The sequence below is a fragment of the Hemiscyllium ocellatum genome, chromosome 3, assembly GCF_020745735.1.
Source record: "Hemiscyllium ocellatum isolate sHemOce1 chromosome 3, sHemOce1.pat.X.cur, whole genome shotgun sequence".
In the NCBI taxonomy this organism is placed as follows: domain Eukaryota; kingdom Metazoa; phylum Chordata; class Chondrichthyes; order Orectolobiformes; family Hemiscylliidae; genus Hemiscyllium; species Hemiscyllium ocellatum.
In genome coordinates this window covers 13,575,943-13,700,099 of record NC_083403.1, presented here as the reverse complement: position 1 = coordinate 13,700,099, position 124,157 = coordinate 13,575,943, and the positions used below count along the sequence as shown (strand labels likewise).

Sequence of the window (124,157 nt, the reverse complement as noted above, 5' to 3'; positions counted from 1 at the left end):
GTTTATAGCCACTCAATTGCCAGTGCCTATGACCATACTAGTCTGAAAACGTCTGATCTCAGAAGCTAAGTAGACTCAGGACTGGTTAGTACTTGGATGGGAGACTGCCTGGGACTAGCAGATGTAGTAGGCTTTGGGGTGGCACAGCAGTTAGCACTGCTGCCTCACAGTGCTGGGGGACCCAGGTTCGATTCCAGCCTTGGGTGACTGTCTGTGTGGAGTTTGCATGTTCTCCCAGTGCCCTCGTGGGTTTCCTCCTGCAGGCCAGGTGAATTGGCTATTCTAAATTACCCATAGTGTTAGGTGCATTAGTCAGAGGAAACTGGGTCCTCTTTTAGAGGGGAAGGGCCTGTTTCCAGAATCCAATCTTAAAAAAAAATGTGCAGTGTTCAATATGTCTTAAGAAATAAACATGCGTAAGGAAGAGAATAGGCTAACTGATTTGATTTATTATAATCATATGTACCTAAGTACAGCGAAAAGTTTTGTTTTGAGCAGTACAGGCAGATCACAGGGTCTTACAGGTTAGAGGGTGCTCAGACAGAGCGAGGTATACAAGGTTATGGCTGAGCAGGATGTACACAAAGCACGATCAACATTATTTGCCGTTGGAGAAGTCCATTCAGCAGGGTGATAATGGCAGGGAAGAAGCTGCTCCGGAACCGGTTGGTGGGTGTGTATCTTCTGCCTGACAGAAAAAGCTGGAAGAAAGCATTACCGGGGTGGGAGGGGTCTTTGATGAGCTTTACTGCAGCAACAAGAGGTGTAAATGGCGTCTGTGGATGGGAGGTCAGCCTCCGTGCTGTCTGGGCTGTACACACCACCCTCTGCAGTTTCTTACGGTCCTGGGCAGAGCAGTTGCCATACCAGCCCATTCTGCACTCAGAGAGCATGCTGCATCTGTAAAAGTTGGTAAGGGTCCTTCTTGATTGTTGCATCCACATTGGAGGTCCAGGACAGATAGTTGGTTATTGCCTCCCCTAGGAACTCGATACCTTTGACCCTCTGCACCTCAGCTCTGTTCATGTAAATGGGGGTGTCCTCCAGCTGTCTTGCTGAAGTCAATGGTCAGTTCCTTTCTTTTGCTGACATTGAGAGAGGTTGTTATTATTGCACTATGATACCAAGCCCTTTATTTGTATTCTGACTCATTGTTTGATATCCATCCTACCTCGTTAGTGTCATCAGCACACTTGGAGATGGCATTTATTCAGAAGTTGGAGACACAGTTGTGAGTGTACAGGGAGTATAGTAGGGGGCTGAGAAAACATCCTTTGGGGGTGGCAGGGGGCTCCAGTGTTTGAGTGTTTTTGGGGAGGAGGTGCTGTTGTCCATCTTCACTGATTGTAGTCTGTGGGTCAGGAAGCTAAGGATCCAGTTGCAGAGGGTGGAGCTGAGACCTATGTCAGAGATTTTTGAGATTAATCTGATACAGATTATGGTGTTGAAGGTGGAACTGTAGTCGATGAGTTGGAGCCTGACATTGGTGCCCTTGTGGTTCAGATGTTCCAGGGATGAGTGCAGGGCTAGGGAAATGGCGTTCACTGTGGACTTGGTTCGAGGCAGGCTGGGAGACTTGAGTTAATGTGGGCCATGACCAGCCTCTCAGCACACTTTATGATTAAGGAAGTTAGAGCCACTGGGTCATTCACTGGGTCATTCACTGGGCCATTCAACCCATCGCATCCACATTGACCCTCTGAAGAGCATCCCACCCATCCCTGTATTTTCCCAATCCACCTAACCTACACATGCCTGTACTCTATGGGCAATTTAGTATGGCCAATCCACCCAGCCTGTCCAGCTTTCAACTGTGGGAGGAGAGCCACACAGACACAGGGAGCACGTGCAAGTTCAGCACAGCCATCCGAGACTGGAGTTCAACCCAGGCCTGAGGTGCTGGGAGGCAGCAGTTCTAACCACTGAGCCACCATGGTCCTGCCAAGCTGACTGCTGTGCTGATATCAGGAATCAACACACATAAGATACCACATAAAATCTTGAACAGTGAACTAAACCTAGGGCCAAACATTTTAAATAATTAATTAGATCCACTCTGAGGTAAATGGAAAAATAACATCTCTTTTTAAAGAAAAAGTCAGGCTAAACAGGTAAATAACCATGTGATCCTCACTCTTGGACAGTGTAGACCTAATTAACTTATCATGGAAAATGAGCGGACAGCTGCATTCTCTCCTGTGTTAATAACTTTGATCTCCACGGCTAGGTGGTGTGCTTAGGACCTTGCCTGTCTTATAGACACTAATTAAGCATCTCCCTAGGTCAGTTTGCCGAGAGCCATCACTTGTTCGGTCTAATGAGTAAACTTCATTTACAGTAATCACAATTCCAAGTATTACTCGAGAAAGTTTCAATAGCTATGCTCACCTCTCACTCCCCTAAAGATCAAAACTGATGAATGATCAATCCAAATGGTTTCTACTCTGTCACAAGCCCCAACTCTTGGTTTGTGTCATCCAGCTGCTCTTAGCTTGCCAGGCGCAGTGAGTTCTCCAGTCTCTGGGATGACTGCCAAGCTGTTAAGTTGTTCCACAATCTCAGGCTGCAGGAAGGACACCGATGTGTGCACAACACTTAGGGTTTAAGATTACAGTGGGAGGACAGCGCCTCCTCCTGCCCAGCATTCCCCATGTACTACAGGTGGTGTGTCAGCGTGCATTATGGGTTCAAATCCTGCCGCACTTGGAACCTGTGAACTTTTGCCTCAGGCTGGAGTGCAACGTAGGGAGCCAACAGGTGAGGCAATAGCCTAGTGGTATTATCGCCAGCCTGTTAATACAGAATCCTGGGGACTTGGGTTCAAATCCCACCAGGCCCGTTGGTGAAATCTGACTTCAACAAATATCAGGACTTCAAAGTCTAATGATTGCCATGAATGGGCACTGGGCAATTAAGGATGGACAATAAATGCCAGGCTAGCCAGCAATGCCCTCATCTCATGCATGAATTTAAAAAAAACCTGTTACCAGCCTTACCTGCTGCAAAACCCCCTTCACACTAACAAAGGCACAACTCATCCCATAACTGGGCAGCATGATGGTTTAGTGGTGAGCACTGCTGCCTCACAGCACCAGGGGCCCAAGGTCAATTCCAGCTGCTCCAGTTTCCTCCCACCAAAGACGTGCAGGTTAGGGCGGTTTGGCCAGTGTCCAGGTGAGCTATAGGGAATGCCGGGTTATGGGAATATGGGATGGCTGTGGGTGGGTCAATGTGAACTGCTCCCACACTGTAGGGATTCCAATTATTCTCACACTATAATAAACACAGACGTACCAATGGTTTTTGTTTTAAAGCCGTCCTTTATTCCTCACCTAATATAAAATGGAAAAACAAAACATTGAAGTGAAGGATGAAGTTATAGAGAAAGAAAAATGCCCATCAAATGAAGGGAAGGTAGCAAATACAAAGCAAAACCAGACAGTGCTGGATCTGCCTGCCTTAATAAAGGTGGGTTCCCTCCCTCTCTCCTCCCAGTCAGGACTTTCACAAGTAAAGTAAATGCTTCCCAACAGTCAGTAAAGCCACTTGACTGGCTGAATTAAAACTAACAGCCATTATGACACTCAAACCCAAAAATATGTAGTCAGCCTTGCACATTTTCCTTTTTATATATAAAAAAAGAATTCTAACAACAATCATCCTAATTTATGGCTTTTGTCAGTTTGTCGATTGGGGGTAGGGTGCCATATTAACACCATTCCCAACCACGCCAGCTTACCAAAGCTCTCTGCTCCCCTCCCCACCTCCCCCCCAGCACAGCTCAGCTGAGCAGATGAAGGGGAGATCTGATATTCAGCCCCCCCCCAACAAACCTTTGCAAGATGCAACCTCCCCCTCCCATCCTTCACTGCCCCCGGTAGCCTGGAATTTTGCAAATGGTGTTTTTTTAAATTTATTTAGGGAGCGGAGGTTCCAAAGAAGCAGTGCGTTCACCAGAGTGAGGTTTTGAACTTGAAGTTCAGTTTCAGAAGGTACTTCAGATTCACCTGGGCCACATCATAGACAATGTACCTGAAAGGTCATGGGTCAAGGAGACAACTCCGTCAATGAAATGCCGTGCCTCTCATTCCTTACACATCCCCAGTTCAGCCCCCGCCCCGGTAATTTCCCTTGTGGCCTGTTCTTCACCAAGTCTTGGCTGTCCAGTGCAGACTGTGCCCCAGCTCCCTCACCACCACCAAACCAGGAGGTGGTGCTGTCATCCAGAACCCCAGGTTAACGCCCTGGAGAGAGGGTTTCAAATACCACTAGGGCAGGTGGGGAAATCGGAATCCAATTGGATTGAACAGCTAGCCTCAAAGCTACCATATAACCATCGTTGCTGTCATCTGCTGGTTCTTGAGGGAGGGAAATTTGTCGTCCTTACCTGGTCTGACCTCCACATGACTCCAGACCCACAGCCAATCCGGTTGATTCTTATCTTAGTGGGCGGCACGGTGGCACAGTGGTTAGCACTGCTGCCTCACAGCGCCTGAGACCCGGGTTCAATTCCCGACTCAGGCGACTGACTGTGTGGAGTTTGCACGTTCTCCCTGTGTCTGCGTGGATTTCCTCCGGGTGCTCCGGTTTCCTCCCACAGTCCAAAGATGTGCGGGTCAGGTGAATTGGCCATGCTAAATTGCCTGTAGTGTTAGGTAAGGGGTAAATGTAGGGGTATGGGTGGGTTGCGCTTCGGCGGGTCGGTGTGGACTTGTTGGGCCGAGGGGCCTGTTTCCACACTGTAAGTAATCTAATCTGCTGTTTCCCACTCACTGTTGTGGGGGAGAGGGGAATGGACACTATTTCCCTCATTCGGTGTTTTGGGTGGGGTGGGGTGGGGTGGGGAGGGGAACACTTACCTACTGTTGGCAGTGGCGGGATAGTGTCCCATGGGTTTGGAGGGGCTGGGGGAAAACTGTCCCAGTCTGTATGGGATGGGGGGGTGGGGTGGGGAAGGTGGCTGTGCCTGGACTTTATGACAGCACAAAGGGACTCCGACTACCTCAGCCAAGTGATTAGTACTGACAGAGGCTTTCAAAGCATGGGCACCAAATGGCCTCTCTCTACATCGTGTTATTACAGGAAAGGCCCTTCTCCTAATTGTTGGGATGGAAACATTGTGAATGTGTGCGAGAGAGAGAGAGAGAGAGAGAGAGAAAACATGTGACACTGAGAAGGAGAGAATGCATAAGATTAAGAGAGAATATGAGGGGATGAGGGAATATGAGCGAAAGAGAGAGAGAAAAAAAAGTGTGACATTGAGAGAGAGGGAGAGAGCAAGTGTGCAGTCTGTACGAGAGGATTCACTCTTGTTGATTTTTGCTGTCATCCCCCAGCACAGCTCTCCTATCAAATCCAAGCCCGTTTCACTCAGAATCGCATCCATTCCTGATGTTTTAATCAACTTGCTCAGACCTTGTGAGCAGGTGGGACTTGAACATGGGCCTCCACCAACAATGTACCATAACAGCCACTAATAAGAGGGCAGCTCTCCCTCACTACAGGAATGCCGGCTTGGATGTGAGGGCGTATGTCCAGAAGTGGGACGTGAACCCAGAACATTTATTCAGAAGCAAGCATCCTACTTTCTGAGCAACATTTTACAGCTCAGGAGCTGGCCTTCGCTGTGACAAGTGACATCAATGAATTTAAAATAAAAACAGCAAGTGCTGGAAATGCTGAGTAAGGTCTGGCAGCGTCTGTGTAGAGGAAAAGAGCTAACTGCTAGAGTCCAATACAGTGGCGGAGGTGAATGCAAGAGGGCAGGAGGGAGAAAATAACAAAGATGTTATGGAACAAAAGTAAAGCCATCAGTGCTGCAAAGAGATAAAGCACTGCTTCGGAGCGAGTGTTCTTGGCAGAATAATGGAAAACTGTCTAAATAGCAAAAGTCATACAATCATTAAAGAAGCAGAACAACAAAGAGTTAAGAAGCTGGGTCTTTGCTCCTTAGACAGAAGACTGAAAGGAGGTTTGATTTCAAAGTCATGAGCTCAGAGTAGATGAGGCGGCACAGTGGCTAACACTGCTGCCTCACAGCACCAGGCACCTGGGTGCGATTCCCACCTCGTGAGACTGTCTGTGTGGAAATGCACATTATCCTCGTTTCTGTGCGGGTCCCCTCCGTGTGCTCTGGTTTCCTCCCACAGCCCAGGTGAATTGACCAGGCTAAATTGCCCACAGCGTTAGGTGCATTTGTCAGGGGTAAAATGTAGGGGAATGGGTCTGGGTGGGTTTCTCTTTGGAGGGTTGGTGTGGACTTGTTTGGCCAAAAGACTTGTTTCCACACTAGAGAATCTAACTCAGAAAAGTAAGGAGGTATGGATTTAAAGTGACGTTTAATCAAAGCAAGCATGATGAGATTCAACTGAGTCATTCAAGAGGGTGTTTGGTGGTTATTTGGATAGTAATGCTGTGCAGGGATATGGGGAAAAGGCAGGAGACTGGCATTATTGGATAGAATCAGCACAGACCTGATGGACCAAAAGGCCTCCTTCTACGCTGTAACAATTCTGGATTCAGTAACTCCAGACCAGGAGTACTGTGCTCCATTTCAAATTTGCATGTGTGTCTTATTTGGCCAATGAATCTTTCTCCACCCATACCAACGATGACAAAAAAAATCATATTTCCAACTCCCTTCAGCTCTGAAGGAGGAGCGACCGGAAACATTAACTCTCATTCTCTCTCTCTCTCTCTCTCCAGATACCGCGAGACCTGCTGAGATTTTCCCTGTTTCCCCAGAGAAGGATACTCGTTGTACAGGAGACTGGAATCGGTGACTTGTGTTTGGACACCCTTTCCCAATGGGATGTCCACTCCATTCATCTTGACCGTGGCATTAGGATCCGGAGCAGTCTTGCCGATGCCTGTGGGGAAGACAGGAGGAAGAGGCTTATTCGCTCCGATAGACGTGTGGGTAGTGCGCTGCTCTTCAGGAAGAACCCACTTCACCACCAGCACCACTCCCCTTCCCCCCCACCCCCAAACAGGGAAGCGAGGCCAGCCCCTCATACACAACAGCTCCCCCCCTCCCCTCCCTGAGCTGCCGCCATCTTGAATTCAGAGTGAGGCTGCCTGGCCCCTCCACCAAGCACATATCGCATATCATATGGACTTACAAAGGCAGGCTGGAGCGCTCCAGGCTAGATTCACCGGCGTTTAGGAGAATGCGGGGTGGGGTCTCACTGATAAAATGCTGGTGGGTAAAGGCAGGATGTTCCTGATGACAGGGGAGCCCAGAACTAGGGATCACAGTCTAAGGATACAAGGCAGGGCATTCAGGACAGAGAGGAGGAGAAGTGTCTTCACCCAGAGGTGAATTCATTACCACAGAAAGCACTCGAGGGTCAAATGGAATGTTTTCAAGGAGGAGTTAACGTCTTAGAGCTGAAGGGGGTCAAAAGGTATGGGGAGAGAGCAGGAGCACGGGAGTGAAACGGGATGATCAGCTATGATCATGCTGAATAGCACAGCAGGCTCGAAGGGCCGAATGGTCCACGCTCATTCCTACTTTCTAACCAACAGGAATGCTACATGTAACTCAGCCCACACTTTTGCCATCAGAAGGAAACTAGCACACAGTCACGCGGAATTGGCACCAGGAACCAGGGGAGAGGGGACTCCAGGGACCAGGTCTAACAAGGAGTGGTGGCGTTTCCCGGAGTCGGTGATCTCAGCCCAACACACTGGCAGCAAGTTATTATTCATCAGTGTCACAAATAACAGGAGAGAGAAATCCCCCGGAATAAATCGCACTGGGCACCTTCTACAGCCCAGCGCCAGTGTTCACCTTCCGCAGCTCAGAGCCAGTGTTCACCTTCTACAGCCCAGCGCCAGTGTTCACCTTCCGCAGCTCAGAGCCAGTGTTCACCTTCTACAGCCCAGCGCCAGTGTTCACCTTCTACAGCCCAGAGCCAGTGTTCACCTTCCGCGGCCCAGCGCCAGTGTTCATCTTCTGCAGCCCAGCGCCAGTGTTCACCTTCCGCAGCCCAGAGCCAGTGTTCATCTTCTACAGCTCAGCGCCAGTGTTCACCTTCCCCAGCTCAGCGCCAGTGTTCACCTTCTGTGGCTCACTGCCAGTGTTCACCTTCTACGGCTCAGCGCCAGTGTTCACCTTCCGCGGCTCAGTGCCAGTGTTCACCTTCCGCAGCCCAGCGCCAGTGTTCACCTTCCCCGGCTCAGCGCCAGTGTTCACCTTCCGCGGCCCAGCGCCAGTGTTCACCTTCCGCAGCCCAGAGCCAGTGTTCACCTTCTACGTCTCAGAGCCAGTGTTCACCTTCCGCAGCCCAGCGCCAGTGTTCACCTTCTACAGCCCAGAGCCAGTGTTCACCTTCCGCGGCCCAGAGCCAGTGTTCATCTTCTACAGCTCAGCGCCAGTGTTCACCTTCCCCAGCTCAGCGCCAGTGTTCACCTTCTGCAGCTCACTGCCAGTGTTCACCTTCCTCAGCTCAGTGCCAGTGTTCACCTTCCGCAGCCCAGCGCCAGTGTTCACCTTCCCCAGCTCAGCGCCAGTGTTCACCTTCCGCAGCCCAGCGCCAGTGTTCACCTTCCGCGGCCCAGCACCAGTGTTCACCTTCCGCGGCCCAGTGCCAGTGTTCACCTTCCGCGGCCCAGAGCCAGTGTTCATCTTCTACAGCCCAGCGCCAGTGTTCACCTTCCCCAGCTCAGCGCCAGTGTTCACCTTCTGCAGCTCACTGCCAGTGTTCACCTTCTACAGCTCAGAGCCAGTGTTCACCTTCTGCAGCTCACTGCCAGTGTTCACCTTCCTCAGCTCAGTGCCAGTGTTCACCTTCCGCAGCCCAGCGCCAGTGTTCACCTTCCGCAGCTCAGCGCCAGTGTTCACCTTCCGCGGCCCAGCGCCAGTGTTCACCTTCCGCGGCCCAGCGCCAGTGTTCACCTTCCGCGGCCCAGTGCCAGTGTTCACCTTCCGCGGCCCAGTGCCAGTGTTCATCTTCTACAGCTCAGCGCCAGTGTTCACCTTCCCCAGCTCAGCACCAGTGTTCACCTTCTGCAGCTCACTGCCAGTGTTCACCTTCTACAGCTCAGAGCCAGTGTTCACCTTCTGCAGCTCACTGCCAGTGTTCACCTTCCTCAGCTCAGTGCCAGTGTTCACCTTCCGCAGCCCAGCGCCAGTGTTCACCTTCCCCAGCTCAGCGCCAGTGTTCACCTTCCGCAGCCCAGCGCCAGTGTTCACCTTCCGCAGCCCAGAGCCAGTGTTCACCTTCCGCGGCCCAGCGCCAGTGTTCACCTTCCGCGGCCCAGCGCCAGTGTTCACCTTCCGCGGCCCAGCGCCAGTGTTCACCTTCCCCGGCTCAGCGCCAGTGTTCACCTTCCGCAGCTCAGCACCAGTGTTCACCTTCCGCAGCCCAGAGCCAGTGTTCACCTTCTACGTCTCAGAGCCAGTGTTCACCTTCCGCAGCTCAGCGCCAGTGTTCACCTTTCGCGGCTCAGCGCCAGTGTTCACCTTCCCCGGCTCAGCGCCAGTGTTCACCTTCCGCAGCTCAGCGCCAGTGTTCACCTTCCGCAGCTCAGCGCCAGTGTTCACCTTCCGCAGCTCAGCGCCAGTGTTCACCTTCCGCAGCTCAGCGCCAGTGTTCACCTTCCGCAGCTCAGCGCCAGTATTCACCTTCCGCAGCTCAGTGCCAGTATTCACCTTCCGCGGCTCAGCGCCAGTGTTCACCTTCCGCGGCTCAGCGCCAGTGTTCACCTTCCGCGGCTCAGCGCCAGTGTTCACCTTCCGCGGCTCAGCGCCAGTGTTCACCTTCCGCGGCTCAGTGCCAGTGTTCACCTTCCGCGGCTCAGAGCCAGTGTTTACCTTCCGCAGCTCAGCGCCAGTGTTCACCTTCCGCAGCTCAGAGCCAGTGTTCACCGTCCGCAGCTCAGAGCCAGTGTTCACCGTCCGCAGCTCAGAGCCAGTGTTCACCTTCCGCAGCTCAGTGCCAGTGTTCACTTTCCGCAGCTCAGCGCCAGTGTTCACTTTCCGCAGCTCAGCGCCAGTGTTCACCTTCTGCAGCTCAGCGCCAGTGTTCACCTTCCGCAGCTCAGCGCCAGTGTTCACCTTCCGCGGCCCAGCGCCAGTGTTCACCTTCCACAGCTCAGAGCCAGTGTTCACTTTCCACAGCTCAGTGCCAGTGTTCACCTTCCACGGCTCAGTGCCAGTGTTCACCTTCCCCAGCCCAGAGCCAGTGTTCACTTTCTCATTTCCACTCTGTTCGCCACTGCCTCCCTCCCTGGGCTCAACCTCTGCCCGCTGCCCCACACTGCCCTTAGCACAGCCTGACACCCCACCACGGAGTTTACCTTTCACACTGTGTTTGCCTTTCGGTAGCTTTGTAATATGATTCGCTCGTTTCAACTCGTGCCTGAAAACACAATATTCAACAGTCAATATCCTTGGGATCAACACCTGAAGACAAAATAATCAATGGAAGGGTTAATTATTCATCATCACAGGGGGCAACTGGCTCCAGTCCCAGAGCGGAGCTCCGCACTGGGCTGTCGGCTCCAGTCCCAGAGCGGAGCTCCGCGCTGGGGCGACCAGCTCCAGTCCCAGAGCGGTGCTCCGCGCTGGGGCGACCAGCTCCAGTCCCAGAGCGGAGCTCCGCGCTGGGCTGTCGGCTCCAGTCCCAGAGCGGAGCTCTGCGCTGGGGCAACTGGCTCCAGTCCCAGAGCGGAGCTCCGCACTGGGCTGTCGGCTCCAGTCCCAGAGCGGAGCTCCGCACTGGGCTGTCGGCTCCAGTCCCAGAGCAGAGCTCCGCGCTGGGGCGACCGGCTCCAGTCCTAGAGCGGAGCTCCGCGCTAGGGCGACCGGCTCCATCTCAGGGCGGAGCTCCGCGCTGGGGCGACCGGCTCCATCCCAGGGCGGAGCTCCGCGCTGGGACGACCGGCTCCAGTCCCAGAGCGGAGCTCTGCGCTGGGGCGACCGGCTCCAGTCCCAGAGCGGAGCTCCGCGCTGGGGCTAACAGCTCCAATCCCAGAGCGGAGATCCATGCTGGGGCTAATGTCTGTATAGATAAAGAGAACTTATTCTGAAGTGGCCAAGTGTTTTCAATTAAAAATTTTAAAGATTTAGGTTGGTCAATGGAATTGAGACACAGATCAGTGAGGAACAGTGCAGGTTCAAAGGAGGTTCCTATCTCAGATCAGAGTTACATGAATGACAGCTTACAGCTTCACAGAGAGACAATGAAAAGCCATTCTGTTACTCACATGTTTCCCAAAGCCACCTCTGCGAGCAGAATGAGCCCCACAGGCTCGGCCTGTGATGCGTGACAGTAATTGGCACTTTTGGAAACCATGTCAGCAAAATAGACTCCTTTACCAAACATGTAGCCGGTCTGGGAAGAGAAAGAACAAATAAAAAGTAAAATGGTGGAACATTCATACAATCTGCTACTGACTCTGACCCAGGACAGACCCTCCCCTCCCTCTATCTCTGACCCTTTGTCTGTCTGTCTTACTCTCTTGGACGTTAAGTCTGTCTTTGTCTCTCGGAGCCTCTGTCTGTAAACTCTAGCCTAAATCCTCCACCTGTCTCTCTCCCTAGCCCTGATCCTCTGTCTCTCACCGGAACCCCAGACCTCTCTCCCAAACCCCATTTCACTCTCGCCTGAACTTGCTGTCTCTCCCTGGACCCTCCCCTCACCTGGATTTTCTCTCTATCACTCTTTCCCTTTCCCTCTTCCCCAGACCCCTCTCTAAATCGCAACCCAGTCTCTGTCTCACCCCTCCTCCCCGCCCCCATCTCTCACTCTCACCAATCCCTCACACCTCCCTCCCCGTCCACCGTCACTCACCACAGGGGCCTCTGGGGGAGCGATGCGGAGACCCTGTGACAAGATGCCGGCGAAGTTGGTGATGCGTGAGCCGTGCCAGAGCAGCTGTCGATTGTGGAGCTCGCTGAAGGGCTCGAAACGCTCTTCCTCCCCCTCGCGCTTAATCTTGAAGATCTGTCAGAAAGAGAAAGAGAAAGGAAGGCCCCAGAATGTGCCAGAATCCACACGCCACAGAATGCCCACATTTACCTCCCCGCCACCCCACCTCCACGTATTGAGGGCTCCATTGTAAAGACTCAGGGTGAATATATACCAGCACCAAGGATATAGTTCAGACCCACACGCACCAGTGAAGGTGTTGCACACTGTCACACTGGAGCTGACTACTTGCCCATTCTTCCTGTGGCACCTTGGGCTAGCTAGATATTTGATTGTCGAAGGCCTCCCTCCTCACTAATTCACCTGAAACAAACCTGGGAGCTGGTTTTAACAGGGGAGTCACACCCACAGAGAGAAACCAGGGAGCCGGTGAGACGTAAGGGCCCGTATCCCACCGGTCACGTGGCTGCCCTGTTATCAGAGTGTTAGTGAGGAGGCACCGAAATGAATGGGCAGGAGCTAGGTCCCCGCCCTGGATTCCCTTCAATGTCGCAGGGAAAAGACAATGTGTGCAGGGTTACAGGGAAAAGGCAGAATGCCATTATGCCACAATGCATACGTAGACATGATGGGCTGAATGGCCTCCTTCTGCTCTGTAAGATGGTGTTCTCTATCAGTGTCAGGAACTGCCCCCTGGAGACAGGAAACAATTGCAGGCCTCTGGTAAAACCTGGAGGCTCCCTCCCTCCAGTCCTGATGAAGGGCTTTTGCCTGGAACAATGATTTTCCTGCTCCTCAGATGCTGTGCTTTTCCAGCACCACTCTAATCTAGACTCTGATTTCCAGCACCTGCAGTCCTCACTTTTGCCTGGCCTCTGATAGGCGCCTCCTCGGAAAGGGAGGCAACTCCAAACCTCACATTACTGTCCGAAAGGCCTGACCAAACACAGGCCATGAAACGCCCCCACAGCACTCACCTCCATCACTTCCAGGTCGTACTGGTTGTGTGTCACAGCGTGTGTGTTTTTAACATACTCGACGATTAACTTGGCTTCGTCTGTCTCCTTGGCCAGAACCTAAGGCACAGAGTTTAAAAGACAGTAAGGAACCGAGTGATGATGAAACACGCAGTATTGTCAACGTTAGCTCCGCAGTAACCAAGCTACGATGGAATGGCTACAACGTGAATGTGAAATCGGGTGAGTGACACGAAACAACAGCGAATGTCTTTAAATAAGACAGTACTTGTGTTCCTCAGGGAGCCCCGCTCTTCCTGGCTGATATTAATGACAGAGACTTTACTGTATGGGCACCATTTTAAAATGTGCGGGTGCTATGAAACCTGGAAGTATTGTGATCCGTGAGGATGAGTGTCAAACTTCAAAAGGTTAAAACTTTAGCAGCCAGCCAGGAGTACATTTCAGAAAGTATATTCCTCTGTTCATGATTAGTTCCTGAAATAGTCCCTCGTGCGAGTTTTGGATGGGGCACACTATTTCATTTAATGAGCTGTTCTTCAAAATAGTCCACACTCAACTTGCCAAACCTGTATTGTCCTTTAAGATTTATGAAGCGAAGACAGATGATGTGAAATATCTGCAGACTTGAAGTGAAACTGGAATATCGTCCTCAACATGAAATGCAATGTTGAAATAATGCACATCCTAATTGTTTTATATTCACATTTGAGATGGTATCAGTTTCCCCTTTTCTGTGTGGTACACTTTCTGTCCAATCTCTCTCTCTCTCTCCCTCTGTATTTACATCACTGTTCTCCCTGTATGGGTAATACTGGAGACACGGATTCATGTCCCATCAAGGCACGCGGCAAAATTTAATTAAAAGACACATTAAAATGGCGACCAGGCCAATTGTAGAAACTCACTTGGTTCACCAACATCAATAGGGAAGGAAATTTGCTATTAAATGTTTGTATGTTCATATGTCATTGCCTGGTCTGTATGTGGCTCCAGACACACAGCACTGCGGTTGACTCTTAACTACCCTCTCAAATGGTCTTGGCAGCCAAATCGCTCAAGGGCAATCAGGCATGGACAGCAAATACCAGCCTCGTCAGCAATGCCTACATCCCCACATGGGAATAAAAGAATAAACCCAGCTCTTCACTTCCCCCTCCCATCTACTCTCTTTCCCTCCTTTATTCCTCACCACTCATGGGGATGGGAATAGAAGCTGGTCATTGAGTCACAGAGATGTACAGCACAGAAACAGACCCTTCAATCCAACCCGTCCATGCCGACCAGATATCACAACCCAATCTAGTCCCACCTGCCAGCACCCGGCCCATAACCCTCCAAACCCTTCCTATTCATATACCCATCCAAATGCCTCTTAAATGTTGCAATTGTACCAGCCTCCACCACTTCCTCTGGCAGCTCATTCCATACACGTACCACCCTCTGTGTGAAAAAGTGGCCCCTTAGGTCTCTTTTATATCTTTCCCCTCTCACCCTAAACCCTATTTATCCTGTCCATGCTCCTCATAATTTTATAAACCTCTATAAGGTCACCCCTCAGCCTCCGATGCTCCAGGGAAAACAGCCCCAGCCTGTTCAGCCTCTCCCTGTAGCTCAAATCCTCCAACCCTGGCAACATCCTTGTAAATCTTTTCTGAACCCTCTCAAATTTCATAACATCTTTCCGATAGGAAGGAGACCAGAATTGGATAGATTTGTTATCCAACACTTTCAAACGTGTTGGTTTTGAGTGGACTGCGTGCTTTAAGTATATGCCCTGCTTTAAGGATATTTTAAGCTGGAGAAGGTTCAGAAGAAATTTACCTGGACGTTGCTGGGAACGGAGGGTTTGAATCATAAGGGGAGGCTGGATGGACTGGGACTATTTTTCACTGGAGTACAGGAGGTTGACAGGTGACCTTACAGAAGTTTTTAAAATCATGAGAGATGTGGATAAGGTGAATGGCAGCTGTATTTTCCCCAGGCTGTGGAATTTCAAAAATAGGGAGCATATTTTTTAAGGTGAGAGGAGAAAGACTTGAAAAGGTCCTGAGGGGTAATTTTATTTGATAACACAGAGAATGGTCCGTGAGTGGAATGAATTTCCGGGAAGGGGCGGGAGAATGTGGGTACAGTTACAATACATTTGGTCAACTATTTTTTATTAATTTGTCAGATATGGGCCTCGCTGACTGACCAGTATTTGATTAGATTAGATTCCCCTACAGTGTGGAAACAGGCCCTTCGGCCCAACGAGTCCACACCGACCCTCTGACGAGTAACCCACCCAGACCCATTTCCCTCTGACCAATGCACCTAACACTAGGGGCAATTTAGCGTGGCCAATTCACCCAACCTGCACATCTTTTGGACTGTGGGAGGAAACCGGAGCAAACCCACGAGGAGAACGTGCAAACTCCACACAGACAGTCGACCGAGGCTGGAATCGAACCTGGAACCCTGGTGCTGTGAGGCAGCAATGCTAACCACTGAGTCACAGTGCCACCCATCCCCACCTGCCCTTGAACTGAGTGGCTTGCTCGGGCCATTTCAGAGGGCAGTTGAGAGTCAACCATATTGCTGTGGGTCTGGAGTCACATGTAGACCAGACAAGGGGAAGATAGCCGGTTCCTTCCTTAAAGGACATTACTGAAGCAGATGGGTTTTTCCCAACTATCGACAATGGTTTCACGATTATCAGTAGATTTTGAATTCCGGCATCTGCGGAAGTGAGATTTGAACCCAGGTGCACAGAATCCTAACTGGGTCTCTGGATTAATAGTCTGGTGATAACACCGGTTCATGAACAAGGGGATATTTGGAGTGATACGGGCCTAATGCAGGTACATGGGACGAGTTTATGATTGGGATTATGGTTGGCATGAACTGGTTGGACCGTAGGGTATTGTTTCCAACCTGGAAGACTTAATGACTCGAAGTAGTTTAATTCCTTTTATGTTTATCTGGTTTCTAAAGAAAGACTAAGACAGACACATGTACTACTCGACCACGGCAGCTTTACACCAGTCAGCTTCCCGCCCATTTCCTGCACCGCAGCCTTTTCCATGGACTATGTTCATTATTTACTTTTCTGGAGTGGCGTTCTTTAGGAATTCTAGCAAGAGGAACAGGGGTGGGAAAAGCAATCAGTGGCTTCAAGTCTAGCAATGGCCACAAATTAAGAAACATCCTGCTCAGTGTTTCCAGCTTCATGTCTCACTGAACTAGTCCTTTTACATTCATTTAACCAGTCAGATTTTTGCAATTGTGATTTTTCTTGCTGTTATCAATTTACATGTGAATTTTAATAAAAATTATGGTACCCAGAATTAGTTTCCAAATGGACCAATGTGGATTGATTGATCTGAGTTGAGACAGGTCTACAAACAGTCAAGTGGCAGATGAAATCTAATGGAGAGAAGCTCAACTGATTCATTTTGCCCGGAAGAATGCAAGAGTTCGTGTAATGCAAAAAGTATAACTGTAATGAAGGGGAGCAGAAAACCATCGGCCTGCTATCTCATCGGGGGGAGATGACTGGGGGTGGTTCATCTGGAAGGTCACGCCTCAGATAAGGGGCGAAGTTGAGAGAGTGGGACCTCTGTGGTAACTTCAGCAACGCTCTGCAGCTGTCCAGCCAACAGAGCAAACCGAAAGGTGGCGGGGAAAGGTCACTGCCGTTTGGCTGAAGTGGAGGGGGGCCCAGAGTCACCTTGATCTGTGTGTGCAGCTTCTCGTAGTTGACGTCGATGGGGTTCTTGGCGTCGTCTTCCTTGCCACCTTGGAGGAGACTGTAGGCGACCTCAATGTCCAGGAGACTGTCCAACATCTGCACCTTGGCCTGGAAACCACAGAAAGAAAGAGCAAGGTCAGGGAGGCAGCAAACAACAGGGATACAGTTAGAGAGCTGGGTGACAGGAGCAAACTGGGATCAAACATAGAAAGCAGGAGTAGGCCATTCAGCCCTTCAAGCCTGCTCAGCCACTCAATATGATCATGGCTGACTATCCCCGTTCCTGCTTTCTCCCCAAACCCTTTGATCCCTTAGAAATATATTAAACTCCTTTATGAAAACACTTAATGTTTTGGCTACAAAACGGGCAGGTAAGTTGACAGGTTCACCACTCTAAGGTGAAGAAATTTCTCCTCATCTCATACGCCCATATTGTTAAACTGTGACTCCTTATGGAATATATCCCCCTTGACTTCCTCACAAATATGGTGCACCGAAAGACTGAATTATTTTATAAAATATGGCAGCCCTTTTTGAATTATATAAATGCAGATATTTCGGCTATCCTAACAAGGGCTTTTATTTAGTGAAGATTTCAGACCGGGCTGCTCCAGGGCCCCTTGGGAGAGGAATCCTGCGCGAATACGGGTTTATTATATTTGATGTTTATACATTCCGAGCATGTAAGAGACTTAGGTATACACTCTGGTTAGTTATAGGTTAGATTAGTAAAAAGTTGAGTTCTTTTTTTCTTTCTTTTTTCGTTTCTTTTTTTTTCTCTTTTTGTTTTCTTTCTTTCTCTTTTCTTTGTTAAATTATGACTATTGTATATATGATTTAATTGTACATCAATGTTTGTATTTGAGAGTTTTGTTTATTTTTGTAAATTTGCAAAAATGTTAAATTTCAATAAAAATATCTACAAAAAAAACCTGTGACTCCTGGTTGGGGACTCCACTGTCATCGGGAACAGCGCTCCTGTGTTTACCCTGTCAAGTCCTGTTATTGTTTATACGTTTCTGAGATTCAGCCCCTTATTCTTTGAAACTCCAGTGAAGGGACCCAGTCTCCCTTCATAGGTCAGGACTCAATCTGGTAAATCTTGGCTCCACTTCTCTTAAGCAAGTCTCCTTCAGGTAAGGAGGTCCAACTTAGAGGGGCACAGCAAAGATAGGGACGAGGGAGTAAAGTCACAGGCTCTTTGAACTTCTACATCAGGACATTCAAATCCCATCCTGCACTTATTCCACAGACTTCATGGATCACTGAGGAAGAGAGGACCATTCCCAGTTACCCGATACACAACCACAGAGACGCACCTCCAGTCCAACCAAACAAGGACAAAGCAGTGCAGTGAGTTACAGTGAGCAAGAGAGGCACAGAGGTGTCTTTAAGATTCAACTCAACTCTGCAATAGTCCTGACATTCTTCAAGAAACTGGACAGAATCTGAAAAACCCTCTGGATATTTCACAAACTATAATGGCACGGCAAATAATTCTTGAAAGTATCTGCGGCCGTAGTGGAAGCGACACTGGACTAGGCCACTGGATCCTTCATGCCTGTGGTAGCTCTTGGGAAACTGGTGGTGCCCACTAGCTAGGCCCCACTCTTCAACACCTCGCCCTCCACCCCCGCACCCACCTCCCAGTGCATTCCAGATCTCAGGAATGACGCAGTGAGTGGCGGACAGCGCGCGTGACAAATTTTGCGTGCCGTGACCCAGCCTCAAAGGTGGCGAAGCTTCAGTGAACTTTACTGCCAGCTTGACTCTGAAACCGAATTCCTGGCTGAGGGGATTCACAACGGGAAAGCCAGCTGGTGCCCAGAATGCTGCGGAATGTACAGCCCTGTCTTGTGGGAAACACCTCCCCTTTCAGCCCTTAAGACCATGAATCCAGTCCCCAGATATCAAGCTGAGCTCTCTCTCTCTCTATCGCCAAGAGTGTAATCTTGACTTGAGTTGATAGCTAGGGACAAGAAACAACTGGCTCGAATAAGTGAGCAACCTCAGGTCTGAGGGGAATAGTGAGAGGTGCAGCATTTACTGAGAGGGGAGCGCTGAAAAGGAATTTATTGTAGAGTAACAGAGATCTACAGCATGGAAACAGACCCTTCGGCCCAACCTGTCCAGGCTGCCCCAGTTTTCACAATTAAACTTTTGCTTGCATTTGATCCATATTCCTCCATACCTATCACATCGATGTAACCGTCCAAATGTTTCTTAAATGACAAAATTGTATGTGCTTTCACGACTACCTCCAGTAGCCCGTTCCAGACACTCACCACCCTGTGTGTGAAACAATTGCCCCTCTCATCTTAAACCTACACCCTCTAGTTTTAGACTCCCAACTACCTTAACCATGCCCCTGTTTAAGTTTACAGACCTCTGTACAGTCATCCCCTCAAAGTCTCCACGTTTCCAGCCTCTCCTTATAACTCAAACCGTCCAGTCCTGGTAGCATCCCAGTAAATCCTTTCTGTTCTTACTCTAGTTGAATGATATCCTTTCTATGACAGGGCGACCAGAACTGCACGCAGTATTCCGAACGGGGCCGTACTGTTAAGTCAGCAGTAAAATTTCCAAATGCATCACTGGAGCAGGTGGCCATGTAACCCATGCTCGCTCTGTGACAGAGTTACCCAGTCAGCTCCACTCCCCTGCACAATCCCCTTGGCTGTTATGATGTCTGCAATTCTCCTTTGGAATATCAGGAGGACTGAGCTTTCTCAGCCCCCAGGGGACGGCTCTCAATTCTTCAAAATCCAACCCACTGTCCCCCACCTTCCTCACCAACCCAGTCCTGCATCAAAGCTTCCTTCCCTTCGCTCTCTGGCCCCTTTACCCATTCTCTTCAATCCAATGCCTCGGTTAGCGACTCTCCTAACCACAGTTACCCCCCCACCCCCAACTACTCCAAAATTTTGGAAAATAGAAAAATTCTGAATCGTTTGAAGTTACGATTTGTTGACAGAATGAAAGTGTTGCTGGCTCAGAGGGCAGCTACAAGTCAACCATATATAGGCCAGTCCGGGTAAGGATAAGCAGTTTCCTTCCCTAAAGGACATTGGCGAACCAGATGGTTTCCTAGTCATCATTAGACTTTTAACTTCAGAATTTTATTAAATCTAAGTATAGTGGGATACGAACACCGTCCCCAGGATATTACCAGGGTCTCTGAGTTAATGGATGAAAGTGAGGATTGCCGATGCTGGAGATTACAGTCAAGATTAGAGTGGTGCTGGAAAAGCACAGCAGGTCAGGCAGCATCCGAAAAGCAAGAACATCTACGTTTCAGGCAGGAGCCCTTCATCAGGAGCGAGGCCAGAAGCCTCGGGGATAGAGGGATAAACAGAAAGGAGGTGGAGCTAGGGAGAAGGTAGTTGAGAGTGCAATAGGTGGATGGAGGAAGGGGTAAAGGTGATAGGATGGAGAGGAGGGTGGAGCGAAGACGGACAGATAGGATAGATCATGAGGATGGTGCTGGCTTAATGATCTAGTGCCATTAGCACAGGGCCTTCACTCCTCCCCCACCACCATCACCAACACTGTAGTATTGTACACATATTACCCTCCCCAGTTACCTGGATATAATCTTCGTTGTTCAGGAGAGGTGGTTTCTTCATTCCGAAGTCATGTGGGATGAGTGTGTAGAAGCGATTGGACAGGTCCAATATCTGAGACTCCGCCCCATTGTTAGCCACAACCTTAGCACAGGAAAAGACAGAGGTTTCAGTATGTACATCACAGCTCACAGCTCCTGTTCTTGCCCTTGACTGGAGACAACTGAGGTACACGACGTCTGGTGCACCGTGAGGTACACAGAGCAGGGTGTTACACTGTCCAGTGCACAGTGAGGTACACAGAGCAGGGTGTTACACTGTCCAGTGCACCGTGAGGTACACAGAGCAGGGTGTTACACTGTCCAGTGCACCGTGAGGTACACAGAGCAGGGTGTTACACTGTCCAGTGCACCGTGAGGTACACAGAGCAGGGTGTTACACTGTCCAGTGCACCGTGAGGTACACAGAGCAGGGTGTTACACTATCCAGTGCACAGTGAGGTACACAGAGCAGGGTGTTATACTGTCCAGTGCACAGTGAGGTACACAGAGCAGGGCGTTACACTGTCCAGCGCACAGTGAGGTACACAGAGCAGGGCGTTACACTGTCCAGCGCACAGTGAGGTACACAGAGCAGGGTGTTACAGTGTCCAGTGCACAGAACAGAGTGATACACTGGAGGGAGGGAAGGTAAGGGTTTAACACTTTCACGTTGAGCACAGTAGGTTGTAGGTGTGCTCGCTGAGCCGCAAGGTTTATCTCCAGATGTTTCGTTAGATAACACCTTCACTGGGCCTACCTAGTAGGGGGACGAAACATCTGGAAATGAACCTTCCAGCTCTGTAAGCAAACCATCAAAAACCTCAACCTGAGCTACAAATCTTCTCAAAGCTTGCTGAGCACAGTGGGATTTGAAATCTCACCCTGTGAAGTTGCTATCCTGTATCCCTAACCAGTGGGTACTGTACAGAGAGAGAGAACTGCTGCCTACCTGCTGCACCTCACTGAGGATGGCATACGCACTCTGGATCTGCCTCTTGCTCAGTTTACCCAGGGGCATCTTCTGAAGGTCAATCTGTTGGGAAAACCGACAAAGATGAAGCCAGTAAATATCAGACGGTTCCACAGAAATAACAAATATGACAGAATGCCCACACTAAGCGTGTATGAACTTTGTAAATAGGAAAGAATATGTATGCTCAGACATCACAGAAGGAAGACTTCCATTTTAAACCTGACTCTAACCTTGCACCTTTAATGCATTGACTGAGCTGAGCTGTCACCTTTTTAAATAAAACCTTAAGTTATCTTGGGACTGTGACTTGAAAGAAGTTCTGGGATTTACATATTAATCAACTGAAATCCACATTTAAGTGATTAAAGACTTAACAGCAATCTAGGTTTGATTAATATATCGCACCAGTTGCATGACCTTTTGCTATAAAGTCTGTGTCCTATGATCCTGCCCCACTGGCTACCTGATGAATGAGTACAGCTCTGAAAGCTAGTACTTCCAAATAAACCTGGTGTTGTGTATATTTAACTTTCATTTTAAATACAATGCAGTTTGCAGAGTTAAGAAAATATTTGCTGGTTCTCTTCCATTCAGTCTCTGAATGACCCAGGAAAAGGCAATGATTACACCCTGCAGTCCAGTACAGAGCTGCACGGCTGAATAACCAATCAGTCCAGTGATTGCTCCCTCCACCACCAGAGCACCACCTGGTGGCTGCAGCTTGTGAATACAGTGTGACCAGGACCTGTTTACATAGAGAAATCCTATTGTAAATGCACACAGCTTGTTTCAACAGTCAATGCTGACACCACAAAGTGCATGCAAACACTGGGACATGACGTCATGTACAGGACATTGTTTAGGCCACTTTTGGAAGTCTCCCTGCGAATAGGAAGGATGTTATTAAACTTGAAAGAGTGTAGAAAAGATTTACAAGGATGTTGCAGGGTTGGAGGGTTTGAGCTGTAGGGAGAGGTTGGACAGACTGGGGCTATCTTCCCTGGAGCAACGGAGGCTGAGGGATGACTTTATAGAGAAGTACAAGATCATGAGGGGCATGGATAGGGTGAATAGACAAGGTCTTTTCCCTGGAGTTGGGGGTAGGGGGGTACAAAACTAAACAGCATAGCTTTAAGGTGAAAGGGGAAAGATTTAAAAGGAGTCTAAGGGGCAACTTTTTCACACAGTGTGTGGTGGTGTATGTATGGAATGAGCTGCCAGAGGAAGTGGTGGAGGCTGGAACAATTCCAACATTTAAAAGGCATCTGGATGGGTATATGAATAGGAAGGGTTGAGAGAGATATGAGCCAGGTGCTGGCCAATGGGACTAGATTAATTTAGAATATCTGGTCGGCATGGACGGGTTGGACCAAATGGCCTGATTCTATGCTGGACATCTCTAGGACGATGAATGTAAAAGACGGAAAACTCACGGGCAGGAAATATAGGAGGTTCATCTGTAGGTATTTCATGGTATCATACAATAGTCCTTTTATAGGGAGCAGTTACTAATATTTCAGGAGGGAGGCCAACTGAACAGCTTTCAATGCAATGACACAGACATGATGAGCTGAATCAGTTCCAAACTTCTCAAATGAAACCAGAGTGGGGGTTTGAATGGAGCTGCTGGTAACGCTGGCGACACGCTCTGGTTTCCCCCACAATCTGTCAACTGAACACTTCCTTAGAAGGATATTCTTTTTCTCAGAATGCACACATGACCCCAGAATGACCTCCCCACCGTGCCCCCTCTCCTGCAACCTGCCATACCTCAAACTCCACCATGGCTTTCTTCATACTCTCTACATCGAAGATGGTCTTGATGAGGTCCTGGACTGCTTTGTCCAGCTTGGATTTGGTATTACAATTCGCAGTGAGTTTCTTCACGGCTTCCTCATCCTGTGGGATTGAGAAACAGCGATATTCCACTGGCGTTTAGTAGAATGAAGGTGGTGAGGGGTTGCATCTTGTAAAAACTTCAACAATTCTAACAGGCCTAGACTGGGTAAAATCTACCTGACGACCATGGAGTGCGGAACCAGAGGTCTAAGGATGTAGGCTTGGCCATTTCGGACTGAGATATGAAGTAATTAATGTCTTTACCCAGAGTCTGTGGAACCTACTACCACAGAAGGTGCTTGGGGCCAAAATGCTCGAATGTTCCGACAGGGAGTTGGGTACAATTCTTGGGGCTGAAGGGAATCAAAAACTGTGGGGAGAAAAATGGGGGCAGCCTAGTGAGTTGGATGGTCAGCCATGGTGTAGCAGGCTTTGAAGGGCCGAATGGCCAACCAGTATTCTTACTTTCTGGATTTCTGAGGGTCATTATTAGTAGATTTGAATTCTAGCGACAAGTGCGGCCAGCACTTGAATTCAGGGGGCTCCTTACCAAAAGCAGTGTGCAGTACCGTCTTGGCTTTACTAATAGTGGTACAGAACATGACAAAAACAAGGCCTCAGCTGGGCATAATCCTCACTCACGCAGTTAACCAGTCGGGTCAATGATCTACCTTCGGCACTGACTGACCTCCTGAAAACTTTGCCTTCAGGCCACGTTTCCTGCAGATGACTGCGTTCCCGTCTCGAGTTTATTTATTGGGCCCACCATCTCAGGAGGACAGCGAGGCCTCAGACGTCCCCCAGTGTCAACGAGATCGAGCCAGGGTGGGACTTCAGTCCAGAGGCCGTGGCCGGAGAAGCTGCATTTAGTCTCCTTTGAGCAGGAAATGACAGTATGGATCAGCTCTCCAGGGCCAGCAGGGGACAGGATGGGCCTCATGGCCTCTGTGTACACAGCAAAATCTCCATGATGCTGAAGTTAGAGGCAATCTGACACTGGGGAGGGTTCAAAGGTCACGGAAGATTTGGAATGAGAGGCAGGAGGACCAAGAGCCAGAGACAGGCAGGTTTATAATCAGTGGCAAAGGGGAAGGGGGAAAAACAGACAGGATTTTAGCCCAGCGAGGGTGCGTCATTGATAATGGGGTGTGTGGGGTGGGGTCCTGAGCAGAACAGGAGGGAACCAGAGGTTAACTGGGCAGCAGCTTCAAGGCCTGGCACAGACACAGTGGGCCAACTGACCAAGCTTCCGGATCTTTCTGTGACGGGGGGGGCGGGAGTGGTACTCACCTGGCCGTAGTCGATCTCCAGCGGGTAGAACTTTTTAGGGTATTTGGTGAAGTTTTTGGAGTGCCAGGCGTTGCCCGTCTTTTCCTCGTAGAGGCCCAGGAAATGGTCGACGGCCTCCTCTTTGGAGGACATCTTCTCCAGCTTGTTGCCGCCGATGGTGGTCCCCACTCGGCCCCAGGACCTGAAGACCCAGTACCTGCGGCGTCGGAACCGAGCAGTGTCAGGGAGCGGCCGCGAACCCGGTCAGATCGCCGCCCGCAGCTCCGAAACCAGCAAACAACCTTCCCCCCGACCCCAACCCAACCCAACCCCCTCCCAACCATCACCTTCCTGCCCCTACTCTCAGGCCGGTTCAGGGAGATCGGCCTTTCTTATCAAATAAAGACAGGTATCCCATGTGGCCTCCTAACCACCTTATCCACCCTGTGCTGCTGTTTCCACGGACCAATCCGCTGACCCCTCTGTACTTCCTAGGGTCTCACCATTAAGGTGCACTCTTAGCTCTGAACCCCGTGGTACATAACGAACACAGGCTTCCAGTTACACAAGCAAGCTTCAACCATCATCCTCTGCTTCCTGCCACTAAGCCAAGTTGCCCCAGAACATCTTCCATGCGAGACCCGGTCAAAAACCCTTTCTGAAGTCCACATGGACTGTATCAACCGTATAATCCTCATCTGCACACCTAGTCACCTCAGGAGCATGGGATCGTCAGACGACACTGGGAGGGGTACATAAAAGGGAAAGGGGGGGCTGCAATACTGACCAAGGAGTCACTGCAGAGAGGCGGATGACATACTAGAATATTCCGCAAATGGGTGCAACTTAAAAACAAAAAGAGGCAATCAATCATTTTGCTGGGAGTGTACCACAGACCACCAGTCAGGGTGGGGCAGCCAAAATGTGAACTGAGGTTTAAAATGACTGGTCTGCATCTCTTTTTACTGTAGAGAAGCAAGTTGTAGATACAGAAATCGGGGGGAAACAGTGATACACTTGAACAAATTAACATCCGAGAGACAGGAGGTACCTGTGGTTTTAACAGGCGGATACATCCCAGGCTGAGGTGAGATGGATCCCAAGCCATGCTGGGAGGCAAGGGAGGAAATTACTGGGGCTCTGACATTAATTGTCAGAATCTCTCTGGCCACAGAATTGGAGGACAGCTAAATGGGATCAGGGTTTCAGGAAAGGCTGAAGCAGGAGACGATAAGCCAGTCAGTCTAACATCAATGATAGTGAAACTACTGCAGCAGTTCTGAGACACAGAATTAATCTCCACTTGGAGAGGCATTAATCAATGAAGGATCTACAGCATGGCTTCATCAGGGGAGATCGAATTTGATTGAATTTTTCAAGGTGAATTAGTCAATCCTGCTCCTCCTGACAGCAACAATATCACATCTCCATGTGGGAAGGAACACGCCTGTCAACTCATTTGCCTTACTCACAAATCTCCTTTCAATAAAACTCGCACCTTCCTTTGATTATCTTTACACTCTGACTTGTACTGATTTCATTCTTTAACCATACTTGTCAGTCTCTCACCACTACAGTCCTATATAGTGAGCGGCACGGTGGCACAGTGGTTAGCACTGCTGCCTCACAGCGCCTGAGACCCGGGTTCAATTCCTGACTCAGGCGACTGACTGTGTGGAGTTTGCACGTTCTCCCCGTGTCTGCGTGGGTTTCCTCCGGGTGCTCCGGTTTCCTCCCACAGTCCAAAGATGTGCGGGTCAGGTGAATTGGCCATGCTAAATTGCCCATAGTGTTAGGTAAGGGGTAAATCCAGGGGTATGGGTGGGTTGTGCTTCGGCGGATCGGTGTGGACTTGTTGGGCTGAAGGGCCTGTTTCCACACTGTAAGTAATCTAATCTATACCATATCCCAGAGTGAGTGGCTGGAAAAGCACAGCAAGTCAGGCAGCATCCGAAGAGCAAGAAAAATCAACATTTCAGGCAAAAGCCCTTCATCAGGAATCATTTTGCCCAAGACGTCGATTCTCCTGCTCCTCAGATGCTGTCTGACCTGCTGTGCCTTTCCAGCACCATCAACACTGATCTCCAGCATCTGCAGTCCTCACGTTTACAGATATCGTATCCCATCTTCCTGCCAACTTAGCATTAACCTGCATCAGCTGCACTATGGAGCACCGTTCCCTCCCTGCCCCAGCGACATTCCTGGCCCCTTTCCGGTTTAGATACAACCTGTTGGAATTGGACAGGCTCCAACGATCCCAGACACAGAGCCAGTGATCCAGGAATGTGAAGTCCTGCTCTGACTCTTCTGTCCTGCAATTCGTCTGTTCAGTCTGCCCTCTCCCTGACTTACTCACTGCCAGTGTGCGCCCGTGTCTGCGCATGTCAGTGTGTGCGCGGTAGCTGTGTGGGTGCGTCTGTGTGTCTGTGGTGTGTGTGTATGCGCGTGTCTGCGTGTGCACATCTGTGTGTATGTGGTGTGTGCATGTCTGCATATATGTGGTGTGTGTGCGTGCGTGTGTGTCTGAGTGTGTGGTGTGTGTGCACGTGCGTCCATGTGTATGTGGTGTATGTGTGCGTGTGTCTGCGTGCATGTAGTGTATGTGTGCGCGCACATGGTGTGCATGTGTCTGCGTATATGTGGTGTGTGTGTTTGCGTGTCTGCATGTGTACGTGTCTGAGTGTATGCAGTGTGTGTGCGCGGCATCTGTGTGTAAGTGGTGTGTGTCTGCGTGTATGTGATGTGTATAGTGTGTGTGTGGTGTATGTGTCTGTGTGTATGTGATGTGAGAGGTGTGTGTGTCTGAGTGTATGTGATGTGTATAGTGTGTGTGTGGCGTATGTGTCTGTGTGTATGGTGTGTGTGGTGTGTGTGTCGGCGTGTATGTGATGTGTATGGTGTGTGTGTGGTGTATGTGTCTGCGTGTATGTGGTATGTATGGTGTGTGGTGTATGGTGTGTGTGGTGTGTGTGTCTGCGTGTGTGTGGTGTGTGGTGTGTGTGTGTCTGCGTGTATGTGATGTGTATGGTGCGTGTGGTGTGTGTGGTGTGTGTGTCTGCGTGTGTGTGGTGTGTGTGTCTGCGTGTGTGTGGTGTGTGTCTGCGTGTGTGTGGTGTGCGCCTGCATGTATGTGATGTGTGTGGTGTGTGGTGTATGTGTCTGTGTGCCTGTAATGTGTATGGTATGTGTGGTGTATGTGTCTGCATGTATGTGATGTGTGTGTAGTGTGTGTGTCTGCGTGTATGTGGTGTGTATGGTGTGTGTGGTGTATATATCTGCGTGTATGCTGTGTGTGTGGGGTATTTGTCTGCGTGTATGTGCTGTGTGTGGGGTTTATGTGCCTGCGTGTATGTGCTGTGTGTGGTGTGTGGTGTATGTTTCTGCATGTATGTGGTGTGTATGGTGTGTGTGTGTCTGCGCGTGTGTGGTGTGTATGGCATGTATGTGTGTGTACCCACTGACAGGGTTCAAGTGATTCAGCAGGAAACAATCCCCATGACACTAGTGTCCCCTGCCCTGGCCCACCCTCACCTTGGAACTCCCTCGGTGTGGGAAAGAACCATCATTGGTACAGCCCTCCCAATCCTGGGACTGCCCTCCTGATCCTGGGACCATACACACCACATACACGCAGACACATACACCACACACACAGTACACCTCCCTGACCCTGGGACCACCACCCCCACACTTCCCTGACCCTGGGACCACCACCCCCACACCTCCCTGACCCTGGGACCGCCCCCCCCCCCGACCCTGGGACCACCACCCCCACACTTCCCTGACCCTGGGACCACCACCCCCACACCTCCCTGACCATGGGACCGGCCCCCCCCCCCGACCCTGGGACCACCACCCCCACACTTCCCTGACCCTGGGACCACCACCCCCACACCTCCCTGACCCTGGGAAACCGCGGTGACCCTGGGACCGCCCCCCCGACCCTGGGACCGCCCCCTTAACCCTGGGACCACCACCCCCACACCTCCCTGACCCTGGGAAACTGCAGTGACCCTGGGACCACCCTCCCGACCCTGGGACCACCACCCCCACACCTCCCTGGTCCTGACCCTGGGAAACCGCAGTGACCCTGGGACCACCCTCCCGACCCTGGAACCACCACCCCCACACCTCCCTGGTCCTTGGAGACCCCCGTGACTGCGTGCACTGTGAACCTCTTTTTGTTGTCGTCCTCCAACAGCTGCAGCTTGTAGTAGGAGTTCTGACTGCGGGATATATCCACCAGGCCCAGAGTAGCACTCAGGATCCTGCCACCCTGCTCAAAGACATGAGCCGAATCCTCCAACCCTGAAAAACACATCAACCAGGAGGGTTATGGGATCCTCAGATTCACTCCATATCCCTCTCCGGTCTGATCACCCTTCCTCCGGTATCCCCGAGGTACCAGGGGGGTGTCGAAACCTCCCGTCAAACCCCTACAGCCCACCAGCAGCTTGTAACCACACCCAGTCCTGACCCGGGGGGAGGGGAACCGCACACACCACTGACCAGGAGACCACACTGACCGGGGCGTGGGGATCTGCACTGACTAGGGAACTGCACACACCACTGACTGGGAGACCACGCTGACCGGGGCGTGAGGGTCCGCACTGACCGGGAGACCGCACTGATCACTGACCGGAGCGTGGGGTCTGCACTGACCAGGGAACCGCACACACCACTGACTGGGAGACCGCACTGACCGGGGGGGTGGGAGTCTGCACTGACCGGGGAACCGCACACACCACTGACTGGGAGCACTGACCACTGACCGGGGCGTGGGGATTGGAATGACCGGGGAACTGCACACACCACTGACTGGGAGACCGCACTGACCGGGATGTGGGGGTCTGCACTGACCAGGGAACCACACACACCACTGACTGGGAGACCGCACTGACCACTGACCGGAGTGTGGGGTCTGCACTGACCAGGGAACCACACACACCACCGACCGGGAGACCGCACTGACCACAGTCAATACTGGTGGGGATAATTTCTGCTGATATTCAGGTCCACGTACCAGAGTCAGGGTCCACTGCTGCCCCACCTTTAACCGTCAGCTTCATCTTCTTCTCCGATTTGCCGGATTCTGGAAGAGGCAAACATGAGCAGGGCACAATGTCACCACGACACAAAGATTAGTTTTCTAACCGTGGGGCCTGCCTCCTGAACAAATCCCTTCACTCCACCCAAACCCAGAACCGAACCTCCTATACGGACTGCAGCAACTTGGCATCGTCTCAGGAAGGGAATCCTGGAACTCGGCAATAAATGTTGGCCCAACAAAACAGCCCATATCCCGTAAATTAATTCCAAATAAATCACCAACTCTTCAGTTACACTGACTGACTGCATGAGCCAATGGGAAGGAGTCCCACACCAGGACTTCAGTATATAATGGGGTTCAGTACTGAGGGAGGACAGTGTGGAGCGGAAGATTCCGGAAGGTATACGCAGCAGTGTTGGATTGGAAGATTCTGGAAAGATGATGCGGAATCAGAAGATTCTGGAAGGAATACGTGTCAGCATAGATCAGAAGATTCTGGCAGGGAAAAGATGGCAGCGCGGGATCGGAAGGTTCCGGAAAGTTGACGCGGGACTGAATGATTTGGGAAGGAAGGCGTGTCAGCACAGTTCGGAACATTCTGGAAGGAATAGGTGGCAGCACGGGATTGGAAGATTCTGGAAGCGTGTGACGTGGAATACTCGTCCCAACAGCAACCTGCCCATTGTTACAAATTCGAGACCTTATCAAGTTACTTCTGATATTGACGTTCGTGGGATCGTGCTGTGCAGAATTAGCTGTTGTGTCGCTAACTTACTAGCATTTACACAACAGAAGTTATTGTGCGGCTCCGAGGTTTTGGAGTACTAACAGGCACTATATAAATGCAGCTCTTTGAGTGAAGCTCTATTACCTTGCTCCTGCTTGGCTTTACCACTGGAGTTCTTTGTAACCTTACTGCCGGTGGATTTCCCCGCGACAGGGGGCTCCGGCACCACCTCAGGGGTGAGCTCCGCTCCCCACGATGAGATCCCATGCACCGACAACAATTCCTGAAGGCCTTTCCCAGACCGCAAGTCGTCAAGGAGATCCTCGGAAACCACACGGACATTGGCTTCCTTCACCTCCTCCATCTTCTTCGACATTTTGTCCAACTCCTCTGTGTGGGGGGGAAAAAAAAAGTTACCAGCAATCAATCAGTCCGAACCATCCAGGGGAAAGACCCAACAGAAACAGGCCATTCAGCCCATCAGGCCTTCTTCTATTGTTGTTAAAGAACATAACAGGAGGACATTCAGTCCCCCAGACCCGTACTACCACTGCAGAGAAACACTAACTGGAAGCCCTGTAATCTCTCAAACAGAAAGGAAAGCTCCCTTTACTCTTTCAAGTAGAAAACAGAAGTTCTGCGACAACGTCCCCAATAAACACCGCCAGGGCAGGGACAATAAGGAGTTAGACACTGAATAAAGCTCCATTTAATCTTTTAAACTGAAAATAAACCTCCCTCCACTCCCCGGAAATATACAGCACGGGATGATACAAGATTAAGTTTCCTCTAAGCTTTTAAATAGAAAGTAAACTTTCCGACAAACAGTGCCAGCACAGCACAGCCCAGGGTTAGACAGAGTAAAGCTTCTGCTGCCTCTTTTAAAGTAAAGCTCTCTCAACACTCTCTCCATCAAACGCTCCCAGGACAGGAACTGCACAGAGTGAGACACAGGGTAAAGCTATCTCTACTCTTGCAAGTAGGAAGTAATTCTCCATCTCCTCTTTTAAAGCTCCCTCAGTGTTTGTATCACAGACTCCCAGGGCAGGGACGGCACTGGGTTAGACACAGAGTAAAGCTTCCTCTACTTTCAGTTCAAAAGAGTAAAGCTCCCTCAATGCTGTCCCCATTAAACACTCTAAAAGCGCAAGGCAGAAGGAGCACAGAAAACAAACCCAACCCGTGGGCATCATTGCCAATCCCAGCGCAGCCAAGTGGGGAAGGGGAAGTGAGAGAGGTGGGGCAAGGGGGAGTGAGGATGGAGAGGGAGGGGGTGAGATAGCAAGGAGTGCGAGCTTCATCCTCATCCTCAATCCAATGTGGAAATGGAGGCAGTGAGCTGCCAGAGGTTAGGGGTGGGGTACGGTACGTGGGGAGGGGAGGGCAGGGGGGTGGGTTATACACTGGGCTCCTGCTGTGCGGAACACCACTGATCATTCACCTACTCTGAGAGCTGATGCACAGCTTGGCTTTGCTGGCCGTGTTTGTGATTTTCCCTCCAAACTCCTCCACCAGGGTCTTCAGCTCGTCCTTCTTCTTTGAGAGCTTTCCCAGGATGAGGACCTTCATGTCTGCGAGAGGAAAACCTACACAGACAGACACAGACAGCAGAGAAGCAGGATCCAGTTAAAGAGGTGGAATATCTACCCTGCCCTATCCCAGTGATACTGCACTGACCCAGAGAGGAGACAGCTCCAGCCTCATTTGCTGTTCAGGAGCCTACGACTGACTTCAAGGTAAGGCACACTGCGTTTCATGTAGCTCTATACTGGAGCTCCCTCCAGCTCTGCTCTGGAGCACTCAGGCCCAGCTCCGCGCTGGAGCTCCCTCCTCCAGCCCCAGTCCCAGCTCTGTGCTGGAGCTCCCTCCTCCTGCCCTAGTCCCAGCTCTGTGCTGGAGCTCCCTCCTCCAGCCCCAGTCCCAGCCCCGCGCTGGAGCTCCCTCCTCCTGCCCTAGTCCCAGCCCCGCGCTGGAGCTCCCTCCTCCTGCCCTAGTCCCAGCCCCGCGCTGGAGCTCCCTCCTCCTGCCCTAGTCCCAGCTCTGTGCTGGAGCTCCCTCCTCCAGCCCCAGTCCCAGCTCTGTGCTGGAGCTCCCTCCTCCAGCCCCAGTCCCAGCCCCGCGCTGGAGCTCCCTCCTCCTGCCCTAGTCCCAGCTCTGTGCTGGAGCTCCCTCCTCCAGCCCTAGTCCCAGCCCCGCGCTGGAGCTCCCTCCTCCAGCCCCAGTCCCAGCTCTGTGCTGGAGCTCCCTCCTCCTGCCCCTGCCCTAGTCCCAGCCCCGCGCTGGAGCTCCCTCCTCCTGCCCCAGTCCCAGCTCTGTGCTGGAGCTCCCTCCTCCTGCCCTAGTCACAGCTCTGTGCTGGAGCTCCCTCCTCCAGCCCCAGTCCCAGCTCTGTGCTGGAGCTCCCTCCTCCAGCCCCAGTCCCAGCTCTGTGCTGGAGCTCCCTCCTCCTGCCCCAGTCCCAGCTCTGTGCTGGAGCTCCCTCCTCCAGCCCCAGTCCCAACTCTGTGCTGGAGCTCCCTCCTCCTGCCCCTGCCCTAGTCCCAGCCCCGCGCTGGAGCTCCCTCCTCCTGCCCCAGTCCCAGCTCTGTGCTGGAGCTCCCTCCTCCTGCCCTAGTCCCAGCTCTGTGCTGGAGCTCCCTCCTCCTGCCCCTGCCCTAGTCCCAGCCCCGCGCTGGAGCTCCCTCCTCCTGCCCTAGTCACAGCTCTGTGCTGGAGCTCCCTCCTCCAGCCCCAGTCCCAGCCCCGCGCTGGAGCTCCCTCCTCCTGCCCTAGTCCCAGCCCCGCGCTGGAGCTCCCTCCTCCTGCCCTAGTCCCAGCCCCGCGCTGGAGCTCCCTCCTCCTGCCCTAGTCCCAGCTCTGTGCTGGAGCTCCCTCCTCCAGCCCCAGTCCCAGCTCTGTGCTGGAGCTCCCTCCTCCAGCCCCAGTCCCAGCCCCGCGCTGGAGCTCCCTCCTCCTGCCCTAGTCCCAGCTCTGTGCTGGAGCTCCCTCCTCCAGCCCTAGTCCCAGCCCCGCGCTGGAGCTCCCTCCTCCAGCCCCAGTCCCAGCTCTGTGCTGGAGCTCCCTCCTCCTGCCCCTGCCCTAGTCCCAGCCCCGCGCTGGAGCTCCCTCCTCCTGCCCCAGTCCCAGCTCTGTGCTGGAGCTCCCTCCTCCTGCCCTAGTCACAGCTCTGTGCTGGAGCTCCCTCCTCCAGCCCCAGTCCCAGCTCTGTGCTGGAGCTCCCTCCTCCAGCCCCAGCCCCAGCTCTGTGCTGGAGCTCCCTCCTCCAGCCCCAGTCCCAGCTCTGTGCTGGAGCTCCCTCCTCCAGCCCCAGTCCCAACTCTGTGCTGGAGCTCCCTCCTCCTGCCCCTGCCCTAGTCCCAGCCCCGCGCTGGAGCTCCCTCCTCCAGCCCCAGTCCCAGCTCTGTGCTGGAGCTCCCTCCTCCTGCCCTAGTCCCAGCTCTGTGCTGGAGCTCCCTCCTCCAGCCCCAGCCCCGCGCTGGAGCTCCCTCCTCCTGCCCTAGTCCCAGCCCCGCGCTGGAGCTCCCTCCTCCTGCCCTAGTCCCAGCTCTGTGCTGGAGCTCCCTCCTCCTGCCCTAGTCCCAGCCCCGCGCTGGAGCTCCCTCCTCCTGCCCTAGTCCCAGCTCTGTGCTGGAGCTCCCTCCTCCTGCCCTAGTCCCAGCCCCGCGCTGGAGCTCCCTCCTCCTGCCCTAGTCCCAGCCCCGCGCTGGAGCTCCCTCCTCCTGCCCTAGTCCCAGCTCTGTGCTGGAGCTCCCTCCTCCAGCCCCAGTCCCAGCTCTGTGCTGGAGCTCCCTCCTCCAGCCCCAGTCCCAGCCCCGCGCTGGAGCTCCCTCCTCCTGCCCCAGTCCCAGCTCTGTGCTGGAGCTCCCTCCTCCTGCCCTAGTCCCAGCTCTGTGCTGGAGCTCCCTCCTCCTGCCCTAGTCCCAGCCCCGCGCTGGAGCTCCCTCCTCCTGCCCTAGTCCCAGCCCCGCGCTGGAGCTCCCTCCTCCTGCCCTAGTCCCAGCTCTGTGCTGGAGCTCCCTCCTCCAGCCCCAGTCCCAGCTCTGTGCTGGAGCTCCCTCCTCCAGCCCCAGTCCCAGCTCCGTGCTGGAGCTCCCTCCTCCAGCCCCAGTCCCAGCTCTGTGCTGGAGCTCCCTCCTCCAGCCCCAGTCCCAGCTCTGTGCTGGAGCTCCCTCCTCCAGCTCCAGTCCTCCTCCTCTCAGTGCCCAGCTCCACCCCCATCCATCTATCCAGCCTCTAAACTTTTTCAGAAAGGTTTTTCAAACAGATCCCACACTCACTACCCCAAGAGAGGCAATCCAGCTCCCACTCTCCTGAAGAGATTATTTTTAAATTCCTCTCGCCTGTTGGAATACTGCAATAAGAGAGATGCCCCAGGCGAGGGCCAGACTTGCCTTACACAGTGCGATCCCACATCAGGCTTTCCCTACCTGCAGGTTCCAAGGGAATGGCAGGATCAGTAGAGGCTGGAATTTCGGCGCTCGACGCTGGGACGGCAGGCGGGAATATCCGGACATGCTTTTTGAACTTGAACTTCTTCAGGTAGGGAATCTCATGGAATTCCTGGAGAGCACAGAATTCCACAGGTGAAGGTTAATCGTGTGGACAGAGGCCAGCCTGAGGGGGGGGGGGTGGGGGAAGAGCAGGTCCATCCAGCCCGCAAACCCCCGAGTCTCCTGCTCAACATCCACTCAAAAAGCTGTTCCTCAGAATCAAAACCATCTTCAATCTAAAATGCAAACGGCAAAACAGCCCTCGCGGGATTTGAAGACCCATTCGCTGACTCCCTCCAATCCGGGATATCCTGACCACCATCCACTAAACCCTTTGTGTACCAGACAATCAGCAGAAGAGAAACATTTCTGCAGAATTCATTTATCACTTCCAACTACACTTCTAAAAGGAAATCATACAATCAGTCTTTGAAGAGGGAGGTCAACCTTAGAAATACACATTAACAAATAACTTGTGTCTGCCCGGGTTAAAGTTTAGAACATAACTTGGCAGTTAACTGTCAATCATCATTATTGCTGCATTCTACCTCTATCAGAGTCCATCTGCACTCTCCCCTCATGCAGTATAAGTGTTATTTTCTTCCCACTGAACCACTATTCTTACAAACTGCCCTGATGAATAAGAGGTGTGAAGCTTTGAGAAATGGTTGCATCTGTATTCAAGAGCTGCTCTGCTAATCAACTGCCAATAATTTGTTTAGAAAAGTGAGAACCTAAGGAGGGACGATTTGCAATCCCCTGGGTGACACACCACAGGGGGCCATTTTGTCAATAGCCCCACAGGCCTGTTCCAACTCTCACTGGGTCACATTCTCCACACTCTGTGTTTGCTTTAAAAGGAAGGATCGAAGAACATGGTGAATCCTCGTCTTCACATCTTTTACTAAAAAAAAGTGTGGAGATCACATCGCACCTGCCCAGCTGAGACCCCCCCCAGCCCTCCCCGGTCTCTCGCCTTTACAGCTGATGAAGCTGCAGCAGTGTCTGACCACAGATTCGGGTTTGGGATTGACCGGGTCTTATTTAGGAATGGAAGTGACAGCTGAGCGGCCGACGCGGTGTGGAGTTTACTAGCCCAGAGTTAGCCTGGCAGCTATGGTACCATCCCCTATGGGGTCTGTGCGGTAGTGCTCTGTGCTGCCTCCTCATGCCACCTGATGGTGGAGGACCGAAACTGCCGCTCGTCACAGAGCCAGATGAACGAGGTAAAAACAATGATTGCAGATGCTGGAAACCAGTTTCTGGATCAGTGGTGCTGGAAGAGCACAGCAGTTCAGGCAGCATCCAAAGTGCAGCGAAATCAACGTTTTGGGCAAAAGCCCTTCATCAGGAAAGGCTTTTGCCCAAAACGTTGATTTCGCTGCACTTTGGATGCTGCCTGAACTGCTGTGCTCTTCCAGCACCACTGATCCAGAGCCGGATAAACAGCATCTAATGGAAGTATGAGGCTGCAAATGGAAGATCAAAAGATGTAAGCCCAGAACATCTAAGCAGCAAATGCTCTGAGCCAAGTGACATGCAGCAGAGAGGTGCCAACCCCTGGCCAGCAAGGACAATGGAAGGAACTTGCAATTAATTAGCAACTTCAGCATATTCCAAATCCCTGTCCGTCACAGGTACTGGGGTCCTTTTACGTTGTAGCCCAGAGCTCCTCAGACAATGAATGCACTCTTAACTTGGAAGGAGTGCTTTCGCTGTAAAACACTTCTGTACAAACTAAGGGCACATAAAACACTACAGAAATGTACGTTTGTCACTCAGTGTCACAAGTTTAGAAAAGCAAGATCCCACAAGGAGCAATGAGACATAGTAAGGAGATAATCTGCTTTTGTGATGCTGGTTGAGGGCTAACTCCCCTGCTCTCCTCCAAAACAGGGGCAACACTGAGCAACAGGCGTGCTCCTCTGACACAGTAGCACTTACCGAGTGCAGCGCTGGACTACCAGCCTACAATCCAGAGTGGGTCATGAACTCCCCAAGCTTCACCAGACAGAACAAACAGACCGCAACCAGCAGAAGAGGCCTGTCACGCACCTTCGGAGTGAGCCAGTCCTTGCGAGCGGGCGTCTGGGTGCTGGCACTACACTTGGTCCAGGCAGTGATGTTACCAGTGCAGCAGTAGGCATCCCCTTTCAACAACAACTGCCCTTTGCATTCCTCACAGGGCAGCAGTGCTCCGAACGCCATCCCGTCCGACACCTGGTCCAAGATCTACACCAGAACAAATACACGTGAAGGGCATGCTGCCACACAGGCTCCAATCTCACCACCAGCACCCACTGGAAGGGCACTACACCATGGGTGTCTGCCATCTCTGTGCCTCAATGCCATCACAGCACTCCAGGGCACTGATACCAACACTCCATTGCACTCTGGTGCCACTAGGCACCAAGAATTGGGGTATCAATACTCACCAGGACATACAGTGGTAGCACAGTGGTTAGCACTGCAGCCTCACAGTACCAAGGTCAATGTCCACATGGGTTTCCCATGGGTGCCCCAGTTTCCCACTACAGTCCAAGGGTGTGCAGGTTAGGGTGGATTGGCCACACTAAATTGCCCCATAATGTCCAGGGATGTGCAGGCTAGGTGGGTTAGCCATAGGATATTCTGGGTTACAGGGGTAAGGGGTGTTCTGGGTGGGATGCTTTTCATAGAGTTAGTGTGGACTCAATGGGCCAAATTACCTCTATCTACACCCTAGGGAATCAATGAGGTAGAGGAAACACCATTCAAACACACTGACTGACCACAGAATTATAACCACAGCAGAGTTGTTCAGCTGTCATTTTGGAAGGTCGCGTCCAGGAGCGGGAGCAGTGGGCAGGAGAGCCAATCACGGCAGGGGAGGCAGCTGCGGGGGAGCCAATCGCGGCAGGGGAGGCTGCTGCGGGTGAGCCAATCGCGGCAGGGGAGGCAGCTGCGGGTGAGCCAATCGCGGCAGGGGAAGCAGCCGTGGGGGAGCCAATCGCGGCAGGGGAAGCAGCCGTGGGGGAGCCAATCACGGCAGGGGAGGCCGCTGCGGGTGAGCCAATCACGGCAGGGGAGGCCGCTGCGGGTGAGCCAATCACGGCAGGGGAGGCCGCTGCGGGTGAGCCAATCACGGCAGGGGAGGCCGCTGCGGGTGAGCCAATCACGGCAGGGGAGGCCGCTGCGGGTGAGCCAATCACGGCAGGGGAGGCCGCTGCGGGTGAGCCAATCACGGCAGGGGAGGCCGCTGCGGGTGAGCCAATCACGGCAGGGGAGGCCGCTGCGGGTGAGCCAATCACGGCAGGGGAGGCCGCTGCGGGTGAGCCAATCACGGCAGGGGAGGCAGCTGCGGGTGAGCCAATCACGGCAGGGGAGGCAGCTTCGGATCAACCAATCACGGCAGGGGAGGCCGCTTCGGATCAACCAATCACGGCAGGGGAGGCCGCTGCGGGTGAGCCAATCACGGCAGGGGAGGCCGCTGCGGGTGAGCCAATCACAGCAGGGGAGGCAGCGGTAGGTGAGCCAATCAAAATGGTTGGGCAGGATTGGAGGTGAAGAAGCCAATGGGGCATTTGGACAATTAGGTAACATTTTAAATATACCAGGCCCTCCTTCCAGATTGACAGATTGCTTTCCAAACCAACCCTGTCAAGGACGTTCAAAATGAAAACTCACATCATTAAGATTTACTTTCACACGCTGGAACAGAGAGGGAGGGAGGAGGTATTCGCAGTTTGAACAGTCTTGAAAACACATACATCGCCAGGGTCAGATGGCACGAATCCCAGGCATCTGTGGAAGTCAAGGGAGGAGCCTTCCAGCATGAATATTCAAACCCTCTCTGGCCACAGGAAAGATGCCCAAGGACTGGAGGGCAGCGATTGTGGTATTCAAGATAAAGCACAAAGAGATTACAGGCCAGTGAGTCTGATAGCTGTGCTGGGGAAACACAGAGGGAGAATTCATCTCCACTTGGCATGGGGAGGTCATAATCTAACAAAACAAGGTAGTGATTGTGATTGTAGATGAGAGTAGTGCTGTTGATGTCATCTACATGGACTTCAGTAAGGCTTTTGGTAAGGTCTCACATGGCAGACTGATCTAAATAAAAATTAGGAGCTATTTGGATCCAGGGCTATTTGGCAAAATTGGCTTGTCAGCAGGGAAAGGAGACTGTGTGTGTGTGTAGGTGCCAGTGTGTGTGTGTGTGTGTGTGTGTGTAGGTGCCAGTGTGTGTGTGTGTGTGTGTGTGTGTAGGTGCCAGTGTGTGTGTGTGTGTGTGTGTGTGTGTGTGTGTGTGTTGGTGTCCGTGCGCGCGCATGTCTGTGTCTGTGTGTGAGTGTCTGAGTGAGTGAGTGTCTTTGTGTGTGTGTGACTGCGTGTGTGTGTGTGACAGCAGAAGCCTATGTCCAATCTGGTGTTGTACAGGGTTCAGAGCTCCCTCCAAGTTGTGTACATTAATGATCTAGACATGAATGTAGGAGGAATGATCAGTAAGTTCACAGAGGACAGGATAACTGGTGATGTGGAGGAAAACCTGAGATTATAGGATGGTATAGATGGGCTGAACAGTGACAAATGGAATTTAACCCTGAAGAGAGAGAGGTGGGAAAACTAACAAAGTAAAGGAGTGAAGGGTAGGACCCGGGAACGTACAGAGGATCAGAGGGATCTTGGTGAGAATGTCCATAGATCCCTGAATACAGCAGGACAGGGTGGAGAAGGTGGTTAGGAGGGCACATGGGGTACCTGCCTTTATTAGTCAAGATATTAAATACAAGAGCATGGAGGTTATGTTGGAGCTGTACATAGCATTAAGCTAGGCCACAACTGGAGTACTGTGTGCGGTTCTGCTCAATGCACTGTCGTAAGGATGTGGTGTGACTGGAGACAGTGTCGAGGAGTTTCACCAGGATGTCGCTTGGGATGGAGGGATTCACCTACTGAGAGAGACTGGTGAGGCTGGACTTGTTTTCCTTTGAGCAGGGAAGGCTGAGGGGAGAATCTGGTGGAGTTCTTTGGGAATGATTTCCCCATAGTAGAGGTATCAGTAAACAGGGAGCACCAAAATGGTGGGAACCTTCGAGAACATATAAGTAGTATTTCACAGAGAACCTGAAACACCATAACAGATAAGGACACACTGGAAAGTGAGATCAGAATGGATGGATGCTTGATGGCTGGGATGTACCTGATGGGCTGAAGGGCCTCTTTCTGTGATGTTAAATCCCTATGACTGGAGAACCGATTCCAGCTGTCAATGTGAGGGGCAAACTTGATGAACCTCGGTCTCAGACTCACTGACTGGGCTGTGGACAGGGTACAGATTCTCATCACCCACTGGCTGACAACTCTGCGTCTGACAGAGGAAGGACTGATGTCACTTACAGCTGCCTCTCCTGAAGCCACTTCTTGCTTGTTGGCAATTAAAAGCTCTCGGAGATCGTTGGTAGAACAGCACTTCTTCAATTCGTCCTTAATATTCCAGATCAGCTGGCTCTGTTCCTGCAGAGAGACAGAGAGAGAGAGCATGTGTGAGTGATCCTGCTGAGAGAGAGAGAGGGAAAACACTGCGAGAGAAAGAGAAAAAGAGAGAGAGAGAGAGAGAGAGAGACAGACTGACAGAGAGAGAGATTCAGAGAGAGCTCTTGCAAGGAGAAAGAGAAACAGAGTGAGAGACAGAAAAAGAAGGGAGTTCTTGCAGAGAGTGTGTCAGCGAGAGAGAGGGAATGAGAGAGTGAGAGAAGGTTCCTGGAGGAAGCAGAGCAGCTGAGGGGACAGTGGTGAAGTTCTCCCTGAAAGTCTGTGTGGTTTTGTTTGTGCGTGTGATCCCAGGCTGGGGGGCTGAATGGTCAGACCCTGGAATCAGATTTACCCCCAGAGGGGGCTGTTCCTAACTAAACCCACCCCCACTCCTCGCCAAACCCCCGTCCTCCCTCACAACCCCCACTCCCTCCCCAAACCCCCGTCCTCCCTCACAACCCCCACTCCCTCCCCAAACCCCCGTCCTCCCTCACAACCCCCACTCCCTCCCCAAACCCGCTCTCCCCCACAAACCTCCGTCCTCCCTCACAACCCCCACTCTCTCCCCAAACCCCCGTCCTCCCTCACAACCCGCACTCCCTCCCCAACCCCGCGTCCTCCCTCACAACCCCCACTCTCTCCCCAAACCCCCGTACTCCCTCACAACCCCCACTCCCTCCCCAAACCCCCGTACTCCCCGACAACCCCCACTCTCTCCCCAAACCCCCCGTCCTCCCTCACAACCCCCACTCCCTCCCCAAACCCCCGTCCTCCCTCACAACCCCCACTCTCTCCCCAAACCCCCCGTCCTCCCTCACAATCCTCCCTCACAACCCCCACTCCCTCCCCAAACCCCCGTCCTCCCTCACAACCCCCTCTCCCTCCCCAAACCCCCGTCCTCCCTCACAACCCCCACTCCCTCCCCAAACCCCCGTCCTCCCTCACAACCCCCACTCCCTCCCCAAACCCCCGTCCTCCCTCACAACCCCCACTCCCTCCCCAAACCCCCCGTCCTCCCTCACAATCCTCACTCCCTCTCCAATCCCCGTCCTCCCTCACAACCCCCTCACTCCCTCCCCAAACCCCCGTCCTCCCTCACAACCCCCACTCTCTCCCCAAACCCCCCGTCCTCCCTCACAATCCTCACTCCCTCTCCAATCCCCGTCCTCCCTCACAACCCCCACTCTCTCCCCAAACCCCCCGTCCTCCCTCACAATCCTCACTCCCTCTCCAATCCCCGTCCTCCCTCACAACCCCCTCTCCCTCCCCAAACCCCTGTCCTCCCTCACAACCCCCACTCCCTCCCCAAACCCGCTCTCCCCCACAAACCTCCGTCCTCCCTCACAACCCCCACTCTCTCCCCAAACCTCCGTCCTCCCTCACAACCCGCACTCCCTCCCCAACCCCGCGTCCTCCCTCACAACCCCCACTCTCTCCCCAAACCCCCGTACTCCCTCACAACCCCCACTCTCTCCCCAAACCCCCGTACTCCCCGACAACCCGCACTCCCTCCCCAAACCCCCCGTCCTCCCTCACAATCCTCACTCCCTCTCCAATCCCCGTCCTCCCTCACAACCCCCTCTCCCCCACAACCCCTGTCCTCCCTCACAATCCTCACTCCCTCCCTAAACCCCCGTCCTCCCTCACAACCCCCTCTCCCCCACAACCCCCCGTCCTCTCTTACAACCCCCACTTCCTCCCCAATCCCCCGTCCTCCCTCACAATCCTCACTTCCTCCCTAAACGCACGTCCTCCCTCACAATCCCCCCGTCCTCCCCAATCCATCCTCCCTCACAATCCTCACTCCCTCTCCAATCCCCGTCCTCCCTCACAACCCCCTCTCCCCCACAAATCCCTGTGCTCCCTCACAACCCCCACTCCCTCCCCAAACCCCTGTGCTCCAAACAACCCCCTCTCCCTCACAAACCAGCGTCCTCCCCCACAAACCCCTGTCCTCTCTCACGGCCCCCTCGCCCCCACAAACCCCTGTCCTCTCTCACGGCCCCCTCGCCCCCACAAACCCCTGTACTCTCTCACGGCCCCCTCTCCCCCACCATCCCCCGTCCCCGCCCACGACCCCCTCTCCCCCACAATCCCCCCCGTCCCCGCCCACGACCCCCTCTCCCCCACCATCCCCCGTCCCCGCCCACGACCCCCTCTCCCCCACAATCCCCCCCGTCCCCGCCCACGACCCCCTCTCCCCCACAATCCCCCCCGCCCACGACCCCCTCTCCCCCACAATCCCCCCCGTCCCCGCCCACGACCCCCTCTCCCCCACAATCCCCCCCGCCCACGACCCCCTCTCCCCCACCATCCCCCCGTCCCCGCCCACGACCCCCTCTCCCCCACCATCCCCCGTCCCCGCCCACGACCCCCTCTCCCCCACAATCCCCCCCGTCCCCGCCCACGACCCCCTCTCCCCCACAATCCCCCCCGTCCCCCTCTCCCCCCCAATCCCCCCCGTCCCCGCCCACGACCCCCTCTCCCCCACAATCCCCCCCGCCCACGACCCCCTCTCCCCCACAATCCCCCCCGCCCACGACCCCCTCTCCCCCACAATCCCCCCCGCCCACGACCCCCTCTCCCCCACAATCCCCCCCGCCCACGACCCCCTCTCCCCCACAATCCCCCCCGCCCACGACCCCCTCTCCCCCACAATCCCCCCCGCCCACGACCCCCTCTCCCCCACAATCCCCCCGTCCCCGCCCACGACCCCCTCTCCCCCACAATCCCCCCGTCTCCGCCCACGACCCCCTCTCCCCCACAATCCCCCCCGTCCCCGCCCATGACCCCCTCTCCCCCACAATCCCCAGTCCACGCCCACGACCCCCTCTCCCCCACAATCCCCCCCGTCCCCCTCTCCCCCACAATCCCCCGTCCCCACCTTCAGCTCCTTTTCCAGCTTTGAAATTTTGTCTTCCTTCTTATTTTTCTTCCTGGCTGTCGCTTCCCCATCGACTGCATCTCCCTTTCTTTTCCTGGAAGCAAAACGCAGCAACTATTAAACGGTGGCGAGAAGAAGGGGGGGGGGTGAATTCCAGCAAATCCCAAAAGATGAAACCGACTTGGGATTTTCTCACCGGGAATTGTGAGGAAGGGTTGGTGTGTTTCAGCTGATCTAGACCATGGTAGGGTCAGAGAAGGCACACCTTCCCTCCCCATGAAATAATCGCCCGTGGATGAGGGGACACAGATTTAAGGTTTTGGACAAAGACAGAGAGAGGAGAGGGGAAACGGGAGGAAGAACCTTTTACTAATCTCAACAACGGTAGTATAATCTAGAAAGGAAATTGTCTAGTCACCTGAAGGCAATCTGCAAGGCTCCAGGGACAGAGTGGGCCAAAGGGCTGGCTTCAGACTGGATTGGTAATGGAGACCAACATGGCCTCAACAGACCAACATGGCCTCAATATGCCATTACATCACTGACGGAACACTTGATTGGCTGAGACACAGTGTCACAGTCCCAGGTGAGCCGAGAATAAGACTTGCACTTGTACACATCCTGCCTGCCAGCCAAAGCAAAGGTAGGCACTGGCAGAGTGGTAATATCACTGGGCGAGTTATCCAGAACCCTGCGGTCATGTTCTGGGGACATGGGTTCCAGTCCCAGCCCAGCAGATTGTTAAACTAGACGGCAGACCATATAACCGCTGTCGTCAAAACCCACCCGATTCACTCTCCTCCTTCAAGAGAGGGAACTCTGCCGGCCTACACGTGACTCCAGACCCACAGCCAATGTGTTCAACCCTCTGAAATGGTCAAGCAAGCCACTGCGTTCAAAGGCAGTCAATCAATCAGCTAGCAACACTCATATCCCACGGACAAACTAACACTGTCGTGTGTAGCTGTGTTAAGCCTTGCCTGACAGGGCAGTACTCTGCTGCACTGAGTCAGTGAGCGGAGACACAGTGGGACGCTGTTTCCTCTTCATCTTGGGTCATCACCTCCTCCCCAAACACACTGAGCTCACAGAGAGGTACTTATATAAAATCAGGGGCACATCTCTGTGGGCAAACTGGAGGGGGGGGTCACATTAACAAATTCCCCAAGTATAGCACCCAAATGTTTCACAATATGTTACTAAGGGGCAAACATTAAAATCTGCACCTCCAATCTCTTTCTCTTTTCACTAAGTCCGCACCACTGACATTTGCAATTTTTTGTTTTCGATGCTCCTATTCATGGGAGATGGCTCGTCAGTCAATCCCTTGTCTCCCTCTGGGGTAAGAACAAGGGGAATCTGTTCTCAAGAAGGTCCTGGTTGGTAGGCCACTGGTGGCGTTGAAAGGAAATCTGACAACACACCGGCACTAATGATCAGCTCCTTTCCCCAGCTCCCCCCCGGAGTACAGAGGAGCAAGCAACGTGTTTTTCCCTCAGTGTCCTGTCAGCTCCAGCCCGCCTCCAGTGACCTGGGCCTTATAAGTATCTTCTTAACGAGAGCAGCAAGACACAGGCTCGAGAGCTCCTCACAACACGTTACAGCTCCTCAAGATGAACAAATCAAGTGCATCGTGTGACACACGGATGGCCCAGGTACACAATCAATGCAGAATAGAAAAGAATAGAATAAGATTGGATCAGCATAAAATCCCCACGGCGTGGAAACAGACCCTTTGGCCCCACAAGTCCACACTGACTCTCTGAAAAGTATCCCACCCAGACCCATTCCCCTACCCTATTGCCCTACATTTACCTCTGACTAATACACCTACCCTATCCATCCCTCAACACTGTGGGCAATTTAGCCTGGCCAATTCACCTGACCTGCACATCTTTGGACTGTGGGAGGAAATCGGAGCACCCGGAGGAAACCCATGCAGACACGGGGAGAATGTGCAAACTCCACACAGACAGTCGCCCGAGGCGGGAATCGAACCCGGGTCCCTGGCGCTGTGAGGCAGCAGTGCTAACCACTGAGCCACCATGCCGCCCAGGTAAGGAAGGTTACAAGCTAGTTTCAGATTGGAGTAACAGGTCACTAATTTCCTATCCAGAAGTAAATCTGCCATTCTCACCAGGACTAAGTGACTCCAGACCCAGAGCCAATGTGGTTCACCCTTACCCACTCTCACTCAGAGTCAGCAGCATTTTCTAACACTGGCTAAAATGTGACTCACAACACTCTAGCAGAAAGAGGGACTCAATGAATGGCAGGGTATTAGAAGACTCAGAGGAACAGAGAGACCTGTTCTGAACGAGGATCACTGGACCTGAAACATGAACTCTGCTTTCTCTCCTCTTGTGGGCGGCACAGTGGTTAGCACTGCTGTCTCACAGCGCCTGAGACCCGGGTTCAATTCCCGCCTCAGGCGACTGTCTGTGTAGAGTTTGCACGTTCTCCCCGTGACTGCGTGGGTTTCCTCCGGGTGCTCCGGTTTCCTCCCACAGTCTGAAGATGTGCGGGTCAGGTGAATTGGCCATGCTAAATTGCCCGTAGTGTTAGGTAAGGGGTAAATGTAGGGGTATGGGTGGGTTGCGCTTCGGCGGGTCGGTGTGGACTTGTTGGGCCGAAGGGCCTGTTTCCACACTGTAAGTAATCTAATCTAATCCTCAGATGCTGCCAGACCTGCCGAGATTCTCCAGAAATGTCTGTTTTTGTTTGGAATCTTGGGGGTGCTTGTCCATAGATCCCTGAAGATGGCAGGACAGGTTAATAGGGTCATTAGGAAGGCAAACAGGAAACTTGGAGGAGATTCACCGGGAAGTTGCCTGCGATGGAGATGGTGAAGAGAGGCTGGAGAAGCTCGAATTGTACTTATTAAAGTAGGGAAGGTTGAGGGGGACCTGAATGAGGTGTTTATGGGTGTATAGAAAGCTGCTGTTTCCCTTAGCTGAATGATTAATAATAAGGGGCATAATTTTAAGGTGATAGGCAAGAGGTTTAATCTTTAAAAAGTACCTGGGTGAGCATTGAGTGTCATAACATTGCAGACTACGGTCCAAATCCAGGCAAGTGGGATTAGTGTTGATTCAGTGTAGTTTTTGGGAGGTCGAGCAGCCTCTTGTGTACTGTATGATTCTCGGAGGCGGAGGTGGAGAACAGGATCCCAGAGAGGAACACTCAGTTCAGCAGCGTGGCTTTGCAAGTATAGGGCAACGGAAATAGCAAAAGGAAAGGAGAGAGGATGGAAGCTGGAGGGACGAGAACAAGACAGAGGGACAGTGAGAAAGAGAGTGCCAGAGAGAGAGAGAGAGAGAGAGAAAGAAAGAGAGAAAGAAAGAGAGAAAGAGAAGAGAGAAAGAAAGAGAGAAAGAAAGAAAGAGATGGGGGGGGAAAAGAGAGAGAGAGAGAGAGAGAGAGAGAGAGAGAGAGAGAGAGACTGAGAAAGAGAGAGAGAACGCGAGAAAGAAAGAGAGAACACGTGAGTGAGAGAAAGCATGAGCAAGAAAGAGAGAGCTCAAGAGAGAGAGAGAGAGAGAGAGAGACACGAGAGAGCCAGAGAGAGAGAGAGAGAGAGAGAGGGGAAGACAGATACGACTGAGTGTATTGGATACAAGAACTGGAGAAATTCAAAATGAGGGCTGCAGCATTAATGGAGAGAGAAGCAGAGTTAATGTCTCAAATCTGAGAGTCTCCATCAGAACTGGGAGATGATTAAAATCGATCTTACCTTTCTTCCTTGCTCTGCAGTTGGCCATAATAAATCAGATTTGAATATCTCCCAGTTTTGATGAAGGCTCAAGTGCTCTGAATCGTTAACGATCTCCCTCGCTGTGTTGGCACAGGGACATGGCCTTTAGCCAGTATTTTCAGCATGGTTAAACACTTCGACAGCCTTCTTAGTGAAATGGAGTAACCTTTATGTCCCTCCCAACCCCTTCAGTAACCTGGGAAAAGCCTGGCAGTCACTACGGTGACACACAAACCGAGCCAACTGGGGCATAGCAAGATTCCAGAAACATTAATGGACGGGATCAGCTGTTTTGGGGAGGCCGCTGGATAAAGGTCAGCCAGGTAAGAGGGCAGAACGTCCCACCGCAGTTATCAAACAGTGGGCCGTAGAAGGTGGTGGGGGAGGGCTGCAGTGATGGAAATGGGTTCGTGGTTCACTGAGAGTTTACATCCTACAAAGCAGACAGGATGCACTGGTGATGGTCAGAGAGTCTGAATGTGGAGTCAGACTGCAAGGATACACAGTCTCAGAGCTGGGGTGGGGGAAGAGAGAGAGGAGGAGGGGTTAGTTACATTGCGAGGGGTATCCCAGTGATGGTCTGGACCAGCTTATGGACGCTCAGCTCCTGGAACAAGATTGTGAAGGACTCAGGGACTGAATCAGGGACTGAATCAGAGAGTTCCCACTACGGGTTACACACTCAACAGGAAGCAGCGGCTCAGAAGTTAGCACTGCTGCCTCACCACACCAGGCCCCCCTGGGTTTGATTCCAGCTTCGGGTGACTGCCTGTCTGTGTGGAGTTTGCACATTCTCCCCATCTGAGTGGATTTCCTCCGGGTGCTCTGGTTTCCTCCCACAGTCCAAGGATGTGCAGGTCGGGTGGATTAGCCATAGAAAATGCAGAGTTACAGGGACAGGATGGGGGATCCTCTTTGGAAGGTCAGTGCAGACTCAGTGGGTTGAACGGCCTCTTTCCGCACGATGGGGATTTTAGGATTCTATGAAACAGACTGCAACTTTAATTACTGTCAAACAGAGTGGTGCTGGAAAAGCACAGCTGGTCAGGCAGCATCTGAGGAGCAGGAGAATCGACGTTTTGAGCATAAGGTCTTCATTAGGATTCCTGATGAAGGGCTTATGCCCAAAACATCGATTCTCCTGCTCCTCGGAGGCTGCCTGACCTGCTGTACTTTTCCAGCACCACACTGTTCAATTGTGACCTCCAGCATCTGCAGCCCTCACTTTCTCAGCAAATTTGAGATCGCAGCACAATACCCAGTTTCAAAACAACACCCCCGGGATCATTCACAGGCAGGCAGCTGCTCAGTCCTACCTTCGAGAGTTTGTCAATCCTTTCCCGATATCTGTAATTAGACTTTTCACCTCCCATTCTTGTAAACTTTCTTTGCTACATTTTTCTTCTGATGGCCAATGCCGAACACAGTACTCTAAGGTCAAACCAATGTTCAACACACAGGTGAGCAAACCTTCCCTTCTTTTCGGTCAAGGTGTCTGGAAATCAAGCCTAGTGCCTGCACGTCCTCCTTTCACGCCCTTGCTAACCCATGCTGTGACCCTTGTGGTTACACCCAGTAGTCCTTCTGTTCCTCAATGTGTTGGAATCCTCGCCCATCTTCGTATTTTTGGTTTCAAAGTCTAAATTGTGAATGCAAATGGGTGGTGGTCCCTGCAAGGATCCTGGTGGAACACCACGTCCCACCTTCTGCCTCTCTGAATGACTTTCGGTCTTGAAGCCAGCTAGCAATGCATTCTGTCACACCCCTCTAACCTAATTCAGGAGTCTATTATGGGAGATCACGCCAAAGACCTTCTCAAAATTCAAATCAATTACATCTACTGCATTCCCACCAGCTGCTACCTTCTCAAAGATTATTCAGGTCGCTCTATTACAATTTCTCCTTTCCCAATCCACACTATTATCACGATATTACCCTTTGTCAAATGATTTTCTGTATTTTCCTTTAGCAAGGTGTCCACTCTTTCACCCCCCAGTGCACGTGTAAAAGCTAATTCCTCGCTTTCACACTGTGTCTCCATTTGTGAAGGCAAAGATGCTTTTTTTTTAAGACAAAAATTATATTTACCTTCAAAGATTTAAGTGTTGACTCACCAGCTCTCTCTGTTCCTATACTCCCTTGAAAACTGGACCATTACAGGGAGGTGGTGCTGGAGCAGCCATGTTTCTGCATTAGTAATTCAGAACCTCAGGCCAATGTTCTGGCTACACGGGTTCAAATCCCACCATGGCCGATGGTGAAATTTGAATTCAACAGAAATTCTGGAATTAAAAGGCTGGCCCATGATCTCCTGTCAATTGTTGTAAAAATCCATCAGGTTCACTTATCGTCTTAAGGGAATGAAATCTGCCATCCTTACCTGGTCTGGCCTACATGTGACTCCAGACCCACAGCAATGTGGATATCTCTAAACTGCCCTCTAAAATCATCTAGTAGGCCACCCAGTTTAAGGACAATGAAGGAAGGCCAAAAACGCTTGGGCCTTGCTAGCGATACCCACATTGCAACAAGGAATTAAATAAAACCTGGTCAATAACTGGCCCAGCTGAAAATGTGTTGCTGGTTAAAGCACAGCAGGTCAGGCAGCATCCAAGGAACAGGAAATTTGACGTTTCGGGCCAGAGCCCTTCATCATCACCTTCCTGATGAAGGGCTCTGGCCCGAAACATCGAATTTCCTGTTCCTTGGATGCTGCCTGACCTGCTGTGCTTTAACCAGCAACAGATTTTCAACTGTGATCTCCAGCATCTGCAGACCTCACTTTTTACTCAATAACTGGCCCATTCTCTCTGAATCAGATTTAAGGTGAAGACAACTCTGTAAGCAAAGGGGAAGACAAAGGAGGTGGAACCAACTTGCTCTGAGGTGAACACGGCCTACAAGGGGGAAGACAAAGGAGAATGGGACCAACTCACTAGGGTGAACCTGGCCTACAAACAAGGGTGAAGGAGAGAAGCAGGTCCTGTCATCTAAAAACATCTATTGATAAGGCACACAAAATGGCGTCTTTGGGGAGTACAGGCATGGAGCAGACAAACGTCACGCCGGCGAGCCCTCATGCTGTGAACCTTAACCTCCCGTACACGTTGGCAGAGCTGGTGATAGCGGTGATGTCGGTCTGTGGGAATGTTCTGGTCTGTGCTGCTGTCCTGCGGGATCACCGCCTGCGTACCATCACCAACTGCTTCCTGGTCTCGCTCGCTGCAGCAGACATCGGGGTGGGAGCGCTGGCCATTCCCTGCGCCGTGCTGACCGACCTGGGCATGCCCAGACACAACTTCCGCTTGTGTGTGCTGACCCTGTCCGTCCTGGTGGTGCTCACCCAGAGCTCCATCTTCAGCCTGCTGGCCGTAGCCCTCGACCGCTACTTGGCCATCTTCCTCCCGCTGCGTTACCACGCCATCGTCACGCCCAGAAATGCAGGCGCAGCCATCACCATCACCTGGCTCCTATCCCTCTTGTTAGGCCTGGTACCCTTGATGGGTTGGCACCAGCCCCCACCACCAGATGGGTACTGTCACTTCACCACAGTGATGGACATGGCCTACATGGTCTACTTCAATTTCTTTGGCTGCGTCCTGGGGCCTCTAGCCGCCATGTTCCTCATCTACGCCCGCGTGCTGACTCAGGTGAGGCAGCTGGCATCCCGAGGGGAGCGGGCAGCAGGATCCTGGAGGGAGATGAAGACAGCCAGCTCACTCTTCCTGGTGCTGGTCCTCTTTGCCATCTGCTGGCTGCCCCTCCACCTGATGAACTGTGTCCTCTTGATGTGCCCGCAGTGCCCTCTGCCCCTCCCACTGCTGCTTACCGCCATCATCCTTTCCCACGCCAACTCTGCGGTCAACCCGGTCCTCTACACCTTCAAAATGAAGGCCTTCAGAAGGGCCTTCAAGCTCATGTTCCTGTGTCGCCCCGCACAGGTCAAGCCTGACACAAGGCAAGGTTAACACCCGCGTACCGGCCCCACCAGGAAACCCCAGCACCCCACCCCCTTGCCACAAGCAACTGGCTGTGCCCCACACCCTCAGTCTGATGCACACAGAACTTTACCCCCTTCTCTCTAACCCTCAGTCTGAGGTACGCTGACCTTTACCCGCTCTCTAACCTTCAGCCTGACCCCTAGCCTGATGCAGACCGGTCACTACAGTGTTCAGACCAAACGATGGAGGCCTTCAGTAACTGAGCTGCACAGACAGTGACCCTGTCCTGGCCCTCCTTGGAAACATCAGAGTGTTGAGCCAACCTTCATATCCCACTCACCGGGGAGGGGAACTCCCAGAATTGTGTGTTAAAGTTGGAATGTGGGCGACACGGTGGCACAGTGGTTAGCACTGCTGCCTCACAGCGCCTGTAGACCCGGGTTCAATTCCCGACTCAGGCGACTGACTGTGTGGAGTTTGCACGTTCTCCCCGTGTCTGCGTGGGTTTCCTCCGGGTGCTCCAGTTTCCTCCTACAGTCCAAAGATGTGCGGGTCAGGTGAATTGGCCATGCTAAATTGCCCGTAGTGTTAGGTAAGGGGTAAATGTCGGAGTATGGGTGGGTTGCGCTTCGGCGGGTCGGTGTGGACTTGTTGGGCTGAAGGGCCTGTTTCCACACTGTAAGTAATCTAATCAGTATAGTACAAGGTTTTTCCAATTATAATCAATCTGAGCTCGCAGACCCTTGGATATCTAGTACAGATTGATTTGTGACCGATTAGTCACATTTCACAGGCAGAGTGGTATTGACAGTTTAGAGCCAGCAAATAATCCCTTTTCCTTCTCGTCGATGACCAGTGTGACCCAGGCTGGAAGTGGGGAGGGACAAACAATCCCCCAATCTGAGAAGACTCTACATACACTGGCTGGAGTCTCAGAGCCATCCAAAGTAAACCCTTCTGCAGGTGTAACCATTCAGACCAGCCTGACACTGGCACTGAGCACAGGAGTCCACTCTTCTCTGTAATCTCTCTGGGATATCCACGTTTTAACCCCTCAAGTATGACCCTCCCCCCACGCCAACTCCAATCTCTCCAACTTGGCTGGCCGTGTCTTCAGCTGCTTCACTGCCAAACTTGGGAGTTCCCTCCCTTCTCCAGCCTCTCCTGGTCTTATTTCCTACATTCTCATTTCCCTTCAATGCGCTTCTTAAAACCCATGGCTTTGGTCACCAATCCCAACATCTCATGTGCCTCAGGAGTTAATCCTGCGTCATATTAGTGTTAAAGTGCTGACCAGATGGCTAGAAAACGTTTCAACGTCAATGGGCTGAAATCCCAGAAGAAACCACCATTGACCTGGCTTGTGGAACTTCAGTATGCGGATCACAATGTCACCCCCCACTCTCTCAGAAGAGAATCTTCAATCCTCAACGAACACCTCTGGGGAAGCATACTGAAGAATGGGTTCTCAGCCTCAATGTCAAGAACAGTCAAAATCTTTACCAATCCAACCCAGATCAAGTTCCAGCTATCCCTGCGTTAAGGTCAACAGGGAAATCCTCCCAAATGTGGAAGATTTCCCTGAACTGGGAGGCTACCTCTCACTGAAGGCTGGCATTGAGGCAAAGATGCAACATCACATCCACTCTGAGAGTACCGCTTTCAGATGCCCAAGGATGAGTCTCCTACGACCATGATATCTGTGTTACCATGATCTTTGTGTATAAGGCAGCCCTTCTGTGTGGCTCTGAACTGAGAATATCTTTCAGCGTCACCTCAAGACTTCAGAGAATTACCATCAACGCTGTTTGAGACCGATTGTCCATATCAGTTGGGAGGACAGGTGTATTAACATTAGCCAAAAGCATCAACACAGAGGACGCAAACATCCAAAACCAACCTCGCCGCAAACCAAGTGCTCAGGATACCTGAATTCCAACTGCCAAAGGCAATCTTCTTCACCCAACAAGATGAGGGACTCAACAAGATGAGGGACAAAGGAAGCCTTTTGAAGACTTCCCTCAAGAAACGCAACACAAATGTCAATGCATACCCTCGCTCAGAAGAGACCAATTGGAGGAAGCTGATGTATGAATGGACACAACTCTTCGAGAACACCCTGGGGCAAGAGGAAGTGTGGAAAAGGAACCGGAGGAAGGGATGTCAGCGATCTCAAGGCTAAGGCCCAGTTCCACCTCCTGGAAATACCTGCCAAAGGTGTGGTCAGTGCTACAGCTCTAGGATTGGGCTGATCAGTTACACAAGGACCTACAGAACGATGACCCAGCGACGTGGAGTTTCCCAGTGGGACAGCCACACTCATTAGCGAGTAATTGCAAATGACTAATGTTAAAGTGCTCTATAAATAAACCTGTGGTTGTTGCTCCTACAGATACAGAGTCATTCAGCATGGACACAGACCCTTCAGTTTAACTCGTCCACCCCAACCAGACATCCCGATCTGACCCAGTCCCATTGGCCCATATTCCTCTAAAGCCTTCCTATTCATAGACCCTCTATTTCTGGATTCCTCTACCTGGGAAAAAGCCCTAAGCTGCACTGAATATAATCCTAACTGATTTAATCTCTCTGCATAGCTCAGTCGTGTCATCCCTGGAATCCATCTGGTGCAGCCCCTCTGTAGCCAGATCATCCTTCCTCAGTTAACAAGACCCAAACTGCACGCCATCCTCAGGGGGTGGTCTCACCCAGGTCCTGTACAATTGCAGAAAGACATTCCTGCCCCTGTTCTTGAATCCTCATTCTCCTCCTCCAACACTCTCCCTGTTTTCCCCAAGGTTTTCATCCCCTCCCTGCCCGCAGTGTCATTATTCTGGAACTTTCCTTTGTAAGTAATTGTGAATAATAGGTACACGACAATGGGACTGTAGCAGATCACCCTCTTCTCAAAGGAAACTAGAAATGGGCGATAGATGTTGGCCCAATTAGCAAATCCTGCATCACCAAATAAATAAAAGAAACAAATAAAAGTTCCTTTTTAAACAAAGTTATGAATGACTTGAAAATTTTGGACAGGAATAGAACACCCTGGTCACCCTGCTATAGGAAATATATTATTAAATTGGAGAGGGTTCAGAAAATTTTTCCCAGAATGTTGCCGGGACTTGAGTCGCAAGGACAAGCTGGGACTTCTTTCACTGGAGAGTAGGAGGTTGAGGGGTGACCTTATAGAGGTTTATCAGGGGCATGGATAAGGTGAATAGTCAAGTTCTTTTCCCTAAAGTAGGGGAGTTCAAAACTAGGGAGCACATTTTTAAAAGGTGAGAAGAGACCTGAGGGGCAACCTTTTCACACAGAAGGTGGTTTACATGGGGAATGAACTGCCAGAGGATGTGGTAAATACAGTTACAACACTTGAAAGACATTTGAACAGGTTCATAAATAGGAAAGGTTTAGAGGGATATGGGCCAAAGGCTGGCAAGTGGGACTATTTGGTTTGGGAACGCTGGTCAGCATAGACAGGTTGGACCGAAGGGTCTATTTCCACGTTGTAAACTCTAGGACTCTCTTTAGTTACTCACGTATCCTGGTCAGTTGGAAATGTTCCCCCTCCCTTTCCTCTCATTGGAGCCCCTCATTTGATACCCCAGTTACGTGGAATATTTGTGTCAAACAGTGCAGGTTCCAGAAATGACTTGGAAACTATTCCGCAAAAGCACCGGGAAGAATCTTTCAAATATACCCAGATGGAACGTCACCAGCCTTCACTCAAAACACAGACGGTTGAATTCCTTTACAACAGAACAAAGTCAAAACAAAATCTGCTCTTTGAACATTGCCCGTTCTGTGGTATCTTGTTGCACAGAACTCATTAAAAACCGAAACTGGAGAACATTCTGGAACAATAGAACTGAGAACAGCAGGGCTGAGGAAAGGTGAAAATCTAATTAAAAGGTCAGATTGTTTATATATAGAATAATGGATCCCTGGGAGTGATTACAGACTGGAATCTAATCGAGGGGTTCAGATGGTTTATACGTAGAATAATGGATCCCTGGGAGTGATTACAGACTGGAATAGACTCAGGAGTTCAGGTGATTCATATATAGAATAATGCACAGGTAATTAGAAATATTTTGGTGCACAGCACAGCTACAGACAAACAAATTTGAAATAGACCACTTGATCCCGAGCAGAGGTTATATTAATGGATACATGAATATTTATAAATACCCTTCACTCTTGACAGCTGGTAGTTGTTTCTTTAGTGCTGCCTTGTCTTCTGCGCTCAAAGTGCTGAAGCCCTTCAGCTGAGTGGCACTGTAGGTGGGCAGATAGCCCAGTTCTGCTCTGTTGGTCACGAAGCAGGCAGGATGGTACCAGCGATCGATCATCCCCAGCTGTGGCTTCTCCGGATCAATCATTTTCTTGGAGACACGGACAGTATCCTGTGTGTCGGAAACACAACAAGATGTTTAAAGCACAGTGAAATTGGAGGAAGCTGGGCGCTAGGCTCCTGTCTGTGCTAAATCAGCTGAAACATCCATTACCTCCACCACCCACGCTCAGCAGCAGCAGTGAGTACTATCTACAGGACGGACTGTGGAAATTCATCCAAAAGTCCTCAGACAGCACGTCCCAAACCCACAACCACTTCAATCTCAGAGGACAAGGGCAGCAGATACGTGGGAACACCACCACCTGAAGTTCCCCTCCAAGCCACTCACCATCCTGACTTGGAAATATATCGCCGTACCTTCACTGTCACTGGGTCCAAATCCTGGAATTCCAATCTCTTGGCATTGTGACTGTCCCTGCACACCCAGAAACTCTGACAGTTCAGGGTGCAGCTCATCATCGCCTTCCGCAGGGCAATGAGGAATCGGCAATGAACGCTGGTGAAGAAAACCATAATGGCTTCAACCTTGCCCCAATCCCAGAATGCCTCATCATGCTCTGGGCCTACACACACCTATCAGCCTTGAATATAAAGTGACTTCTCTGCAGTACAAACCATATCCTCAGAAAATATCAGTCTGCACTAATCACTGATGTCTGAATGAAACTGAGATTATTTTCTTCTTGCCTGCAGCATAACGTAACTTTAAAAATAACATAACGACAGACCAAATGCCAACTCCTGGATGGTACTGTTCTATATTTTGTATTGGAATGCTCCTGAAAAGTCCCTTGGAAGATTTTTAACTTTAACAGTGTATTACTATTTGTTACTGTTCCAACATCCAGACTGCATTATTATAACTAGGCCCCAATTTCCACATTGCTTTATTCTAACTAGGCCCCATAGCCAGACCACGTTATTCTTACTAGGCCTCAATATCCAGACCGCATTGTTCCAGCTAGGTCACGACTTCCAGTCCACCTCATTCTAATTAGGCCCCAAGATCCAGACCACGTCATTCTAACTAGACCGCAACATCCAGGCTACATAATTCTAAACCAGCCCCAGCAACCAAACTGTTATTCTAACTGGGCCCCAACATCCTGACTGTATTATTCTAACAAGGCCCCAAGAACCAAACTGTGCTATTCTAAGTATGCCCCAAAATCCAGCCTCCGTTATTCTAACTAGGCCCCAATTCCCGTGTTGGGCTGTTCTAACTCTTCAATGTTGGAAGTGATCATGTGATGTCCTCTCACCTTTTCTATTTTCTCACTGCAGCCTTTACAGGTGCTCCTGTTTGATTTAGCGTACTCCACTGCAAAGTCAATCAAGGTCTTCTCCCCTTTACTGTCTCCCTGCTCACCACCTTTTCCTGTGGGTTTGAGAAAGAACACATGAAGCAAAAAGATAGTGGAACCAACAATTCCCATATATTCTGCCAGAATCCACAAGTCTCCATGTTTTGGCCACTGTAGATTACTGCACAGACACAACCTACGCCTCATGGTCTCACCTGCTAATTGTTCTCTGGTGGAAAGCGAACCTAAGTTTGTTTATTAAAGAAGATCGAGAGGTGATTCGATAGAGGCACTCCTAATTAAAAATGGTTCTGTTAAAAGTATGGAAGGAGAACCCATTTCCAATGGCAGAAAGGTTGGTTGCCATGGCGAGGACCCAGATTCCAAGGCACAGGGAGAAGAACGAGAGGAACAGCTGCCTCCAAACACGGTGGGAGACAGGTTCAATAACAACCTTCCAAACAGAATTGGATAAATACCTGTAAGAGGGTTAACAATACAGGGTTGTAATGAAAAAGCAGGGAGGTCTTGTGGTGGAATGGGTAGCGTCCCTCCCTCTGAGCCAATCCCACACCGCCACTTACTGGCTGAATTGATTTTCGACCCGCAGGGTACACCTCAAGGCAGCTGGGAAAGGCCAGGGAGTCTCCTGGTCAGCCATTCCACAGAAACCAACAGGTCAGGTGAACTGGCCATGCTAAATTGTCCATAGTTATTAGGTGCATTAGTCAGAGGAGGATGGGTTACTCTTTGGAGGTTCAGTGTGGACTTGTTGGGCTGAAGGGCCTGTTTCCACACTGTAGGGAATCTAATCTAAAAGAAAAACCATTGCAGAATCTAGCCCAGAAGAGTAGACCAATCCAATGGAAGACCATGACCCAACCCGCAGATGGGAGGAAAGACAAACATACAGTCAAAGAGCAGGGGGAGTGAGACTAGTGGGAGAGTTTGGGAATAACAGGCTCAATGGCCTCCTATTTCTGTTGTTATTATTCTGTAACTATATGGGAAGGGTGTAAATGCAGGTTTAAACATGTCTCCCCACTGCCTGCACAAGGCACTGAGTAAAATAAATCTCAGTTTGTAACTTAGAATCAATCCACCAATGAGGCTGAGCCCAGAACCCAAGGGTCACAATATTGGAAACAGAACAAAATGGTGGGACAGGGAATGAAGCCACAGGCAGGAACAGAATGTCTGGTCCAAGGGTCTCAAAGGGAAGCCAGGGAGCTGGGGAATAATTACAAATAGCCCTTATCCTCCTCAGGCCCTGAGCATGGTCTGTGAAGTGGGCTGGACTGGGTATGGGAAATCTGGGCACCCTTATCCTGGGCCTGTCCCATGGAAATTCAGATAGCACTGCACTTAAAAAAGACAACTGATGATGTTTACTTCAGAAAAACTTAGCTTAATTTTGCATACTTGAAACATCATGGAAAGCCAAACGTCTTTTGATGTGATTGAAGTATGGTGTGCACCTCAGTATGATCAGATGTCCTGTGTGTAGGACAATGGGACTGATATCAGGGAGCTCAAAGGCAACAAACTGTTGAGACAAATATTTCACCGTTTAAATTACCGATCACTAAACGTGCTAACAGTGAGGAACCAGGAAAAAGCTCCCAAAATAGGGCGAGGTGTTCCATTTGTTTCAAAATCATGTGGATCAATCTACCATCTTGAACTATTTATCCAATTAAAATCTACCAAAGAATTAACATCCTCAACCTTCGTAAAACAACAAAACATTTCCAATAAAAAAATCAAGCGACCTAAATATAAAAGCCGGGGGGAGGGTGAAACACGAGCAGATTCTAGGAGGGAGATAACAGGTTCTGTCTTCATCCTAATTTAATTTAATTTATTTTGAAAGCTAAATCAACAGAGAGTAAAATGGAAAAAGCGAGAGGCCGAGTCGGTCAGGGATAAAAGACGATGATAGTGCAGGGAGTAGATTTGGAATTCCTGTCCCATTCTCCCCGTGTCTGTGTGGGTTTCCTCTGGGTGCTCCGGTTTCCACCCACAATCCAAAGATGTGCAGGTTAGGTGAACTGGCCATGCTAAATTGCCCGTAGTGTTCAGGGATGGGTAGATTAGGTGCATTAGTCAGGGGGAAATGTAGAGTAATAGGGGAATGGGTCTGGATGGGATACTCTTCAGAGGGTCAGTGCAGACTTGTTGGGCCAAATGGCCTGTTTTCACCCTGTCGGGATTCTATGATTCTAAATGTGGAAGCAATATTAAAAAAAGGTACCTCCTCCTGTCCCGCCGGTCTCGATGGCCTTTTTAATCTTCTCTTGGTCATCCCAGCGAAGGTCTGATAATCCGTCCACGTCCGAGGGGGACACCACCCGTGCTCGCTTCCAGAAGCAGGCGTAGTGGTGCCAGTGGGGCACCTTCCCATCAAACATCGGTGACTGTAGGGGAAGAGGTTTCACACGACAGTCAGACTGGGAGAACAGCCGCAGCAGGATTTGGGGGGGGGGGTGGGGGGGTGATGGCTGCAACTTGGGATCAGCGTTTCTCAACCAGTGGAGGCCCAGTCGAGTGTGGGTGGGGGGTGGGGGATGAGCACAGGAGGCCTTTTGAAAGGTGGCGAGAGTTGAGTCTTTCAGCATTTCTAGAGACGGGGGAACTGGGAAGAGGGAGTGCAAAGGCCGAGAGCAGTTAAGACCATAAGACATAGGAGTGGAAGTAAGGCCATTCGGCCCATCGAGTCCACTCCGCCATTCAATCGTGGCTGATGGGCATTTCAATTCCACTTACTAGTGTTCTCCCCGTAGCCCTTAATTCGTCGAGACAACAAGAATCTATCAATCTCTGCCTTGAAGACATTTAGCCTCCCGGCTTCCACCGCACTCTGCAGCAATGAATTCCACAGGCCCACCACTCTCTGGCTGAAGAAATGTCTCCGCATTTCTGTTCTGAACTGACCCCCTCTAATTTTAAGGCTGTCCTAGTCTCCTCGCCTAACGGAAACAATTTCCTAGCATTCACCCTTTCCAAGCCATGTATTATCTTGGATGTCTCTATTAAGTCTCCCCTTAATCTTCTAAACTCCAGTGAATACAATCCCAGGATCCTCAGCCGTTCCTCATATGTTAGACCAGTTCGATGGTAGGTAGCAGCAGTTGGAAATGAGCTCAGGATCCCACCACCCTCGGTGACATGGTGCTGTCAGGGACAGTTTCCGAGCCCCCCGCTCCTGACATTCCCGAGAAACAAAGCAATGTCAGATACAAACAAGGAAGAGCAGACCATTCGGCCCTTCGTGTCTGCTCCACCATTCAACATGATCATGGCCGATCCTCGGTCTCAACGTCCCACATTCTCTCCATACCCTTTCAGCCTTAAACTTTAAAAAATTAAAATCAATCTCAGACTTGAGTATATTCAGTGATTTGGTCTCTACAGTCTTCTGTGGGACAGAATTTGACGGGTTCACTGCTGAGGGAAGACATTTGCCCTCATCTCCTACCCTGTATTCTGAGACTACATTCCCTCGTTCTAGACTCCAGACGATGCAGAAGGTTGAACACAGGCACCTACAGATTCAAGAGCAGCTTCTTCCCTGCCGTTATTAGACTAATGAATGGCCTCTAACTTCAAATAAAGTTGATCTTGCCCAGTACATGTCCCGTGTGATGAAATCTGTATGTCTTGCTCTAAGATTCTGTTCACCCTATGATCTGTACTACTGCTCACAAACAAAGCTTTTCACTGTACTGAGACACACATGACAACAAATCAAATCAAAACGTTTAGTTAATACAGGCCCAGTGACCAACGTCTCATCACACGACAGTCCTGTTATCCCCATTATCAACCCGATGATTCTCCACTGCATCCTGTCTCTTCCCAAGGATATACTTTCTCAGATTGTAGACTACAGTACTCTCGACCTGGTCTCACTAAAACCCCACGTAGCTGCAGTAAGACGTCCCTCCTTCTGAACTCAAATCATCTTGCAATGCACACCAGTACGGAGGAACCTCGATTATCCCAATGACATGGACGGGGAATATGTTTGGATAATCTAACACCAGAAAACACTGTTTAGCCAAGCATTGGGACGTTCCAAAATTCGGATAATCGAATGCTGGATAATTGAGGTTCCTCTGCATACCGTTTGACATTCTAACTGCTCCCTGCATTTACCTGTCTCCTTTCACTGACTAATGACAGTCCGATTGCTTTGTACATCCATACTTTCCTGTGCATCACTATTTAAATAATTCTCTTCCTTTCCAATTTTCACACTGGATTATACAGCTTCACATTTAGCGATGCCATCTTGCATCTGCCACCTGTTTGCTCGCTCACTCAATGTGTTTAAATCACCTTGAAGCCTTCTTCCATCCTTCTCCTCACTCTCAATCCTGTGCAATTCTGTAATGTTAGCTAACCTGAAAATTTGCCATTTAGTTCCCTCAGCTAGGTCAGTTATAAGTTGTGAGTAGCTGGGGTGCAAGCACTGATCCTTACAGTATTCCATTAACCTCTGCCTTTCACTCAGAAAATAACCCATTTATTCCCAGGTAGCTTCCGAGCTGTGAAGCAATTCTCCATCCAGGCCAACACATTATTCTCAATACCACGTCCCTTAACTTTGCCCAGTAACCTCTCTTGTGGGACTTCTATCAAAACTCTTCTGAAAGTCCCAATGTACCACACCCACTGGTTCTCCCTCATCTACTCTACAAGTTACATCCCTAGTAGGCAGCCTGGAGAATTAAAACATGGATGAAGGAGGGAAGAAGAGTAATGATTACTGACATGGAGGTGGCTCAAAGCACTGTACAGACCAATGGATGGTGTCAGTGTTGCAAAAGCAACAGCCAAGCAGCACTCAGCAAGGCCACAGACTAAGCAAGTGGTTTGGCTAGCTGAAAGAAGACCGAGGGTGGTGGTTGATGGGAAACGTTCATCCTGGAATTCACATACTAGTGGCGTACTGCAAGGCTCTGTTTTGGGTCCACTGCTGTTTGTCATCTTCATCAACGACCTGGATGATGATGGGTTAGTACGTTTGCGGATGACACTAAAGTCGGTGGAGTTGTGGACAGCGTCAAAGGTTACAGAGGGACAGAGATAAGCTGCAGAACTGGGCTGAAAGGTGGCAAATGGAGTTTAATGCGGACAAGTGTGAGGGGGTGATTCACTTTGGAAGGAGTAACAGGAATGCACAATACTGGGCTAATGGTAAGATTGTTGGTAGTGTAGATGAGCAGAGAGATCTCAGTGTCCATGTACACAGATCCTTGAAAGTTGCCACACAGGTTAATAGGGCTGCAGTGGGTTAGCTGTTCTTGGTAGAGGGACTGAGTTTTGGAGCCATGATGTCATGCTGCATCTGTACAAACCTCTGGTGCAGCCACGTTTGGAGTATTGCATCTAGTTCTGGTCACTGCATTATAGGAAGGATGTGGAAGCTCTGGAAAGGGTTCAGAGGAGATTTACCCGGATGTTGTCTGGTATGGACGGAAGGTCTGATGAGGAAAGGCTGAGAAACCGGAGCCTGTTTTCGTTAGAGAGAAGTTTGAGAGGTGACTTAATAGAGACATACAAGATGATCAGAGAATTAGATAGAGTGGACAGTGAGGGCCTTTTTCCTCAGATGGAGATGGCTAGCGCAAGGGGACATAGCTTTAAATTGAGGGGTGGTAGATATAGGACAGATGTCAGAGGTAGTTACTTTTACTCAGAGAGTAGTAGGGGCGTGGAATGCCCTGCCTGCAACAGTAGCAGACTCGCCAACTTTAAGGGCATTTAAATGGGCATTGGATAAACATCTGGATGATAATGGAATAATGTACGTTAGATGGGCTTCAGATTGGTTTCACACATCGGTGCAACATTGAGGGCCGAAGGGCCTGTACTGCACTGTAATGTTCTGTGTTCTATGTTAACAGAGTAACACTGACTAACTGACAATAAATACTGGTAGACAGGGAGCAAAAATCCCCTGTTTCAAAGTAACTCTGTGGGATTTCCGACATTCACGTGTGTGTGTGTGTGTGTGTGTGAGAGAGAGAAAAGTGTGCACGAGACATCACACGAGAGACTGTGTGTGTGTCTGTCTGAGTGAGCATGTGAGAGGGAGTGTGCGCATGCATGAGAGAGAGAGCACACGCATGACAGAGAGCTCGGACATGTGTATGAGAGAGGGAGGGAGCACTTACATGACAGAGAGAGCGGGCATGTGTATGAGAGAGAGGGAGCACATACATGACAGGGGAGAGCGGGCATGCATATGTGAGAGAGAAGTAGCGCACGCATGAGAGCGCGCGCGGGCATGTGTATGAGAGAGGGAGGGAGCACATGCATGACAGAGAGCACAAGCATGTGTATGAGAGAGGGGGAGCACACGCATGACGGGGGAGAGAGCGCGGGCATGTGTATGAGAGAGAGGGAGTACACACATAACAGAGAGTGGGCATGTGTATGAGAGAGGTAGCGCACGCTTGACAGAGAGAGTGGGCATGTGTGAGAGAGAGACCGCATGCATGTGCAAGAGGGAGCACGCATGGGTGTGACAGAGAGAGAGGGAGCATGCTTGTGTGAGCGCACGTGCGTGTGAGAGAGAGAGAAAAAGAATTCAATGCCTCATCTTAGTGAACAACACCTCCAACTGTGCAGCACTCCCACAGCACTGCATTGGGAATGTCAGCTGGGATTACACTCTCCACTACCTGGAATGAGGTTTGAATCCATGCCTTTCCAACTGAGAGGCTGCCCATTCAGAAAAGTTGGAATTCTAGCTGCTGAACAGATTTCAGACAGAGGACTCCTTTTAAGTAAGTTAAGCTTATGGCAGGGGAAGAAATAGCGGGGCGGGTCGACAGATGGAGAGTGGTCTGGGACCTGATCTTTTTACCCAAAGATTCGGTTCATCCAGTCTGCCACGTTTTCATGTCCGAGTCAATCTCATGAAATCAAAGACAGGGCATGAATTATTCAAAGTAGTACACTGTGTGATCTCGTTACATCAGAACAAGGGCTTCCTCTGTATCCAGGTCACGCCAGGCCATCCATTATCGGATCAACCCTCAGCCTAACTTCTCCCTCACAAAATGGCTACGACATGAAACGTCTCATTCTGAGGAAACGCAGCACATGGACTGGCTGATCAGCTCAGTCACACAACTAACCTCAAACAAATATTGTCGTGGCCTCTGCTTTTGTCAGTAACTCAGGAGCCTTAATGTGTTTCCCCTGAAGGACAAATCTCACAACCACCACCAACAGTCTGGCTGAGTGCCACCCAAATGCCAAGTCCTTTCTGCAGAAGGATACAAGCCTCGAGGAGACTGAACACAGCGGGGAAATCTGCTCTGTCACAGTTTCTTCAATCTATCCCCATCTGGGCAAGAAGTCTTGTATTTCACTTCTGTGCTCCCTCCAACGCGTTCCCATCTTTCCTATAATGTGGTGTATGATCAGCGTTCAAATGAAGTATGCAAGTAGGTGACATTAGCTCAAAGCTGAAGCAGTAAATTCTGCTCCCACTAGCAACAACAACCTGCATTTACAGCGAATCTTTACCACAGCTGAACGTCCAAACAAACCCCAGGGTTCACATTCACACAATGGGCGCAGAGAAATGAAACAATTAGCTAGCTAAGGTGCTGCAGGGTGGCTCAGTGGTTAGCACTGCTGCCTCACAGCACCAGGGACCTGGGTTCAATTGCAGCCTCGGGTAACCAGCTGTCACATTTTCCCCGTGTCTGAGAGTTTCCTCCGGGTGCTCCGGTTTCCTCCCATAATCCTAAGATGTGTAGGTTTGGCGAGTTGGCCGTGCTAAATTGTCCCATAGTGTTCAGGGATGTGTAGGCTTAGTGCACTCGTCTGGGGTAAATGTAGGGGCATGGGTCTGGGTGGGTTATTCTTCGGAGGGTCGGTGTGGACTTGTTGGGCTGAAGGGCCTGTTTCCACACTGTAGGGATTCTACGAAAAGGTAGTCAAACAGAAAGGGAGAGAGTTAGAGGGATTTCAGCCACCGAGTACATCAACAGGAGCAGGCTGTTTGGTCCATCGAGCCTACCTAGCCATTTAATGGCTGATCAGACATTCCCCACACCCACTTTCCAACCCTTTCCCCATAACCCCCAATTCCTCGACTGATCAAGGATCTCAGCATTTGATATCCACAAGGACCCTGTCCCCAGAAGGACATTGTCTCGGTGGTAAAGACTCCATGACCCTCTAAGTGAATATATTCCTCCTCATACCAGTCTTAAATTGGTGCCCCTTTCTCCTGAGACTGTGCCCTCTGATCCTAGACTCTCCTATGAGGGGAAACATCCTCTCAGCATTGACCCTTAAGAATCTGATATGTTTAGCGAGGGGGGGGTTCAGAACCTGAATTATGTTATGCCTCACACACAGCGAGCAACGGAGGTAAAAACTCAGCGAAATGTTCGGACCTTCAGGTGGGACTGCAGCCACGGGCTCAATGGCCTTTGGGTTGGATGATCAGACATCTTGGTCCTGAAGAACAACGCAGGCTCAGGGGGGGATTACTTAAATGGCTGACTCCTGCTCCCATTTGCCTGTATGTAGATTTACACTCTCTTCTTTCAATCCACTCTACTGTATTTGCTGCTCACGCTGTGGTTTCCTCTCCGCTGGGGCCTGCTTTGCAGACACCTCTGTTTGTCTGTGAGCACGATCCCGAGGTTCCTGCGGCCATTTTAACTCCCCACCTTGCTCCCACAGTGACACCTCCAGCTCCTGCCCTTTGTTTCAATGTTCAACTTGGCACCTTAAGAGACTTCCACACTCCACAATCTCGGAACGTAAATCCTGTCTCTCTCCCTCCCGCTCCCGTTTCCTTTCCTGGTGTCGGCCTGAGTCCCCACTCCACTCAATTTGCTTTCCGAAGACGATTGTCCACAATTCTCTTTCACTGCCCCATTATCACTCCCTTTGGCTCTGAATCACTGAAAGACGGGTCATCTGGCGTTCCCCGTCCTGTGCCCCATCACGTTCCACCCAGAGCCTGAAAACCTTGTGTTATATTAGTCAGAGAGGAATGGGTCTGGGTGGGTTACTCTTTGGAAGGTCACTCTTCAGAGGGTCGGTGTGGACTTGTTGGGCCGAAGGGCCTATTTCCACACAACAGGGAATCTAATCTTACCTAGCTCTGATCAAACGCTGACCTGTGGTTATTATCTGAGACCTATAGGGAGAGGCTGAATAGGCTGGGGGTAAAAAGTGAGGTCTGCAGATGCTGGAGATCAGAGCTGAAAATGTGTTGCTGGTTAAAGCACAGCAGGTCAGGCAGCATCCAAGGAACAGGAAATTCGACGTTTCGGGCCGGAGCCCTTCATCAGGAATGAGGAGAGGGTGCCAGGCAGGCTAAGATAAAAGGTAGGGAGGAGGGACTTGGGGGAGGGGCGATGGAGATGTGATAGGTGGAAGGAGGTCAAGGTGAGGGTGATAGGCCGGAGTGGGGTGGGGGCGGAGAGGTCAGGAAGAGGATTGCAGGTTAGGAGGGCGGTGCTGAGTTCAAGGGAATCGACTGAGACAAGGTGGGGGAAAGGGAAATGAGGAAACTGGAGAAATCTGAGTTCAAAAGCTGAATAGGCTGGGTCTATTTTCCCATCGGAGGCTGAGTGGTCACCTTATAGAAGTGTATAAAATCACAAGTAGCATGGACAGATTGAGTAGTCAAGTTCTTTTCCCAAAGGGTAGGGGAGTCCAAAACTAGAGGGCATAGGTTTCAGGTGAGAGGGGAAAGATTTAAAAAGGATTGAAAAGGCAATGTTTTTAAGCAGAGGCTAGTGGCTGTATGGAATGAATGCCCAGGAAAGGTGGAGGAGACTTAATGAGGGCTGATGAAGAGCTTATGCCCGAAACGTCAATTCTCCTGTTCCTTGGACACTGCCTGACCTGCTGCGCTTTTCCAGCACCACACTCTCGAGATTGGCACAATTACAACATTTAAAAGGCATCTGGATGGGGACATGATTGGAAGGGTTTAGATGGATATAGGCCAAAAGCTGGCAAATGGGACCAGATTAGGATATCTGGTCAGTGGGACTGAGATGGACTGACCATGCTGTGTATATCTTCCTGACTTGCTGAGCACGTCTTGATTTTGTATCTCAGACAAGCATTCCTGATGAAGGGTTTATGCTCGAAACGTCGAATTCTCTATTCCTGAGATGCTGCCTGGCCTGCTGTGCTTTGACCAGCAACACATTTTCAGCTTTGCATCTCAGACCTCAAACTCCCAGTGATATTGTTTTGCTTTTAACAGTACACTTTGTATTCCCCTGCAATATTCCCGACCCCTCCGTCCACTTGCATGGTCTGAGCCACAAAACTCCAGGTTCAAGTCCCAGCTGATCCAGATGTGCATCAACAATATTTCTGAATTTTAAAAAAAATCTGAAAATCCCCCTCGGATTCTGTCCGGGCAGTGAACCGTGCAAGAACTTGTGCCAAGGAAAATGCAAGTGGACTGCAAGATTTCACCAGGGGAACGACCACTCTTGAGCTGTGGATGCTGTTTGATCTCCAGTTTGCTGTTTTCAGTACAGATTTCAGCATCTGCAGCAATTTCCTGCTAACACTCTGAGCACATGTTAGAGTTCAGTCTGCAAGGTGGAGATGGGGATTTTGCAATTACCCAGCTATGCACTGGAAAACCACGCTTTCCTTTTTAATATTTAACTGCTGGAATGAGTACATTCCAAAGAGCATCAGGCAGAATGGGAGTTGCAAGGATTGTTTTTCTCACCCCCCTACCCCCAATGAATAATGCAGGTTGCAGGCAGGCCTGCCTTCCAGTGAGTCATCAGCAAAATGCAGGCACGCTGATTAAAAGAGGGGGGACGGGGGATGCAAAACGTGCAATGGTCAGAAACCTTCAGAAACAAGATAAAAACCGATGCATTTGCAAAAGGAGGAGGATGCATCCCACCCCGACCCCCCAGAGTTGGCTGAACCTGCAGCACGAGGCCTGCATGCTGCAGCCCGGGAGACAAGGGCAGCTACCTGGCCCCCGCCCAGGTTCACACAGCGGCCCGCTCACCTGCACCATGATGGCCAGCCGCAGCGACTCCTTGGCGATGCTCTCGCCGCATTTCTTGCAGGAGGCCCGTCCGCTCTTCGCGTACTCCGCCTTGAAGAGCTTCTCCTCGGCCATGGCGGCGCGGGACGGCGTCTGCACGGCTCCCGCCGGGAGGAGGCAGCACCGGCACCGCGCGGGAAGGGGGCGGGGCAGGGGGAAAGGGGGGCGGGACACGCCACGGCGTGATTGACAGGGGCACGTGGGCACTCAGTGATTGACAGGAGCACGTGGGCACTGTGTGATTGACAGGAGCACGTGGGCACTCAGTGATTGACAGGAGCACGTGGGTACTGTGTGATTGACAGGAGCACGTGGGCACTGTGTGATTGACAGGAACACGTGGGCACTCAGTGATTGACAGGAGCACGTGGGCACTGTGTGATTGACAGGGGCACGTGGGCACTGTGTGATTGACCGGAGCTCGTGGACACTGTGATTGACAGGGGCACGTGGGCACTCAGTGATTGACAGGAGCACATGGGCACTGTGTGATTGACCGGAGCTCGTGGGTACTGTGTGATTGACAGGAGCACGTGGGCACTGTGTGATTGACAGGGGCACATGGGCACTCAGTGATTGACAGGGGCACGTGGACACTGTGTGATTGACAGGGGCACGTGGACACTGTGTGATTGACCGGAGCTCGTGGGTACTGTGTGATTGACAGGAGCACGTGGGCACTGTGTGATTGACAGGGGCACATGGGCACTCAGTGATTGACAGGAACACATGGACACTGTGTGATTGACAGGAGCACGTGGGCACTGTGTGATTGACAGGAACACATGGGCACTGTGTGATTGACAGGGGCACGTGGGCACTGTGTGATTGACAGGAACACATGGACACTGTGTGATTGACAGGGGCACGTGGCACTGTGTGATTGACAGGGGCACGTGGGCACTGTGTGATTGACAGGAACACATGGACACTGTGTGATTGACAGGGGCACGTGGGCACTGTGTGATTGACAGGAACACATGGACACTGTGTGATTGACAGGGGCACGTGGGCACTGTGTGATTGACAGGAACACATGGACACTGTGTGATTGACAGGAACACATGGGCACTGTGTGATTGACAGGGGCACGTGGGCACTCAGTGATTGACAGGAGCACATGGGCACTGTGTAATTGACAGGAGCACATGGACACTGTGTGATTGACAGGAGCACGTGGGCACTGTGTGATTGACAGGAACACATGGGCACTCAGTGATTGACAGGGGCACGTGGGCACTGTGTGATTGACAGGAACACATGGACACTGTGTGATTGACAGGGGCACGTGGGCACTGTGTGATTGACAGGGGCACATGGGCACTGTGTGATTGACAGGAACACATGGACACTGTGTGATTGACAGGGGCACGTGGGCACTGTGTGATTGACAGGAACACATGGACACTGTGTGATTGACAGGAACACATGGGCACTGTGTGATTGACAGGGGCACGTGGGCACTCAGTGATTGACAGGAGCACATGGGCACTGTGTAATTGACAGGAGCACATGGACACTGTGTGATTGACAGGAGCACGTGGGCACTGTGTGATTGACAGGAACACATGGGCACTGTGTGATTGACAGGAGCACGTGGGCACTGTGTGATTGACAGGGGCACGTGGGCACTGTGTGATTGACAGGGACACATGGACACTGTGTGATTGACAGGAGCATGTGGGCACTGTGTGATTGACAGGGGCACATGGGCACTCAGTGATTGACAGGGGCACGTGGGCACTGTGTAATTGACAGGAACACATGGGCACTGTGTGATTGACAGGGGCATGTGGGCACTGTGTGATTGACAGGGGCACGTGGGCACTGTGTGATTGACAGGAGCACGTGGGCACTCAGTGATTGACAGGGGCACATGGGCACTGTGTGATTGACAGGAGCACGTGGGCACTCAGTGATTGACAGGGGCACGTGGGTACTGTGTGATTGACAGGAGCACGTGGGCACTCAGTGATTGACAGGAGCACATGGGCACTGCGTAATTGACAGGAGCACATGGGCACTGTGTAATTGACAGGAGCACATGGACACTGTGTGATTGACAGGAGCACGTGGGCACTGTGTGATTGACAGGAACACATGGGCACTGTGTGATTGACAGGAGCACGTGGGCACTGTGTGATTGACAGGGGCACGTGGGCACTGTGTGATTGACAGGAGCACGTGGGCACTGTGTAATTGACAGGAGCACATGGACACTGTGTGATTGACAGGAGCACGTGGGCACTGTGTGATTGACAGGAACACATGGGCACTGTGTGATTGACAGGAGCACATGGGCACTGTGTGATTGACAGGGGCACGTGGGCACTGTGTGAATGACAGGAGCACGTGGGCACTGTGTGATTGACAGGGGCACGTGGGCACTGTGTGATTGACAGGAGCACATGGACACTGTGTGATTGACAGGAGCACGTGGGCACTGTGTGATTGACAGGAACACGTGGGCACTGTGTGATTGACAGGAGCACGTGGGCACTGTGTGATTGACAAGGGAACGTGGGCACTGTGTGATTGACAGGAACACATGGGCACTGTGTGATTGACAGGAGCACATGGGCACTGTGTGATTGACAGGGGCACGTGGGCACTGTGTGAATGTCAGGAGCACGTGGGCACTGTGTGATTGACAGGGGCACGTGGGCACTGTGTGATTGACAGGAGCACGTGGGCACTGTGTGATTGACAAGGGAACGTGGGCACTGTGTGATTGACAGGAGCACATGGGCACTGTGTGATTGACAGGAGCACGTGGGCACTGTGTGATTGACAAGGGAACGTGGGCACTGTGTGATTGACAGGGGCACATGGGCACTGTGTGATTGACAGAAGCACGTGGGCACTGTGTGATTGACAGGGGCACGTGGGCACTGTGTGATTGACAGGGACACATTGGCACTGTATGATTGACAGGAGCACTGGGCACTGTGTGATTGACAGGGGCACGTGGGCACTGTGTGATTGACAGGAGCACGTGGGCACTGTGTGATTGACAGGGGCACATGGGCACTGTGTGATTGACAGGAGCACGTGGGCACTGTGTGATTGACAGGGACACATGGACACTGTGTGATTGACAGGAGCACGTGGGCACTGTGTGATTGACAGGAGCACGTGGCACTGTGTGATTGACAGGGACACATTGGCACTGTGATTGACAGGAGCACGTGGGCACTGTGTGATTGACAGGAACACATTGGCACTGTATGATTGACAGGGACACATTGGCACTGTGTGATTGACAGAAGCACGTGGGCACTGTGTGATTGACAGGAGCATGTGGGCACTGTATGATTGACAGGAACACGTGGGCACTGTGTGATTGACAGGAACACATGGGCACTGTGTGATTGACAGGGGCACGTGGGCACTCAGTGATTGACAGGAGCACATGGGCACTGTGTGATTGACAGGGGCACGTGGGCACTGTGTGATTGACAGGAACACATGGACACTGTGTGATTGACAGGGGCACGTGGGCACTGTGTGATTGACAGGAACACATGGACACTGTGTGATTGACAGGGGCACGTGGGCACTGTGTGATTGACAGGAACACATGGACACTGTGTGATTGACAGGAACACATGGGCACTGTGTGATTGACAGGGGCACGTGGGCACTCAGTGATTGACAGGAGCACATGGGCACTGTGTAATTGACAGGAGCACATGGACACTGTGTGATTGACAGGAGCACGTGGGCACTGTGTGATTGACAGGAACACATGGGCACTGTGTGATTGACAGGAGCACGTGGGCACTGTGTGATTGACAGGGGCACGTGGGCACTGTGTGATTGACAGGGACACATGGACACTGTGTGATTGACAGGAGCATGTGGGCACTGTGTGATTGACAGGGGCACATGGGCACTCAGTGATTGACAGGGGCACGTGGGCACTGTGTAATTGACAGGAACACATGGGCACTGTGAGATTGACAGGAGCATGTGGGCACTGTGTGATTGACAGGGGCACGTGGGCACTGTGTGATTGACAGGAGCACGTGGGCACTCAGTGATTGACAGGGGCACATGGGCACTGTGTGATTGACAGGAGCACGTGGGCACTCAGTGATTGACAGGGGCACGTGGACACTGTGTGATTGACAGGAGCACGTGGGCACTCAGTGATTGACAGGAGCACATGGGCACTGCGTAATTGACAGGAGCACATGGGCACTGTGTAATTGACAGGAGCACATGGACACTGTGTGATTGACAGGAGCACGTGGGCACTGTGTGATTGACAGGAACACATGGGCACTGTGTGATTGACAGGAGCACGTGGGCACTGTGTGATTGACAGGGGCACGTGGGCACTGTGTGATTGACAGGAGCACGTGGGCACTGTGTAATTGACAGGAGCACATGGACACTGTGTGATTGACAGGAGCACGTGGGCACTGTGTGATTGACAGGAACACATGGGCACTGTGTGATTGACAGGAGCACGTGGGCACTGTGTGATTGACAAGGGAACGTGGGCACTGTGTGATTGACAGGAACACATGGGCACTGTGTGATTGACAGGAGCACATGGGCACTGTGTGATTGACAGGGGCACGTGGGCACTGTGTGAATGACAGGAGCACGTGGGCACTGTGTGATTGACAGGGGCACGTGGGCACTGTGTGATTGACAGGAGCACATGGACACTGTGTGATTGACAGGAGCACGTGGGCACTGTGTGATTGACAGGAACACATGGGCACTGTGTGATTGACAGGAGCACGTGGGCACTGTGTGATTGACAAGGGAACGTGGGCACTGTGTGATTGACAGGAACACATGGGCACTGTGTAATTGACAGGAGCACATGGGCACTGTGTGATTGACAGGGGCACGTGGGCACTGTGTGAATGTCAGGAGCACGTGGGCACTGTGTGATTGACAGGGGCACGTGGGCACTGTGTGATTGACAGGAGCACGTGGGCACTGTGTGATTGACAAGCGAACGTGGGCACTGTGTGATTGACAGGAGCACATGGGCACTGTGTGATTGACAGGAGCACGTGGGCACTGTGTGATTGACAAGGGAACGTGGGCACTGTGTGATTGACAGGGGCACATGGGCACTGTGTGATTGACAGAAGCACGTGGGCACTGTGTGATTGACAGGGGCACGTGGGCACTGTGTGATTGACAGGGACACATTGGCACTGTATGATTGACAGGAGCACTGGGCACTGTGTGATTGACAGGGGCACGTGGGCACTGTGTGATTGACAGGAGCACGTGGGCACTGTGTGATTGACAGGGGCACATGGGCACTGTGTGATTGACAGGAGCACGTGGGCACTGTGTGATTGACAGGGACACATGGACACTGTGTGATTGACAGGAGCACGTGGGCACTGTGTGATTGACAGGAGCACGTGGGCACTGTGTGATTGACAGGAGCACGTGGCACTGTGTGATTGACAGGGACACATTGGCACTGTGATTGACAGGAGCACGTGGGCACTGTGTGATTGACAGGAGCACGTGGGCACTGTGTGATTGACAGGAGCACGTGGACACAAGGGTGATTGAGGCAGTTTTTGTGACCGGTGAACATAAAAGAAATGTTGAGCTTGCTCTACTAACAGGAAGGCTTCTACTCATTGCAAAAAGATTGATGTTTACGGTTGGTGGTAGAGAATCACAAATTGCTCATAACTGTTATTGTCTACAACTTACACTCAACACCTATCAGAACGATGTTGTGAAACTTGAAAGGGTTCAGAAAAGATTTACAAGGATGTTGCCAGGGTTGGAGGATTTGAGCTACAGGGAGAGGCTGAAAAGGCTGGGGCTGTTTTCCCTGGAGCGTTGGAGGCTGAGGGGTGACCTTATAGAGGTTTATAAAATTATGAGGGGCATGGATAGGATAAATAGGCAAAGTCTTTTCCCTGGGGTGGGGGAGTCCAGAACTAGAGGGGATAGGTTTAGGGTGAGAGGGGAAAGATATAAAAGAGACCTAATGGGCAACTTTTTCATACAGAGGGTGGTACGTGTATGGAATGAGCTGCCAGAGGATGTGGTGGAGGCTGGTACAATTGCGAGTAAAAAATGAGGTCTGCAGATGCTGGAGATCACAGCTGCAAATGTGTTGCTGGTCAAAGCACAGCAGGCCAGGCAGCATCTCAGGAATAGAGAATTCGACGTTTCGAGCATAAGCCCTTCATCAGGAACCTTTCAAGTAAAAAATGAGGTCTGCAGATGCTGGAGATCACAGCTGCAAATGTGTTGCTGGTCAAAGCACAGCAGGCCAGGCAGCATCTCAGGAATAGAGAATTCGACGTTTCGAGCATAAGCCCTTCATGCAGCTGGTACAATTGCAACATTTAAGAGGCATCTGGATGGGTATATGAATAGGAAGGGTTAGGGGGATATGGGCAGGGTGCTGGCAGGTGGGACTAGATTGGGTTGGGATATCTGGTCGGCATGGACGGGATGGACCGAAGGGTCTGTTTCCATGCTGTACACCTCTATATGAATGTTACTGTGACCTTTTCAAAGGAATGTCTCGACACACAAAGACAAATGAGGTGTAGGTAGTGCTGGTGGGAAGCAGCAATCGAAAGAAAGTCTGTTCTGCCACCAGTTTGAGTCACAGGCATCAGTGAGATGTTTCCATTCTGGTTTATTGCAACTTCTCAGACAGCGCACTCAACTGAGGACACTCCAATTTGAAATCTGTCTTTCATCTGTTGAGCAGTTGCCCTTTCAGTGTTTCCTCTCTTTTCAAGAAGTTAAAAGACTTCCAAGGATGTTGCTAGTGTGGAGGGTTTGAGCTATAGGGATAGAAAGTCAGGGAGCTAGGGTGGAAGCTGAGGGCTCGAACAAACAGAGTTGTTATCTCTGGTTTGTTACCCGTGCCAGTGCTAGTGAGGAATAAGGAGAGGGAGGAGTTGAACATGCGGCTACTGGGATGGTGCAGGAGGGTGGGTTTTGGATTCTTGGACAATTGGGGCTCTTTCTGGGGAAGGTGGGACCTCTACAAACAGGATGGTCTTCATCTGAACCAAACTGGTACCAATATCTGGGGGGGGGAACTTTGCTCATGCTGTTAGGGAGGGTTTAAACTATTTTGGCAGGGGGATGGGATCCTGAATTGCAGTTCCAGTATACAGGAAGTTGAGAGTAGTGAGGTCAGAACTAATATTTCAGGGTGATAAGAGGGCACCAGCAGGCAAGAAGATGGTTTGAATTGTGTGTACTTCAATGCTAGGAGCGTCTGGAATAAAGTGGGTGAACTTGCAGCATGGGTTGGTACCTGGGATTTCAATGTTGTGGCCATTTCAGAGACATGGGTAGAGCAGGGACAGGAATGGCTGTTGCAGGTTCTGGGATTTAGATGTTTCAGTAAGAACAGAGAAAGTGGTAAAAGGGTGGGGGGGGGGGGGTGGCATTATTAATCAAGGACAGTATTATGGTGGCAGAAAGGATGTTTGAGGACTCATCTACTGAGGTAGTACAGGCTGAGTTTAGAAACAAGAAAGGAGAGGTCACCCTGTTGGGAGTTTTCTATAGGCCTCCGAATAGATCCAGAGATGTAGAGGAAAGGATAGCAAAGATGATTCTCGATAGGAGTAAGAGTGACAGGCTAGTTGTTATGGTGAACTTTCCAAATATTGACTGGGAATACTATAGTTCAAGTATTTTAGGTGGGTCAGTTTTTGTCCAATGTGCACTGGAAGGTTTCCTGACACAATATGTTGAAAGGCCAACAAGGAGCGAGGCCACATTGGATTTGGAATTGGGGAATAAACCTGACCAGATGTTAGGTTTGGAGGTAGGTGAGCACTTTGATGACCGTGACCACAATTCGGTAATGTTTACTTTAGCGATGGAAAGGGATAGGTATATACCGCCGGGCAGGAGTTATAGGTGGGGGAAAGGCAATTATGATGTGATTAAGCAAGATTTAGGATGCATAGGATAGGGAAGGAAACTGCAGGGGTTGGACACACTTGAAATGTGGAGCTTATTCAAGGAACAGCTACTGCGTGTCTTTGATATGTATGTACCTGCCAGGCAGGGAGGAAGCTGTCGAGCAAGGACTACAGATTGGTTTCACAGGTCGGCACAACTTTGAGGGCTGAAGGGCCTGTACTTCACAGTAATGTTCTATGTTCTATGGGAGAGGCTGAGGGGTGGCCTTATAGAGGCTTATAAAATCAGGAGGGGTATGGATAGGGTGAACTGACAAGGTCTTTTCCCTGGGGTGGGGGAATCCAAAACTAGGAGGGCAAAAGAATAAGGTGAGAGGGGAAAGATGTAAAAGAGGCCTAAGGGGCAACTTTTTTCACACAGAGGCTGGTACGTGTATGGAATGAGCTGTCAGAGGAAGTGGTGGAGGCTGGTACAATTACAACATTTACAGTTATCTGGATGGGTATATGAATAGGTAAGGTTCAGTGGGATGTGGGCCTAGTGCTGGCAAATGGTACTGGATTAATTTAGGATAACTGATCAACATAAACGGGTTGGACCAAAGGGTGCTGTACATCTCTGTGACTCTAAGGAGATAATTTGCAGAGATATACAGGAACATAGAGAGAGACAGAGAGACAGAGAGAGAGAGAGTAGCTAACTGCTCTGAATGTCTTTTTTACTTCACTAACAGGAAGGAGAGGGAAGGAGATGTTTTCTCCTTTCCCGGTGGATGTTTCTGCTGGATTGTCTAAACACCAAACTGTTGCCTCTCTTCTGGAACCAATCAAGAACGTTTTACTGTGCTGAGTGTTCCTGAACCCACACAAAAACAACTGGTCCTCGGTGTAAAACCAGTCACAGTCTAGCACCGAGCGAAACTGCCCTGGATACACCAAGGGAGCTGAGATCAAAACCTTCCCCCACTACTTTAATGAGGCCACCTTCTGGGTACAATACACAATACACCAGTGGTATCCTTATTTTAGAACTGCAACATCTTCACAATCCCCTGATTTAAAAGAGTATCTTATCCATTTTTAAGTACAATGTCCAAAAGTGGAAGTGGTCTTTACAGGTGTTACAACATGAAACATGGAACAGTACAGCATGGTACAGGCCCTTCGGCCCTCAGTGTTTTGCCGGCCTTTTATCCTACTCTAAATTCAGACTAACCCACATACTCTTCCTTGTGCCTTTCCAAAAGACGCTTAAATGTCCCTAATGTCTCTGACTCTGACACCGCCAACAGTGCAGTCCACACACCCAGCACCTTAAAATTGTGCTCCTTCATGATAGCCATTTCCGCCCTGGGATAAAGTCTCTGACTATCCATCATCTGCCTCTCATCATCTTGTACACCTCTATCAAGTCACCTGTGACCATTCTTTGCTGCAATGAGAAAAGCCTTACCTCCCTCAACCTTTCTTCTTAAGACATGCTCTCCAGTCCAGGCAGCATCCTGGTAAATCTCCTCTGCACCCTGTCTAAAACCCTCTGCAACCAGAACTGAATACAATATTCCAAATGTGGTCTAACCAGGGCTCTATAGAAGTGCAGCTCTTAAACTCAATCCCTCAGCCAAAACACTATATGCCTTCTTAACAACCCTATCAACTTGGGTGGCAACGTTCAGGGGTCTATGTACATGGAGGCCAAGATCCCTCTGTTACTTGACACTGCCAGGAATCCTGCCTTTAACCCTGTATTCTGCATTCAAATTCAACCTTCCAAAATGAATGACTTCACACTTTTCCAGGTTGACCTCAATCTGCCATTTGTCAGCCCACCTCTGTATCCTGACAATATCCTGTTGCAACTTGCAACATCCCCCCCACACTATCCACAACTCCACCGACCTTAATGTCATTGGCAAAGTTACTAACCCACCCTTCTACTTCCTCATCCCAAGTCATTTATAAAAACCACAAAAAGCAGAGGTCCCAGAACCGATCCCTGTGGAACACCACTGGTCACCGAGCTCCAGGCTGAATACTTTCCATCTACCACCAACCTCTGCCTTCTATGGGCCAGCCAATTCTGTATCCATGCCTCCTTACTTTCTGAATGAGCCTACCATGTTGAACCTTATCAAACACCTTGCTAACATCCCTATACACCATATCCATTGCTGAACCTTCATCAATATGTTTTGTAACATCCTCAAAGAATTCAATAAAGTTTGTGAGGCCTGACCTGCCCCTCACAAAGCCATGCTGACTATCTCTAATCAAACTATGGATTTCCAAGTAATCATAAATCCTGTCTCTCAAAATGCTCTCCAATACTTTGCCCACCCCTGACGTAAGACTGACTGGTCTATAATTCCCAGGGTTATCCCTATTCCCTTTCTTGAACAAGGGAATAACATTTGCCACCCTTCAATCATCTGGGTACTATTCCAGTGGTCAGTGACGATGCAACGATCATAGCTATAGATGCGGTAATTTCTTCCCTCGCTTCCTGTAGAAACCTTGGGTCTATCCCGTCTGGCCCAGGGGATTTATCTATCTCATGTTTTTCAAAATTTTCAGCACATCTTCCTTCTTAACATCAACCTGTTTGAGCCTATCAGACAATTTCACGCTGTCCTTACAAAAAAACCAAGGTTCCCCTCACAAGTGAATACTGAAGCAAAGTATTCCTTAAGGATGTCCCCTACTTCCTCCGACTCCAGGCACAAGTTCCCTGCACTATTCCTGATTGGCCCTACCCTCACTCTGCCCATCCTCTTGTTCGTCACATAAATGCGGAACACCTTGGGATTTTCCTTAATCCTACCCACTAAGGCTTTCTCATGCCCCCTTCTAGCTCTCTGAAGTCCATTCTTCAGTTCCTTCCTGGTTACCTTGTAACCCCCTACAGCCCTGACTGATCCTTGCCTCCTCAAACTTCCTTCTTCCCCTTGACTAGATGTTCCACATCCTTTGTCACCCAAGGTTCTTTGATCATACCATGCCTTCCTTGCCTCAGTGGGACATGTGGGCGGCACGGTGGCACAGTGGTTAGCACTGCTGCCTCACAGCGCCAGAGACCTGGGTTCAATTCCCGACTCAGGCGACTGTGTGGAGTTTGCACGTTCTCCCCGTGTCTGCATGGGGATGCTCCAGTTTCCTCCCACAATCCAAGGATGTGCAGGTCAGGTGAATTGGCCATGCTAAATTGCCCTAGTGTTAGATTAGGGGTCTGGGTGAGTTGCGGGTCGGTGTGGACTTGTTGGGCTGAAGGGCCTGTTTCCACACTGTAAGTAATCTAATCTAAAACTATCCAGCGCTATCAGCAAGTGCTCCCTAAACAACTTCCACATTTCTGTCGTGCATTTTCCTGAGAACATCTGTTCCCTATTTAGATGCACTAGATCTTGCCTAAAGGAATTGTAGTTCCCCCTCCCCCAGTTAAATAGTTTCCCATAACGTCTGCTCCTATCCCTCTCAATGATTACCATAAAGATCATGGAGTTGTGATCACTCTCACCGAAATGCTGTCCCACCAAGAGATGGTGGGATCCTTCTCAGTATAGCATGCCTCAGGGTATCAGTTTAACCCTCCCTAATCTTACCATCATCCACGTTCCTCTCATGAGTGAATTGTGATGCGACGGACTCATTAAGGACCTGGCTTACTTCCGAGAGCTCCACATATACATTCCCTTTCTGGACCTACTCTTTCTGAGGATACCATCTTGTCCCAAATATACCTGGAAAATGCCTTGGGATCCTCCTTAATCTGACTTGCCAAGGACGTTTCAAGGCCACTTTCAGCCCTTCTAATTCTGTTTAGATTTGATTCCCTACAGTGTGGAAACAGGCCCTTCAGCCCAACCAGTCCACACTGACCCTCCGGAGTAACCCGCCCAGTCCCATTTCCCTCTGACTAATGCACCTAACACTACGGGCAATTTAGCGTGGCCAATTCACCTGACCTGCACATCATTGTGATTGTGAGAGGAAACCGGAGCACCCGGAGGAAACCCATGCAGACACGGGGAGAATGTGCAAACTCTGCACAGTTGCCCGAGGCTGGAATCGAACCTAGGACGCTGGTGCTGTGAGGCAGCAGTGCTGACCACTGAGCCACCGTGCCGCCCAATTCTTTGTTGAAGTTCTTCCCTGCTTTTTTTCATGTTGCTCTGGCATTGTCTGATTTCAGTTTCCTAAATGTGGGTGGCATGGCAGCTCAGTGGTTAGCACTGCTGCCTCTCGGCAGCAGAGACCCAAGTTCAATTCCCGCCTCAGGCGACTGACTGTGCTGAGTTTGTACATTCTCTGCGTGGATTTCTTCCGGGTGCTCCGGTTTCCTCCCACAGTCCAAAAATGTGCAGGTCAGGTGGATTGGCCATGCTAAATTGCCCGTAGTGTTAGGTGAATGGGTAAATGTAGGGGAATGGACCTGGGTTGGTTGCTTTTCAGAGGGTCGGTGTGGACTTGTTGGGCTGAAGGGCCTGTATCCACACTGTAAGAAATCTAAACCTTAAGTATGTTCCTTCCTCTTTTTAACTAATTTTTCAAAATCTCTAGTCATCCAATGTTCCTGAATCTTGTCATCCTTATCTTTCATCCTTACAGGAACATACTGGCCCTAAACTCGGACCAATTGGCCTTTAAAGATTCCCACATAACAGATGAGGATTTACCCTCAAACAGCCACCCCAATCTAATTTCTCCAGTTCCTGCCTAATACCATTGTAATTAGCTTTCCCTTAGCTTACCAGAGTACCAGTCTTATCCTTATCTATAGCTGTTTTAAAACGTACAGAATTATGATCGCTATTCCCACTGAGCTCCCCCCCAGGCCAATATATCCTTCCGTCCTGTTTTTGTTGTGGGATCAACCTGATTATTCTCCTTGAGGAGTGATTGAAAGAACGCTCGAGATTGTGGGTCTATTTCAAAGAGCTAAACCTTTCTCCTGTATTCTAACTTTTGTGCACCTTTTTTCCCCTTTTGGACTTTGAGATGTTAGTTCCCATCGCCCTAACAGCTTTATTTGAATCTGCCCCGTACACAGTGGGTGAACTTTGTCACCTGAGCATGGGCCCCAGTTCTATGTCTTTAGAATGTATGGCAGAGTTGGTCACAACGCTCCAAGAGGGCTCTCTCTCCTGCCCCATGCCTCTTGCTATCACTGAACCCTCACTACCTTCCTGTGTCTACACTCACTGGCCTCACTCGCACTGCAAATATCTGGAAATTACTAACTTTGAGCTCTTACTGTTTAGCTTCCACACCTCAATCCTGTAAACCTGACCCTTGGGCTGCAATGCCTGCTTTCTCTAAGTTGTGATCCTGGCATGTACCATAACCTCACACTCACTCCCTTCCAGAATATTCTGCACTCTTTCTGTGATGTCCCTTTATCCATTAGAGGTGGGCTACAGGCCTCGGAGAGCTCACACAGACGACTGTCAAATTCGAGTCTGTCACCTCACAGTGAAATTTTCTGCAGTGACTGTGTTTCTCTACATTGACCATCGATGCCATGTCCCCGTCTACATTCCTTCAAGGTGCCAACTCACTCACAGGAATCTCCAGCGCTGAGTGTCAGTTTAAGGTGGCACACACCCTCTGTACTCCTTCACCTCCTGAGCACCTCCTGTCCTTTAGATGGCCATCTGTTTACTATTCACTGAACACTCTCTGACCTCAGGAAATACCTTGAGCCTCCATGAAGTCCCTTGTAAACACTATGTAAGTTGGTATAAAGTCTTGCTCTGTCTTTGCAGTTAGTGTCATTGTTCTCCTGCAGTTTTCTGTAGGGGCAGCAGGTGGTGCTACTGCTCCAGTGTTAATGGAGCCAAATGGGGTTTTCAAGGTGAAGCTGATATGAACAGAGCTGCTGTGCTCCTAGCATTACTGTTAACACCGACGGTGATGGGATGGTTAATCAGGGTGTGTTTGAAAGCCTGTTAACGCCCAGTGGTGGAGAACACCAGGCAGAACGGTGGGCTTACAACTTCTGGCTGGGCATAGTTCAGAACCCCCACCTCCATCCACCTATCGCACAATCTTCTTTCCTACCTATCCCCTCCACCCTCCTCTCTGACCTATCACCCTCACCCCACCCCCATCCATCTTTCGCACAATCTTCCTTCCTACCTATCCCCTCCACCCTCCTCTCTGAACTCTCACCCTCACCCCACCTCCATCCACCTATCACAAATCATCCTTCCTACCTATCCCACCACCCTCCTCTCTGACCTATCACCCTCACCCCCACCTCCATCCATCTTTCGCACAATCTTCCTTCCTACTTATTCCCTCCAACCTCCTCTCTGACCTATCACCCTCACCCCACCTCCATCCACCTATCACAAATCATCCTTCCTACCTATCCCACCACCCTCCTCTCTGACCTATCACCCTCACCCCCACCTCCATCCACCTATCGCACTCTGAGCTACCTTCACCCCAGCCCCACCTCCCCCCCAACTTATCTCTCCCCCTTGGAGGCTCCCAGCCTCATTCCTGATGAAACGTCGATTCTCCTGCTCCTCGGATGCTGCCTGCCCGGCAACCACCTGATGAAGGAGCGTCGCTCCAAAAGCTAGTGTGCTTCCAATTAAACCTGTTGGACTATAACTGGGTGTTGTGTGAGTTTTAACATTGCTGATGGAATGTTGCAAAGCATGGGATAATCAATAGGCCAGAGGTAAATCTGTGCAGCTACTTTGGCGAGTTGGGGAATATTCCAAGGTTAGGGGAGGGATGAGACCGTGGGGAGATTTTAAAGAAGTTTAAAGTTATACCTGACAATTATAGGCACTCCTTAACCATGAGGACCACATAATGTCCTGGGAAAGGCCAACTATCAGATAAAACATGGACAAGTCAGGGTGAGAAAAATCTCTCTTCAGACAATTAGATTGGCCTGAATAAGGAGTTCATAGCATTCTGGGAAGGTAGTTCCTCAGAGCAACACATCCTGGAACAAAACCAGAAAGCAACTTCTATTAGACTTGGCATTGTGTCATATGACAGGTTTAATTAATCACCTCAGAGTGAAAGCAAACCTTTGGGAGCTGCGACTACAATATGATTGAACTTTACGTTCAGTTTGCAAGGGAGAATATTGGGTCTAGTTTTAATAGCTTAGACCTAAGTAAGGGCCACTGTGTAGCCATGAAAATAAGGAGCTTGGAAAAGGCTATGGATTTAATTGAGAAGGTAAAAATCTCGCAGATAGATTTTGGGATCATAGTGCATGAGCTGAAAATAGTTCATGTGCTGGAATGTTCAGAAAGGGCTTAATGGGATGCTCTACTAAACATAAAATATTACACCGAGCATTAGTCAGACCAGATCCCTAATATTGTGTCCATTTTTCATCTCCTTATTTAAAGAAAGATATAAATGTGTTGGAAGAGGTTCAGAGGAGTTTGATTCAATTGATATCTGGAATGGGTTGACTTATGAGGAGGCTGGGCTCGTTTCCATTGGAGTTTATGTTTGCCACAGTTCATGACAGCCACCAGCTCAGGCATGTGACTTCCAGTCGGTCCTGACAGTTATAGAATGTCAAACATCGAACATTACAGCGCAGTACAGGCCCTTCGGCCCTTGATTTTGCACCGACCTATGGAACTCATCGTAAGCCCATCTAACCTACTCATCCATATGTTTATCCAATGACCATTTAAATGCCCTTAAAGTTGGCGAGTCTACTACTGTTGCAGCAAGGGCATTCCATGCCCTTACTACTCTGTGAGTAAAGAAACTACCTCTGACATCTGTCCTACATCTATCACCCCTCAATTTAAAGCTATGTCCCCTCGTGCTAGCCATCACCATCTGAGGAAAACGGCTCTCATTGTCCACCCTACCAAACCCTCTGATTATCTTATATGTCTCAATTCAGTCAGATCTCAAACTGCTTCTCTCTAACAAAAACAGCCTGAATCCCTCAGCCTTTCCTCATTAAGTCTTTCCCTCCATAACAGGCAATATTGTAGTAGATATCCTCTGAACCCTTTCCAAAGCTTCTAAACTGAAGACATGTGTGTTCCAGTAATCTCAGCAGCTATCAGCCTTGGCTGATTATCCGGCTTCAACAATGTCAGGTGATTGAAAGAAACGTGTCCCACGGTTTCCCTTCAGTTATGTTTTAAAAAAGGCATCTTCTCCGTTCAGTGAATGAACCCATTTTCAGCATTCTTTAGACACCAATCCTCAGTAAATTAAACCTCAGTGTCAAACAGCTTCCTGTGAATTGCCTTTGGGTGCTTTGCAGTAAAGGTGCTATGGAAATGCTGGTTGTTGTTGTCAGAGGGCTATGGGGATCATGCTAAGGAACCTTTTCCTGTGATGGACTCCCTTATGGTCCTCAAATGATCAAACTTTGGACGACAGCTCTGCAGCTGCCGAAAATCTCAGTGTGGAAACAGGCCATTCAGCCCATGGAGTCGGTACTGACCCTCCAAAGAGCATCCCAACCAGGATCATCCTACCTCTGTAACCCTGAATTTCCCAAGGCTAATCCACTCTAACCTGTACATCACTGGATACTATGGGTAATTTAGCATGGCTAATCCACCCGAACCTGCACATCACTGGACACTATGGGTAATTTAGCATGGCTAATCCACCCTAACCTGCACATCACTGGATACTATGGGTAATTTAGCATGGCTAATCCACCCTAACCTGTACATCACCGGATACTATGGGTAATTTAGCATGGCTAATCCAACCTAACCTGTACATCACTGGACACTATGGGTAATTTAGCATGGCTAATCCACCCAAACCTGCACATCACTGGACACTATGGGTAATTTAGCATGGCTAATCCACCCTAACCTGTATATCAGTGGACACTATGGGTAATTTAGCATGGCTAATCCACCCTGATCTGTATATCACTGGACACTATGGGTAATTTAGCATGGCTAATCCACCCTGACCTGCACATCACTGGACACTATCTGTAATTTAGAATGGCTAATCCATCCTAACCTGCACATCACTGGATACTTTGGGTAATTTAGCATGGCTAATCCACCTAACCTGCACATCACTGGACACTATGGGTAATTTAGCATGGCTAATCCACCCTAACCTTCACACCACTGGACACTATGGGTAATTTAGCATGGCTAATCCATTCTAACCTGCACATCACTGGATACTATGGGTAATTTAGCATGGCTAATCCACCTAACCTGCACATAACTGGACACTATGGGTAATTTAGCATGGCTAATCCACCCTGACCAGCACATCACTGGACACTATGGGTAATTTAGCATGGCTAATCCACCCTAACCTGCACATCACTGGATACTATGGGTCATTTAGCATGGCTAATCCACCCTAACCTGTACATCACTGGACACCATGGGTAATTTAGCATGGCTAATCCACACTAACCTGCACATCATCGGACACTATGGGTAATTTAGCATGGCTAATCCACCCTAACCTGCACATCACTGGATACTATGGGTAATTTAGCATGGCTAATCCACCCGAAACTGTACATCACTGGACACTATGGATAATTTAGCATGGCTAATCCACCCTAACCTGCACAGCACTGCACACCAAGTGTAATTTAGCATGGCTAATCTATCGTACCCTGCACATCACTGGACACTATAGGTAATTTAGCATGGCTAATCCACCCTGACCTCTACATCACTGGACACTATGGGTAATTTAGCATGGCTAATCCACCCTAACCTGCACATCACTGGATACTATGGGTCATTTAGCATGGCTAATTCACCCTAACCTGTACATCACTGGACACCATGGGTAATTTAGCATGGCTAATCCACACTAACCTGCACATCATCAGACACTAGGGGTAATTTAGAGTGGTTATTCCACCCTGACCCTAACATCACTGGACACTATATGTAATTTAGCATGGCTAATCCACCCTAACCTGCACATCACTGGATACTATGGGTAATTTAGCATGGCTAATCCACCCTAAACTGCACATCACTGGACACTATGGGTAATTTAGCATGGCTAATCCACCCTAACCTGCACAGCACTGCACACCAAGTGTAGTTTAGCATGGCTAATCTATCGTACCCTGCACATCACTGGACACTATAGGTACTTTAGCATGGCTAATCCACGCTGACCTCTACAAAACTGGACACTATGGGTAATTTAGCATGGCTAATCCACCTAACCTGCACATCCCTGGACACTATGGGTAATTTAGCATGGCTAATCCACCCTAACCTGCACATCACTGGATAATATGGGTAATTTAGCATGGCTAATCCACACTAACCTGTATATCACTGCACACCAAGTTTAATTTAGCATGGTTAATCCACCCTAACCTGCACATTACTGGACATTATGAGTAATTTAGCATGGCCAATCCACCCTAACCTGTACATCACTGGACGCCATGGGTAATTTAGCATGGCTAATCCACCCTAATCTGCACATCACTGGATACTATGGGTAATTTAGCATGGCTAATCCACCCTAACCTGCACATCACTGGATACTATGGGTAATTTAGCATGGCTAATCTATCCTAACCTGCACATCACTGGACACTATGGGTAATTTAGCATGGCTAATCCACCCTAACCTGTAAATCACTGGATACCATGGGTAATTTAGCATGGCTAATCCACCTTAACCTGTACATCACTGCACACCAAGTGTAATTTGCATGGCTAATCCACCCTAACCTGCACATTACTGGACACTATGGGTAATTTATCATGGTCAATCCACCCTGACCTGCACATCACTGGACACTATGGATAATTTAGCATGGCTAATCCACCCTAACCTGCACATCACTGGACGCTATGGGTAATTTAGCATGGCTAATCCACCCTAATCTGCACATCACTGGAGACTATGGGTAATTTAGCATGGCTAATCCACCCGAACCTGCACATCACTGGATACTATGGGTAATTTAGCATGGCTAATCTATCCTAACCTGCACATCACTGGACACTATGGGTAATTTAGCATGGCTAATCCACCCTAACCTGTAAATCACTGGATACCATGGGTAATTTAGCATGGCTAATCCACCTTAACCTGTACATCACTGCACACCAAGTGTAATTTGCATGGCTAATCCACCCTAACCTGCACATTACTGGACACTATGGGTAATTTAGCATGGTCAATCCACCCTGACCAGCACATCACTGGACACTATGGATAATTTAGCATGGCTAATCCACCCTAACTTGCACATCACTGGATACTATTGGTCATTTAGCATGGCTAGTCCACCCTAACCTGCACATCACTGGACACCATGGGTAATTTAGCATGGCTAATCCACACTAACCTGCACATCATCGGACACTAGGGGTAATTTAGAATGGCTAATCCACCCTAACCTTCACATCACTGGACACTATTGGTAATTTAGCATGGCTAATCCACCCTGACCTCTACATCACTGGACACTATGGGTAATTTAGCATGGCTAATCCACCCTAACCTGCACATCACTGGACACCATGGGTAATTTAGCATGGCTAATCCACCCTGACCTTAACATCACTGGACACTATTGGTAATTTAGCATGGCTAATCCACCCTAACCTGCACATCACTGGATACTATAGGTAATTTAGCATGGCTAATCCACCCTAAACTGCACATCACTGGACACTATGGGTAATTTAGCATGGCTAATCCACACTAACCTGCACAGCACTGCTCACCAAGTATAATTCAGCATGGCTAATCTATCGTACCCTGCACATCACTGGACACTATAGGTACTTTAGCATGGCTATTCCACCCTGACCTCTACATAACTGGACACTATGGGTAATTTAGCATGGCTAATCCACCCTAACCTGCACATCACTGGACACCATGGGTAATTTAGCATTGCTAATCCACACTAACCTGCACATCATCGGACACGAGGGGTAATTTAGAATGGCTAATCCACCCTAACCTGCACATCACTGGATGCTATGGGTAATTTAGCATGGCTAATCCACCCTAACCTGCACGTCACTGGACACTATGGGTAATTTAGCATGGCTAATCCACCCTAACCTGCACATCACTGGATACTATGGGTAATTTAGCATGGCTAATCCACCCTAACCTGTACATCACCGGATACTATGGGTAATTTAGCATGGCTAATCCACCCGAACCTGCACATCACTGGACACTATGGGTAATTTAGCATGGCTAATCCACCCTAACCTGCACATCACTGGATACTATGGGTAATTTAGCATGGCTAATCCACCCTAACCTGTACATCACCGGATACTATGGGTAATTTAGCATGGCTAATCCAACCTAACCTGTACATCACTGGACACTATGGGTAATTTAGCATGGCTAATCCACCCTAACCTGTATATCAGTGGACACTATGGGTAATTTAGCATGGCTAATCCACCCTGATCTGTATATCACTGGACACTATGGGTAATTTAGCATGGCTAATCCACCCTGACCTGCACATCACTGGACACTATCTGTAATTTAGAATGGCTAATCCATCCTAACCTGCACATCACTGGATACTTTGGGTAATTTAGCATGGCTAATCCACCTAACCTGCACATCACTGGACACTATGGGTAATTTAGCATGGCTAATCCACCCTAACCTTCACACCACTGGACACTATGGGTAATTTAGCATGGCTAATCCATTCTAACCTGCACATCACTGGATACTATGGGTAATTTAGCATGGCTAATCCACCCTAACCTGCACATCACTGGACACTATGGGTAATTTAGCATGGCTAATCCACCTAACCTGCACATAACTGGACACTATGGGTAATTTAGCATGGCTAATCCACCCTGACCAGCACATCACTGGACACTATGGGTAATTTAGCATGGCTAATCCACCCTAACCTGCACATCACTGGATACTATGGGTCATTTAGCATGGCTAATCCACCCTAACCTGTACATCACTGGACACCATGGGTAATTTAGCATGGCTAATCCACACTAACCTGCACATCATCGGACACTATGGGTAATTTAGCATGGCTAATCCACCCTAACCTGCACATCACTGGATACTATGGGTAATTTAGCATGGCTAATCCACCCTAAACTGTACATCACTGGACACTATGGATAATTTAGCATGGCTAATCCACCCTAACCTGCACAGCACTGCACACCAAGTGTAATTTAGCATGGCTAATCTATCGTACCCTGCACATCACTGGACACTATAGGTAATTTAGCATGGCTAATCCACCCTGACCTCTACATCACTGGACACTATGGGTAATTTAGCATGGCTAATCCACCCTAACCTGCACATCACTGGATACTATGGGTCATTTAGCATGGCTAATTCACCCTAACCTGTACATCACTGGACACCATGGGTAATTTAGCATGGCTAATCCACACTAACCTGCACATCATCAGACACTAGGGGTAATTTAGAGTGGTTATTCCACCCTGACCCTAACATCACTGGACACTATGGGTAATTTAGCATGGCTAATCCACCCTAACCTGCACATCACTGGATACTATGGGTAATTTAGCATGGCTAATCCACCCTAAACTGTACATCACTGGACACTATGGATAATTTAGCATGGCTAATCCACCCTAACCTGCACAGCACTGCACACCAAGTGTAATTTAGCATGGCTAATCTATCGTACCCTGCACATCACTGGACACTATAGGTAATTTAGCATGGCTAATCCACCCTGACCTCTACATCACTGGACACTATGGGTAATTTAGCATGGCTAATCCACCCTAACCTGCACATCACTGGATACTATGGGTCATTTAGCATGGCTAATTCACCCTAACCTGTACATCACTGGACACCATGGGTAATTTAGCATGGCTAATCCACACTAACCTGCACATCATCAGACACTAGGGGTAATTTAGAGTGGTTATTCCACCCTGACCCTAACATCACTGGACACTATATGTAATTTAGCATGGCTAATCCACCCTAACCTGCACATCACTGGATACTATGGGTAATTTAGCATGGCTAATCCACCCTAAACTGCACATCACTGGACACTATGGGTAATTTAGCATGGCTAATCCACCCTAACCTGCACAGCACTGCACACCAAGTGTAGTTTAGCATGGCTAATCTATCGTACCCTGCACATCACTGGACACTATAGGTACTTTAGCATGGCTAATCCACGCTGACCTCTACAAAACTGGACACTATGGGTAATTTAGCATGGCTAATCCACCTAACCTGCACATCCCTGGACACTATGGGTAATTTAGCATGGCTAATCCACCCTAACCTGCACATCACTGGATAATATGGGTAATTTAGCATGGCTAATGCACACTAACCTGTATATCACTGCACACCAAGTTTAATTTAGCATGGTTAATCCACCCTAACCTGCACATTACTGGACATTATGAGTAATTTAGCATGGCCAATCCACCCTAACCTGTACATCACTGGACGCCATGGGTAATTTAGCATGGCTAATCCACCCTAACCTGCACATCACTGGATACTATGGGTAATTTAGCATGGCTAATCTATCCTAACCTGCACATCACTGGACACTATGGGTAATTTAGCATGGCTAATCCACCCTAACCTGTAAATCACTGGATACCATGGGTAATTTAGCATGGCTAATCCACCTTAACCTGTACATCACTGCACACCAAGTGTAATTTGCATGGCTAATCCACCCTAACCTGCACATTACTGGACACTATGGGTAATTTATCATGGTCAATCCACCCTGACCTGCACATCACTGGACACTATGGATAATTTAGCATGGCTAATCCACCCTAACCTGCACATCACTGGACGCTATGGGTAATTTAGCATGGCTAATCCACCCTAATCTGCACATCACTGGAGACTATGGGTAATTTAGCATGGCTAATCCACCCGAACCTGCACATCACTGGATACTATGGGTAATTTAGCATGGCTAATCTATCCTAACCTGCACATCACTGGACACTATGGGTAATTTAGCATGGCTAATCCACCCTAACCTGTAAATCACTGGATACCATGGGTAATTTAGCATGGCTAATCCACCTTAACCTGTACATCACTGCACACCAAGTGTAATTTGCATGGCTAATCCACCCTAACCTGCACATTACTGGACACTATGGGTAATTTAGCATGGTCAATCCACCCTGACCTGCACATCACTGGACACTATGGATAATTTAGCATGGCTAATCCACCCTAACTTGCACATCACTGGATACTATTGGTCATTTAGCATGGCTAGTCCACCCTAACCTGCACATCACTGGACACCATGGGTAATTTAGCATGGCTAATCCACACTAACCTGCACATCATCGGACACTAGGGGTAATTTAGAATGGCTAATCCACCCTAACCTTCACATCACTGGACACTATTGGTAATTTAGCATGGCTAATCCACCCTGACCTCTACATCACTGGACACTATGGGTAATTTAGCATGGCTAATCCACCCTAACCTGCACATCACTGGACACCATGGGTAATTTAGCATGGCTAATCCACCCTGACCTTAACATCACTGGACACTATTGGTAATTTAGCATGGCTAATCCACCCTAACCTGCACATCACTGGATACTATAGGTAATTTAGCATGGCTAATCCACCCTAAACTGCACATCACTGGACACTATGGGTAATTTAGCATGGCTAATCCACACTAACCTGCACAGCACTGCTCACCAAGTATAATTCAGCATGGCTAATCTATCGTACCCTGCACATCACTGGACACTATAGGTACTTTAGCATGGCTAATCCACCCTGACCTCTACATAACTGGACACTATGGGTAATTTAGCATGGCTAATCCACCCTAACCTGCACATCACTGGACACCATGGGTAATTTAGCATTGCTAATCCACACTAACCTGCACATCATCGGACACGAGGGGTAATTTAGAATGGCTAATCCACCCTAACCTGCACATCACTGGATGCTATGGGTAATTTAGCATGGCTAATCCACCCTAACCTGCACGTCACTGGACATTATGTGTAATTTAGCATGGCTAATCCACCTAACCTGCACATCCCTGGACACTATGGGTAATTTAGCATGGCTAATCCACCCTAACCTGCACGGCACTGGACACTATGTGTAATTTAGCATGGCTAATCCACCTAACCTGCACATCCCTGGATGACATGGGTAATTTAGCATGGCTAATCCACACTAACCTGCATATCACTGCACACCAAGTTTAATTTAGCATGGTTAATCCACCCTAAACTGCACTTCACTGGACACCATGTGTAATTTAGCATGGCTAATCCACCTAACCTGCACATCCCTGGACATTATGGGTAATTTAGCATGGCCAATCCACCCTAACCTGCACATCACTGGATACTATGGGTAATTTAGCATGGCTAATCTATCCTAACCTGCACATCACTGGACACTATGGGTAATTTAGCATGGCTAATGCACCCTGACCTCTACATCACTGGACACTATGGGTAAATTAGCATGGCTAATCCACCTAACCTGCACATCGCTGGACACTATGGGTAATTTAGTATGGCTAATCCACCCTAACTTGCACATCACTGGACACTATGGGTAATTTAGCATGGCTAATCTACCCTAACCTGTACATCACTGGACACTATGGGTAATTTATCATGGCTAATCCACCCTAACCTGTACATTACTGGACACTATGGGTAATTTAGCATGGCTAAACCACCCTGATCTGCACATCACCGGACACTATGGGTAATTTAGCATGGCTATTCCACCCTAACCTGCACGTCACTGGACACTATGGGTAATTTAGCATGGCTAATCCACCCTAACCTGCACATCACTGGATACTATGGGTAATTTAGCATCGCTAATCCACCTAACCTGCACATCCCTGGACACTATGGGTAATTTAGCATGGCTAATCCACCTAACCTGCACATCACTGGACGCTATGGGTAATTTAGCATGGCTAATCCACCCTAACCTGCACATCACTGGACATTATGGGTAATTTAGCATGGCCAATCCACCCTAACCTGTACATCACTGGACGCTATGGGTAATTTAGCATGGCTAATCCACCCTAATCTGCACATCACTGGATACTATGGGTAATTTAGCATGGCTAATCCACCCTAACCTGCACATCACTGGATACTATGGGTAATTTAGCATGGCTAATTCACCCTAACCTGTACATCACTGGTCACTATGGGTAATTTAGCATGGCTAATCCACCTAACCTGCACATCGCTGGACACTATGGGTAATTTAGCATGGCTAATCCACCCTAACCTGTAAACCACTGGATACGATGGGTCATTTAGCATGGCTAATCCACCCTGATCTGCACATCACCGGACACTATGGGTAATTTAGAATGGCTAATCCACCCTTACTTTAACATCACTGGACACTATTGGTAATTTAGCATGGCTAATCCACCCTAACCTGCACATCACTGGATACTATGGGTAATTTAGCATGGCCAATCCACCCTAACCTGCACATCACTGGACACTATGGATAATTTAGCATGGCTAATCTACCCTAACCTGCACATCACTGCATACCAAGTGTAATTTAGCATGGCTAATCTATCGTACCCTGCATATCACTGGACACTATAGGTAATTTAGCATGGCTAATCCACCCTGACCTCTACACCACTGGACACTATGGGTAATTTAGCATGGCTAATCCACACTAACCTGCACATCACTGGATACTATGGGTAATTTAGCATGGCTATTCCACCCTAACCTGCACGTCACTGGACACTATGGGTAATTTAGCATGGCTAATCCACCCTAACCTGCACATCACTGGATACTATGGGTAATTTAGCATCGCTAATCCACCTAACCTGCACATCCCTGGACACTATGGGTAATTTAGCATGGCTAATCCACCTAACCTGCACATCACTGGACGCTATGGGTAATTTAGCATGGCTAATCCACCCTAACCTGCACATCACTGGACATTATGGGTAATTTAGCATGGCCAATCCACCCTAACCTGTACATCACTGGACGCTATGGGTAATTTAGCATGGCTAATCCACCCTAATCTGCACATCACTGGATACTATGGGTAATTTAGCATGGCTAATCCACCCTAACCTGCACATCACTGGATACTATGGGTAATTTAGCATGGCTAATCTACCCTAACCTGCACATCACTGCACACCAAGTGTAATTTAGCATGGCTAATCTATCCTAACCTGCACATCACTGGACACTATGGGTAATTTAGCATGGCTAATCCACACTAACGTGTACATCACTGGATACTATGGGTAATGTAGCATGGCTAATCCACCATAACCTGCACATCACTGGATACTATGGGTAATTTAGCATGGCTAATCTACCCTAACCTGCACATCACTGCACACCAAGTGTAATTTAGCATGGCTAATCTATCCTAACCTGCACATCACTGGACACTATGGGTAATTTATTATGGCTAATCCACCCTAACTTGCACATCACTGGACACTATGGGTAATTTTGCATTGCTAATCTATCCTAACCTGTACATCACTGGACACTATGGGTATTTTAGCATGTCTAATCCACCCTAACCTGCACATCACTGGACACAATGGGTAATTTATCATGGCTAATCCACCCTAACCTGTACATCACTGGACACTATGGGTAATTTAGCATGGCTAATCCACCCTGATCTGCACATCACCGGACACTATGGGTAATTTAGCATGGCTAATCCACCCTAACCTGCACATCATCAGATGCTATGTGTAATTTAGCATGGCTAATCCACCCTAACCTGCACATCACTGGACACGATGGGTAATTTAGCATGGCTAATTCACCCTAACCTGCACATCACTGGACACTACAGGTAATTTAGCATGGCTAATCCACCCTAACCTGTACATCACTGGACACTATGGGTAATTTAGCATGGCTAATCCATCCTGACCTGCACATCACTGGACACTACGGGTAATTTAGCATGGCTAATCCACCCTAACCTGCACATCACTGGACACCATGGCTAATCCACCCTGACCTCTACATCACTGGACACTATGGGTAAATTAGCATGGCTAATCCACACTAACCTGCACATCGCTGGACACTATGGGTAATTTAGCATGGCTAATCCACCTTACCTGCACATCACTGGACACTATGGGTATTTTAGCATGTCTAATCCACCCTAACCTGCACATCACTGGACACTATGGGTAATTTATCATGGCTAATCCACCCTAACCTGTACATCACTGGACACTATGGGTAATTTAGCATGGCTAATCCACCCTGATCTGCACATCACCGGACACTATGGGTAATTTAGCATGGCTAATCCACCCTAACCTGCACATCATCAGACGCTATGTGTAATTTAGCATGGCTAATCCACCCTAACCTGCACATCACTGGACACGATGGGTAATTTAGCATGGCTAATTCACCCTAACCTGCACATCACTGGACACTACAGGTAATTTAGCATGGCTAATCCACCCTAACCTGTACATCACTGGACACTATGGGTAATTTAGCATGGCTAATCCATCCTGACCTGCACATCACTGGACACTACGGGTAATTTAGCATGGCTAATCCACCCTAACCTGCACATCACTGGACACTATGGCTAATCCACCCTGACCTCTACATCACTGGACACTATGGGTAAATTAGCATGGCTAATCCACCGAACCTGCACATCGCTGGACACTATGGGTAATTTAGCATGGCTAATCCACCGTAACCTGCACATCACCAGACACTATGGGTAATTTTGCATTGCTAATCTATCCTAACCTGCACATTACTGGACACTACAGGAAATTTAGCATGGCTAATCCACCCTAACCTGTACATCACTGGACACTATGGGTAATTTAGCATGGCTAATCCACCCTGACCTGCACATCACTGGACACTATGGGTAATTTAGCATGGCTAATCCACCTAACCTGCACATCACTGGACACTATGGGTATTTTAGCATGGCTAATTCACCCTAACCTGCACATCACTGGACACTATGGGTAATTTAGCATGGCTAATCCACCTAATCTGCACATCACTGGACACTATGGGTAATTTAGCATGGCTAATCCACCTAACCTGCACATCCTTGGACCCTATGGGTAATTTAGCATGGCTAATCCACCCTAACCTGTAAAGCACTGGATACTATGGGTATTTTAGCATGGCTAACCCACCCTGACCTTAACATCACCGGACACTATGGGTAATTTAGAATGGCTAATCCACCCTGACCTTAACATCACTGGACACTATAGGTAATTTAGCATGGCTAATCCACCCTAACCTGCACATCACTGGACACTATGGATAATTTAGCATGGCTAATCCACCCTAACCTGCACATCACTGGATACTATGGGTAATTTAGCATGGTTAATCCACCCTAATCTGCACGTCACTGGACACCATTGGTAATTTAGCATGGCTAATCCACCCTAACCTGTACATCACTGGACACTATGGGTATTTTAGCATGGCTAATTCACCCTAACCTGTACATCACTGGTCACTATGGGTAATTTAGCATGGCTAATCCACCTAACCTGCACATCCTTGGACACTATGGGTAATTTAGCATGGCTAATCCACCCTAACCTGTAAATCACTGGATACTATGGGTCATTTAGCATGGCTAATCCACCCTGATCTGCACATCACCGGACACTATGGGTAATTTAGAATGGCTAATCCACCCTGACTTTAACATCACTGGACACTATTGGTAATTTAGCATGGCTAATCCACCCGAACCTGCACATCACTGGACACTATGGGTAATTTAGCATGGCTAATCCACCTGTGGATTGAGGGTTTGGCTAACAAAAAGAAGGAAGCATATGTCAGGTACAGACAGGATAGATCAAGTGAATCCTTAGAAGAGTATAAAGGAAGTAGGAGTATACTTAAGAGGGAAATCAGGAGGGCAAAAAGGGAACAAGAGATAGCTTTGGCAAATAGAATTAAGGAGAATCCAAAGGGATTTTACGCATACATTCCGGACAAAAGGGTATCTAGAGAGGGAATAGGGCCCCTCAAAGATCAGCAAGGTGGCTTTTATGTGGAGTCACAGAAAATGGGGGAGATACTAAATGAGTATTTTGCATCAGTATTTACTGTGGAAAAGGATGTGGAAGATATAGACTGTAGGGAAATAGATGGTGACATTTTACAAAATATCCAGATTACAGAGGAGGAAGTGCTGGATGTCATGAAATGCATAAAGGTTGATAAATCCCCAGCACCTGATCAGGTGTACCGAGAACCCAGTGGGAAGCTAAAGAAGTGATTGCTGGGCCTCTTGCTGAGATATTTGTATCATCAATAGTCACAGGTGAGGTGCCGGAAGACTGGAGGTTGGCTAACATGGTGCCACTGTTTAAGAAGGGTGGTAAGGACAAACCAGGGAACTACAGACCAGTGAGCCTGACCTCAGTGGTGGGCAAGTCGTTGGAGGGAATCCTGAAGGACAGAGTGTACATGTATTTGGCAAGGCAAGGGCTGATTCGGGATAGTCAACATGGCTTTGTGCGTGGGAAATCATGTCTCACAAACTTGATTGAGTTTTTTGAGGAAGTAACAAAGAGGATTGATGAAGTCACAGTGGTAGATGTGATCTATATGGATTTCAGTAAAGCGTTCAACAAGGTTCCCCATGGGAGACTGATTAGCAAGGTTAGATCTTATGGAATAAAGGGAGAACTAACCATTTGGATACAGAACTGGCTCAAAGGTACAACACAAAAGGTGGTGGTGGAGGGTTGATTTTCAGACTGGAGGTCTGTGACCAGTGGAGTGCCACAAGGATCAATGCTGGGTCCTCTACTTTTTGTCATTTAAATAAATAATTTGGATGCGAGCATAAGAGGTACAGTTAGTAAGTTTGAAGATGACACCAAAATTGGAGGTGTAGTGGACAGCGAAGAGGGTTACCTCAGATTACAACAGGATGTTGACCAGATGGGCCAATGGGCTGAGAAGTGGCAGATGGAGTTTAATTCAGATAAATGCGAGGCGCTGCATTTTGGGAAAGCAAATCTTAGCAGGACTTATACAATTAATGGTAAGGTCCTAGGGAATGTTGCTGAACAAAGAGACCTTGGAGTGCAGGTTCATAGCTCCTTGAGAGTAGAGTCACAGGTAGATAGGATAGTGAAGAAGGTGTTTGGTATGCTTCCCTTTATTGGTCAGAGTATTGAGTACAGGAGTTGGGAGGTCATGTTGCGGCTGTACAGGACATTGGTTAGGCCACTGTTGGAATATTGCGTGCAATTCTGGTCTCCTGCCTATCAGAAAGATGTTGTGAAACTTGAAAGGGTTCAGAAAATATTTACAAGGATGTTGCCACGGTTGGAGGATTTGAGCTATAGGGAGAGGCTGAACAGGCTGGGGCTGTTTTCTCTGGAGTGTCGGAGGCTGAGGGATGACCTTATAGAGGTTTGTAAAATCATGAGGGTTATGGACAGGATAAATAGACAGTCTTTTCCTTGGAGTGGGGGAGTCCAGAACTAGAGGGCATAGGTTTATGGTGAGAGGGGAAAGATATAAAAGAGACCTAAGGGGCAAATTTTCACTCAGACGATGGTATGTGTATGGAATGAGCCGCCAGAAGATGTTGTGGAGGCTGGTACAGTTGTAACATTTAAGAGGCATTTGGATGGGTATATGAATAGGAAGGGTTTGAGGGATATGGGCCGGGTGCCTGCAGCTGGGACTAGATTGGATTGGGATATCTGGTCGGCATGGATGGGTTGGACCGAAGGGTCTGTTTCCGTGCTGTACATCTCTATGACTCAATGACTCTATGAACCTGCAAATCACTGGATATTATGGGTAATTTAGCATGGCTAATCCACCCTGCCCTGCACATCACTGGACACTATGGGTAATTTAGCATGGCTAATCCACCCTGACCTGCACATCACTGGACACTATGGGCAATTTAGCATGGCTAATCCACCCTAACCTGCACAGCACTGGATATTATGGGTAATTTAGCATGGCTAATTCACCTAACCTGCACATCACTGGACACTATGGGTAATTTACCATGGCTAATCCACCCTAACCTGTACATCACTGGACACCATGGGTAATTTAGCATGGCTAATCCACCCTAACCTGCACAGCACTGGATATTATGGGTAATTTAGCATGGCTAATCCACCCTAACCTGCACATCACTGGATTCTATGGGTAATTTACCATGGCTAATCCACCTAACCTGCACATCACTGGACACATTGGGTAATTTAGCATGGCTAATCCACCCTAACCTGCACATCACTGGACACCAAGAGTAATTGAGCATGCTAATCCACTCTAACCTACACATCACTGGACACTATGGGTAATTTAGCATGGCTAATCCACACTAACCTGCACATCACTGGACACTATAGGTAATTTAGCATGGCTAATCCACCCTAACCTGCACATCACTGGACACTATGGGTAATTTAGCATGGCTAATCCACCCTGATCTGCACATCACCGGACACTATGGGTAATTTAGCATGGCTAATCCACCCTAACCTGTACATCACTGGATATTATGGGTAATTTAGCATGGCTAATCCACCCTAACCTGCACATCACTGGACATTATGGGTAATTTAGCATGGCCAATCCACCCTAACCTGCACATCACTGGATATTATGGGTAATTTAGCATGGCTAATCCACCCTAACCTGCACATCACTGGACACTATGGGTAATTTAGCATGGCTAATCCACCCTAACCTGCACATCACTGGACACTATGGATAATTTAGCATGGCTAATCCACCCTAACCTGCACATCACTGGATACTGTGGGTAATTTATCATGGCTAATCTACCCTAACCTGCACATCACTGCACATCAAGTGTAATTTAGCATGGCTAATCGATCGTACCCTGCACATCACTGGACACTATAGGTAATTTAGCATGGCTAATCCACCCTGACCTCTACATCACTGGACACTATGGGTAATTTAGCATGGCTAATCCACCCTAACCTGCACATCACTGGATGCTATGGGTAATTTAGCATGGCTAATCCACCCTAATCTGCACGTCACTGGACACCATGGGTAATTTAGCATGGCTAATCCACCTAACCTGCACATCTCTGGACACTATGGGTATTTTAGCATGGCTAATTCACCCTAACCTGTACATCACTGGTCACTATGGGTAATTTAGCATGGCTAATCCACCTAACCTGCACATCCTTGGACACTATGGGTAATTTAGCATGGCTAATCCACCCTAACCTGTAAATCAATGGATACTATGGGTCATTTAGCATGGCTATTCCACCCTGATCTGCACATCACCGGACACTATGGATAATTTAGAATGGCTAATCCACCCTTACTTTAACATCACTGGACACTATTGGTAATTTAGCATGGCTAATCCACCCTAACCTGCACATCACTGGATACTATGGGTAATTTAGCATGGCCAATCCACCCTAACCTACACATCACTGGACACTATGGATAATTTAGCATGGCTAATCCACCCTAACCTGCACATCACTGGATACTATGGGTAATTTAGCATGGCTAATCCACCCTAACCTGCACATCACTGGACACTATGGATAATTTAGCATGGCTAATCCACCCTAACCTGCACATCACTGGATACAATGGGTAATTTGTCATGGCTAATCTACCCTAACCTGCACATCACTGCACATCAAGTGTAATTTAGCATGGCTAATCTATCGTACCCTGCACATCACTGGACACTATGGGTAATTTAGCATGGCTAATCCACCCTGACCTCTACACCACTGGACACTATGGGTAATTTAGCAAGGCTAATCCACCCTAACCTGCACATCACTGGATGCTACGGGTAATTTAGCATGGCTATTCCACCCTAACCTGTACATCACTGGACACTATGGGTAATTTAGCATGGCTAATCCACCCTAACCTGCACATCACTGGACACTATGGGTAATTTAGCATTGCTAATCCATCCTGACCTGCACATCACTGGACACCATGGGTAATGTAGCATGGCTAATCCACCTAACCTGCACATCACTGGACACTATGGTATTTTAGCATGGCTAATTGACCCTATCCTGTACAACACTGGATACTATGGGTAATTTAGCATGGCTAATCCACCTAACCTGCACATCCTTGGACACTATGGGTAATTTAGCATGACTAATCCACCCTAACCTGTAAATCAATGGATACTATGGGTCATTTAGCATGGCTAATCCACCCTAACCTGCACATCATCGGACACTATGGGTAATTTAGAATGGCTAATCCACCCTGACCTTAACATCACTGTACACTATAGGTAATTTAGCATGGCTAATCCACCCTAACCTGCACATCACTGGATACTATGGGTAATTTAGCATGGCTAATCCACCCTAACCTGCACATCACTGGACACTATGGATAATTTAGCATGGCTAATCCACCCTAACCTGCACATCACTGGATACTATGGGTAATTTAGCATGGCTAATCTACCATAACCTGCACATCACTGCACATCAAGTGTAATTTAGCATGGCTAATCTATCGTACCCTGCACATCACTGGATGCTATAGGTAATTTAGCATGGCTAATCCACCCTGACCTGCACATCACTGGATGCTACGGGTAATTTAGCATGGCTATTCCACCCTAACCTGCACATCACTGGATGCTATGGGTAATTTAGCATGGCTAATCCACCCTAACCTGCACATCCCTGGATAATATGGGTAATTTAGCATGGCTAATCCACCCTAACCTGCACATCACTGGACATTATGGGTGATTTAGCATGGCCAATCCACCCTAACCTGTACATCACTGGACGCTATGGGTAATTTAGCATGGCTAATCCACCCTAATCTGCACATCACTGGATACTATGGGTAATTTAGCATGGCTAATCCACCCTAACCTGCACATCACTGGATACTGTGGGTAATTTAGCATGGCTAATCTACCCTAACCTGCACATCACTGCACACCAAGTGTAATTTAGCATGGCTGATCTATCCTAACCTGCACATCACTGGACACTACGGGTAATTTAGCATGGCTAATCCACATTAACCTGTACATCACTGGACACTATGGGTAATGTAGCATGGTTAATCCACCCTAACCTGCACATCACTGGACACCATGGCTAATCCACCCTGACCTCTACATCACTGGACACTATGGGTAAATTAGCATGGCTAATCCACCTAACCTGCACATCGCTGGACACTATGGGTAATTTAGCATGGCTAATCCACCCTAACTTGCACATCACCAGACACTATGGGTAATTTTGCATTGCTAATCTATCCTAACCTGCACATCACTGGACACTACAGGTAATTTAGCATGGCTAATCCACCCTAACCTGTACATCACTGGACACTATGGGTAATTTAGCATGGCTAATCCACCCTGACCTGCACATCACTGGACACCATGGGTAATTTAGCATGGCTAATCCACCTAACCTGCACATCTCTGGACACTATGGGTATTTTGGCATGGCTAATTCACCCTAACCTGTACATCACTGGACACTATGGGTAATTTAGCATGGCTAATCCACCCTGACCTGCACATCACTGGACACCATGGGTAATGTAGCATGGCTAATCCACCTAATCTGCACATCACTGGACACTATGGGTAATTTAGCATGGCTAATCCACCTAACCTGCACATCCTTGGACACTATGGGTAATTTAGCATGGCTAATCCATCCTAACCTGTAAATCACTGGATACTATGGGTCCTTTAGCATGGCTAACCCACCCTGACCTTAACATCACCGGACACTATGGGTAATTTAGAATGGCTATTCCACCCTGACCTTAACATCACTGGACACTATAGGTAATTTAGCATGGCTAATCCACCCTAACCTGCACATCACTGGACACTATGGATAATTTAGCATGGCTAATCCACCCTAACCTGCACATCACTGGACACTATGGGTAATTTAGCATGGTTAATCCACCCTAATCTGCACGTCACTGGACACCATGGGTAATTTAGCATGGCTAATCCACCTAACCTGCACATCTCTGGACACTATGGGTATTTTAGCATGGCTAATTCACCCTAACCTGTACATCACTGGTCACTATGGGTAATTTAGCATGACTAATCCACCTAACCTGCACATCCTTGGACACTATGGGTAATGTAGCATGGCTAATCCACCTAATCTGCACATCACTGGACACTATGGGTAATTTAGCACGGCTAATCCACCTAACCTGCACATCCTTGGACACTATTGGTAATTTAGCATGGCTAATCCACCCTAACCTGTAAATCACTGGATACTATGGGTCTTTTAGCATGGCTAACCCACCCTGACCTTAACATCACCGGACACTATGGGTAATTTAGAATGGCTAATCCACCCTGACCTTAATATCACTGGACACTATAGGTAATTTAGCATGGCTAATCCACCCTAATCGGCACGTCACTGGACACCATGGGTAATTTAGCATGGCTAATCCACCTAACCTGCACATCTCTGGACACTATGGGTAATTTAGCATGGCTAATTCACCCTAACCTGTACATCACTGGTCACTATGGGTAATTTAGCATGGCTAATCCACCTAACCTGCACATCCTTGGACACTATGGGTAATTTAGCATGGCTAATCCACCCTAACCTGTAAATCACTGGATACTATGGGTCATTTAGCATGGCTAATCCACCCTGATCTGCACATCACCGGACACTATGGGTAATTTAGAATGGCTAATCCACCCTGACTTTAACATCACTGGACACTATGGGTAATTTAGCATGGCTAATCCACCCGAACCTGCACATCACTGGACACTATGGGTAATTTAGCATGGCTAATCCACCCTAACCTGCACATCACTGGACACTATGGGTAATTTAGCATGGCTAATCCACCTGTGGATTGAGGGTTTGGCTAAGAAAAAGAAGGAAGCATATGTCAGGTACAGACAGGATAGATTAAGTGAATCCTTAGAAGAGTATAAAGGAAGTAGGAGTATACTTAAGAGGGAAATCAGGTGGGCAAAAAGGGAACAAGAGATAGCTTTGGCAAATAGAATTAAGGAGAATCCAAAGGGATTTTACGCATACATTCCGGACAAAAGGGTATCTGGAGAGGGAATAGGGCCCCTCAAAGATCAGCAAGGTGGCTTTTATGTGGAGTCACAGAAAATGGGGGAGATACTAAATGAGTATTTTGCATCAGTATTTACTGTGGAAAAGGATGTGGAAGATATAGACTGTAGGGAAATAGATGGTGACATCTTACAAAATATCCAGATTACAGAGAAGGAAGTGCTGGATGTCATGAAATGCATAAAGGTTGATAAATCCCCAGCACCTGATCAGGTGTACCGAGAACTCAGTGGGAAGCTAAAGAAGTGATTGCTGGGCCTCTTGCTGAGATATTTGTATCATCAATAGTCACAGGTGAGGTGCCGGAAGACTGGAGGTTGGCTAACATGGTGCCACTGTTTAAGAAGGGTGGTAAGGACAAACCAGGGAACTACAGACCAGTGAGCCTGACCTCAGTGGTGGGCAAGTCGTTGGAGGGAATCCTGAAGGACAGAGTGTACATGTATTTGGCAAGGCAAGGGCTGATTCGGGATAGTCAACATGGCTTTGTGCGTGGGAAATCATGTCTCACAAACTTGATTGAGTTTTTTGAGGAAGTAACAAAGAGGATTGATGAAGTCACAGTGGTAGATGTGATCTATATGGATTTCAGTAAAGCGTTCAACAAGGTTCCCCATGGGAGACTGATTAGCAAGGTTAGATCTTATGGAATAAAGGGAGAACTAACCATTTGGATACAGAACTGGCTCAAAGGTACAACACAAAAGGTGGTGGTGGAGGGTTGATTTTCAGACTGGAGGTCTGTGACCAGTGGAGTGCCACAAGGATCAATGCTGGGTCCTCTACTTTTTGTCATTTAAATAAATAATTTGGATGCGAGCATAAGAGGTACAGTTAGTAAGTTTGAAGATGACACCAAAATTGGAGGTGTAGTGGACAGCGAAGAGGGTTACCTCAGATTACAACAGGATGTTGACCAGATGGGCCAATGGGCTGAGAAGTGGCAGATGGAGTTTAATTCAGATAAATGCGAGGCGCTGCATTTTGGGAAAGCAAATCTTAGCAGGACTTATACAATTAATGGTAAGGTCCTAGGGAATGTTGCTGAACAAAGAGACCTTGGAGTGCAGGTTCATAGCTCCTTGAGAGTAGAGTCACAGGTAGATAGGATAGTGAAGAAGGTGTTTGGTATGCTTCCCTTTATTGGTCAGAGTATTGAGTACAGGAGTTGGGAGGTCATGTTGCGGCTGTACAGGACATTGGTTAGGCCACTGTTGGAATATTGCGTGCAATTCTGGTCTCCTGCCTATCAGAAAGATGTTGTGAAACTTGAAAGGGTTCAGAAAATATTTACAAGGATGTTGCCACGGTTGGAGGATTTGAGCTATAGGGAGAGGCTGAACAGGCTGGGGCTGTTTTCTCTGGAGTGTCGGAGGCTGAGGGATGACCTTATAGAGGTTTGTAAAATCATGAGGGTTATGGGCAGGATAAATAGACAGTCTTTTCCTTGGAGTGGGGGAGTCCAGAACTAGAGGGCATAGGTTTATGGTGAGAGGGGAAAGATATAAAAGAGACCTAAGGGGCAAATTTTCACTCAGACGATGGTATGTGTATGGAATGAGCCGCCAGAAGATGTTGTGGAGGCTGGTACAGTTGTAACATTTAAGAGGCATTTGGATGGGTATATGAATAGGAAGGGTTTGAGGGATATGGGCCGGGTGCCTGCAGCTGGGACTAGATTGGATTGGGATATCTGGTCGGCATGGATGGGTTGGACCGAAGGGTCTGTTTCCGTGCTGTACATCTCTATGACTCAATGACTCTACGAACCTGCAAATCACTGGATATTATGGGTAATTTAGCATGGCTAATCCACCCTGACCTGCACATCACTGGACACTATGGGTAATTTAGCATGGCTAATCCACCCTGACCTGCACATCACTGGACACTATGGGCAATTTAGCATGGCTAATCCACCCTAACCTGCACAGCACTGGATATTATGGGTAATTTAGCATGGCTAATTCACCTAACCTGCACATCACTGGACACTATGGGTAATTTACCATGGCTAATCCACCCTAACCTGTACATCACTGGACACCATGGGTAATTTAGCATGGCTAATCCACCCTAACCTGCACAGCACTGGATATTATGGGTAATTTAGCATGGCTAATCCACCCTAACCTGCACATCACTGGATTCTATGGGTAATTTACCATGGCTAATCCACCTAACCTGCACATCACTGGACACATTGGGTAATTTAGCATGGCTAATCCACCCTAACCTGCACATCACTGGACACCAAGAGTAATTGAGCATGCTAATCCACTCTAACCTACACATCACTGGACACTATGGGTAATTTAGCATGGCTAATCCACACTAACCTGCACATCACTGGACACTATAGGTAATTTAGCATGGCTAATCCACCCTAACCTGCACATCACTGGACACTATGGGTAATTTAGCATGGCTAATCCACCCTGATCTGCACATCACCGGACACTATGGGTAATTTAGCATGGCTAATCCACCCTAACCTGTACATCACTGGATATTATGGGTAATTTAGCATGGCTAATCCACCCTAACCTGCACATCACTGGACATTATGGGTAATTTAGCATGGCCAATCCACCCTAACCTGCACATCACTGGATATTATGGGTAATTTAGCATGGCTAATCCACCCTAACCTGCACATCACTGGACACTATGGGTAATTTAGCATGGCCAATCCACCCTAACCTGCACATCACTGGACACTATGGGTAATTTAGCATGGCAAATCCACCCTAACCTGCACATCACTGGACACTATGGGTAATTTAGCATGGCTAATCCACCCTGACCTCTACATCACTGGACACTGTGGGTAATTTAGCATGGCTAATCCACCTAACCTGCACATCACTGGACACTATGGGTAATTTAGCATGGCTAATCCACCCTAACCTGCACATCGCTGGACACTATGGGTAATTTAGCATGGCTAATCCACCTAACCTGCACATCACTGGATACTATGGGTAATTTAGCATGGCTAATCCACCCTAACCTGCACATCACTGGACACTATCGGTAATATAGCATGGCTAATCCACCCTAACCTGTACATCACTGGACACATTGGGTAATTTAGCATGGCTAATCCACCCTAACCTGCACATCACTGGATACTATGGGTAATTTAGCATGGCTAATTCACCCTAACCTGCAAATCACTGGATAATATGGGTAATTTAGCATGGCTAATCCACCCGAACCTGCACATCACTGGACATTATAGGTTATTTAGCATGGCTAATCCACCCTAACCTGTACATCACTGGACACTATGGGTATTTTAGCATGGCTAATCCACCCGAACCTGCACATTACTGGTCACTATGGGTAATTTAGCATGGCTAATCCACCCTAACCTGCACATCACTGGATACTATGGGTAATTTAGCATGGCTAATCCACCCTGACCTGTACATCACTGGACACTATGGGTAATTTAGCATGGCTAATCCACCCTGACCTGTATATCACTGGACACATTGGGTAATTTAGCATGGCTAATCCACCCTGACCTGCACATCACTGTATACATTGGGTAATTTAGCATGGCTAATCCACCCTAACCTGTACATCACTGTACATTATGGGTATTTTAGCATGGCTAATCTATCGTACCCTGCACATCACTGGACACTATAGGTAATTTAGCATGGCTAATCCACCCTAACCTGCACATCACTGGACACTATCGTTAATTTAGCATGGCTAATCCACCCTAACCTGCACATCACTGGGCACGATGGGTAATTTAGCATGGCTAATCCACCCTAACCTGCACATCGCTGGACACTATGGGTAATTTAGAATGGCTAATCCACCTAATCTGCACATCACTGGACACTATGGGTAATTTAGCATGGCTAATCCACCCTAACCTGCACATCGCTGGACACTATGGGTAATTTAGAATGGCTAATCCACCTAATCTGCACATCACTAGACACTATGGGTAATTTAGCATGGCTAATCCACCCTAACCTGCACATCACTGGACACTACAGGTAATTTAGCATGGCTAATCCACCCTAACCTGCACATCACTGGGCACGATGGGTAATTTAGCATGGCTAATCCACCCTACCCTGCACATCACTGGACACTATGGGTAATTTAGCATGGCTAATCCACCCTAACCTGCACATCGCTGGACACTATGGGTAATTTAGCATGGCTAATCCACCTAACCTGCACATCCCTGGACACCATGGGTAATTTAGCATGGCTAATCCACCCTAACCTGCACATCACTTGATACTATGTATAATTTAGCATGGCTAATCCACCCTCATGTGTACATCACTGGATACTACACGTAATTTAGCATGGCTAATCCACCCTATCCTGCACATCACCGGACACTAAGAGTAATTTAGCATGGCTAATCCACCCTACCCTGTACATCACTGGATTCTATGGGTAATTTAGCATGGCTAATCCACCCTATCCTGCACATCACCGGACACTAAGAGTAATTTAACATGGCTAATCCCCCCTACCCTGTACATCACTGGATTCTATGGGTAATTTAGCATGGCTAATCCACCATAACCTGCACGTCACTGGACACTATGGGTAATGTAGCATGGCTAATGCACCATAACCTGCACATCACTGGACACTACAGGTAATTTCGCATGGCTAATCCACCCTAACTGGCAGCAGGTGGACTGCAGCAAGGCAGCCCACCCCCACCTTCTCATGGCGAAACTCGGGACGGGCAGTATACACTGGGCCAACCACCCACGTCCACATTGTGAAAGTGATTTGGAAGGAATTATGGACAGCCTGTCCTCACAACGAGAGAATGCCTGAGCTCCCACATTAGTTGTAGGAGGGGATCAACAATGTTTGTTCCCAATAAAATGCGAGAATTGTGGGTATTGTCTCGCTTTCCCCCCCCCCCCCCCCCCCCCAATTCGGCTCTCTCACTTCTTATTTCTCTTCGTCCCTCTCTTTCACCACCAACCCCTCTCTCTCCACTCCAACAGATTACCGACGGACTAAACACTTAGTACTATGTTAGTAATATTGAATCCAATCGGGGGAGAGATAATTAATGCTTTTTGTGGTTGCCGGGGTGATCTCCCTAATTCACAGCTGGCGAGCAATATTAAATCAAAGCTCTTCAGATTGTTGATATAAATACACGTTACGCTCATTCTCCTCGAAGCATGAAACCTCCCAAAGCTTGTTGTAATTGTTACATTGTGGATGGGAAGATGTTGCCTGATGTGATTACAAGTACTGTACATTGAGCTGTACGTCTTCATCAGTGGTTTGATGCGCAATATTCTCTCAATCCAATTTCTCTCCAGCAACTTTTACAAACAAGTAGTATTCATCTTGAGGACGTGATTGTTTCTGGGAAGGAGCCCGTTTAACGGTTCCAAGGCGGTTTGAGCAGAATCTGAGTCAGCTGCCCAAATATTTTCAGTTCCCCTTGGTCTCCGTCCAGATCCTTAGCGATGTTGAGGTCACCATCGGCTCGATCGGTCTGGCTGAGGGGTCAGATCCTAGATTTGCGTTGAGCTCAGGGTCGGAGATAGGACTGTGCCCAGGTATCTAGCTTGTCAAGGGGACCAGGGTTCAGCTGATGGCCAATCAGTTTTGGCGCCTCTGAGGCAACTCTCTGGGCATAAATAGCACAGCATGGGCGGAGTTAGATAGAACAAGGAATAGAAGAAAGGAACAAATAAGAACAGATGAAGAGAAGAAACGAGAGGAGAAAGGCTTAAAAGGGACCTAAGAGGCAACTTTTTCACACAGAGGGTGGTGTGTGTAGGGAATGAGTTGCCAGAGGAAGTGGCGGAGGTTGGTACAATTACAGCATTCAAAAGGCATCTGGATGTCAAATGAATAGGATGGATTTAGAGGGATATGAGCCAAACGCTGACAAATGGGATTACATCAGTTGAGAATATCTGGTTGGTCTGGACTGAAGAGTCCACCTCCACACTGTACATCTTTATGATTCTCAGAGATCGGATGAGAGAAGCATATGCAGGGAATAATCTGAAAATTATATCAGTGAGATCAAAGGCTGGTATATCTCATATTTATGAAGCATGTGGTTATTTAAAATTTAACGCAATGAGCAGAGTTCAAAAGAAGCCCATGTTTGAAGACAAATTCTTATCTTCCCAACCACTCTCTTGAATCGATATTCTTGGATATAGAGATAAAGCCACACATCCTGAAAGGAGACATTCAGTGGGGGAATGGGGTTGGGGGCTGTGTTTATTCCTATACTGCATTATTTTCAATCTTTTTCAACCCGACACTCTTATTTCGGTGTCCCCATGGAATCCTTGGACATGCACAACACCTGACTTCATTCCACCCGGTTGCTAAGGATACAGCTCATGATTATTATATTTTGTCAGAAAGAGGAACACACTCCAGTCGAGAAAACTGGCGAGGATAAACATTTTGAAATCCATCTGCTGATTTCGTCTGAAGCTTTGATGTTTAATTAACGATAAAAGCCCGGGGGGTGGGGGGAGGCACTCGAAGTTGTGTTGAGAGTGACCCGATGCTCGTTTGCTTTGGCAGAGATTTAAACCTGTTTGAGGACTGACCGCAGGGCGCCTGAGAAAATTGGTTGTCGTGGACTTGCAAATCAGAGCCTGTGCCAACTCAAATCCCACGGACTTAGGAAGCTTATTCTGGAAATGGTACCATCAAAAGGTACCAAATAGGTCAGCCCTTGTGCTATTGGGAAGGAAAGATAAGGCCTTTGCCTGACTTGGCCTGTATGTAACTCCCCGAACCAACTAATCAAACAAAAGGCTGCTGTGTCTCAGATTATCATGTCTATGGCTATTTGAAATTAATATGGAAGAAACAGAGTTCTGTAAGTTACAGTTGAGAGTGTGGTGCTGGAAAAGCACAGCAGGTCATTCAGTGTCCGAGGACCAGCAGGGCTTTTGCCCGGAAGGTCGATTCTCCTGCTCCTCGGACGCTGCCTGACCGGCTGCGCGTTTCCAGCACCACACTCTCCTGACTCTAATCTGCAGCCCTCACTTTCTCCCTTTGGTGAGTTACTGTGACAACAATACGTCAAATCCAAATCAAGTCAATGTGTTGCCACTTCCCCACTGCTGATGGGAGCCGGTACCTTGGCAGTACTGCCTATACCTGGGAATGATCGAAAGGTCAACGTGAAACCCTCCCCTCAAAGAAAGAGGGACAAAGTGGCAGCACAGGAACAGGAGGTGACCACTCAGCCCTTCTAATCCATGCCCCCATTCAGTTAAATCATAGCTGTTACATTGTTCCTCAACCCCGTTCAGGGCATTGAATGGTCAGCTATGGTCAGATTGAATGGCAGAACTTGGTCAAGGGGCTGAATGGCCTACTCCAGCTCCTATTTTCTATGTTTGCCCATCTTGGCTCCTCCTCGTCATCCACAAGTGATCCACTGGTCTCGGGCCTGAACTCTGGCCGGTGGTGGGGCCCAGGTTGGCACGTTGTTGACCTAACCAGAGGGTGAGGGCCTCAGTGGCACCATCACAAGTGGGTGCAGTACCAGGTGCGGGGACACACTCAGGGAGGGTCCAGGCATACTGGGGGTGTCCAGGGCCATGGACCTTGGGCTTCCCATTGGCACAAGGACATCCATTGCCACGGGGGGGGTTGCCCGTCAAGGAGCTGCTCCCACCCCGGTGAGGTGGCAAAGTCCTCAGTCTCCCTGGGCAGACAGCACCACCCCAATCAGCCTGAAGTAAATCTCCACTGAGCTGTGAAACATCCCGAATCTGTCCCTTTTAGCTGCTCAGTTGGTCTTGCTGACCAGTTAGGGTTTGCAAGGCCTCCATTCCCGCAGCCTTCCCACTCCGCCCCCGGCCCTCTGCCAATGAACCAGGAAAGCTTCAGCCACCATCCTTTCAACACTCCAGTCAGCAGCTCGGGGCAGAATGTTCTGGATTATTACCGTCCTTCGTGAGGGGATGCATCCCTGATTCTGGAATGGAATAGCTACGATATTAAATCCACCAGTGGAAATCACTTCTCCCTAACCCAGCTTTTGTTTGTTTAATCACCTTGACCACACAGACACGGTACTATACAGTGTTCCAAAGCGGTTGACACCCTAATGAAGTGCTTTAGGAGTGTACCTGCTGCAAACTGACCAATCGGGGCACAGCAAGCTCCCACAGTGACAACCGCTTGGAAAGTTGGACAAGAGGTCGCAGAAGTTCACATTCCTGGCAATGGGTTACAGTTTTCACCTTACGGTCTCTGAAATATTCAGGACGTTATCGGCCGTCCCGACCTGCAATGGTTAGAGGCATCTCCTGCTTTCATTATCACGCAATGAATATCCATTCACAGCCCAGCCCTGTGGAATTACTCACCGGGGTGCAATCTCGTTGGGCAGAATGAAGAGAAAACACAGATTCACCAACCCCACATTATATTAAAAGATGCATGGTCCAGATCCCAGGGGCAAGATCCTCCGGTTCATTATAGTTCCAGAAATGACACCTCACTCTCAGATGGGGAGGGTTCAACTGGTTCCCTCTCACCATTCGCCCACTCTCCTCACCCCAGTCAAGGACAGGGATCATTTATAACTGCTCCCAACCCTGGCACCCTTATACTGGACCGAGTGAATTAATGTTTTGAAAGGAGCCAATTTAAAGTTCATTTCTGAGTTGAAGAAAGAGTGAGTTGATTAGTTATGAAGTGGGAGAAGAGATACTAAGATTAGGCATTTACATGGGCTCACAATAAGGGCTGAATCCACAAAGATATAAAAGTGAGAAACGAGAAACAGATCTTGCTCATAAATTGCAGGCGATGGCGGCTGTTCTGTTGAGTGTCGCTGGGTCAAAATCCTGGAATTCCCTCCCTGAGGACACTTTGGGCCAACCTACAGCAGGTGGACGGCAGCGGTTCAAGAAGGCAGCTCCTCCTCCACCTTCTCAAGGGGCAACTAGGGACAGGCAGTAAATGCTGGTCAATAGCCAGTGACACCCACACCCTGTGTATTAGTAGAACAATACTAACAGTACTGATGCTGGTGGCTGAGCAGTTGCTTTTGAGATGTTTTGGTTTTTCATTTCTTCTGTGACTCCTTTGTCTAGCTTCTCCTTTTGACTGTGCGTTCACTTGTTTATTGGTTTCTGGCAGAGAGAGAGAGAGGTTTCCTTTCTTTTGATGTAAGAACAAGAGGAGACGCTTCAGCCCATTGACCCTGGCCCACCATTCAACACAATCATTGGTACTTGAATATTTCAGTGCCTTTCATTCACTCCATCTCCATCTTGGACATTATTGGTAACCAGCAATCTATCAATCTCTACCTTGTGACCCCTGCTTCTAGATTCCCTAACTGGGGGGAGGGGGGGATCATCTCCATTGCATTAATCCTGTCCATTCTTGAGAAGTTTCAAACTCCGTTAGTATTAACGAGAGCACCTCATCCTTCAAAACACGAGGAAATATAGACTCAGTTTGCCCAGCCTCTCCTCGTTGACGTCCCAGGAGCAATTCTGATGAATCCTGTCCAAATCTTTCTAAAACCACCTTACACCTTCCCCACAACACACACACATTCTCGTGTTACTTTGTATCATCCACAAACTTGGAAATATTACATCTGGATAAATGTGAGGTTGTTGCATTTTGGAAAGGCAAATCAGGGCAAACACTTCATGGTAGGGCCTTGGGAACTTGTTACCTAACAAGGGGACCTTGGAGTTCAGGTTCATAGTTCCTTGAAAGTGGAGTCAGGTTAGTGATGCATTTGGTACGCTTGCCTTAATTGGTCAGTACACTATGGAATTCACGAGATCATACTGTTGGTTAGGCCACGTTGAGAATACTGCATTTAATTCTGGTCTCTCTGTTAATAGAAAGGTTGTTGTGAAACTTAAATGGGTTCAGAAAAGTTTTAAAAGGATGTTGCCAGGGTTGGAGGAGTTGAGCTACAGGGAGAGGCTGAACAGGCTGGGGCTGTTTTCCCTGGAGCGTCAGAGGCTGAGGGGTGACCTTATAGAGGTTTATAAATTCATGAGGGGCATGGATAGCAATGTCTTTTTCTCAGAGTAGGGGGGTCCCAAACTAGAGGGCATACGTTTAGGGTCAGAGGGGAAAGACATAAAAGAGGTGGAAGGGGCAACCTTTTCACCCAGAGGGTGGTATGTGTATGGAATGAGCTACCAGAGGAAGTGGTGGAGGCTGGTACAATTGCAACATTTAAAAGACATCTGGATGGGTATATAGATAGGAAAGGGTTAGAGAGGGATATGGGCCAAATGCTGGTAAACAAGACTACATTAATTTAGGACATCTGGTCAGCATGGATGAGTTGGATGGAAGCGTCTGTTTCCGTGCTGTATATCTCCACGGTCCTCACCTCCAAATCATTGCTATATATTGTGAACAGTTGGGGCCCAAGTACTGATCCTTGTGGTACCCTGTTAGTCAGAGCCAATCAATGCAAGAATGAGCCGTTTATTCCTACTGTCTGTTTTCTGTCTGTCATTAATCCAATCATTAATCCATGCCCACGGGCTATCCCATTGGCTTTAGTTTTGAGCCAACCTCTGTGGTAGTTTTATCAAAAGCCCTCTATCAATGTAAGTATATTACATCCATCGCCTCCCCACTATCAATTTTGTCAGTAACATCTTTAAAACAAACCTCCAACCAGTTCATCAAGCGTCATTTTCTATTTGCAAATCCATGCCTTGTCAGAGCATGGTCATCCCAGTGTTATTTATTCATCTGTTATAATAGATTCCAACAGTTTCCCTACAACTGATGTAAGGCCAACAGACCTGGAGTGCCCTATTTTCTCCTTCACTCTCTTTTTAAAAAAAAAATGAGTGCTATTTGCTAAATTCTAATTATTTCAGAATCTATAAAATTTCGGGCCAGTGCATTGAGGCACCACTTTCAATAGTTTTGGGTTGGAGACCCTCAGGTCCAATGATTAATCAATTTGTAGCTCCATTAATTTCTCCAGTATAAACTTCTTACTCATTCAAATTTATTTTACCTCCACAATCTCTCCAGGAGATTTCTTCTATCTCCCCCATTAAGAACTGACACAAAATAATTGTTTAGCTCTCTGATATTTCTCTAGTCTCTAATATTAATTTATCCTGACTCTGCCCATGATTCATTCCTTCCACATTTGTTATAACCATACATTTCCCTTTCATGTTTCAATCAAAGCTTTTACAGTCCATTTTTATGTTTTTGGTTTGATTGCATACACATTGTATTCTGCCTTTCATTACCAGCTCCTTGGTCCTCCATCACTATATTCTAGAAAATTCCCAATCCTCAGATTTACTGCTTTAGATTAGTTTCCCTACAGTGTGGAAACAGGTCTTTCGGCCCAACCAGTCCACACTGACCCTCCGAAGAGTAACCCACCTCCCTCTGACTAATGCACCTAACGTTACGGGTAATTTAGCATGGCCAATTCACCCGATCTGCACGTCTTTGGACTGTGGGAGGAAACCGGAGCACCCAGAGGAAACCCACGCAGACACGGGGAGAATGTGCAAACTCCACACAGACAGTTGCCCAAGGCTGGAATCGAACCTGGGACCCTGGTGCTGTGAAGCTGCAGTGCTAACCACTGAGCCACTGTGCCACCCAGACCCATTCCCCTACCCTATATTTACCCCTGACTAATGCACCTAACGTTACGGGTAATTTAGCATGGCCAATTCACCTGACCTGCACATCTTTGGACTGTGGGAGGAAACCGGAGCACCCGGAGGAAACCCACGCAGACACGGGGAGGATGTGCAAACTCCACACAGTCGCCCGAGGTGGGAATTGAACCCGGGTCCCTCGTGCTGTGAGCCACCGTGCTGCCCAATCTCTGGCAACATCGTAAGACTCTTCCTTTAATCTTATACAATCGTGAACCTCCGTTGTTAGCTCCGGCTGACTGACCTATTTTGAGATTTTGCACTTTGAAGTCACGTACAGGTCGCTGTAAGATATCCATTAGCTCTTTCAATGTTTTCCATTGTCTCTGTACAGCCCTTTAATGCACTTTTCACTATCCCTCATTCAAATTTAACGCCCTGGTTTCAGATTGTATAATCTCAATTTCGGTACATAACTTGGATGAAAATAAAGGTGATCTGATTAGTAAGTTTGCAGAAGAAATGAAAATTGGTGAAATTGTGGATAGTGTGGAGAGTTGTCAGAGGATATGGCAGGATATAGATCACTTGGAAAATTGGGTGAGAAATAGCAGACGGAGCTTAATCCAGACAAGTGTAAGGTGGGTCAAACATAGGAGGAAGGTATGGGGAATGGCAGGACCTTTAGGAGCATTGATACACAGAGGGATCTTGGGCGTGCCAAGTTTATAGCTCCCTGAATGTGGCAACAGAAGTGGATAAAGTGGTAAAGTTCTCCAGTTTCCTCATTTCCCTTTCCCCCACCTTGTCTCAGTCGGTTCCCTCAACTCAGCACCGCCCTCCTAACCTGCAATCTTCTTCCTGACCTCTCCGCCCCCACCCCCCTCCGGCCTATCACCCTCACCTTGACCTCCTTCCACCTATCACATCTCCACCGCCCCTCCCCCAAGTCCCTCCTCCCTACCTTTTATCTTAGCCTGCCTGGCACCCTCTCCTCATTCCTGATGAAGGGCTTATGCCCGAAACGTCGAATTCCCTGTTCCCTGGATGCTGCCTGACCTGCTGTGCTTTAACCAGCAACACATTTTCAAAAGTGGTAAAGAAGGCACACACGTGCTTATCTTTATCAGTTAGGGCATTAAGTATAAAAGTCATGATGCAGCTGTATAAAACTTCAGTGAGGCCACCTTTGGAGTATCGTGTGCAGTTCTGGTCCCCACACTACAGGAAGGATGCAGAGAGTTTGGACAGGGTTCGAAAGAGGCTTCCCAGGATATTGCCTGGATTGACTGGAAGGAGAGATTAGATCTTGTAGAAGTGTACAAACTTTTGAGAGACATGGATAGGGTGGATAGTTGAAGACTTTTTCCCAGCCCAGGGAATGTCAAATACTGGGGGGGGGGGGAAATGGAGGGGGGGCATAGGTTTAAGGTGAGAGGGGAACTCTTACGGGAAACGTGTGATAGTTTTTTGTTTATATAGAGGGGTAGTTGGTGCCTGGAACGTGCTACTGGGGAGGTAGTAGACACAGAAATGTTAGCGAGGATTAACAGACATACAGACAGATATGTGAGCAGGCAGGGAATAGAGGGAGGTGGACCATGTGCAGGCTGACAGGATTAGTTTAGAATGGCTTCATGATCAGCACCGACATGGTGTGATGGGCCGAAGGACCTGTCCCCACGCTAAACTATTCCATGTTCTATGTTCAAGCATTCAAGTAAAATTCTATCATATTACAATCACTCATCCCTAAAGGAATTTTTACAACAGGATTATTAATTAGCCCTTTATCATCACATACCAAAGATTCCATAATAGCCTGTCCTCTAGTCAGCCCTTCAACATATCACTCCAGAGGGCGGCAGGGTGGCTCAGTGGTTAGCACTGCTGCCTTACAGCACCAGGGTTTCAGGTTCGATTCCAGCCTCGGGCAACTGTCTGTGTGGAGTTTGCACATTCTCTCCGTGTCTGTGTGTGTTTCCTCTGGGTGCTCCGGTTTCCTCCCATAATCTAAAGATGTGCAGGTCAGGTGAATTGGCCATGCTAAATCGCTCATAGCATTTAGGTGCATTAGTCAGAGGGTAATGGGTCTGGGTGGGTTACTCTTCGGAGGGTCGGTGTGGACATGTTGGGCCGAAGGGCCTGTTTCCACACAGTAGGGGATCGAATCTAATCAAAACCATTGGCAAACACACTCCAGGAACTCATCCTCCACAGCTTTAGTGCTCAGTTGGTTTACCCAGGGTAAATTCACCCACAATGCCTCTGTTCCCCATGCTCCATACATCTGTCATCTCCTGATCTATGCCATGACACACACATTGCTCCTGTTTGCTGACTGGTAAATAACTCAATGTCTGCAGGGCCTTGCTAATTTTCAGTTCCACACACAGTATTGTGATCTGAGACCCTCCCTTACTAGTGCACTGATTCCATTCCTTATTTTCAGCAGAACTCCACCTCCAGTTCCTCCTTGTCTGTCCCTCCTAAACTTAAGATATCCTTCAACATCCAGCTCCCAGTGCTGGTCACCGTGCCACCATGTTTCTGTAATGGGGTTCTATTTGTTCAGAGCCCTCTGGCTCTGGCCCGAAACGTTGAATTTCCTGTTCCTTGGATGCTGCCTGACCTGCTGTGCTTTAACCAGCAACACATTTTTCAGCTCTGATCTCCAGCATCTGCAGTCCTCACTTTTTACTCTTCTATTTGTTCACCTTGTTATGAATACAGTGTGCATTTAGGTAAGGTGCCCTTAACTTTGTCTCTTTGACATCATTCTGAATTCAAGACACGTTCTCTTTCTTTCTTCTGTCTTCTGGTCACCCTCACAATTTTTTGGTTTAATTTATCACCCACTACCTGGGGCAGGTTTGTGCTATTGGAATTGTTCTTCTGCTGCGAACACAAAGAAGCATTGAGTGCTATCAGTATCGGATAGCTGAGCATGTCCCCAGTGTTCATCAGTACAGACTGAAGATGGCGACCCTGGCGAGCAGTCAATGGCTGTGTGCGGGTGTCTGTGTGTGCATGTATGTGTCTGTGTGTGCATGTATGTGTCTGTGTAAGTGTTTGTTTGTGTGTGTCTGTGTGTGCCTATATGTGTCTGTGTATGTTTGTGTGTCTGTGTGTTTTTGTGTTTGTGTGTGTGCTTTTGTGTGTGTCTGTGTATGTGTGTGTCTGTGTGTGTTTGTGTCTGTGTTTGTGTGTGTGTGTTTGTGCGTGTGTGTGTGTCTGTGTGTGTTTGTGTGTCTGTGTGTTTTTGTGTTTGTGCGTGCATGTGTGTGTTTGTGCGTGTGCGTGTGTGTGTGTGTGTGTGTGTTTGTGTGTGTGTGTTACTCAAATAAAGACCAAGGTGTGGAGCACCTGAAGATGATGATTCTGGATGAAGTGTTTCTGTCAAGTGGATGAAGGATAATAAAGCCGGAGGGTGATGTGTGAGATTGAGATAGCTGTGAGGTATTCTGACCAGAGCCACCATTTGTGATGACGGTTTGTCCCACACAAACCCTGTAGTGAAGATATATCAGACGTGTGAGGTGAAGGGGAAAGGGCAATTACCTGATCCTGCCTGAGCTGCTATTTTCCTGTTTCAGCTGGTGCAAACCACGTGGCTGTGCCAACTCGAGGTCCCAGAGACACATGCCGTGCTTGTGATGTGTCAGATGGCAATGCCAGGCACTCATAGCTGTATGTGACAATCCTCTGCAGTGACAATGCCTCGTGTCCCTTGGAGCACAAGCTGGCATAAAGTGGGCAGTGGCATTTTACCATGGCAGAGTGGAGGAAGTCATTCATCCTTTCAGAGCTCTGGAAGGTGATTCTCACAGAGGCTGATTCCCCACGGGGACCTCGGTCTCTCAGCGTGACCTCCCTCTTTCCCGGACACGCTGCAGGAGGAGCTCGAGGGGAGTTTTCGCTGTTGCTGTTTCTCGTTTGGGCTGGCTGAAGTCTGAACGACACAGACTGCGTGATGCGCGTGGTTGGCAGAGAGTGCCCTGGAATATCCTGGAGAGCATCCTGCCCTCCTTCCCATAAGATCTGGAATTCTACCCGGACATGTACCAGAAACCCTGGCCCATCCCTTTCCAATGTTAGGCCCGAGGCCCAATTTAGTCTCTACACAAAGCAAGGTGCCAGCCGATATGAGTGAAGTGACTGGGTCAGCTGTTTTTTGAGGTGATGTTTGTTGAGGGATAATGATTGGCCAGGGAGAGAGAGAGAGAGAGAGAGAGAGAGAGAAAAACAGATGCCAGATTGGTTTAACACTTCCATTTGAAAGATGGTCAAGCCAGGGCCTGGGGCCTAGTTGCAGACACCGACGTGGGACCAGCACGCTTGGTCTGAGCTGCTCTCACTGACCTCAGTCCCTGTGTTACAGCGAACAAACCTCTCGCCACCATTACCTCGTGCACCAAACCCCCTCCCTGCCCCCCCGTGCCACCCACTCGAAACACCAGCTGGGATGTTGGCTAGGCTCAGGGCTGGGCTCAGCTGCAATGTAGGCCGTGGCCGAATTGCCGGCTGACAGGAGTCACCGGTATACTCTGTTGGTTCCCATGGCAACGGAGATTCAACAGCTTCAGGATGGTGGGAAACGGATAAAGAAATGAATATTCAGATTTTCTAAAACGGAAAGGGGCCATTTCCTTGCCATTTGCCACTTTTTGGCTTCTTCATAAAGTTCAGTGTGAATTCTGTAGGAAGCTTCTTGTATTCAGCCAGATTCAAGCAATCTGGGGTGTGAAAGCAGCTGTGACCAAACCAGGGAGGGGAGTGACTGCTAACTCACCCGTGTCTATACACTCGCTTCTCCCTGCTGGTGCCCAGAGCGTCTGGTCTCCTGGCAATCCGCCTTATGCCAGGATGTAGGGTGGTCAAGTTTCTCACTGGTGTAGGTGCTGTTTTCTCTGGAGGTGACCTCAATAATAGCAAAACAAATTATTTGAAAGAAAACTCAGCCATTCGAATGATACACAATTCACTCTTAGGATTTGCCTTTGAGAATGACTCAAACATGTCTCACTCAAAGTTCGACACCACCAAGCTCCCCTCCACTCACCACCCTGACCTGGAAATATATTACCGTTCCTTCACTGTCGCTGGGTCACAATCCTGGATTTCCCTCCCTAAGGGCATTGTGGGTCTACCCACAGCAGGTGGACTGCAGCAGTTCAAGAAGATACCTTCCCAAGGGGCAACTACGGATGGGCAATAAATACTGGTCCAGCCAGCAATGCCCACATTTTGTGAATGAGTAGAAACCATCAAATTAATTCTCCAATACTTCAGCCCAGGTCAGGAATTATGTTATTGGAGGAGATAACAAGCAGGGTAGATACAGGGGAACCAGCTAATGTGGTGGATTTAATTTTCTGAAACACATTTTAGTTTAGATTACTTACTCCAGCCCAACAAGTCCACACTGACCCGCTGAAGCGCAACCCACCCAGACCCATTCCCCTTCACCTAACACTACGGGCAATTTAGCATGGCCAATTCACATAGCCTGCACATCTTTGGACTGTGGGAGGAAACCGGAGCACCCGGAGGAAACCCACGCAGACATGGGGAGAATGTGCAAACTCCACACAGAGAGTCACCTAAGGGGGGAATTGAACCCTGGTCTCTGGTGCTGTGAGGCAGCAGTGCTAACCACCGAGCCACCGTGCCACCCCAAATAACTTTAATAACTGGCCACAATAGGTTTCTGTGTAAGTGTTCAATTTAGTTCAGAAAAGATTACAAGGATGTTGCCAGGGTTGGAGTGTTTGAGTATAGGAAGAAGCTGAATAGACTGTTTTCCCTGGATCGTCAGAGGCTGAGGGGTGATCTTATAGAGGTTTATAAAATCATGAGGGGCTGGATAGGATAATTAGTTCAGATGGGTATATAAATAGGAAGGGTTTAAGAGGGATATGGGCCAGGTGCTGGAAAATGGGACAAGATTAATTTCGGATATCTGGTCAGCCTGGGCGGGTTGGACCAAAGGGTCTGTTTCCATGCTGTCCATCTCTATGACTCTGTGTAGGGGATAGAATATTTACTTGGATGGAGGTCTGGGTTAACAGGGAACTGGGGGGCGGGGGTGGATTTTACTTTGGGATGGATCTCCTACCTCCCTGCTCTAAAGGTAGGTTGATATCTCACTGAGGTGACATTCGGCTGTCTGCAGTGACAACATACCCAGCACAGTGACTCAGTGGTTAGCACTGCTGCCTCATGGTGCCAGGGACCCGGGTTCGATTCCAGCCTCGGGTGACTGTCTGTGTGGAGTCTGCACATTCTCCCTGTGTCTGCGTGGGTTTCCTCCGGGTGCTCCGGTTTCCTCCCATAGTCCAAAGGTGTGCGGGCCAGGTGAATTGGCCGTGCTAAATTGCCCGTAGTGTTCAGGGATGGGTAGGTTACATTAGCCAGGGGTAAAATATATGATAGTAGGGGAATCGGTTTGGGTGGATTACTCTTCAGAGGGTTAGATTAGATTCCCTACAGTGTGGAAACAGGCCCTTCAGCCCAACAAGTCCACCCAGACACATTTCCCTGTGACTAATGCACCTAACACTATGGGCAATTTAGCATGGCCAATTCACCTAACATGCACATCTTTGGACTGTGGGGGAGGAAACCAGGGGGAGAATGTGCAAACTCCACACAGACAGTCACCCGTGGCTGGAATTGAACCTAGGACCCTGGTACTGTGAGGCAGCAGTGCTAACCACTGAGTCACTGTGCCACCCCAAGTTGGTGTGAACTTGTTGGGCCGAAGGGCCTTTTTCCACACTGTAGGAATCTTATACCTCTGAAGTCGGGAACGTCCTGTCTCTGATGCGCAGCAGCACTAGACATCAGTCACGGTAACCCCCAGGACTTTAACTAGCCCCCATGAAAACATGGAGAACATGTCCCAGACTTCAGGCAAGGAGCGTAGGGGCTTTGTGTGAGATAGACTTAGGGAGGGGTAAAGATCAAGGTAATGAGGACCGGCGGCCCTCCCTTCACCCGCCCTCCCTTCACCCTCCCTCCTGAGGCAGAACCAAATGCTTATGATGGTCAGGCCACTGGCCTTGACCCACACACCGAAGACTTTGTGTTGGATATGGAACAAGGCAGATTAATGGAGGCTGAGGAATGAGGTGGCACAGAGATTTGGGTTGCCCTTGGGTGGGAGTCACACAGTGTTAACATGCAGATACGGTGGGTCATTACCAGAGCAAATTCAACGGAGGCCTTTACTGCAAGGTGGATGGAGTATTAAAGGAGGGAAGTCTTGTTACAAATACACAGATTACATCAACATTGGATGTTCCCGATTCACAGAGAGTCGAGAACCAGGTGTCCCAGTTTAATGGGTAGGCCTTCTGGGATAGAGAGGCAGAGAGATGCCCTCACCCAGAGACGGAGGAGCCTGTGAAACCCACCGCCACCGAAAACAGTTGGGACCAAACATTTAATGTTTTCGTGAAGGAGTTAGATCGAGTCCTCGGGGCTAAAAGGATCAGGACAGAGAAGGGTGAGAGTGAGGGAGGGGGTGAGGGATAGGGTGAGGATGAGGGAGCGGTTGATTGTGAGGGTGAGGGAGGAGGTGAGGGTGAGGGAGGGGGTGAGAATGAGGGACAGGCTGAGGGTCAGGGTAAGGGAGGGGGTGAGGATCAGGGTGAGTTTGAGGAAGGGGGTGAGGGTGAGGGTGAGGAAGGGGGTGAGGGTGAGGGTGAGGAAGGGGGTGAGGGTGAGGAAGGGGGTGAGGGTGAGGGTGAGGAAGGGAGTGAGGGTGAGGAAGGGGGGTGAGAATGAGGGACAGGCTGAGGGTCGGGCTGAGGGAGGGATTGAGTGTGAGGGTGAGGGAGGTGATGATGACGAGAGACAGGGAGAGGATGAGGGACAGGCTGAGGGACAGGCTGAGGGACAGGGTGAGGGACAGGGTGAGGATCAGGAAGGGGGTGAGGGTGAGGATGAGGGAGGGTGAGGGTGAGGGTGAGGGAGGGGGGTGAGAATGAGGGAGAGATTGAGTGTGAGGGTGAGGGAGGTGATGATGATGAGAGACAGGGAGAGGATGAGGGACAGGCTGAGGGTCAGGGTGAGGGAGGGGGTGAGGGTCAGGGTGAGGATGAGGGAGAGGGAGGGTGAGGGTGAGGATCAGGGTGAGTTTGAGGAAGGGGGTGAGGGTGAGGGTGAGGAAGGGGGTGAGGGTGAGGGTGAGGAAGGGGGTGAGGGTGAGGAAGGGGGTGAGGGTGAGGGTGAGGAAGGGGGGGTGAGAATGAGGGACAGGCTGAGGGTCGGGCTGAGGGAGGGATTGAGTGTGAGGGTGAGGGAGGTGATGATGACGAGAGACAGGGAGAGGATGAGGGACAGGCTGAGGGACAGGCTGAGGGACAGGCTGAGGGAGGGGGTGAGGGTCAGGGTGAGGATCAGGAAGGGGGTGAGGGTGAGGGTGAGGATGAGGGAGGGTGAGGGTGAGGGTGAGGGTGAGGGTGAGGGAGGGGGGTGACAATGAGGGAGAGATTGAGTGTGAGGGTGAGTGTGAGTGACAGGGAGAGGATGAGGGACAGGCTGAGGGTCAGGGTGAGGGAGGGGGTGAGGGTCAGGGTGAGGATGAGGGAGAGGGAGGGTGAGGGTGAGGAAGGGTGAGGGTGAGGAAGGGGGTGAGGGATAGGGTGAGGAAGAGGGAGGGTGAGGGTGAGGGAGGGGGGTGAGAATGAGGGACAGGCTGAGGGTCGGGCTGAGGGACGGATTGAGTGTGAGGGTGAGGGAGGTGATGATGACGAGAGACAGGCTGAGGGTCAGGGTGAGGGAGGGGGTGAGGGATAGGGTGAGGATGAGGGAGAGTGAGGATGAGCGTGAGGAAAGGGGTGAGGGTGAGGATGTGAGGGACATGCTGAGGGTCAGGGTGAGGGATAAGGTGAGGAAGAGGGATAGGGTGAGGATGAAGGAGGGTGAGGATGAGGGAGGGTGAGGGTGAGGAAGGGGCTGAGGATGAGGATGAGGGACAGGCTGAGGGAGAGGTACACGGAGAGGGAGAAGGTGAGTGTGAGGGGGAGAGAGAGA

The 124,157-nt window shown here is 49.4% G+C and overlaps 1 protein-coding gene across 1 annotated transcript; it reads right to left on the bottom strand.

The window, feature by feature from the left end:
- Positions 1-3,300: 3,300 nt before the first annotated feature.
- parp1 (poly (ADP-ribose) polymerase 1) lies at positions 3,301-67,501 on the bottom strand. The gene is made up of 23 exons (XM_060848572.1): positions 67,337-67,501; positions 58,550-58,712; positions 56,254-56,369; positions 54,826-55,040; positions 42,937-43,030; positions 39,918-40,034; positions 36,594-36,770; positions 34,476-34,608; positions 31,494-31,634; positions 30,193-30,438; positions 29,295-29,363; positions 28,447-28,579; positions 24,293-24,488; positions 22,934-23,062; positions 21,140-21,223; positions 20,171-20,293; positions 16,566-16,694; positions 12,854-12,952; positions 11,799-11,951; positions 11,212-11,339; positions 10,303-10,364; positions 6,755-6,869; positions 3,301-4,032 (listed from the first exon to the last, which is right to left on the bottom strand). The coding sequence occupies exons 1-23, from the start codon at positions 67,448-67,450 to the stop codon at positions 3,951-3,953; spliced, it is 3,018 nt and encodes a 1,005-aa protein (XP_060704555.1). The 5' UTR covers positions 67,451-67,501; the 3' UTR covers positions 3,301-3,950.
- Positions 67,502-124,157: the final 56,656 nt, after the last annotated feature.

Bases quoted from the DNA above. Each gene is read 5' to 3' on its own strand.
- parp1 (XM_060848572.1), bottom strand. From the start codon at position 67,450: ATGGCCGAGGAGAAGCTCTTCAAGGCGGAGTACGCGAAGAGCGGACGG. The intron at 34,609-36,593 runs GTGCGTGACAGG...TGTGCTCTCCAG, and splicing joins AGGACTGGCTCACTCCGAAG to GAATTCCATGAGATTCCCTA. The intron at 4,033-6,754 runs GTATCCTTCTCT...ATGACCTTTCAG, and splicing joins TCCAGTCTCCTGTACAACGA to GTACATTGTCTATGATGTGG.